The sequence below is a fragment of the Anguilla anguilla genome, chromosome 2, assembly GCF_013347855.1.
Source record: "Anguilla anguilla isolate fAngAng1 chromosome 2, fAngAng1.pri, whole genome shotgun sequence".
Lineage (NCBI taxonomy): Eukaryota > Metazoa > Chordata > Actinopteri > Anguilliformes > Anguillidae > Anguilla > Anguilla anguilla.
Genome location: NC_049202.1, coordinates 12,453,622 through 12,597,800, shown reverse-complemented (window position 1 = coordinate 12,597,800; position 144,179 = coordinate 12,453,622). Strand labels below are relative to the sequence as shown.

At 41.5% G+C, this 144,179-nt stretch overlaps 3 protein-coding genes across 3 annotated transcripts; 1 reads left to right on the top strand and 2 right to left on the bottom strand.

Annotated features, from left to right (window-relative positions):
• Nucleotides 1–26,251: 26,251 nt before the first annotated feature.
• Nucleotides 26,252–29,099, top strand: egr2b (early growth response 2b). Its single transcript, XM_035403065.1, has 2 exons — nucleotides 26,252–26,629; nucleotides 27,125–29,099. The coding sequence occupies exons 1-2, from the start codon at nucleotides 26,455–26,457 to the stop codon at nucleotides 28,240–28,242; spliced, it is 1,293 nt and encodes a 430-aa protein (XP_035258956.1). The 5' UTR covers nucleotides 26,252–26,454; the 3' UTR covers nucleotides 28,243–29,099.
• A 3,640-nt stretch (nucleotides 29,100–32,739) lies between these two features.
• On the bottom strand, nucleotides 32,740–34,416 carry adoa (2-aminoethanethiol (cysteamine) dioxygenase a). Its single transcript, XM_035402622.1, has 2 exons — nucleotides 34,345–34,416; nucleotides 32,740–34,237 (listed from the first exon to the last, which is right to left on the bottom strand). The coding sequence occupies exon 2, from the start codon at nucleotides 34,067–34,069 to the stop codon at nucleotides 33,305–33,307; it is 765 nt and encodes a 254-aa protein (XP_035258513.1). The 5' UTR covers nucleotides 34,070–34,237; nucleotides 34,345–34,416; the 3' UTR covers nucleotides 32,740–33,304.
• Nucleotides 34,417–76,059: 41,643 nt separating this feature from the next.
• Nucleotides 76,060–142,578, bottom strand: arid5b (AT-rich interaction domain 5B). Its single transcript, XM_035405561.1, is given in 11 exon segments — nucleotides 76,060–80,496; nucleotides 80,498–80,671; nucleotides 83,145–83,349; nucleotides 94,071–94,168; nucleotides 96,076–96,128; nucleotides 98,087–98,291; nucleotides 99,501–99,619; nucleotides 117,949–118,179; nucleotides 135,295–135,529; nucleotides 141,886–142,140; nucleotides 142,494–142,578. Coding segments are annotated over 11 exon segments (3,444 nt in total). The 5' UTR covers nucleotides 142,515–142,578; the 3' UTR covers nucleotides 76,060–78,648.
• Nucleotides 142,579–144,179: the final 1,601 nt, after the last annotated feature.

Sequence of the window (144,179 nt, the reverse complement as noted above, 5' to 3'; positions counted from 1 at the left end):
GAGGACGGAGTGTAGCACAGTGGGTAAGGAACTAGACTTGTAACCGAAAGGTCGCGGGTTCGATTCCCGGGTAAGGACACGGCCGTTGTACCCTTGAGCAAGGTACTTAACCTGCATTGCTTCAGCATATATCCAGCTGTATAAATGGATACAATGTAAAAAATGCTTTGTAAAAGTTGTGTAAGTCGCTCTGGATAAGAGCGTCTGCTAAATGCCTATAATGTAATGTAATGTAATGTAATGATTAGAATTCACAAGATCGTTTAAACTTGCCAAACGAACACACTTTTAAGGAAGTGCTGATGTGATTGCTTACTTCATGTAAAACCCTAAGAGTATGTTCTCTGGACGCCCCCTCTGAAAATAAAGGGGGGGGGGGGGGTGTATTGGTTCCGGGGGTGTGGGGGTGAGGCTGAGACTCCTCAAATGTAGGCCTTTTTATACATAGTCCCCCACTTTAGGGGACCAACATATTTACTACACACAGTATATCTGGTCAAAGTTTATTTATTTAATAGGTACTCAGTTGAATATTACCAAAATATGAGCTTTTGCTAAATGCATGCCACGTAATAAGAGTGAAAATTTATTAGAGGACAGTCTTAGTTGTCATTCAGCTTCTAATAAAATTTGAAAGTTGTGTTGCTGGATGGATGAACAGATCCAGTGGGACATTAGATGTGGGAGACTGAGGCTCCATATTGCCCAAAGTATGCCGAGCAGCCATGCCATATGCAGCTTGTCGACTTTAACTAGCCAGTCGTCGTGTATTGCAGTGGAAGAGCAGAATCTTTTGAAGGGTTCCACAGCCAGTGATTGACAGCTCAGTGCAGCTCCGCCCTACGTCTGTGACTGGGTCTGTGGAGCCTCGCTCTCGTCCCCACGAGCCAGTGCTTCCCCCTCCGGATCTCCGGGCCCAGCGGAGGCAGCCGCGAGCGCCGGAGACTCTCCACGCCTCGCAGAGGGGGCCTCCCGGGGAACAGGCAGCACAAAACCCCTGCCCACACAGGCCCATCGCTCCCTCTCTCCCCGGGCTCAAGAGGATTGTTTTCCACACATGCACTCGTCCTGACTGGCTCCTCCTTTCCGCCCCGCCACAATTTGGTGTTCTGTCCTTGGGAGTGCGTCATTTAATATGGGGCTAATACGTAAGCTTTTTATGAAAAATAAATAATAAAACATGTATAATAATAATATATGCATATATAAGTGTGTGTGCATTATATATATATATATATATATATATATATATATATATATATAAAATATATAATATATATATATATAATTAATTTCTTTGTCTCTCTCTAAACACTCCACTAAAGCTCAAAAGCTCTTTGTGTAATCTCAATCTCAAAATTATTTTCAGAAAAAACAATATGACCAGTTAAGCACACAAGCTTAAGCTCTACAGGACCGCTGTATAGTGTATATATGTTGATTCGACCGATGCTGATTGCCGTTGATATTAATATGTGACAGGCTGATAGATAATTAATTTGTTCAGTTGATACAAAAGAGGAGGGTAGTTATTATGGTAACATTCCTGTGATTATCAGGACCTCATAGTTTACATGTTGGATGAAATATGTGAACCTCTCATAATGGGAGCCTATACACACACCACCTAATCCATTCCTCTATTTACATCTGGAATGTACCTTATATTCAATCACTATTTGTCCTCTTTTTTTGGGTGGGGGGTTCAGGCAATTTTGCCTTACCCTTTACCTGTCTTCTTTGCACCCTATGGTGTGTAAGGCCTCAAACTTTCTTTCTTCAGCTGTCCTTATCCTGCACTGCAGCTCACATTTCTACCCATGGCCACCATTCTGCTCTGGATCTTTTCCTCTCAAGGTCTGTCAGGGCATTACTTTCAGCCTCCCTCTCTTCTTTCTCCCTTCTGGGGCCCATATTAGTGCTGTGGTGTGATTGTCGTTAGTCTCTTGTCTGAGGATGTCCCTGAAACTTTCACCTTTGCCGTCCTACTTCTCTACTTAGTCTCTAGGCCAGTCATTTCAAGTAGTTCATTAGTGCGCTTTAAATGTTTCTAAACTGTTTAGATAAACAAATAATTTGAGAGCTATCTATTTTTTTCCCTGAAATAATGTCCTGAATCAAGCAGAACATTTAGGTTCTTCCAATTAGTTATTGTATATGATCTTAAAAGATTGCTTCAGTTAGTATAAGGGTTGTGTGCTGAATGTTCTTAAACTTAAAGTTCTTAACCAGCCACAAAAAAGTATATCTAAAAAAACTCGATACAGACTCTAGCTTGAGTTTGTAGTGGGCTAGTCTGTGCTAAAACTGTCCCTCAGGAAGAACTGAAGGAAAGAAGACCCAGAGTATGAATATGAATTGTTGGGAATTCTTAGTAGAGGGAAATAGCTCTGTGAGTACTGGTGAATAAAAATGCCATTTTTACAAAAATGTGTGAATAAGAATTATGGTTGCAGCTCAAGGGTGGAGGCCGCACCAGTGTAATATTACAGTTTGGCGGTCAGGGCTAATTATTCCAACACTTCTTATAAAACAACGCCTGGCAGTAAGAAGAATCTCTTAGGCTGTGAAAACGGCACCAAAGACATCAAAGACGGGGAAAAAAGAACCTCTCTATTGGAAATTTTGCTCTGATCGGCGCACATTAAGAAAATCCCATCTATGAAAAGCACTTCGACTGAATGCCAAACAGCAAGCCACTCATTGCAGGAGCCGCGCAGAGAGAAAGGGGATTTTCCTCAGTCACCCACGGCTGTTTTTGTTTGTCTGTCTATCCAGCTGTCAGATTGCCAGCGCACAATGCTGGAGATGACATGAAGGTTGCGTTCGGCTGACGGTTGGTGTGGTGCTGCTGTTGAGCATGCACAGTCTACTCACTTTGCACTTCCACTCACTGTGAAGTCTGGCTGATCTTTTTTTGCACAACTGAGGTCTAGAAAACCACCAACTTTGTGTGAATGCATCTCTCTCTCTCTCTCTCTCTCTCTCTCTCTCTCTCTCTTTCTCTCTCTCTCTCTCTCTCTCTCTCAGTTCATGTGTTTCGAACCATATTTTTCAACTAAGAGTCAGGGACACACTTTAATTCAGGGACATCTTTTCACTCACAGAGAACATCACTCTGAGGGAGATCTGCAGAGAATAAAAGCGAGCTCACTTTTAATAACACTCCGAAATGACCGCGTCCACATCATGGGCATGCACAAATATCTTGTTTGATTTCATTATCTCCCTTGTAATGATGCTTGTGAGCTCACATTTCCTCTGAATAAAATTGATTGGAAACAATATCTGCCCTAAAGTACATCTAATGGTGTTACAGTTGGGTAGGAGTAAATGAGGGGGAATTTAGCCACCAAAGTCTTTCATTTAGTTGCGGGTGAGTGGGAGGAAAAGGACATTACTGTCTCCAATTAAAAATAAGAAAGCCGCTAATGTTTTTACAGCAGAGTAGGAGGAAATCAGGCCAGAGTCAACCCTGGGCTGCTAATATCAGTTTAATTGAATGCCATTCACTTGTGCAGGCCCCGGCTAACAAATGGCGGTATTAAAGGAGAAAAATGGCTGTAAAGCTGAGGACTTTGTGGATAAGTGCAATGGGCATGGGAGTGAGCAGTAAAGTTGTGTCTGTCTTTAGCAGCTGTGGGAAAATTAACTAGATCGGCCGAAGGCCTCCATGGAATTTGCGCATTCAGAAAATAATCAGTGCAGTTCCATAGGAATACATGCAATAATCTCTGGTTATTTGTAGTCTGGAGTATTTGTCCATGGCAGCTTTGCCCCATATAATTTATGCCACTCTGTCAGGCAACAAGAATTCATTATTATCATTACAATCACTTAGCAGATGCTGTTATCCAGAGCGACGTACAGAAGTGGATAACATCAGTGTTAGTCACAAAAATGCTATATGACTGAGAAGACACAGGGGGCCCATTTATAATTCATTTATAATCAGTAAGGATAATATTAACCTGACACACAATATGTATTGTAACAAAAGGAAGTGCCACTAGATATGCTTATGCCATTATCCCAATATGAATTCAAAAAAAAAGAATGAAAAAAAGACAGAAAGAATGTCTAAGAGGTGAGTCTTCCCACGACAGTCAGAAATTCTGCCTCAGAATAGCAGAAGTCGCTTCTGCTATTCTGAGGCAGAATTTCTGACTGTCGTGGGAAGTTCAGTCCACAACCTGTGTGTGTCTATTGAGGGGGGTGGTGCTGGGGGGGTGGTGGTAGCAGAACAGATAGGAGGTGGGACAGGGGCATGATGCCAAGAGGTACTAGAGCAGAACAGAACAGAAGAGGTCTGGCATAACTGAGTTAGCTGGATAACTGCAGTGTTGACAGTAAAACCCGAAACAGCTCTTTTTTACTTGAGTCCATGTTCCAGCTTTGGGAGGGTTCCAGGTATTACTCAGTGTAGTTATCCAGCAGTTAACTCAGTAATCCTGTTTTGTGAAACACGGCCCAGATTGGTTCGTTGAGTCATGTTCACGAATAACTTTAAGAGGGGAATTTTACACCTTTCAGTCTACATAGCGTAAAATTACTGAGAATAAGATGTGAGGTCACATTCATAATGGAGCCTTCACTCAGACTTCAGGTATTACATACCAGATGCTATACTGTACCCCAGGCTACTGAGGCTGAGACAAAAGAGTTCTAAGTAGCCAACACACTCAGGCTTTCTTTGTGTATTTCTAATTCTCCAGACCATCGCTGCAAAAACAATTTGAGCTCTCGGGTTGATCTACCTGGTTAAAAATAGGGAAAGTAAAAATTGCAGCTAATTTTGATGTAAAATAGAACACAATAAGCTCTTAATTAAAATAAAGATACAATTTGATAAGAAACAACAGGGATTTTGGCCTAGATTGTTTTAAGGCATAATTGATTTAATCCAGTCTTCTAATGGGGGTTGAATCTAAATGACAAGGTTTTTTTTTTTTACAGGGTGCCCGGTGGATAGATAAGAGTGTTATTCACACACTGAAGGGGATGTCAGTTCATCATTCCTTTTATTGCTGAGCAGAAAATTAGCAATGTATATTCCAATTGTGTGATTAAAATTTTGTTTGTCCAGTGATATGATGTGTTTCGCTTGTCATTTACTGTTAAATGATATTGATATAAAATGTGTGCAATTAAATGGCTGATTTATTGTAAACAAATGTGAAGACCGATGAGCTCAGGTTTACATTTGGTCAGACCCTTTGTTGGTTAATGCAATGCAGTGTCTATACATACATGCTCTTTGAACATACTGTACACACAGACACACACACACACACACACACACACACATACTGGTATATACATGTACATCAATGGTCTATTATCATTGTCCTAATATTTTCTGCCTTTAAAAGAATTATGTTTCATTTACAAATATTTTGCTGACAAGCAAGTGCCCCAGAAGTTTGCTGTGTCCCATGTGATAATTCCGCTACTTCATTTTTTTCTCAAGAAATTTCATCCTTGTAAATAAAAATGTAAATTACTCCACACCTGAGCCAGTTGGGGAAAAGAGCTACGGTATTTATTGGATTTTCAGTCATCGGAGAGAAGACGGGATTCAAACCGTTTGCATCAAGATAACAAAGAAATACAATACAGCCGGTTCAGTTCTTTTTAGCTATTTTTAATTGTAGAGAGATGGAACACTGTAAAGGAAAACATCATTACAGGCTAAACTTCCACTACAGGGGCCAGATTACTCGATTACACATGTTATTGTTTTGTTTTCTTCATTATGCTCCCGAAATGAGGAAATTGGTTTTGAATTTCAGCACCATACAGCAGGCGCTTCTGTTTGAAAGTTTACGCATTTTCTTATGTCAGTCGTGAAATGTCTTGTTGCTTGTGAGCACTTGCCAAATCAAGATGGAGATAGAAAAAATAGACAATACCACACATGCCCAACCGTGCCCTTTATCCCCATTTTCCTTTTGTGGAAAGAATGGAGAAACCGGTGTGATGTTTGAAGTTAATGTCTACCCAACCACTCTGATATTGCACCGTTGAGGAACAAAATCAATTTCATTCAATATGTTATAGCATTTTTCAAACTTGAAAATCCTCTACAGAGATCACTTTATTGATATAAAGCTTTCGCCATTTTTCATTATTAACCTTGGAATGATGAGCCATTCTCCAAAAAAAGTGTTAATACATGTAGTCTAAGAAAGATATTTATTTAGGTTTTTCAAAGCCAATGCAGGCCTTTGTGATCCATTTCCTGTAATGATTGTCGGTAAAATATAGATCCATATATATTTCCATATTATTTGTTGGCAGCTTAAAGAGTTACAATCACTTCAAATGATGACATCTTTATGGATGTTGCAATAGCAGGGATGGCAGTAATTCCATTACAGTTAGATTCAATGATGACTCTCAAACATTAATCCACCCTGACAATATTTTCTCTTCTCTAATGGGTTGGCTGTGTGAAAATGCATTAGATTTCTCTAATGCTGCTCTCAAATACATTTTCCACTTCTCTATTTATCAGTTGGCAGCTGCTACACAAGGTGCGTTATGAAATGTGTTTGAATTAACAATTGGCACTGCCATTTCACTGGATTCGTTAAAGAACACTTCTTATTTTGAAAAAAATCTATCTTGCCCCATGAATCAAGTGCCCAAGACAGGCCCAAGAAAGATGAGTTTCATGCACAGGCTGTATGGCCAAACATACTGATAGCATACTGCACAGGTGGAAATTCTTCTGTATTGGACTAATCTTAGCTGATTTCTAGTTTTAAATCAACATCCTATTAGTGTTATCAAAAAACAAATCACATTTTACACATTTTCACAGTTTTTTTATTTTCTTGATCTCTGATTAAATTTTTCAAGACCACAACATGATTGACTTCTGCTGAACTCTCAGTTCCTTTAAATTTCCCCATCGCGGAATTGTTGGCTGGGACGATGGGTCGATTTCGGGGGAGGATATCTCTCAGTCTGGTCTTACAGCAGAAGCTCTGAGTCGTCAAAATCAATATTGTTCTCTAATAACATGCCTTAGTTTAGTGCTAGGGGATTCCTCCTTGTCTGCCTCTTAGCTTCTTCCTGATTTTCCTTATCCTTACACTCTGAAGTTTTCACTGATTGATAATTCTCCTGATTTGCATGCCTTTTCTGTTCGATTTCGTCGGTGGCAGACCCTGCAGCATGCACCGATATGCATTTTAATGTCATGCGACTGGAGATATTCGTGCAGACTCAGAGACAAGACATGAAAGACATTAATGATGGCATGTCTAATTTTTCAAGGTGTGCTTTGTAATAACATGAAAGACCACATGACCCACAGATAAACTGACTGCTTGATTTAGACTAATTACCTAGCTGTCTGAAAGTCAGGATAGGTTCTGTGACACCAATCAAATCATTTAGATAGGGCAGCTTACCCCGTCACCACTGAGGGTCGCGGGTCTACTGCAGTACAAACAGGACCTGGTCTTCCGGTTCTTATCTCTGTGCATAGAGGCGGAGGGAGCTGTCACGGTTGGCAGTTAAATTAGAGGATATTTACTGTGCCTTACCTGTTGGGGCACATATTTTCCTTCCTCCTCTCTTTCTGTCAGAAAACGCCACTACTGTAAGTATGGGTTTCCTCGTGCTCACCACAGGTCCTAGGCACGCACAGTTCCTTTTGCCACTCTGGCCTGGGTACAATAAACTTTTTTTTTACATAAGTATGTTTTACCAACAATCAGTTTTATGAGTATAGTCATAACCAAATAATGAATCAAAAAAGTATTTGCCCTGGAAAAAAGTAACATTACAAAAAGTTGAGAAAACAGCTTTATTCAGCCTCTGTAACCAACATACATGGAATTATTGACTTGCTATGTAATTTACTTTTCTAGATCTTAATGTAGTGAAAAAATGAAAGAGTGAAGGTAAGGAAATTTAATACAAAACACACCTAACTGGTTTAGCAACAAGTGTAAAGGCCATTCTGTTTTGGCTGCACTAGTTCAATTGGCTGTTTTCTCCATCAATCCTCTTTTCATACCCCAACTGTCCACAAGTTTTTTGGAACCCTACCTCCGCACCTCTCCTCCAAGTATCACCTCACCTTATCAGTCTGGGATAAGACATCCACAAGCATCTAACTCCATGTTCGAAATCAACAGCCAACTATCCAGTTAACACAAAATGTAATTGAAACCAAATACATGTAAGGTCTGCTGCTTTGCCTTTTCACATATGGATGCATTTTTGTGGTTGAAATATTTGCCTTCAAGAAATGACATTTGTTGGGAAAATATTGCTTTTGACAAGATGAAAAAAACTGTACTCAATATGGCCAACTGGAAAACTTGCGGTGCCAGAGCCTAAGAAGAATTAAGAAGTAAACCTGGCGTGGAGCACTATGAAAGAATATTCTGCCAAGACTACATTTTAATCAGGAGTTTTCAACAAATAAGAACATGGGTTTGGTGAATTCTGGGAGCACAAAGGATAATTACTGGCCATCTCTAAATGAGTACCTGTTAAGCTCCTCTAAAAAAGACTGACTTGCGGGTTCTGATGGCTCCATCAGCAGCTTTGCCTCCCACAGGCGCGTGTGGAGCACAGCAGGGGGTGGCCAGACGGCGTAGCTCGGCACTGCGGCCCGGTTTGAGACTTCCTGTCTGGGAAGAGGAAGGACAGTCGGGCCCCCATACGATACCGGCGGCCGCAGGGGTGGATCATTAGCCGACTCGGCCTGGTCCCGGGCCGCATGGTGTCTTGTAGGCCCATCAAGCGCTCTTCCGTCACGGTCTGTCGGGGAAAGCCCAGCTCCTTCTCCCGCTGCACCCGGGACGTTCAGAGACGAAGACGGAGCACCCGGAGGGCTAATTGGACGAGGCGCGTTACGTGCTGAGTACATGCGCGAGCGAAGGAGGGCGGGGCGGCGGGTGTGACGGATTGGAGGATCCCTCGCCCCCGCCCCGGCACGGGCGCGAGGTCCGTTTCCTGCCCCGGGTTGAACATTAACACGCGGGCATTGCGGAAGGGCCGCAGCGCATCCTGGAGCATGCGGTGACAAACAGGAAAAGACGCGGGTCGCTTTTGGCCACGCGGCTGCTGGAGCTGTCTCGCCCCAAGGGCATCAATCACACCTTCTTTGTTTTACTGAACACAACAAGATGGCGAAGCCTTTGAGAGAGAATTGCCTGGTTTGTGCTTTTTCGCTGTTTCGGGGCAAAATTGAGCTCCGCGCAGAGCTCGAGGAAGTGGAAGGAGTAGGTGGAAACTGCGAGAAGTCGGACTAGAATAGATTGAGATCAATCAAAAGAGGGGGTTTAGCAATCAAAGAAAATATGCTGACAGCAAAAGAAATGTTCTGACAGTAAATTACATCAATTGGTGACATTAACCAATGTTTCAAACTTTGGGTTTGATGTACAGTATTGTAATAGTGTAATGCAAAGGTACAGACCACTGTAAACATATTAAACATGCCATAATTTCATAATCCCTTATTCCAAATATAGACTTTGGGATTATAACTTTTTTTGTGTTTTCTGTGATATAATAATGACTTCATTGAGCCTTCGATGTCTTCCAGTACAACTCTTGTCTCAAAAAAAGTACATTCGTCAGGTGTGATAACAGAGTCCTGGAACATCCGGTCTCCACTGATTATCCACCGATGGTCAGAAGGAAGTTGGTGAATTATGTTCTCTGTTCCGTTTGGATCAGTCCACAAAAACTGAAAGGCAAAAAAAAAAAAAAAAAATGACAAGAAGCAACCATGATGAGAAACTTTTTTTGTCCTCCGCGTCATTGGCCAGCTCCATCTGTTCAAATGGAGGCTTTGTGTTTTGACTCTACCTCTCCCATTTCTGTTGTGCTCTTCATTTCCTTGATAGCATTAGATAAAGTATGTGATAATGGCAGCTCGCCGGCTTGCCGAGTTTCTGTGATATGCAAAGTGATTCACCATGCAAAATGGCATACTCGTGGCTACATTAATGCTGCACTGAGTGGCCGGGTCCTTGTTCGACGATATGAATAGAAGCTACAAGGAGGTTTTTCTAACTACTACACAATGTCAGCTTTAATGAATTCTGTCGGAAAGAAGAAAGACATTTGAAGCATGGAATGGATGCACAAAACACGCTCTCATCGAGAGCAATTGGATCGCAAACCCGCTCTGTGATATGCACATCTGGATTACCATTAGTGCCTACTTCCGCTGGTAAAGCCAGCAAGCATGTCCGTGAGAACACGAACTTCACTGGAGCAAAAAATAAATTAAATTTAGTAAATTACTGTAATCAGAAAAACTGTAGCCATTTTAGTCATTTAAATTGTTCTTTGGGAGCACTGCATGCAGACAATTCAAATATATTTCTAAATACTAAATAGTAATGCTATATCTTAGGTGACTTGTGGGTATTCCACAGTACAGGCTCAAGTCAGCATGTCAGCATACATACAGTGGGATGACAACATATTAATGTAGTGAGCATTGCAACTGAACAATAACATAATACAGTGGATGCTATTTCAAATTCTTATCTGGGATAGGAAGTACAAAACGGAGCAATGCAGTATCATCTATATGTATTTGATTATTAATTGGTGTCAGTCAATCAAGTAAACTGACTGCTAAACCCAAATAAGGAAAACAAGAACAAGGTCATACTGAATATTTGTAAAGGGCTACTGTTAAGGTTCTTTAGTATATTTTAAATACTTACAGGATAACATTTATCTGATGTCTGGATAAAAAAGTTTTTTATTCTAATCATTTTATTGATTATGAGACACATTGGACACTGTACTGAAGAAGACATCTTTAATTTACTAAGTGATGTAAATTCTTACATAGAGTCGGCCAATTTTTATTTTAATTACTTTTATGAATGTATGCCAGAAGGTTAACCTTGTAAAGGCACATAACAGTAAGCACATTGTTGTGAACAGGGATCAGCAGATCTGCAAACACCGTGCTTTTCCTCCCATGTTTAATTAACACGGCTGGGTCATTAGAGATTTGCGAATTAGGTAACAGTACCCTGAATGAAACTGAACACTAGCTGGAAAACTCTGAAACTCACTCATTTACCAATAAACTTTTGGCATTATTAGCTCCATTAAAGAATGGGATTGTCAAAGCAATAACATTTTATAAAATTACGCAAAATGGGAGGAATATTCTTCCACGTTAATGAGCCTCTCATCTGAGAATTGTCTTAATGGGGGCTCTGCCTGAGCGTTATTACCCAGAACACACTAGGCCCCTCCATGTGGAAAATAGAGTTTGATACTGGTGCTGATATAATTGTCTGCTATGACTCTTGGTTTAGGCACTGTGATTCATCTCCTTTCAAATTAGTAGCGACACGGCTGGGTTTCATTTCTACCATAATCTGTAAACTCCGCTGAATTCCCTGGAAAATAATAAATTGCAGCTTCATTTGTAACTGTCAGATGCTTCTCTTCAGCACCCCACCCCAGCAGAAATGGAGAAAAGTCCAAGAAAGAAATTCACAAACTGAATTCTGCTACACCATGATGTAAACTCAAGCTAAGAGTAAACCATTTAAATATATGGTGGAATATTATATCCAAAGGGTATATTTTTAAAATATGGAAAACACGTGGAAAACATTTCCGAATATAATCATTTTTAAAATCTTTTTTTGTTAAATTTCAAATAATGACAATTGTTATTTTAATTAATGCAATTTTATTATTATTTTAAATGTGTTTAAATGTGTTTAAATTATGTTATTTGACTGCTTTGTAAATGTCCTTCAAATATGTCAGTCAGTCTGTCTGATTGTAACCTTGTTTTTGTACTTTAGGTGTAACATCAGTTTGTCTCTCCACCCCAAATCCCCACCCCTCTCCACCCACACACAAACACACACACACATACACTCAAACATCCACCCCCCCCCCCAACTCCACCCCCCCTCCTTTTTTTGTTGTTGTCTTTTTCTCTTGTTAATGACAGGACTCCTAACCGTCAGGCCCTCACAGAGGTCATCCATCTTCCCGGGACACCCACCCACCCACCCACCCACCCATGCCGGAGCGAAAGCACCCACCAGGTCCCTCTCCCCCAGCCCCGGCTCTCTCTCCCTGGCTGCCATTATCCCCGTGTCAGGGCCCGCTCTTCCCCCCAGTGATTAATCATCATTTGGAAAGCGCCGCCGGGGCGCACGGAGGTGGGCCGGGCCCTGCAGGTGGTGCTGCCCCCTCGGCAGGCGGAGGAGAAAGGGCCTGCCGCTGGGCCTTTGTGCGCGCTCCTCCAGGGCGGGCCACGCCCAGCTCTCTGCCCCTCTCCAGCGTCGGTGATCGGGCTGCCCCGACCACATACTCTGATGATGCCTATGCAACCTGGTTGTGGTTCCCCGTTTCTGGGGCGGTACTGTACGTCTAATGCACGATGATATGAAAGGAAATGTTTTACTTAAAACAAAACCATTACAGCGCAGATCTGAATAAACACGCATACAGCAGCTGTGCGAGTGGATTCATTGGAATAAAAACAAAAGGCAAAGAAATCATTTAAAGTCAATGTCAAGCGATACCTAAATCCATGTTAGAATTCCTTTTTTTTGGGTGGTGATGGAGGGGGGTGGTTGTTTAACAGCTGTTCTGCTTGACGTTAATGTAAACAACATTGATTTTTGTCCACGATGGATGTGGAGCAGGACAGCGGTGGTGCACTAAGAGCAGGGTGACAGGGGTGTGGTGGGAGAGAAGAGTGGGCTGTGTCATCCTACCCAACACCAGGGTATCTTGCTTCTGTCAGCCCTGTCAAATGATCCTAATCAGCACTTCCTCTTCACAAGGAAGGGCTTTGAAGATTTTTTATAAACTTAAACTTAAATATCATCCAAGAATGAACCTTTTTTTAATAGATTGAAATCAAAACGTGTTCATACCCCTATGTTGATGGTTAGAGTCATATGCTTCAATATTGGATCAAAATAAAATATCATTTTTCGAACATTTCAAATTATCTAAAATGAAAAAGAGCTGAGATTGTCTTAATTTACGTTTTTGTTATAAATATTGTTTTACATTTTTCTGGTTTGGTTAATGGTCTGCTTTCTCAAACTCACTTTTAAAAAAATATCATTATTAACCTTTTATTTCTGGCCTTTAATATCCACACAACTTTAAATAGTCGGAGTATTATTATTATTTTTAAACAGGCTGACATCAACTTCCATGAGTGAAGATACCACTGCTCCAACCCAGCTCTGACACCTATTCGCTGGGTCCCGTCTGGCTCCGCCCACACAATGTGAACCTTCACCCACTGGTGGAGCTGAGGGACCGGATGATCAGTGAAGGGGATCTCCTGTGGACAGCAGCGCTCCGCAGTGTGACAGGTGAGAAAGGAGAGCACGGCTCTAGTATAAGGGAAAGGTCACACTGGCCAGCCATCGCTGTGGGCCCTCCCTCCCAAAACATTAGTGTGACTACGCTTGCCCGAGGATGGCTGAGGCAGCAGTGGCATTATGGTGTTGGTTAAATGGGCCTCCGGGGACCTTCTGGGATTGATTAGTGCATTTTCTTAAATAAATAAAGATGTGTGCGTGTGTGCGTGTGCATGTGCATGTGTGTGTGTATGTGTGTGTGAGTGTGTGTGTCTGTATGTATGTATGTGTGTGTGTTTGTGTGTGTTTGTGTGTATGTGTATGTGTGCGTGTGAATGTGTGTAAATGCATGCATACACTAACGTATAGCTGAGCTCTACATAGGTTAACTTTATAATCAAGCATTATATCCTTTTAGGTCTGCCATGCTGGGTAGGATGCGAGCTGTCTTGCAAAATAAAAACTGTGAGGTGCAGTTTTTCGACTTGCCGAAGTACAATTCCCCCATTAGGCTAGACACGAACGCACAAAGATTCTGAGGGCATCTTAATGACAGTTTTTAATATTTGAGAGCTCTCGGTTCATAAAGACCTAATAGCCCCGGTGCACACAATTCATTACTGACCGCAGCAAAGATGACTGATCTGACGCTTAATGGGTAAACTTTGACTGAGGCTGAGGCAGAGCGCAGACTTTAACAAGGTCCCATGTTTCCTGAAGGCTGCCACTAAATTAAAGAACCATTTAAACGGACCATTTGTTACTTTAGCCTGCCGTTCGTCCTGTCCTTAGAGGCTGCACAGGGCATTGATGAATAATAATTCTGAACTCTTCTCAGGTGAAGATTAAACACTTTAATGATACCATTTGCTTAATGTCCTCCTGCATAAATCTGTTTCATGTGGAACTATGTCATGCCATCTAATTTCTCTCTCCAGTCAAGTTTATGTGATTTTTGTTTGTTCATTTTTTAAATATTATTTTTAATGGAATGCAGGAATTGACAGAAGCCAGCGATGTTACTTTCTTATAGTAAAAGTAAAGCGTTAGATTGCCACCCATTGCAATGGAATTGTATCCACCTGTACAGTAATGACTGCTTCTATCAAACCTATTGTGATGTAACTAAATTTCATTTTGTGCAATGACTTTCTGCGTTTGAGCACTTGAATTGCATATTTGCATATTTGACAAGCATATTTTATACCCAGGAGGTATCCATTTTCCCCACGCAACTTTCTAGGTGTCTTTCTGCAAAAGCACTTTTGCCCATTACGTATTTCAAGATGGTTCATACAATATGATATTTTATGGTACACACGATATATAACTATATAACTAACCAGTCATGTGTACTAAACTATTATTTGTATTATATTTACTATTGTACATATTATCTGTATTTTGTAAATAAAATAACTGAGCATTCACTTAGTCTTGATTTGACTTCAAGGGTTGATGGCAATGATAACGACGATGGTGATGATGATGATGATGATGATGATGCAAACCTCATAGTTACATACTTTCCAGGAGTCTGAATCTTCTAGAATAGTGGTTTTTGGTTTGTCTACCCTTTGGAGAAAATCACCAGATTTAGCAATGACTCCGTGAGCATTAGACCATTGACAAAGGTCAATGATTAAATGACTGCCAAGTTAACCAAGCTGTTGGGAGAAGCAGCAATCACTGGGTTCACCATTTTATTGCAAGCAGAATTAAAATGCCCCCCCCACCCCCCACCCCCACCCCCACCCACAAAACTTTGTGAATGCTTTGGAAATACAAAAGGTATACGAGTACATTCATCAGCTTTGCCCTCAGAGTGACTGATTATCGTACAATGCAGCCTCTGGACACAGTCTGCCTCCTGGGCCTGCATGAAGCATCACCTCAATACACTGTAACTGACAGCCAAAAATCCCAGACCCTCTCGATCCGGCGACGGTTCATATTGCCAGGGCTCATTTGGCACCCCAAACCGTGCACGATGGGGCTGGAAAGGCATTACTGCCTCTAAATGGTTATTGATGAGCGACTGACGATGACACGAGCAAACCGTAGAAAAATGTTTCTTTTTCTTTTTTTTTTTTTTGTACCCTCGTTGTTTAACAGGAACATTAGCGCTAATGGCCGTTCGTGATGATAGAGAAGCCAAATGTCAATGGCGGAACGAGAGGGGTTCTAATGAGCGAAATGGCGGGATCTAATTTGACACCAGGGCTGTCATTCCGGCGGTGTTTCCGCGTGCTCTCAGGTTCGCGAGCGGACGGCGGGTTTTCTGAGAGTGGGCTTGGAGAGCGGTGGAAAGTGCCAGCTAATAACTAGTTTCCACCGTCTCATCTCATCTGCCTTGTTGTGTGTAACCCAGTAGCACACTAACACTCTAAACTGTGTGAACATTGTTAGTCGTTTGGCCTGTCTACTTCTCTGGTTTCTAAGTCCAGGCTGCTCAAATGATCTAAAAATGAGCTGAAATATGGAAGAGAACACGCAGAGACTTTAAGAATATCATGTTGTGTATATATAGCACAATATGCTGTAATAATTATGCAACTGTGAATATGTGTCATATATTTGTCATAGATTAAACACGGTTCACACTGTCATGCAGACAGGTCTGAGAACCATGAGGATGATGATTGATGATTTTTGAGAATGCTTTCAGCATACACAACCAGTACACTAGAGAGATGTTTGTTAAGGGCATAATCTTATACCTACAGAAGGCCTTCTATTCTATGAATTGGATGCAGTTGATAAATGTAGCCATGCTCCTTTGCCCTGATTCCTGTGGTCACTGAGGGGAAAGAGGCTGGTGTCTCGTTCAGATAACAGGAAGTGATAAGAGTCACTACATGATCTTGACTTTCGCTGCAGGGCCTGGCCATTCCATTTAACATTAAAAACTAAATGGAAGATACCAGTGATCAGGAAAGACATTATTCACCTTCCTATGCAAATTCAGGACTGGCCCCACAAGGTTCCATGCTGCTCCAGCTCTTTAAATAGAACAGTGATGGGGAGGACAGCGAGGGGGATGCAAGGATTGGGGAGAATGCTCAACATAACTTGCAACAACATTATATCTTTACATTTAAATAATGCATTAAAGCAATAGGTAAGCAATAGTATAATTATTGAACATTATTTTCAATGGGCAAACTCATGTTGTGAAAGACGTTTAAAAAAGAAAATGCATTATTTATGTAAACTTGTGACTCAAAGTCAGAGCTTAGTAGCAAATGCAAATTCAATTTACCCCCACTAAATTTTGATACCCAAAATTACAACTACAACTCAAACCATACAGCTTTCAAGGCCATGCTGAGGAAAAAACATTATTTAGAAAATACAGAACTATCTATAAAAAAACAACATGCAACAAAACAATCGAAACATGTGCTTATTAATAAACTAATATTATTGGACCGCACATCTAAATTCAAGAGGACACCTCATCTTGGAAAACTATGAAGAATCAACAGTATCTTTGTCAGTCATTTTTGACCCATCATGACATTCACTTTGGAATTTAAGCGTTTTGTAGCAACCTTACTACCAAGATACACTGTGACATCATCTCCATATGGTGCTCAATCCGCTGTGCGCTGGGCTTCCGGACTGGTGGGTGTTTGAAATGAGGGAGAGTATGGCCACCGGTCCACGCCCAGAGCGTGGTGTGAGAGTGACAGCTACACCTACAGAGCGCCCTATCAAAGTGCCCCTGCCTCTCCCAAGCCCCTCAGCCCCTCAATCGACTCGATTACCATGACAATTTCAATGTCAAGACGCACTGTGCGCCGAGAGCACCCCCCATTGTCTTGTTTTGCGTTGTTGTTTTTCTTTTTGCTGCACTCCAGGAGGTGGGGGGTAAAAAAAAAAAAACTCATATACCCCTCCTTTCAAAGTACCAGAATATAGATTATCACTTGCAGAAAGATTATCAGATGTGGTGGAGCAACCATCCCTGGAGTATCTCCCCCTGCACTTTGTTGCTGTTGGAGCTCGGAGATGTTCTTGCCATGAAGACTCACTGAGACTTTTCTTCACCCCCCCCCCCCCACCAAGCTGACAATGTGAGTACGCAACCTATCCCACCGAACCTGATAATTCTGCTTGCATGTTTGTTCCAACTTTTTTCCTCTCCGTGCTAGTGTTTCATCTAACTCTGTTGGGTGATGCTGACTGCTCATCCACAAAGCCTCTTCAACAGCTAAATGCGATGTAATTGAAATGTATTATTGGACCGGGTACAACTTTTTTTCTGCGATAATGACGGTGTATCTTATTACCAAATGTAACTATTATATTCAGTTATTTAATTAGTGCACTTCTTGTGGTATAAAATATTCTCCATAGCAATCAATCAAATCTGCAATTTGTTTAGACATATAATATCAATTGCAATCCACTTCCCAACGCACACACTAGTCATTATTGCTATGGGGAATATGCAGGTGGGAGGGAAAGAATTATCCAAAAATGAAAGTAATGGCTAGTGTTTCTTGTTGCAGAAGTGTTAACAGATTGATGGATTTGCAGTGAAAAGGCAACTTTCTGTATATGAGCTTATAGTTAACTGGAAATCAATACTTCTCATTTTTATCTTATTGCTTTTTAAATATTTCATAATTTAATGTGAATAATCATAAATGTGGTTTGTATATGCAACAAAAGCATTTAAATGTGGATCATATATAATGCTAATGTATATTGTGATGAAATTATTTTTAAAACTCTTGCAGTGAGGGCTTAAAACTCATCTGGAGAGCTAACTAAAAACCCTGACCAAATACTCATATTTATTTTTGGGCAAATTTTACACTAAAGGTTATTAGAACACAAAGTAAACGCAGAATTGAAAAAAAGCATACTTTTTCAAATATTTTATAGTATTCTTTACAGTCTACATAATGTTCTATCCATCATAATATAATTTACCAAAGTCATTTTTTCCAATCTGATACATTTATAGCACAAACTACATTTAGGTTTTGAGAATTTACAAAAAAAAACAAAAAAACAAAAAACTATAGAGCCGCAAAGATAAAACAACCGCCCACTCAAGAAAGAATCAATACCAGTGGCATGGAATCTCCCACTGGTTGTCATGTGACCTAGAGCCACCAAAAGAGCAGGTTAGTGTCCCGTCACTGCCCAGTGACAACCTCATTTGAATTATGTGGGTGGATTGTGACAGGTGGCTTTATGCAGCGTTGCCTTATGCCTGACCAGGGCCTGGAAAGTCTATGCCCCGCGTTCCGTTCCCATTACATCTCTCATTGTGCACTCGTTCAGCAGTTCTTCTATTGACGGGTTGACCTCATTATTTTAATAATTTTAAACCTCTAAAAACTTTGTGAACTCTGTGTGTGGGAAGTGATCTTGGGCCACATTGAAGACCAATTAGTGAACCGTGGCACAGATATTTCTCACAATTGTTTATCAACTTATGAACATTGTTAGTCATTCATCACCTTTGACAAAGTAAAATTTATCCCCCTCAACATACCCAGATATCTTACATAGGGCTTAGACTATGACTGGCATACTAGAGTACTAAGTACTAAAGAATCCTGCCATGATCTAAATCCACTGGAATTTAGAACGGTTTTTGCCTAGTGCCAGTAAGCCTAAACAAAAAAAAAAAAAAAACTAAACAAAAAACAACTAAACAATGGGAGAGCAATATGAGAAAAGGTCGCTTGATTAATCGTCATGTGCAGTAGCTGTTTGGCCCCGGGTGACACCGAGCGCACGCAGACAAAAAGCTCCTGAATTCAGCGGCCGTCGGCGCGTGGGAGCGGCGTACAGAAGGGCCAGCGGCCTCAGCGGGGACGGCCAGTGCTCTGCGGCCAATGGCCACTCGGCAGGACAGGCCCCATCTGCCAAGAGGGGCCTGCTTCTGCACAGCGTGCAAACATTTTTGCATCTGTGGGCGTTCAACAAAAGACAAGAGCATTTCAAACGGTTTCCTTATTTAATTCGCAGGGGAGGAGGATGCAAAAATTCCTGAAAATGTGAAATATTCCAATGTGTGATTCATTTATGGTGTCATTTGCAAGATCTCCCCCCCAACTGTTCATAATTTTTTTGTGTATTAAATTTTATGGCCATTACATCTGTTTATGGAAAGCGTTGTGTACTTTGCATTGTTAACTTACTGACCGAAATGGGACTGTTTCATACTAAAAGATGTTTCTGAATGTTTATGAAGTCAATTGAAATGTTATACTTCAGTTCATGAATCAGCCTTTTACAAAAAACCATGCTGTTAACGTGCAAAATACTACCCTAATAAAAAGCTTTAATTTGTGTCATACTTCAAAATATAGATCAACTATACATCAATATTCCGAAAAGCAAGAACGTTTGTTATAGCTCATAAAGCAAGACAATTTACATTTTAAAAAGAAAATTTCATGATTATTTGATAGCCTTGAAGATTGGTCAGATTATCTATCGCCGGTGTCTTGTGAGACAGGATTGCAATTAATATTGCTTGTAAAGGGAGCAGGTTCATTACCTTTGCCTCATTATGGGTGTTCAGGCTCTGCGACAATGTTTAAAGGGCTATCCCCATTATCAGGGCCCGACACGTCCCTCTAATCAACATGGCCAGGGCAGCTCTGTCACCGGCCTGTCACATAAACACTGGCTGTATTTATTCACACTTCTGCTATTACGGGTAAAAAATGCTGCCGCGGCTGGCAGACGCGGGAGCCCCTTTCACAAATGGCCCTGAGAGATGTTAATGCGGTGTCCTGTCTCCCCTAACGCACTATTGAGCGCCCGGGTGATTTGCGGAGCTATCGCAGCGGCCTGGCCGGGGCGCGGTCATTATCGCAGCAAGCCCGGGAGCGCAATCTTTTACAAGCCGCCGTGGCCGACTGGCAGCAGCTGCGGCGGCGGCGGCGGAGTGAGAGAGACCCGCGGCCGACCCAAAGGCGGGGAGAGATGCGGGGTGGAAACGGAAAGGAGACGAGGCTCATTCTTTCCTACGCCAGAGAGGCCGCGTTAGTGTCTTTTGGTTCACCTTGGTATTTAGTACAGTACACCCCTAGGTAATGGTATGACTAAACCTGCATCACATAGGACTGGTGTGGCTGCAACTGCAACAGCTCTTATGCACAAGGTAATGCAGCTGTTGGTAATCCTACATAGGTGTATACTGGCTCACTAACTTGAAGCTAAAACCTGTGGATTGTATGAGATATACCATATTCAATGGCAGGGAGTCGGGTAGGGGGACATACTGAACATCTTCGTAAAAAAAAAAAAAACAGACAGTAGTCACTGTGCCTTACATTCGGGATCTTTCTGAATGTAAGGCACAGTGACTACCGTCTTACATTCAGACCCATAGTACAACCATAGCCTCTAATGTGAGATGCTAGCACAGGCCAAAAAGACATATAAGGGCAGTAATGGCAATGACAGTATCTCTGTGGGAATTAACCCTGTTAGCGGAGGTGTCAGAAAAAACACTGAGGTGCCAGAATAGCACAGGAAGTGCTGGCTGGAACTATAAATGCTGGGAGTTTCAGAAAGAAAGGTGAAGGGGCGGGAGGCAGTGGTGCATCTTCTGATCTCTGGCTTCCAGATACAGGCTAGAAAGTGACGGGTGGATAAATCAGAAGTCTTGGCGTAGCCTCACCAGACATATATATTTAGCTGCTTTAGTGAGCTGGTGCACAGATTTCTATAGTCAAAACAACCAGACAAGGGAGATTATCATAATTCATACATTTTTAAAACAGGTATACATCATTGGTGTGTATTGCACCTGAATGATAGTTATTACCTGAAGGCAGTGACATGGAGGAATTCTCATTGTGTTGGCATCTGAGCAGCACCATATTTTTCACTGTAGTCATACATGACAAGAGAATGTTTTTATGTTATAATGATGTTTTTCATCTCTGAGGAATGATGCACCAGATCGTAACTTAGGTGGAGACAAAAGTCAGTCAGCTCCATACTTGATGAAAGTGAAAGCTTGTGCCACAGTCCTCTTCGATCTCATTCGTTATTTTAGTTACACAGTCACTTACACTTTTTTTCAACTCAGTCTAGAGACTTCCTTAACCATTCTGTTGATTTTAATATTCTCCCTTTCATTACACACTGTCTTTAATGTAACTTAAATGTGTTGATAAAAGAGAAGTTTCCAGTTAGCTCACAGAGCACAGAGGTAGCATTCATACTGTGAAAGAACTGAAGTGATTGTGAAAATGATGACAGGAACAAGTGTCTGTTGTCTGCCTGGACCAAAGGCTGATACTGTGTATTAATAGCTGTAGTTAGGAAAAATAGAGGCTCACAGAAACAGTCACACAGCAGATGTGGGCGGGCATTCTAAACTCACACAAAACGCGTGCACGCACACACACACACACACACACACACAAACACATGCGCACACAGGCACACACACACACAAGCTAGGTGACCTTAAACCTTTCCAATAAAAAAATCTGCTGCATTTAACCTCAATAAAAGCACTAAATTTAAAAAATGACAAGCAGAACAACGCTGTACTCCTGCAGCGCTTACTATGGTGGGAAATCTGCAACATGACCCGGCTTCTTTTATTTATTTATTTATTTGATTATCTGATTTTATTTCTGATTTTTTTTCCCAACCAATTATACATTTAGGATCATCTTTTTGCATAATTTTAAAGGAAGCAATATTCTGGCAGTTATGTATAAAAATTTTTAAAAAGCTGCTGCAACTCATTTTCATCTACCCCTTCTCCCTTTGTTACAGTATGAATCATGTTTGGGGGTATTGTATTGACTTGATGTGAAACTCTTGCAGTACCAGTACTGGAATTTAGGAAAGACAATTTCAGATAATGTGAAAAGAGGCTTCGCTGACAAAGATGCTTACGTAGGATCAAGCCCACAACAGAAAAACACTTACAAAGAAAAGCAACTTTTGAGAAATAAAAGTGAATAGATGGACAAGAGCTTATTCATCATTTCTTCCAATTGCAGTCCAACTGGTTCACGTTGAATGGTTTTGATGACTCAGCTACCCCAATATAACTGGTAGAAAAGGTCCACCATATTCAGCCTTACGTAAAGACGTACCTACTGTCCATTTTAAATAACATGCTCTTATTTTTTCAATTTACTCCAATGTCTATATCTGCGCATGCCAATTTTGTTTTGAACTTTTGGCCTAACGCTGGCAATCACCTTAAGGCGCTAAAGGGCACCACACCATGAGTAAATGTGTGTCGTCTACAGTGTGACACAGCCTGCCCTCTGTTACATTTAGAACAAGGGTATCTGAAAACGGCCAGTGTAGATGCAGGTTTTTGTTTTAGCCCAGCACTACGATGCCTGGTTCAACTAATTAACTAATCATGATCTTCGACCAAGACCTTGATAAGTGGAATTATGTGTGCTAGTGCTGGGCTATAACAAAAGCCTGCATCCACACCGGCCCTTTTCGAGTAAGACTGGACACCCCGGATTTAGAACAAGGCAATACTGATCAATGTAGACTACTAAACAGTGTGGCTTTCAGGAATACATGGAGACGTTGAAAACCTCATTTGCAGAGGAACATTTATGGAATGTGGTTTGAGAAGGCCAGAGGAGGATGTAGTTACAAAAATGATGTAGCTTTCAGTCAGAAGTATACAAGTTGGTATTCAAAACTTGAAATTAAATTGAATGTTCACCAAGCAGTATGATCTATTTGGTGTGATTTTAGTCATTAAGAAGCCTATTTATATTATATTAGCACATGTTTGCGCAGCGTTTTGATTCCATCATCTGATTTATAACGATTGACAGTTCATCCTTGTCGTTATCGGACGTTTCTCGTTGTTGATATTATAGCAAGTATCATTCTGAAATATTGCATGCCAAATAAAAAGTACAAAATTTACCTTGGGAATTTCCTGAAGACAACATGTTAATTTATTCGAGCATCATCATCTTGGGCTGATGATGGCATATAATTAGCGAACAATCATTTTGTCACTCATGACAAATCCTTATATAGCCATATCAACTGCGCCAACATAAGAGGGGAAATGACCATGTCTTCCTCCACACATCACATTACATCATATCACTGGTTTAAGGTCAGAAAAAGCGCAGGCCTATATTAAGCTGTATATTAAGGTCTAGGTATTCACAGACTGAATAGCTAATACGGTAACACGATTTGTGTCAACTACATCGTGACATCGCAGTATTTTTCAAGAAACAAAACCGAACGCTAATGGGATGTGTTTTATTCATAGCCATTCCAGTATGTCTAATGATAGACCTAAAATGGACAAGTCTGAAAAGCGCACGCAAGTGTTTGGCGTGCGCGAAATTAATTGAGTGTGCATTGACAGCATTCATTGACTTCAGCGTGATTTGTGTAAACTGCGTGTGCTCTGTATGCGGCGTTCTTTCCCCAATGGCTTTCTCTGAAATAAAAGACCAAGTCGCCGATATGTGGTGACCTGATCAGTTTTTTTTACTAGATCAAATCTGTTAAAGCAGTCCTTTTTGCGTCTTACTAGCAGGCCTGCGTGAGAGAAATGGATGCGGACTATTCACCTGTCAGTCATTATCTTTTCGTACTGTAACGGAGTTTGAGATGTACAGTAGAAATTTTGGTGGATGTAGAATAGTAAGCGCACTGTGTTGGCGGGCTAGGAAACGGGTAGGTGGATACCACCACAAACCGAGATACAAACATTATCACCGGTTTTGGTGGTTGTAACTATTTGTAGAAAATGTGGTAGCCTGGTTAAAGTTGACGTCATGTCCCTTAGGTTGTTACCCACGTGAAAATGTCCACATTTTTTTCAATTACATGCAACATACTACACAATTTAAACTAAGTAGGCCTATTCATACAAGGATGATATCAATTGTTTCATATTTCACTATTATTCCAGATAGCCTACATCAAGGACTAAGACAATTTTCAGTTGATATCACACAATTAGTTTATTTAACGCCACATTAAAGTTGGAAGCGTCACCTCAGCTTTTTAACAAGAACGTCCAAAGCGATTTTAATGACCAAATGAAAGAAATTGTGTTTCTCGTTAGCACTCAGATTGAAAACGTCGTACGGGTAGGCTCCGAATTTAAAAGCGACCCTTTTTTAAATTCCATCATAGAATGGGAATGTGATTGGACTGCTATTTACGTTGTCCCTAAATAAATTCATATATTCAAGATAAAAGTTAAGTAGGGCATTTGCACCGCGAACCGAGTGCGCTCGACTGAGAGCTACGCAGTTGTATGCCAGTTACCACACATAGTACAAGTGTAATTATAGGCGCAGTAAGCACAGTAGCCAACACTGCAGCATTTAAAAAATCTAAATACAATTTAAAAAATGGTTAAGATGTTTAGTCACATATGTAGGGCATTTGTTGTATCCTGGACTTGTATGGAAATTAAATCCGGCCCCCTCAACTCCCCCCTCCCCCGTCTCTTTTATTAAGCTTCAGAAGTTTCTCAACCCACGGGGGAATTTTCTTATAACTGCCCAAGCCATGCACGCTTCTATATTTTAAGCATCGCTTCTATCACCTTTCACAGTGGAAATGTTTTTCTCTCTCTATTTTTAGCAACGTGATGGTAAGAATGTGTATACCCACAACATTTTGTTCTAAAGGGATGCCTTAACATCTCGTTTCATTACACGAATTTAAAACAAATCGTATATAAGGCATACAAGGTGGGTTTTAATAACGTTTAGTTAAACTATACGGAGGTATGCGTAAATTAGTTGTAATGAAATCTGGAAACAAAACTCAGCTCAACCGCTTCATCTTCAGTATATCTACTGAAATTATACTTTGCGCTGCATTCATTCAATTGTCAGTTCCATTACATACCACTGGGTGGTGACCGTGTGAGAATGGGAGCTAATGATCATTACAACGTGCAATTGCACATCGTTTTGTAAATAATAATAATAATAATAATAATAATAATAATAATAATAATAATTATCATCATCATCATCATCATCGTCGTCATCATCATCATCAATATAATCAACTTCATCATCGACTTCATCATCGTCATCATCATAATCATATCATCATCATTTCACAGACGTATACAGTGCTGTTAACATTAGGTTAAATAATAAAATACTATATTTTGAAAATAATTTTGTAAAAGATAGGCTACTGCATAATTAGATGATAGTTCCATTGGTGGATTTCCTGCTTAGCAAAACAACGTGTTTGATAGAACGTAATTTCCACTTCCTACTGTATAAATAGAGCGCCTAGTCTACTTTCCAAAAACATATTCAAATAAGCCTCATACACTTTCCGCCAGTAATTCAGAAAAGGAGAAAATTCCGTGATTGAGACTCATTTGATTGCGGTTTTCTGATGATAGCTGAGCGGTGTTTCTGTGCTCGGCAAGACTCGTTCGTTTCCGACGCTCATATTCCGGAATGGGCTCCATATATGTACATATGGGTGTATTTTCACTCGCCGGATAAAACCATTTATGGTGTGAGAAATGAACCGGAATTCCTCATAGCGTGTGAGAAATAAACTCGGTATTGTACTGATTATTACTGATAATTCACGCACCTATTGGCAAAGATGTCAGCAAATATAGGTATCTAACCACCTTTATCTCAGCATGTTGTATGATTATTCTTGTTTATAATTTCTGCAAAAACATATTTCTATTGACATCGGAACGGCAGTTGTCACTTGAGGGTTCTCTCCATTGACAAGTATTCCGTAATGTCGTCACTCAGTCTAAAGCCAATCCAAGCGCAACGCATTTTTTCTTCAAACCACCCAGTCCTAGTATGGTCAGTGACGTAACGGCGCATTCAATGGCACTCAATAAATACATAGTGCCACTCTCAGAGCCAAGATCTGTCATTCAATGAACAGATCCACGAGAGCAGGCTTATATTGGTGTATTTAAACTTCAAAGTGAGAACTATCCGCAGTTTCTATGAAGGCTAATTTGTACTAACGGTTCTCTTAAAGGAAGAGAAATTGGGTGTTTTAATCATACAGCCATCCTCTGTAATAAATACACAGGTTCACACTGAAGGTTAGCGCAAAGCTTCTTTTAGGGTAAATTATGACAGCCAAAACTTTGGAGAAAACTCCGGTAACTCTCAGTGGTTTTGTGCACCCTCTGTCCGAGAACATCTATTCCGTGGACGAGATCGCTACATCATTGCCAACTTCGGTGACCATTTTCCCAAATGCCGATTTAGGTGGGCATTACGACCACATTAGTGGAGCTTCGGGAGGTAAGCTTGAATAGTACAACTTTTTACGCTTTTCTTTTGTGGTCAGCTATAACTTTTTACCTTTCTGAACATTCGCCTATGTGTGGAGTACATTGAGTTTGAAAGTAACACTATTTCATTCACAGTACAATTAGTTTCGTGTGATAGACTGTTTTAAAGACCAGCTGATTAGTCCGGCACGTGGAATTACTGTCAATATATTTTTTTTGTTGGCGTCAATTAATACATCCACATGGGTCACCGTACTTGGAACACGCGTTCAGTTCCTTTTGTTCTATAATAGTATAGACAGTATTTTTCATAATACCTGTTATAGCCCCTGTCTTAGTATGTATGTATGTATTTATCTATTTATTTATTTACTGTCTATTCAAACCAACAAATCAAAACTGAGGTTAAACGCAAGAGCTGGAGCGCAACATGCTTATGCGTAAGTCTTATTGCTTTATCCGAGATTTGCTCCTAACAGTACGTTATTTTTGTGTTATTTTACAGATGGCTTGATCAATGGGGACATGAGCACAGAAAAGCGCTCTCTCGACTTGTCTTACGCCAGCAGTTTCACACAGCCCCCGGCTCCTCGCAACCAGACTTTCACCTACATGGGAAAGTTCTCCATCGATTCTCAGTATCCAGGTAACTGGAACCCAGAGGGCGTCATTAACATTGTTAGCGCCGGGATCCTGGGCATGACCCAGCCATCTTCAGCGTCCTCCTCACCGGCATCCTCAGTTTCTCCAAACCATTTTTCTAGCACCTTGAGCTGCACCATGGCGCAAAACCAGTCGGACATGGATCACATCTACTCTCCACCTCCACCTTATTCTGGCTGCGGGGAGGTGTACCAAGACCCATCTGCCTTTCTATCAACATCCACCTGTCCCATTTCTTACCCTCCACCGTCCTACTCATCGCCGAAGCCCACCACTGACAGCAGTCTTTTCCCTCTGATCCCAGACTATGCTGGTTTTTTCCAGCCACCCTGCCAGCGGGACATGCAGTCTATCCCTGACCGAAAACCATTTTCCTGTCCATTGGAGTCATTCAGAGTCCCACCGCCACTGACTCCACTCAATACAATAAGGAATTTTACACTGGGAGGACCAGCTTCAGAAGGACCCAGGTTACCCACAGCTTACAGCCCCCAAAACTTACCCCTCAGACCAATACTGCGGCCAAGGAAATACCCAAACAGGCCAAGTAAAACCCCGGTACACGAGCGACCATATCCGTGTCCGGCAGAAGGCTGCGACAGAAGGTTCTCTCGGTCCGACGAGCTGACCCGACATATTCGAATTCACACTGGACATAAACCCTTCCAGTGTCGAATCTGCATGAGAAACTTCAGCCGCAGTGACCACCTCACAACGCACATTCGTACGCACACCGGCGAAAAGCCATTCGCTTGTGATTTCTGTGGCAGGAAATTTGCCAGGAGTGATGAACGAAAGAGGCACACCAAAATTCACCTCAGACAGAAAGAAAGAAAATCCTCAGCCGCCTCTACGACAAACACGAACTCAGAGCGGTCTGTCAGCATCAGCACCTCGACCGGAGGGATTTGCTCCTCTGGCACTGGCCAGTTGGCTGCATGCTCTTCCAGAGCAGTATAAGAAACACTATATAGGCTACATTACAACTATGGTACTATAGACTGTGATTAAGGGTAATGAGTTAACTTGTAGATGTTTTTGTATGCTCCAGCGAGTGCAGTGGAGACACTGATTGCTGGTGCGAAATACCAGGCCAGTATTTTCTCCTTTCACGTGCACAACCAGCGACCGCTTTCCCTGCGCTCAATTTGACAGTTTTGCTACAGCCAAATGTTAAATGACTGAAACGCACTTTGTTAGGCGACTTATATATAGGCCTGCTGCAAGCTGTTATCAATTCACTAGACGTAAAGTGTCTATGTATTTTGGAGATTAAAGAAAAACAAAATTGTTTTTGTCACAAATTGGTCTATGACAGTTTGCACTATGCTGTAATAACTTTCCTTCATCAGCATTGATTGCAGAATAGAGGGTCAAACTGAACAATGTTAACGATGACATACTTGCAATAACTGAAAAAGTAATGTTATATGTAACGTGTTGGTGTTAACATGCTTGTTGATCGTTTTCTTCCTTGTTGTGCCTTGACATGCCAGTTTTCGCCATCTGTTTGTACATATTTCCAAAAACTTTTTAATTAAAATGTATAATATTCGTCATTTAATATCGATTTTTAGAATGATATATTTTTGTACACATTGTTTGGTGTTATTTTCATTTGTAGCATAGAGGCCCAAAAAAGGAATGTAAATAATTTACCACTTATGACGACTCGACGTTTGTGTGCTGTCAATGTTTATACCACTGAAATAAATGTATTTGGAACAAAACCACTAACGGAGGTCAAGAATGACCGCATAATTAAGACATTGTTTGCTTGTCAGTTAAAAAAGAAATAAATGATTCTGAACAACCGTGAACTGCCTTTTAATATAATAAGAATATGTATTAGTCTTATTGCTATTAGTACAAACAACACAACAATGAAGTAGGCCGACTCAGACACAAATTTTAAAATTAAGGTTTTGAATGGGGGATTTTCCCGTGGACACACCAATGAGTTATACTTCTTTCATAAGTGCAAGCACCCACTCAGGCTCACCGTGGTGCGCTGTGCAGGCAATTCGGGGCGACCTCCTTAAAACTGGCAAATTCATTATATTTTTAATGCTGAATTCGGATGATGACTATGTTGCTGTATGCAAATTTCCCATCAAGCGCTAAATTCAAAGGGATGTGATGACATGCATAGGCTATAGGCCTATCATAGGTTTTGTGTACCAATAATGAGTTGCTTATAGGCTAACAAGTTTGATCTATCAGAATTCATCACAAAGTATGATTTTCAAGAGTTGAATAGGGAAAAAGTCTCCCTAAATTATGTTCTTCAGACGAGCGCAGATTTTGACCCTATAACGAGTGCTCAGTTTAATGAGTGTCAAGTGAAACACCCTGAAGCAATATGGAAACAGCTGATTATCTAGCCTTTTACGCATGCTATTTAAACATTGGCCCCAGACCCTCTAGAGTAGGGGGTGGCCAATCATATCCGAAAAGGGACGGTGTGGATGCTGGTTTTTGTTTTAGCCCAACACTACAATGCCTGATTCAACTAATTAACAAATCATGCCAGAATTCTGCACGAAATATTCACACAAACACCGTTTCATCGACACAAATGCTATTTTTTTGGTCGATTGTAGCTTTCCAAATAAGAGTTGTATCATATGATAAAAGGAGTCAAATGACGCTTTTGTTCGAATCTAGGATATTCTACATAATAGGCTATTTAAAAGAGTATAGCATTGTTGTCGGAGTTCTGAATGATTTTGAGCTTAGCAAAATATGTAGCTTTGTCATAAATATCCCCTTTTAGAGATTGCCATCTCTCCAGCAATAGTTAGAGAATTACATGATAAACAGAAAAGGGAAAGACGAAGATATATTGCCGTTGATACATATAGGACAAGAAGTCTAAATCCCTGTCCTAAAATCGACGATACGAGACATCAAGTTTTTTCTTCATCTCAAGAGCACTGAGCATGAACTAAATCCGCAACATATTTATAAAATATTGTTAATGTGTCAGGTAAAAATACTAATGCTAAATTTACGAGGAGTATGTGATCTTGTCGTTTTCAAAGATACAGATTACAAGTAGGCTACAAAATAATTATTTGAGCGAGAGTAAAGATAATACATCTCTGTTTGACCCTAAATCACACCATTAACACTGGATATGAAACTATAATGCATGATGTGGCTATAATTAAGACAACTCACAAAGGAACATATTTATCACATTCTTCATACCTATCAAGAACCTGCTTATGGGCACCACCACAGTTCTCAAAAACGGGATGCTAAATATTTATGGGACATCATTTGCTACTTGTACAATAGTCCTTGGTTCAAAATCTACTTTAGACCAAAATAAAATGGTGAATTCACAGGGGAAAAAAACTTATCAACTTCAAAAATCTACTTTATGATCTGAGAAAAATACTCGTTCTGAAAGAGAGCTGTATAATATGGTTATGGCAAAAAGTAGGACTTAGGACTGCAACTAACTGACAAAGCATCTTTACAACCCCGCTGGCAATTACATGCAATTATGCTGACAATAATTGTACTGCGCTTAACAGCTAATCTCAAATTAGAATAGAGGTCCAAAAGATAAAGAAGGATAAAAGAATGAATTACACAAAGTTGCAAAGAGAAGGAAAGAGATACAGTTCTACAGCTGATGCCTACTCCGGAGAAAAGGGTAATTCATGGTAAGAGGAAAAGCCACTGTCTGCCTCAACGTTCAACAGGGAATGAAAGGGAGTGCTGCACTTTTATAACTCATTCTATACATTTTTTATTTTATTCCAAGTTTTATAGAAAAATATGGACTGGGTGTCAAGACAAGTTATACGTCTTAACGTTGTTACAGAAATTCAAGCTGCTTTGACTGATTCAGCACAAATTTACTCATATAAAGAAATATGAGGTAAACTCACGTTTTGTTCCTAAATCATACACAAGTTAGTGTTCAGTTATGTACAGGAGAAACTTCCAGTATCACGTCTTGTGTGCAGCTATGGATCTAGCATGTATACGTACACACACACACTCCTAGGGGCCCTCTGGACCTACTAGTGCCTGGGAAAGCTTTCCCTGATAGGACCCCTTAGCTCCGCCCCAGACCACATGCATAGTTCCTCTCTGTAGTTTTGGCTTTATAATGATGGTACAGGGAGACTGGTGTCATACCTCCATTTCGTGATTGCCCTTCAACAAGTGGTTCACCAAACGGTGCATTCACTTACACATAGTTTTCAATCGCTTCACTTACTGTACTTTAAAAAAAAATGCATTAATCATAATGTGTTCAGTATTCGTTATGTTCTTCGAGAGCACACATGACTCTCTTATACCTGGCTTCGGCAAGCTCTGCAAATCATTACAATCAATCAGAAGACAGTTGGCCTTTTAGTATAATAGACAAGAGCCTCAGCAATGTTAAGACTGCACAAGTGGCCTTCCACTCCAGTCCTGACCACCTAAGTATTGAATACATCAATTGAATTAAGTTCTTGAGTGTGTATGCACAAGTTTGCCTCATGAAAAGCAGGAAACTGACAACATACTGAAGGCCACTCTAGGAGGAAGAGGTTTATGACAATTTAAAGTAACTATCGATGAGTATTCACAAGTGTACTAATCACACAGGTTACTGTGCACATTACATCTAACACAAAACTCAAGTTTTAAAGAAAAGCTTATTCCAACTGCTGATAATTCTGTCTCCAAAATTTCTGCACAACACCCCACATTGCTGCATCAGAAAGCAACTGTGGTGCGAGAAATCATCTCACACAGCGGGACAGTTTTAGATTAGGGCCAGTTTTCTGTGACTCTTTGGATGCAGGGAAGTTGAATGTTGCTTTACATCTATGGTAAAAAGAATGTGCAACATAAAATCTGAGTGATCCCTTGGGAGTTAATAATCATTCATTGAACATATAAGAGGAACTCAATAACAGGCTTAATCCAGTCAACATTTTTCATGCCACCTCCGAGACATGTCTCTGTAAAGCAGAATATTGTGTGGGACACTACCCTGATCACATGAAGTGATGAAAAGTGAAATCACTACTTAGAAAAGTCCCTAGATTCACTCATGAAACACACACAGAAAAATGCAATGCACGGCAAAGATAGAAGAGTATCATTGGGAACTGGAACCATACTGTATATCAGTGGTTCTGCGTGGTTGAAACAAAATCCGACACGCACATTGGCCCTTTCTGGATGAGATTGGGGGCCCCTGCTCTAAAACATGAAAGCACATAATCAAGAAAAATTAACAGCTTGTTAATATGGGGATTGCAATTGTGGTTGGAACGAAAATCAGCACACACAGGGGCCCCCAGGACCGAGTTTGAGAACCACTGTCATAGATAATCAATTAATTAATGAACAACTGAGTGAAAGGAATCAATGAAAAAGAAAAAGTGTATTCACATTTTCAACTATCAGTTTGAAATTAATGCACTTGATTGGTGAGACTGAATTCATGAGGATTTCATTTTTATTACTATAATTACATATCAAATGACAGCATTTTTATGAAAACAAATAACTTAAGGTACCAACCTGAAATATGGGAAATGTATGAGAAACTAGTGTTGATAAGGTACCTGTATTATGAAGCTAGGAAAATACTGAGCAGCTACAATACCATATAAGTTTACACGCATATTTATATAAAATAAATTAAACAGAGGTTAAGGCTATGTGGAAGTTACATTTTGACATTGAATAAATGCGTTCCAGGCATGTTGGCATTCAATATTAACAATACAGCCTGCCAGACCGTACAATATAGGCATAAATATATGGCTTTCTCTGACATGCTTTATGCCCATTAGAGCCCTGTGATTAAAAGCTAACTGGCACAGAGATTACATAGTGCTGGAAGCCACTGGGTGAAATTTGAATAAAAAAATATTTTGATGAATAATTCCTGTAAGTCTGTATATCCTAAGGATCAATCAGTAAAGTCTGGGTCCACTATTTATAAAGCCAAAGTTGGCAGTAGCTGACTGTTTAAGAGTTAGCTCAGTTTTTTCGCCTAAAAGGAAACCACTGGGCCAGGATAAGGTTCAGCACCACACCAGAAATCATCAGGCTGTGGAATTTTAAGAAGCCACGTTTCTTCTTGCTCCTGTTGCCCTGCATTTTTGTCCGCGTTTCCAGAAACTGTCTGAAGAACTTTGTAATAATGGCAGTCTCTCCCGTCATCGGGGTCATAGGGGGGTGCGAGGATGTCGAGAAATGCAGCTGGTCCTTCAATCGCGTCGATCTGATGGATATTGTCTTTGAGCGGAGTCAAAATGCAAGGACCGCTCTCTTCTGTGTACTCCCCAATGGACCTATGTATCGAGCACCTCAAAGACTCCTTCTGGTTAGGAAGAAGTGGTGGGTTGAACTGTATTTCGCTCTCTGCACCAGGTGGGTTATCCAGCTTGTCGAAGCACCCGATTCTGACCTTGCCGTAGAGAACTTTCAGCATGCCGTTCATCCCCGGATGGTCATGCAGAGGGATGGAAGCTCCAGGCTTCAGCAGAAACACCCCCATGCTGAAGACTGTGGTCTCGCATATATGCATATACGTGACGGGTGGGCTATGGGATTGAGACTTGGAGGAACTTTTAATTTTCCTTGGTGTAATCTTCAGATCTGCCGCCCTGATTTCAGTTAGAAGGTTGCGGAGTTCACCTTGGTTTTCCAAAAACACTTCGTTGCTCCCGTTGGCAGACGAGCCACAGTTTTTGAAAGTAACATTGGCTTTCCGCGCTATTTTCTCAATTAGGGACGTCATGCTATCCCGGGGCATTTTCAAGAACTTAGCTAGCCAAGTTAATCTGCTAGCAGGCTAAGCAGCTAATGATGCTGTTTTTGTTCAAGCGTAGCTCTCCAAGTTTTCCCAAGTTAACGTAACGTTAGTCCAAGCAGCGGCTTGTTTCCGCTCAGAAGCCCTGATTTACCCCGGTTTCACGAAATACTGTGGAAACAACATATATAATACAAATCAATCGTCAGTATTTTGGTTCACATTTTAAAATACAAAATGGTATTGGAAAATACAATTTATTTCTGGAAAATACTCACCACAAATCCATTTCACCACCACCACCCCATTCACGGCTGTTTGATCTACACGTCCGCAGTGACAGCATTACATCGTAAAATAATGCATTATGGGACATGTAGTTAGTTCAGAAGAAAATTACATATATGTTAATTCACATCGCAAGTTATAAATATATACCGTGATCACAACATAGTATTTGTGCTTATTCTAACAATAAAATATGCATCTCACATATGCCTATCGTCAAATTAACACACATAGTATGCATGAAATGGTTATTGCACTACAATTCCCGCAAGCCCTTCTTTGCTCTCAAAGTTTACGCCAGGGAAAGGCCAGTTAGAATTGATGTGAATCTGTCTTTCTCAGAAGATTCGATACGCATCTCGATACATGATCTGCAATACCAAACGGAAGGTGCGTTTACTGTTCTGTGTACAAATCCAACGATTCGATCAGTCCCTTTTCAGTTTTATTTAGCACCCATTCAGATCAGTTCCGATGCAATACAATTCAGTTTTAGCATGTGTTGCCTATGTTGACTCTTTATTCTAGATCATGAAATCAAAGTCAAAATGTATGGGAGTGCACGTGGTACGGGGATGGTCTGTTTTCGGTTATTAGTAAAACGACTGAACGAAATAAAATTTTAAAAGTAGGCTTAAACAAAAACCAAAGCAGGACATTGCAGTAGTCGCATCAATAGACACATTATTGAAATTTAGTTAGCGATTTAAATTTACCCGAAGTGAATTTCAGAATATATGCACACGGTGTATCTATGTATTTATTTAATAAGGATATGCTCCTTTTAGCATGGCTAAAATATATATTATATATTCCACCCTCCCAAATAATTACATTTCAAGATTAACTTGTGCAAACTAACACAATTTCTGTTTATGCTACTCTTATATTGTGAATATTTAAATGTATAGTAAGAATGCACTGTGCAAAACTGCATGATGAATCCCATGGTTCAATAAAAGACAAGACGAATGAGCAAAGCACGTTGAAAAGATCAAATCAGAACTCAAAAGTCATTAGGAGCCACTTCCAATAACCCGACCAACTCCCTCTATCACCATATTAAAATGTTTTTGAGTGATGTAAAAGTTGAACTGGTATCTAATTACAGCTTGACACTTATTGTATCACATGACAATACTAATCACATTCTTATAAATTGCTAGTGATTTCTAATCTACATCCGTTTCTAATTCAGAGTTCCTGCAAGATAGACACATTTCTGCCCTTGAAGACAAAAGCTCATTTCCCCTAAGAGCTAGACACACGCAATATTTTACAGGCATATGATTCCTTCAGCTACCCTTGAAATGGGTGTCCGCGGCGGCAAGCAGTAAAAGTTGGTCAAAGTCACAGGTTTGAGCCTGCAATGACATGGAGTCTACAGCAACATCACGCGATTGATTTTGCCTTGTCAGGGGCAGAGTCTGTTCAAGCTGGCCAGGGTTCCTCAGGTTATTGCTTAAATGAGTTCTGCCATTTCTACCACTGATGTGCTAGCTGCCCACAGGTTGCCAGTGGATATCACTGGGAGATACAGGCCTCTTCTGATCAGCGCTATCTCTGTCCTGGTGTACTGTGTGGATTGTAGGCTCACAGCAAACGCATCAGAAAAATGCACAGCTCTGTGTTGCAGTGGTCCTTCCATGCTGGGGTGGGCAACTCAGCTGTTACTTGCAAAGCAAAATTGGTTATTTAATTTGGTTTTCCTCTCAAGATTCTGTAAACTTTTAGTATGTCCCTATGGAATCCAACACATGACAAATGCTAACATAAATCAATGAAAAAAATATTAATTACATTAAATATTTGAATGTGTAGAATATTAATTACATTAAAGTCCTGCATTTTGAATAATTTCCATTTGAATTATTAAAATATATGATTTTTTCCTGATTGGATGAGATAAAGTATTGCCAAATAAGAGGAGGCATGCAGGGCCAGTAGTATTTCTCTCTTGTTCTCTTAGTTATACACAAGTACTCTACTGCTGAATAAGATATAGGCTGTGACAAAGCAATCCACAGCTTTAATCTGAGAATTCATACGTTCATTTTCTACTAAATAATAAGGTGAAAAACATCCTGATTGTTTTGTAAGCCTGACAGGGTCTGTGCCGGAAGTGTGCCTGAGCTGACTCACGGAGGTGAGCACTTAAACCACGTATCTGGAGCATGAGCACTACAAAGACCATCCTCTTGAAAATAATGAGGCCTGTTCATTTACTCTAAACAGAGGCACATCTAAATAGCACTTCCGTTCAGATAATTAAATTAGGCCCCATTCACTGCTGTGGATATGGAAATAAGTTGCTCTGACACATATGGCATTTCCACCAATGCTGTCGTGTGGCAGGTTTGAGATAAAAATCAAGGATTACCTCATTGAAACAGACCGCTGCTCTGGTTAATTAGATCCCATTGTCTTAAGAGTTAGGTATGGAAAATGTAAACCCAGGGAAGGTATGGCTTGGGCATACTACACTTTATCCATCTAGAATGAAGTGTGATCAGATGAACTGACACAGTATCCGGGGGGTGTCAAACCCAGAAAGTTTAATTTGAACTAGCTTCTCCCTCTTGCAAGGAAAATAAATTAGAGATGCAAATAAATATTTCAAAAAAGTAATTAGGCTCAGAGGCATACCAATCTCTTGTCAAATTTGTTGTCTGTATGAATGTTTTTTTCTCTACTTTTCATAGTTCAGTTACCTAGTGCTGCATGCACTTGCTTTCTCCAGTTAAGTACATATATACTTTTTGTATGCTTATCCCTGCTTGCTTGTTTGTATCCAATGACAATGGGCAGTTCCAACAGTGTATAGTCATATACTGTATAAAGATTATATCTCTTCTGCCTAACTTAAAACTGAACTGATCACGTGAGGTTGTTTGTGGGTTTGGAAACATTACTCATTTTCATATGACCATCTTGTGAAAGTTCTGTGGCTCTATATACAAAATAGGAAGCACAAAATATTAAAAAAAAATCTTTTTCAGTTAGTTTTTTTTGTTGTTCACACAGACAAACTATGATCGTTATTCAGAAATATATTTGTGATTTTTAAGAATCCAGACACTTAGTGAATGCAAGTTTTCCGAAACAAGACACAACCCCCCCTCATAATCTCTTAATGTTGCACAGAAGAAAGGAAACATTATTCAGTGCTGTTTAAAATGTGCATGACTTACATTGCACAGAAGTCAAGCAGAGAGAGCCTTCATATTTCTTGCAGAGATCTGGCCAAGAATCCACAATAAGAAGAGTATTTCTTTTCCCTTGTGAAATCAGCAAGCAATGCATTATGACTTTATAATTGCTTATGGATTCCAATGAACGTCCCCTTTGTTGGACTCAATCTGCTGCCTGTTCTCTTTTGTCATTGTTATTGCTTGCATGCTTTCTACTTTCCATCCAGAGTCCTCGCTTTCCCCTGGCTTACCAGACAGTCATTGATTAGGAAAGACACTAAAAAAGGCTTGTTATTTAACTATGCTAACAATTTGCAGACATTATGAAAATTCATAAGTTGGCTGCCTGCTAGATAAATATCTGCATATGTGAGTACCAAAATGCAATGCAAATGTTTGTTCTTTGCATCGAAAGGTTGCATTCCTCATAAAATGAGGCCCTTTCACTGTTTATTTTTCATGAACACTCAATTGTTCAAAATTTGTGCAGTCTTGTTCTGTCCTCTGTTCCAGTGGAAAATGAGCAAAATAGTACATTTTAACAACTAATAATCAACGGTACATTGCGCAGTTACTGTCTTCTCTCCATATGTGTAGCACTAAAACATTTTCGTTGCCTGATTTTTTTGGTTGTGCATCACTCCTGCTATGAGTATTTTGGTTTTCAGTTAAAGATTTGCAGTGGATGTTCATACTGTGTGGTAGGTAAAATGAAGGATCTGCTTTAAGAATATCTCAGAAATATGCTTGGAAAGACGCAACACAATGTCCCGCTGTCCTCAAGGACATTCACTCCTCAGCCAAGGATGCGGAGTCTGTCACACAGAGCAGGAGGTGACACTGTGTCCATTTGCCCTGCCCTCTCCTTCCTTGTTTCTGCACTGGAGAACCAAGGCCAACACAGTGGTTCTCTTTTATACCAAGAAGTTGCAGATGATAATGTCTAAAACAGACTCGGAGGACAAGCTGACCTTGAGCAACACAACGCAATGTGGGACAGAAGGAAGTGGCTTATCGTCAGTGTGGATTTATTTAGCTCTCCAAGTTTTTCTCAGACATTCTGTATCGGGTAATTCCCCAATACATCGCCATGTGACAATGCTTAGTTCCCAGAATAAAAAGGGTTAAATTTGATTTCTTAAGAGACAGGTATGGCAGATGATATATACTGTATAGATTGGTTTTCCATTACCACTAAATGAAGTTGTTCACAGAGACTGTGAGTTTTGAGCAACAGGTCTTGACAACTGTGGTAATGCCCTATCTATCATGGAGTGAATGCCCTGCTGTCATTCATGCTTGGCTTCTGAACTGGAACAAGCACTTGCAAGTGTTTCAGAATTAGAAAGGATGGTAGACTCTGTTCTGTGTCTTGAAGAAATTCTAAGAAGTATTTTTCTTTTCATTTAGTGACATATATAGCTGCACTATCTGTGACATGAACCGTAACCACTGCCTTCCATCCAGGGCAAAGAGGCACATCCATTTCAGAGGGCATACGAGCAGAGATCGTTGTATGAAACAATGGAGCAGAACGCTGACATGCATTAACGTTGGTGTTAGATGGAAAGACCCCCCTCTCCCCCCCCCGAGCCTGCCGTGTAGACTAGATTTCATGAATTAATGAACTGCCATGCATCAGAGGCCTTTACTGTGTTTGTTGCATTAAATGGCGTACGTGCATTTCCAACAAATATTTGCACATTCATTAAAATGAAATGACGTCTTGCTGCTGACCCATTGTCTCTTGTCTGTGCTGGGGAACAATGGCTACCAGTGCAACCTTGAATTGATTTTTGTACACTGGGAAAACCATGTTAAATTCCTCTGTGCTGCATGCTTATTACGGGCCAACCCTGGGTGTACAGTGCGTGGGTGACTGAAGGTTGACTATTCCTTTCGACCACCTTTGAGCTTCTCAATATATTCAGCGCAAGGAAATTTCCCTCCATTTTTACATGGTGGGCTAATGCTACTTTAAAGAGAATTTGGCCATTGAGGAGAGTCATGTCGGTGTCATTTTCAAATGGGGACTGGGGCTGCAGAGCCAATTACAGTGCTCACAGTGTTCACTCACCGGGCCCCATTGCTATGCAAATTCCCTCCATGTAGCTGGGAGCTGTCCCTGTCAAGGTGGACAGGGCAGAAAGGAACGGGCGACAGGAAGGTCCCCCCTCCTGCCGCAGGGGGCTTTCAACCTTTGTGGGAAAATGATGTACGAGACAGCGTCTCCTTTGGAACCCGAGGAGAACACGACAGAGTGGATCATCCCAGAGAAAACACCGTCACCCGTAATGGAGACTGATGGCCTCGTCCTGTCTCCTTGTTATTGTTATTGATCAAGATTGAAATGGGTCCTCATATGAGGAACCTCAGCCCGCTGGCGGGTCACGTCTGCCGGCCACGCAGGGCCCACGGCAGTGGACTTCCCGCCCTGGCGACCGTCAGCGACAGGGGCCTGGGGCCCCCCCACTGTGGCCCAGCGGCCGCGTCATTGGCGGGTCCCGGATTCCTTTCGGCATTGAGAGGACATTCCTTGCATATCCCGATTTCCTTTATATCCAGGTTTGAAATGCTTGCAGTTGGACTGAGGTGTCAGGGCTTGGACAGGGTCCCACACGTCAGCTTGGCAGAGCCCTGCACTGCCACTTGATGATGAGACAGGAAGAAGGGGGGTGGGGGTGTTGACCGTTTGACAGGAAACAGGTATCTCCTTCACTCACAACTACTGCCCTTCCTCCTGTTTCTGACTCAATTAAGGGAAGCTTGGTGTTTAAGGGGGAAATAAGCCAAAGTGGTGTAAGATTGAGAAGACAATTCTTATTACAGCATTATTCCCAGACTACAGTGTGGCATTACATGCAAACATTTGGACCACATCTCTTGTGTATTTTTCATTTCTTATCGCAGAGAAAATACAAATAGCTGTGTATATTTAGACAAGATAAACAGTCATTTCTAACCCTTGGGGTTCAATTATGGTTAATGACTATTTCCGTAGCACTCTTTTATAGACGTGATTAAGCAGGCAGATTTTCATGCAATATTGTGTGCAATTATTATTTCCACTGGCTTATTTTAGATTTTCTTGAGAGGGTGTACTGTCCCTTAGAAAGACCTTTTCGAGTCACTTTTTGCATCTTGAACATGGTAAAATAATCCAAGCACAGCACTTAATATGGGCTTGAATTAAAAAAAAAAAAATTTACTTTGTTTCAAAGTTATTGACCACTGTTAAGAGATGGTTATCGCCAAACACGCAAATAACTTTCTTTGCTTTGTTTCCCCCTCATTACGGGTCTAAATACCAGAGGCTCTTGTTCAGCTATACATACTGACATGATTACTATAATTGATTGATAATGGTGACCACACAGTAACTGATGTTTTATTTGATTAAAAGATCTTAGTCCCTCTTGCCAGTTCATACCATAAATTGTGAAATGTAATGCCAAGAATAAGTGGAAGTCCCCATCACTTTGCTTACAGTCAGTCATGCAGTGCATTATGCAACTTGCTTATTCCTGGACCAGCCCCAGGTGGGGGTGTGGAAGCCTATCCCAGCAGGCATTGAATGAGCGGCCTGGAAGCAATTGTATTCTCAGTCACATATGCTCCAGAAACAGATGCATTCATGGCAGTCACCATTGACACTCAAGACTTGCTTCTGATAACTCCCGCAGTACTTCATCTGAATAATGGATTAAGTATTAATCAGAATGAGTTAGAAATATTTGACAATAGTACACAAAAGTTAGTAAAATTTTATTTTACATTTTTTGAAAAATATTGCAATTCTGCCAAACTCATAATGTTGTGAAAATGACAAATGTACATTGTTGAATTTTAAGGACATAGTGTCTGCGGTTAGATTTAACCAGGGTCTGAATCATTGCATGTATTCCTGAGAGTGACACTAGTGTTTTTCACTACTGTAAGTCACACTGGATGAGAGCATCTCTTCAGAAGTGATTGCAATGTAATATAATATAATTAACCCACAACATTTGAGCTTTGCCTCACAGCAAGAAGGCCCCGGGTTTGAATCCAACCAGGCCCTTTCTGTGTGAAGTTAGCATGTAATCCCTGTCTCTGTGTGGGATACCTCTGGGTACTCCATCCAAAGACATGCTGGTAGGTTAATTGGAGACTCTAAAATGCTCATAGGTATGAGTGTGTGAATGGTAAGTGAATGGTGTGTGTGCCCTGTCCAGGATATATTCCTGCCTCTCACTCAATGCACGCTGGGATAGGCTCCAGCACCCCTCGCGACCCTGCCCAGGATAAGCAGGTATAGATCATGGATGGATGGACATCTAGAGTCTCTTGATGAGTTTTGATGACACTGTTGTTCTATCACAGCCATGAGGAGTATTTTGAGTTCTTCTTTCCACTTGCCTTTATATGTTTTACATGTGCAATAAGAGCGATTTAGTCATTATTGCTCATATAGTAACTTCTGTATTTCTGCTGCTAACCACTGCCAGCTGCTTGTATTGCCTAACAGCCTATTTTCACTGATCAAAGTGGCCGCAGTCCAATGATACATGTCCAGGGAAAGAGGTCTGTCTTGAGCATACATACTTCATTTTTTTCTTTTTGGAGACTCAATAATTGTGATGACATTGTTGTGTAATGCACTTCTCTCTTCTGAGTAATTTCTTGGGATGTTTGACCTTCACAACCACAAAACCACATTGCTACACTATTGGTGAGAAACATGTTTAAAGATTTTTCAATAGCTTTTGTAGTAGAAACCTTCAATTTTCCTTCACTAAATATTTTTACGTTTTCAGTTGTAGGATTTAAGTTAGCAAACAACTCAGTCCTAAACGTTTTTATATTATGCCATTGCCGTTTGCCTTAGTGACAACATTATTTCTGCTATATTTGTGTCCTTTTCTGTTGTTGCTTGTTTAGGCCAGGAAGTTTAAAGTCACATTGTCGTTACTCATGGATGGGGGGTGGGGTGGGGGGGGGGGGGGGTAACGATTCCGCAAACAATATGACCATACTTGACCAGCTCTAACAAGAGCTTGTGCTATTCCTGTCCCTTGGTGACCGTAAGACCCTCACATGAACGTGAGGTGGAACACTCTGCACTCAACAAACAACGAGACAGGGTGAGGATGGGAGTTTGATGGGGAACAAAGGGGAACACCCAATGAGACAGCGCCCCTCCCGTGTGAGGAGACCGGTGACCTCAGAACAAGGATCTGAAACTGAGGGAACAGCTCTATTCATTCTGCGCTGTCATGGGCGTAGTCTGTCATCATGCGTGCTGCAGAGGACAGGGCATGTGGACGATCTGGCTCTGAATCGCATGGTGTGTTGATTTCGGAGTGACCCCAGATGAACCTAGCAAAGGGTGTCTTTTTGATCAGTGGAGCGAGAGTGTGGTCAACTGAAATAATTTCGCCAATCTCCATCGATAAGCCAACTCGACCTACAATGAGAAGGAATTCGGCACAACGAGCTGTTCACCGGAAACACATCCCTCACCTAAATCCTTCCAGTTGGAGGCTCTGTAGATTGAACCTCGGCCCCCCAAAAGGCTACACATCCACAAACAGTGCAAATGAATTGATATTATTTGCCTGCATCTCTGAAACAATGCTTTCCAGTGGTTAGTTCAGATATCACGACAGTATTAAGTTTATTACAGTTAGTGGTTATATACTGTTGAAATTGCCCTTGGAAATTTACATTTGTTATTTGTATTTTCAAGTTTCGTATTTTACAATGCAATTTGCACTGCATTAACGCTCTGTCTCTGTGGAAAAAATAAAATAAAATGCTGCAAATACTACTACAACTAATACAAATACTACTAGTACAGAATTCAAAAAGGAGGTCACTGCGCGTCGGTCAGTTGAAAGGCTATCCGGTGCTTCTCACATAACGGACAATATGAGATTGCCAAAGGAAAAGGTCTGGAGCACACAGATTTAAAATAAGCTCTTTTAATGGTGCAAAAAAAAAAAACACTTATGTGTTTGCTTACTGTCTTTATCAGAGTCATATGTTCTGATACTCCTATTACTACTAATACTACCACAAATACTACTAATGCTACTGTTAATACTACTACTAATACTACTGCTACTGATGCTAATACTTATACTATTAATGCGTAATGAGTTTTCCTTTCCTGACAGGAAATTTAGAGTGACCACAGCTCTTTCTGCCTGCCCATCCCATGCTGTACAGTACATTTACCTTCAGTGGAAGATGTTGGGTTTCCAGGCCCTACAGGATCACAGGCCATTAAACAGAGACTGGAGCACAGCAGTGATGTCACCCTTAAACCCAGCAAAGGGTACACAGGGCACGAGCGGATGACAGTTACTGTGGTATAAAGGCTAAAAGTCAAGGTTTGAAAAAAGGAGAAGGTGTTGTTTTGCTCTGTACTTATATATGTGCTATTATAGGCCGTGTGACCTTTTCACTTCCTGTAACATGTAAATATTTGTAAGACAGCATGACTATGAGCTGTCTTATGGTTGTCTTGGGAATTGAAACTAATTAAGGAAAATGAATATTTATTGGTCTTTTGAAGCTACACTATGTGACCAAAAGTCTTGGTCTGGGGCTGTTTTTCATGCTTTGGACTGGGCCCCCTAGTTCCACTGAAGGCACATCTTATTGCTACATCATGCAATTACATTCTAGATAATTCTGTGCATCCCCAACAGTTTTGGGAAGACCATTTCCTGTTTCTGCATGACAATGCCCGCGGGCACACAGCAAGGTCCAGATAGAAGTGGTTTTGTCAAGAACAGTGTGGACAAACTTGACTGGCCTGCACAAAGCCCTGACCTCAACCCCATCCAACACCTTTGGGATCAGTTGGAAAGCTGGGTGGACCAACTCCATATTAATGCCCATAATTTTGGATGTCAGGTGTCCACATACTTTTGGCCATGTGCTGTACTTTAGCAATCTCCCTGTGTCTACAATTCGCACACACATACTGTGTATGTATACACACAAACAGTATAGGTCAATACTCCGGGTTGTTCAAGCTTAAATTAGACTATAAATCATTCTAACTCAAAATACCGTACAACTCATAGGTCCCCATCCCATATCGTAACTTCTGAATGCCCTGAGCTTTTTTAGTTTCATTTTTACATGCAAGTATCAGCTTGTATTCCCTTCCAACTTGCAATATGCTGATCCATGTTCACAGCAGACAGTAAAAAAGACCACTCACAGGCAAGTCCTCACAGGACCACACAGGAAGGCCATTTTGCAGATTTGTTTTCTTTTGAATTCCTTAAGCGGGCACCGGCACCAGAAACAGTGCTGAAATGACAGAGACCCAGGCAGCGACGGGCAGCGGTTTCATTTGCATCACCATCGCCAACAGGTCCGCTGCTTGGAATAACTCCAGCGCTATTGATCCGCCTCAGCTTATAGTCATGCCCACTGAGCTGGAAACCTCCAGCACGTAGGCGGATGTGACCTTCGTCTTAGACGCTGCCAGGGCTGATAGCATCGGGCCGTCTCCCTGAAATGAGTGATCGCGACGCCTCGGCCTGCTTGTCGCCGTGGCCGGGGAACGCGTCTTGGCGTGCCTGACCCGTAAACCCGACGCTCTTCAATGGGAAATTTGCGTTCCATGACCAAAGGGTTTTGAATCCACCACCCCTCCCCCCCTCGGTAGGGCCCTCTCTTATCTCTGGGCCTGGCTTTCTGCATTCTTCATTTGGTGTGAGAGGCAGCCTGTTCCCTCCAAAAATGACGCTCTGTCAGCCAGGGAGCCCATATCACCAGGAACCCCAGGACATCAAGTTTGAGTACTGATATTTATTTACAAATTACTAAAAACTATTTAATGTATAAATCATTCAAGTAACATCTTTACTTTATATTTTACCAGGCAGTCCAATTGAGACCAGACTGGTCCACAAAAATGATAACACATGATATGAAACAAATATGAAGCCAGATTGCATGCAGAATTTCTCAAAAGTGACTAGTGTTAAACCAATGCTAGTGGCGCTAAATTGACTCTAGCAGTGTTGATATGTAATTTATTAGAGTTAAAATTACCCAACTGTTTTAATGCTGAAGATGTTGATGTTTATGGGGAAAAAAGGCTTTATTTTTATTGAATAGAATTGAAAATGACTGAGATGTTCCGCAGCAACTACTCCTAATACCAAAGTAATGGTAAGCCATTTTTTTTGTTATAGTTATTACTTCATATAGCCTGTTGTTCCTATGGCTGAAAATAATTTCAGCAGTATTGTTTTGCATCAGGTCCTGTAGGAGGGGTTATCCCTTCATTTTCTCAGGGGAGATTGCATCAGGATAATTTCTCTCAATGCAGCACACTTATAGTCCTCTGGGCATATGCAGGAAGCTGGACTCTTCTGTAACTGTTGCACACATGCTGCTTCGCCCCTGAGGTGTTGCCAATTCTCAAAAACCAATGTGAATTGGGCCTGAGGCCATGTGGTCATTATGCCATTCTGCCATTAAGCTGAAATAACAAATACAAGCAAGTCATGCCACCTTGCTGCTACAATTATGAAACTTTACAAAAGGAAGAATGAACGAAAACGTCATCCATCTCATGTAAATGAATATGAGACGGATGACACAATCTAGGACAAATAGTCCTTAGGTGTGAAAACTGAAGTTAGTCTTCAGTTGTATTTCAGTAGCATTTTAGGTGTTAGGGATTACTCAAATTCCACCATAAGTGAAAGCTGAATATAATATTCACAGATGTGAATGTTTCATCACCAGAATAACGTTTATGGTACGGCCAGCAGGCAGGGGAATTTCAGCCAAGCAATTCCAGTCCCTTGGTGACGAACAGGGTTCTCAAGAGCGGCGGCTACTGCTACCTACGCGGTGAACTTTCAGACCTCAAGACTTTGCAGGCCAGCGATACCCACACGGGGTGAGTCGGCTCGGCCCGTGGTGGGCACGCCACACTCGCACCGCCACGGGATGTGGCTCTTCTGCCCTCTATTGGTCACCCCTGTCAACTTCAATGACACCCCCGTGAACATCCACACCTGCCGTCGTGACATTACCAGCTCTTCATTTCTGAGCCTTATGTTATTTTACACCTTTTGGATGGTAACGGATAAGCTACATTAGGCTATGGTTGATTTTTATCATTTTTTTAAATGAAGGAGGTGGCATCGTCCGCTCGGTTAGACCCAAGGATCAGGCCAAGCTGCCACGTTTTCTGCCCTTAACCTCAGATAAAAAATTCAGGCAAGTGTTATAATTTCACATCTCACAAAAAGTCTTTTTAATTCATTCAAGCAGACCCCTGAACTCCCTTTGTACCCTGATAAACCAGAAGTGACTCTGGCTCAAAGTTTATAGTTGGAATCAAAGTCTTTGCAGTTACAGTGTATGGATTTTGGATACACTTTGTGAAGTGTAAAAAGGAAGTCATGGGCAGCACCGGAAGTTGCTTTAGTTTGTGTGCTTTACCTGTCTTCAAATTAAAAATGAGCTCTTCACTGACCCCCTGAACTGCTGTGGCTGAGGAGCGAGGGGCATGACAGGAGGGTCCAGGCGGGATACGTCCTCTCCGGTTTGTTTTCCCGTCTTGGATCCCTGCCCTGTGACCGGGGGTCAGGACGGGCCTGAGCCAGGGCTGCTAAAGAGCATTTCCGATTAGAGCCCTTTATTTACTCTGGCGGAGGTCTCCCAGAAGGCCGTTGGGCCATTTCCCACATGTTTTCAAGACACCCCTCTCGTTTCAAATCTCTGTTTACACTGCTGTTTTTGAAGATGGCTGTAGAGAAATGACGTCTCGTTCACTTCTTAACAGGATGTGGACGTTTTGTGGAATAGCACCCCAAGGACCAAAAACTTCTGTATTCGCAGATCGCAGTTTGATTTGGAGGAGTATAATGCCGACAGACACTTTCCATGTAGAACTAAATACACAATAGATGGTTCAAACAAAACAAACTGTAATGATTCTTGAAAGAGGGAAAAGAGAAGGAGGGAAAGAGAAGGATGAGTGGGAAGAAAATCGTTTTGGAAAGTAATCTGATAAATAGCCCACAACAATGATAAAAATCAAACATTCACATATGTTTTAGATTAAGGTTTACATTTTAAAGCCAGGAATTCTGGGAACACAAGCTACAGACATGATGCTTCATATTGGAGGCCCCAACATATGCATGCTATTCCATCAGATCTCCATCATACAGGAAACCACAATAGAAAAAGAAAACATGTTAAATTCCCCTCGTGGTGGCATATTTATGAGGGTTTGGGGAAAAATGAAGGCAGCAGATGCTCCCTGCCATTTTTCTCATCACTGAGCAGCCTGGTGAATAGGAAGCTTGATTTACAACTGTGAAGTTCAGCGGATGTCTTTAAAATAACAAATGAAAGAATCAACATCAGTGATCCTTTACGGCTTTTGGTCCGGTGACAACTTGAGAGTGTTTCATGTCTAATGGACACTAGCCTGTTATCTTTTTGAGGAGTTTCTGGCGAGTGAAACTGAATGTGTGAGTGTGTGTGTGTGTGTGTGCACGCTCTCTTGTTTCTTCCATCTAAGCTTGTGAGACTTTGGGAGTTTATAATGGTCAAAGTCACATACAGTGTGGTTATGATATCAGTTAACCAGCTCAATCTCACAGACCTTTTTTTTAAAATTATAACTACTCCTGTGTTCTCCTGACCTAGATACACTGAATATTTGTTTGTCATTCTGTGTCTTATTATTTTTAATTTAAAAAAAAGTAGAATAATGAAAATGTAAATAAAAAAACTGCAAAAATGAATATAAAAAATATTTTGTCATTTTCTTTTCATAATGTAACCTGCAAGATGGTCAAAATGTATCTATTTAATTTCTATTTAAATGATAAGAATGTTTTGTTGATTCAGAGATTTAAGGCATCCAGAAACACACAGTATAAGGCCACAACAGGATTCCCGTCAATATAACAAATTGTTATCCCAATTTGGGATGCGCAGTTGGAACCGGTCTGTCACAATACAGCGATAGCCTCCATTAGTTAGTTCACATATGCGGTGAGGACTTAAGATAAAATCCATTTGGGAACTAAAATCCTATTCTAGGATTTCATAATTCATTCAAGGACCAGTCGAGATTTGCAGCAAATTTTCATCAAGATGTCAACATATTCAACTATCGACATAGTTTTGAAATGTGTGTTGTAAAAAAGCGTGTGAAGACTTAAGAGTTAATTTCCATTGCCATCTAATTTCAATGACTCTGACAAATCAAGGATATGATTGCAGGCATCACCATCTGGTGCCCTTGTATAATGGGTAATAAATATTTGTAATGGAAAATATTATGAAATTTATTATTTTAAATTCTAAAGCAATAAGTAAATAGTCTTTTTCAATGCCAATTTCAGCACGTTAAGGGCATCTGGTGTTCGATAGAAGGTTAGCAATAGCTAAAATCAAATAAATGACACCCTGTATATTAAAGAATGATTATTTTCCACAAAAAGATGAGTTACTCTTGGACAAATATATATCTAATATCACATCTGCATTCATTAAGCAAGCACAGGCTGTACAAGGGGATTTTCCTTAACCAGCTTTATGTGTCATAATTGGTCTGTTAATATCCATGAGTGATCACTTCGGACATTAAAAAAATAATGGCTCAATATAGTTGCTGATGAGACAACATTCTTCTCTAGTGTTATTGTTGCATGCGTGATTTCAAAATATGGCATCTAAAAATAGGAATGTACAATACAATAAAATGTGATTACAGTTCAAAAACATTTACACTGACTAATTTTTGCCTCTCTATCCTGGCATTTATTTCTGACTCAGCATTTCAATTTTAGCTGAGAAATTGAATTGAGACCAGCTATTTGTTCTCATTGACTATTGGTTTGGAAATACAGTCCTAAATCATCCCTTATTCAGATGCCTAACCAGTGTACACAGTTATCTTTTGACAAAATTACATTATCCAGGATCAAGCAACCCCCCTCCCCCCACCTCTTCCTGGAGATCATGTGGATCAGATATAAATGTATTGTTAAAACTGCTCAGCACCAGTTTAGAGCATGTCAGACAAACATACTTCTTGTCAGTGGTGTAACATGGGCTCAAAGGTAATATTTTCTAAAATGTTGTGTTATTTAAGATATCAACTTCCCAAGGCTGTTAAGACATATCATCTGCATGGGAACAAGATTTTGGCATTGAAACATTGGCGAAAGCAGGGAAATTATGCATTAAAAGGGTCTTAACCCTTACATATCAGATATGCACTACTCCAATTTAAAAACCCTCCATTGTCCAAATTTTCCCCGAAGCAAACACAAATCATCAAAAATATTTTCAATAATGTTTCTCCCAGCATGATGTTGCATTATCTATGTGAAGTAAAAGTAAACATTACTTTTCCAGCTGGGAAAGAAGTGCATTCAGCTTAGGCGGAAAAGCAGCATTAGCTCATAAGAATGGAATGACCTTTCATCTCAAACATTAACTCTCATTGGCCGATACAGGTGTCATGGTGCCCAATGAACCCAGCACTTTTTGTTTAGTAATATTCCGGCATGGTGCTGTGAAAGACATGGATTTCTCTGGCATGACTGTAAAGTTGGACAGGAGACCTTTTAGTCTTCACCTCACGCTTTATATTGCTCTCTCTCTCTCTCTCTCTCTCTCTCTCTCTCTCACTCTCTCTCTCTCTCTCTCTCTCTCACTCTTCGGCCTCTGTTTCTTGGGAAGTTTCGTGGGAACCCAGCCTTGACCTTTTCGTATTTGTTCTGGCAATATGAATCATCGCCGATGATCATGTGACAGCTGCCACTGTAATGTAATTAAGGCTGTTTGGTTTAAACTCAGACAGCTTTTTACTGTCAGCTTCCACAATAATTACAGCCTGTTGCATGTAAAACTGAGCAAAGACATTAAAAAAGAAATTTTAAGAACAGAGGGATGGGAATACAGCCAGTCGTTGCGTGTCGCTGTGAACGAATTCTGTTGTGCGATGCAATGACATCAATTCTGGCACGTATGACCCTAAGAACTTGACGGTGTCTTTATTGGCTTATTGTCTATGTTCCAGTTGCCCTGGGGGATGTGGGCATTCTAAGTCACAGTGTATTTTTGGGTTTTATTACAATATTCATTATTTGCATGCAAGGTGTCTCTAAGCATATATTCTTTCTTACAGGGTCTTCAAATACAGAGGCAGAGAAAACTGGTCCATCATTTCACTGAGTGACTACTGAGGCACTTGAGGATCATTGTACTGTTCAACGGCCGTTTGACATGAGTCGAGGGACATTACATTACATTACACGCATTTGGCAGACGCTCTTATCCAGAGCGACGTACAAAAAAGTGTATAACCATAACCAGGAACAAGTGTGTTGAAACCCTAGAAGGAAGTACAGTTCCAAGTGCAGAGAGCGACCGCATAGTTTAACTTGGACCCTGTAGGTTAATCTGATCAACACAAACAAAAGCAGCAACAAAGCAGTCTATGCAAATAATACAAGCAGTAATTCGTAATACGAGCAGGCAGGAGTGCAATAACTAAAATAAAATAAGATAAACAGCTTACCTAGCTACAAACCTAAGCTTACATTGTCAATTAGAGACTACAGGGAGGTAGGGAGGGATGGGGAGAGGTGCAGCCTGAGGTGTAGCATGCCTACAGGAAAATCAAGAATTACATTGGAACTTCTGGCCTGTGTCTCACCATGTAATTGTAGACAATCAAGGCTAACAAACAGCCAGACAAAACAAAGCGTTCAGCTTTCATGACCACTTAAGGTCCGTCTGCCTTTCAGTTATGGCTGGAGCGAGCCTTGAATTTGAATGAGAGGAGCCTACTGTGCGCTGATTGAGAAGGTGAATCAGCTGCTGCTTCTGACTGCTTGGCACACATCATATCAGGTTAGGTCACGAGTTGTCACCAGACAATTTTCCAGACAGTGTTACGTCCCAGTGTTTTTAGCGCTTTGTTAAGTTGCTGCCGTGTTTGTTTTTGTCTCCCCTACAGACGAACATAACGACGTAATGGTCTTCTCGCAGAGATGCTGATCCGAAGAAGCGTCTGTGAGAGGATGCATACCATCGCTTGGCAACCAGTCTAAAGGATGCCTGTTGTTAGGATGCCGGGACCGCCACAGAGCAGTGCTATTAGAAAGATGCCGGGCTAGATTGATTATGCACATCTTTTTAGGTTAACCTAAAGTCTTGGTCTACAGCTCGGAGTTGCCTACTGCCTACAGTCCATGCTGTCTTTTGTCTGCAATCTGCTCATCTTGACCACCATCATCAGCATCTTTGTTTACAAACTTTTCTGTAACGTGATAAGCCGCTAATTGTAGTAAAATTTGTGTTACTTTTTAGGTATACAAAGTTATTTTACACAAGAGATTGTAAGGCTAGCCAGCGATTACCCCAGTTTCTAACTCGAAACATCTAGTGGAGAACTGGAGGATGAACTTTTAGACAAGAGGAACATCTTGCGCATGTTACATCTACCTGCCTGGTGAGATCCTGCAACCAGTATGCTTAGAACTCCTCTAGGACAAATAGATCTAACTCCCAGTTTTGCTGTATAATAAATGTCTTCTTGCCTTTTATATATCACTCTGTACTTAACTGGGTCTTCATTCTGGTTCTGGTCATTGTTGTGGTGGCTTCGTGTTATGTCCGATAGCACACACCTGGTTATTGTAACACTGGTGAGTTACGGATCCTAACAGTATGAACACCTGTATCTGAAGTGTACAAGAGCAGTGCTTGGGACCCAAATTGAGGGCCTTCTAGTGTCCCATCGGGAGACAGAACTACATGGATAACCTCTGGAGAGTGCACTGAGATCCCCTGAATAAAGCAGCATTGTACTGTACCAGTCATGTCATGATTTTGAGGCTGAAATATTTGTTGTTCTCATCAGGGCCCTCTGCTAATGAAATATGGCCAGTTGCTGAATGACTATCTCCTCTCAGCTGCTTCAGTGCCATGGCACATATCTCCACACTAGGCATACGCTGGGTTTTAATTTGCATGAACAAGTTGGGCACACCACAAAACTTGGCAAAAGTGCTTGTTCCGATTATTCCCCTTACGTAGACCTTGAATCCATGTAAAATCAGAACAGATGCACTGCACAAACTGTGCAAACACGATATTTAACTGTCCTTTCATATTCATATCTCTGGGCCTGTTCAAGTGGAACATGAGATGCGTAGATTCGTTCGTTGTTAGGCCATCATACATAGCCTCTTGCTTCACCTCCACCTCAAGGGTCTCGGTCATTATCACTGCAATACAAAGTGAGTAAGTGCATGCTTGTTGGAGAAGGCCGATCACACTGCCCTGCTATTTTTCCAATCGGCCCAATTATTGTTAATTAACAGAGAGCCTCTTCAGGATGTGTGTATGTGTGTGTTTGAATGTGTGTGTGTGTGTGTGTGTGCGTGTCCAAGAACAAAGGGCTCACCCTGTGGGAGAGCAGTCACATCTCCGCCCTTCTGTGAGGTAAGAGAGCTCTAGCTGAGATGACGCAGCAGGCCCTTAGCAGAGCTGAAAATAAAAAAACTCTGACGGGACATGAGAGGCTTCCTCTCCTCTTCCCCACTGCCTGTGCTCCTAGCCTGGGATCGGCTGTCCCGGTTTGGCTCCGAGCGAGATGCCCGATCCCTCCTGTTCCGCCGCAGATTTCCAAAGATCATGTCTCACTCAGGGGCAAAGCTTTCCGCCCGTGCAACAGCGTTCTTTCTGTGTCTGTTTGTTCCATTCACAACATATTCATTCATCTGCTCTGCAGAGTGCTCAACCTTTCCCAGGAAAAGGGAGTGAAGGGGCTGGAAAAAGCCTTGGGATACCATGGCAGCTCTGTCTCTCTCTCTCTCTCTCTCTCTCTCTCTCTCTCTGTCTCTCTGTCTCTCTGTCTCTCTCTCTCTCTCTCTGTCTCTCTGTCTCTCTGTCTCTCTCTCACTCTCTCTCTCTCTCTGTCTCAGTCTCTCTTTATCTCTGTCCCTATCTCAGCCTCTCCCTCTCTCCCCCTCTCTCTGTCTCTCACTCTCTTTCTCACACTCCATCTCTGTCTCTAATTTTTAGTTTCACTGTGCTGGTCACCTACATTTACTTAGCTGGTCAACCCCGGGATGTCCTCTTGTGCACAGAAGCTCAGCATCCAACATGCATACTCCAATTCAACTAACAGGGTCTTCAGCACTGTGGTGGTGTCTTTTCCCTAGTCTTGAGTCTTGTCTTGAAAGAAAAACTCTTGAGTCAGTCTCGAAAGCTGGTGGTTTGTTTATTACATTTTTTATAACTCTGAAGATTTGGCCAAAATACTGTTGTTGTCCATTTAACTTTTGAAATATAAATGTAAACATATAATATATATATAATATATATAAACTGTTTCACTCATGCTATACTGTGATTTACATTCACGTAGTAAAGTTACTCACATTTCAAACAAAATGCCATTTATCAGTCTGAAAGGAAAATGAAATATAATTGTGGCATTAATAGATAGTGAATTCTATGGATATTTTGACTAAGCCAAACATTATTGTACCAAATATGAATTGTAAATGTTATTGTTCATAATAAAAACAACAATTATTTAGTATTATCATTTTACATCTATATGAAATTAAAGGTTGAAAAATAAATGTCAGAAACAAAGCACACAAAATTAATTGAAAACTATAGACAAATGAATTTTTCCTTGTTTTAATTTACTATTTTTATACTTTTGTATTTTTAGCTATTGTTTTCATAGCTGTTTCTTGTATTTTATAATTGGCCAATAACTGATAATTAATCTGCCACTTCAGGCAGGCTTATTGACATAAGCAGGGTTGGCTTATTCATTTATTCTGATTACCACCATATGTATGATATGGGTGATATGAATCTGGTCGAGTTTTACGTCCTTTCCCGATATAAATTTTATTGAGATTTTCTGCACAACAAATTTCTTATTGGGATAAACTTGATATGGCCTGACATGACTTAAAGGCATCAAAGCTTGGGGTGTCTAACAAAAAATTTAATCAGGTTTATTTTGTCACAGAATAACTATGGTCTCAAGAGCCACAAGCTTCTCTTAAATAGATTTTTTTTTAATCAAAGCAATATTTTAAACCTTTTGAAACTCATTTTCTTTCTAAGCGAGATTCACCTACCACGGTAGCATAGCAACAAATGATACTACAAGAGTAATGATCTCCTCCTCAGCTTTAAAAAGAGCCGCACTCTTGAACTGAGTTCCTAACAGGCGTTATTCTGGTAATCGTAATGGACAACAGCAGCTACGTTCTCATCACCAGCACGGTGCGCTCTGGCCTGCAGTAATACGAACACACTGATGACTCATGTTGGCAAGCAGACGGACAACTGGAGTAGAACTGTTAAAATTTCAGATGTTAAACTGAACCAAATCCGAGAGGGACACTCACAGATATGGATCTCTTCTTGCTATAGACACCACAATACCACTTGCCAGCTCCTGCGCATATACAGATCTGGGCGAAGTGGCACACAGTTATTTTACACCAGGGCTTAGCTCTGGTTCTGTGGGGCTGCAATCCAGCAGATTTCACTATGTCTCCTTTGGGCGATGGCAGGCCAGATCCACAGGGAGGATGTGTTTTGCAGAGCACTGTGGATTGGCAGATCAAGCCAGTGGTGGCCTATCTGGGATGAATGCTTACTGAAGTTCCTTTGCAGTGGCAGCCCACCATGCCCATTTAATGGAAAGAGACGGAATGAGCAGAACCATTTCCCTTATAGTAACAAGTACAGTGTTAAAATGGGTTACTGCTACAGCAACATAGAGGACCTACCCCACTTCTCCATTGTGGGGTAATCTTTTTTTTTTTTTTTAATGTAGATAAAGCCATACAGATTGTAAATTGTCCCAGAGATGCAATTTGGTAGGCTGACCTAATTAAACTAAAATGGAGTACATAAGGCAACAACCAGCATTACTTCTGGTATTGTTCGTGGTTCACTTATAGAAAAGAAGCATTTTTGTACTAAACACTGTAGGCACAGGGTTATTACCTCTTAAATTGCTTTCCTCTGTATAGCATAAAATGAGATTTTCAAATCAGTTTAAGGCAGTCACAATGAACATTTGAAGTACTTCCTTCAACCCCCCCCCCCCCCCCCCCCCCCCACACACAAACACACATACAAATACACTCACTGGGTCACAGATGAATTACATATGTATTGACATAGAAAAAATATATAAATAGTTTGTGATTTCTACTGATCAGTAAGTTTCCACAGTGGCAAAATAAAATTGTTTATATTAAGATGATTTAGATAATGCGTCTGTCGACCTGCTGCTTGCATGGTTGCTCCAGTTATCTATTGGCGCCATCTTGTGTCCAAAAAGGTTCAACGAGGTTCACTGGTGAAGGCACCAAATGAAGTGGTAAATACATCCAAGGCTACTACTATAATACATCTGCACATATAGTAATGAAACACAATTAAACAAACCATATTGTAATCAAAATAGTTATAATTGAAGAAAACACTTAGCAGATTAAGATTTGTGGCTGATGTTATTGTGGGTATTTAAATGATGCCACTTGAGACTACACCAAGGTGTAAATCCACATCAACACTGGAAGGTAAATTCATGTCTGAAGCTGCAGCTAATAATTTTTTTAAAATGAATGCCACTTTTCAATGTTTTGTCATACTTATATTTATACATTCAGATTTTGGGAAAAACATTCAGTTCTCCATTTGTAAAAATCAAAACAATCATGGCCTCAGATTATATCCCACAGCCTTCATTTCATAATGACCCAGCCAGATGTGTGAATTAATTTTGCTAGAATTGGAATACAAATGACATAATTGATGAAATATCATCTGGACATTAATTATTTAAAATTTGGACAAGCCATGCCTTGTATCCCACTATTTGAGCTTTGATAATTTCTCTTGTTGTATGCTACTTAAATCCACTTAAATAAATGTGCTTTTTAGATAAGCTGCATATATTGGCCTAGGCTCATTTAAACAGTGTTAGATCAACATGAGACATGTTGTAGTTTTGCTCACAAAAATAATACTCATGTTAATAATTATTTCCTGACAAAAAAAGTCAGAAGTCCTGTAATTCTTTGCTCACAGGAAGTGAACATCCATACATGCCTAAATGCTCCTGGGAATTTCACAGAGAAGGGACGAATTCTTAATCCCCTTTGAAAAAGTAATTTATTTTCATAACAGATTCAAATATTGGGTCAAATCTGGAGAAAAGCTCTCCTTTCTGGCCTCAATAAGGATATATTATTCTCTGAGGGATCGCACCGGACCTGTGGTAAACCAAGGGAATAGGTTACCCAGTCATCAAATGCACAGCGTGAAACAGCTGCCGCCTTCTTGAGCGGCCAAAGCAGCACATGTGGAGAGCCTGGTTTTCCTGTGCGTCACGCTATTGCAAAAACAGACTCTAAAAGATGCTCTGATTGCGGCCGACTTCTCCTGACACCCGGTTACTGCACGGTGCAGACGGAAGAGACAAAACAGCTCCACAAAGGGTTAAGCATCCGGCACACCTGTTTACTTCCACGCTCTTCCTCTCGTTTGCGCCAGTCATGGCTAAAAAGGCGATTATCCAGTCCCCGGACTCCCACACCATCCCCAGGTTTGGGTATGGGGGAGGGGGGGTGCCGTTTAAGAATAGCTGCATACACGCAGACACTTTTCCCTTTTCACTCTTTGTGAAGCTGAAATGAGCGTGCACTGTCGGCTTTGTGGGACTTAATTACACATTATGTATCTCCACACTCAAAAGCCAGCAACAGGAACTTCCTTTTACCAACATTTTTTTCAATATTATTTTTCGGGAACATGTCCCCGTCTTATCTGAGTCTACTCCATGAGAGACTCACAAATATTCTAGATTACAGGCTGCTGTTCCTGATAATCAAAATAATGATGGCCCAAATAAGCCATCATAAAAACCAGCTATTTCTGGAAAGGCAGAGATGGCTTCTTAGTTCTCTGACATAATTGGCTGAAATAAGGAACATGATATGATGTGATAATACTTCACTGAGTGAGTCCTAAGAAATATGTTTTGCATCATTCCATATGATTACATGACATCATTTACACAAACAGACATCACATAACACAAAGGACTTAACAAATATGACAAAAACCTGGCTATAATGGATGCTATGAACTCTGTAAGAGTTGATTTAACACTGACAATTTTATATTTCAAACAAATTCTAGCGCAACTCATCCAGTATATATATGAAGAGTTACATTGCATGGAATTGGATGAATTATGCTCAAATTTGTTTAAAATTTTAAGTTAGCTAATAGGTAGAATACACGATAGAGTGCTGAAGAAAGAAGAAAACCCAATCATTAGTAGCAGGAAAATAGTAACATTTACAAATGAAATATGATCCAGACTTGGGAGGACACATGCCAAACAAAATGGCCAAAAAACAAAAAAAGTGACACAGGCAAATTCAGAAAGAATTTATAAAATAATTATTTTATGGGAAGGGAAAAATTTGAATGAGCTCAACTGACAAGTATTTGTGAGTAATAGTTGTCCCTAGTCCAGACACAGTGCCAAAGCAGTCCAAAAGGCAAAGGTAATGCTGTGATATATAGCAAAGTGCACTGAGTATACATCACAGGTTAAAAGCTCCATCAACCCATATTTCCAGTGCTGTGTCCACTTCTAGGCTTTACACTACAGGAAAGATATGAATTGATTTAGAGCAACCAAACCGGTTTCCAGAATCAAATTTAGTTGCAGGCAAATACAGTTTAAGGTTAACTTCTGTCAGGGGGACAAAATATTTAAAATTTTGGGTGAGTAGAGTAATGGTTAAGGAACTGGCCTTGTGACTAAATGGTTGCAGGTTTGATTCCCAGGTAGGTAATTGTCGTGGTACCGTTGAGCAATGTACTTAACCTGCATTGCTTCAGTATATATCTAGCTGTAAGTCGCTTACGATAAGAGTGTCTGCTAAATGCCCACAATGTAATGTAACAAAGGGGCATCGGTAGTAATTAGATAAAGGCACATTTCCCACATATCAGGAAGTTTTCTCTACCATTGTCAATACAGAATAGATTGCCAGGTCACATAGTAGAAGCACAGACCACTGAAGTGGTAATGACTAGGCTTGACACATGGCTAGATCAATGCTCCCTAAACAGCATAAATAATGACAAGCCTAGATATTCTGAATGGCCTTGTCATAAACCTTCTTACATTCTCAATAATCACTGATGGCACTTGGAGTTCTACAAAAGCAATGTATTTGGCAAAAACGTGGATGAACGATGCCACAAACAATTTGTTTCAGATAAACAATTATCCTTGTACCTTTTTCAAATTAAATCAAGGCAGCTCCCATTTATTGCAGTAAAACGTATGATGAGAATGCTGTCATGACTGAGCAGATTACATACTCCATTGATTTTATTTATGGACTACCACTAAGTGTATTATGTAATGCAATAAGTATGAGCTCATGAAAACAAGTTTGATGATCCGTGAATGCATCTGATGCCCTTGGTGTTAAATGCATTTTTACAGGAAGTGGATTTTCTGTGTATGTGCGATGGGTGACACCTAGTGGTTATTCAGTGCTTGTGTCAACACTGACCTTAAACAACACTCCACAAAGCGAAAAATACACAATGCACTCTATATACAAGGCAAGATAAATAAATTAAAAAAACATGAATTTATGTAATATTTTCGGAACTGTGAATGAATCTGCTCAGAGACTGCTCAAACGCCATTTAGACAAAACAATGTCCATATTTTCATATACAATATAGAATATGAGGAATATGATATATATTCATATAATATCTAACTGAGGGATGCTGACCTGGATAGTAGTAAATAATGTTATAAGGAATTATATTCAAATACATTGTGAACAACATCCCCCTACAGGACAGTCAGCACATGTTCCCTTTAAATAAATTAATGCCTCATACTGAGATAAGGGGCAGCAAATTATAAACCCTTGCACTATATTCGCTACCTGGGGCACACTCGCCTCAACATTGCAGGCAGGTTGCCAGGAAACAATGTTTACATTACACACCACAAAGCTACGTTATGAGATTAAACTCGTTTTCACGTTTTATCACTCCCTCAGATTTTCTCCCCAGAAGTAGTTTATTTGGGAGAGTATGCCCAGCCAAAAAGCACGGCCAGTTCCAGATATTTTACACTGACTACGAGTGATGATATTAAAAATTAATTGTTAGATTGTGAGCAATATTCCTCCTTAAGAGGATAAACAAAATATACTATCTTTGAGTTTGCACACAGAATTATTTCTCTACTTAATGATACTATTCAGTTGAATGCACTGGCAAAGTTTTTGATGGAATGCATAAATTCCTTCCTTTATTCTGGGACAATCTGTATCCTTTGCATGGCTTCCTTTTCTGAACAGCACTGTCATTTTGCAGCATATTTTATCTTGGTTTTAAAACCTTCTATTTCTTATGCATCAATGTATCAACCGTGAATGCCGGCGAATAGAACAAATGAATACATTTGTCTTACAAAGGACTGAACCAACAGAGTGTTTCTTATCTCGTCAAAAATAATTGGCAGGTCACCTGTCATTGAGACCTCTGCTATGCAACATATTTATTTAAACACTGGAATCTCATTTATTACGGTCTTTTGGCACAATGACCCTTTTCTGTCCTTAATGGACACATTCACATATTTTACCCATAATTCTACCTCGATGAGGATTACTGCACAATGCAAATATATGCAAAAGAACAATGGTTGAGACATGATAGCTCAACAGACACCGGATCCTCTAATGTAAGTTGCAGCAATTCCACTTGTCTGTGAGCCCACTGCAACAGAGCATCTGCGGAAAGGCATGATGTGGACATCATAACCAAGAATGTGTTTTATTCTGTAAAAAAAAACAAAAACAAATACAAAAAACTTTCTGCCACATTACATCTTCTGTCTGCAGTGACCACTGCTATAATTGTTTTGCTTAGAGGAAACCCTTTGCCAAAATAGAAGCCAAAATACATTAATGTTAGGCACCTCGCTCACAAGTACAACAGCATTAACAGCAGTGCCCTAACAGGAGACCAAAATATACAACCCTCGTGTGATAGGCTAACCTCTTGACCCACTAACCCAAAGTGGTTCCCTGAATACCAACAGTAAACCATAAAACACAGACTGATCAATGCACTAACAGGAATCCATCGCTGCAGAGAACTATCCCAGCACCATGTTAAAATGATGCTGGTCTTTGCTCAAGTGCTGAGCCTCCAGCAGCCAACAACAAAACAACAGTTTTAAAGCCTCCATCTGATTGGATAACACAGTGCACCTTAAATACAATCCACATTAAGCTGATCAGGACCCATTTTGTTTCACACAATCAGTCCATCCACTTTAATATAGAACCCTGAAACCCACCTGAGATTTAATTTAATGGAACGGTACAGCTTTAGTGGGCCATTATATTTTGACATAATTACTATAAAGCCTAAATTTTGCTTGAGGTCAGCTTTTTTATGACCATTTTTTATGACCGTTGTCGGTTCCCCACCATTTACACTTGAAACTGCAATACTCCTCTCTCATATCGAGACTGTTCTTCCATTTTCTAAGAGCTCAGTAGTATGTTAGAAAAACAGAAAACCATTTTGCAGAAGTTCTGAATTGAATCGACTGGCATTTCATTCAGCTCAACTGTCCAAAAATCTGTAATTTTTTTGCACTTAACAGTACCATCATATCCTGGAAGACGTTATACTGCATCTTTCATGTCAGTGATTATCGTTAATTTTGTGAGAAAATGTTTGAACTTGAGAAAGGGTCTGCTGATAGCTTACTTAAGAATCCAAATACATAAAAAATAAATAAAAAGCATCTTGATGGAAAGGTGGATACTGCATTGCCTAGCTTTATACAGGTGCAGTTGAACTGCTGGTACAATTATAACATCACAAAAACAGCTCCGTGGACAGCCCGTTCTGCCAGCGCCAGGTTTGGTCTTATTGGCGTACGGCGATCGTTTCGCAGAGCACGGCCAGCAGTCTGTCAAAGGCCTCGCGCGCGTGACTGAAACGCAGAAATAATCCCGGTCCACTTCAGGCAGAACACACGAGATCGTCGCGCACAAAGAGCTGACGTAAATGCGCACAAAAGCGGCTGTCCGATGACGCAGGGGAGGGAGGGGGACTCTGGCACAGCCGAGAGCAGACAGCCCATAAAACAGAATGCCCGATTCATCACGCTGTCATCTCCGAATCATCAAAGGTACTTCCGGCAAAACGCTAACGGTTTAAGTTTTCCCCTTCCGGTAAGATCAACAATTCAAATTCATCTCATGAATTAGCGAGCTTCGACATGTCTCTTCAGGTGTGGAATGATTTACCCAGAGTGTTACTGGATGCAGGAACAAAAACATAATGTAGCACAGGAGATATCACCCCTGCAGTGACCTGACAGGCATCAGTATGCTGCCCGTGGTGCAAAATGACACACATTTAACATCCTTGTCAATCAGGTTTCAGACAGAAAGAAATTAAGTTTAGTGCGCTGACATTCCTCATGGTTTCACAGTGCTGCTTTTCAGTGTTTACAGACTGCATCATCCCAGGTGAAAGCACTCCCGGCAAGAGCTTGGCCTTGTTGATAGTTCCACTAAACTAAATTATATGTAAACTAGTATGTAAACGAAGTGTTCCTTCAACATTTATTGCAAATACCAAATAACATATGTGTCATTGCAAATGACATATATTGAAAATACCAAATAACATGTGTCATCATCATTAGGTGTCATTACATTCATTACAACATACAGTATTGCAAAGCATTATGGGTACAAAAGCACATTAGTGAGTTAATGATCTGTTTAAACTATGAATCCTTTCCCAGTCTCACTCTGATTATACAAACTGAAAAAGTCTACATATGATATGCAGCATGATGTACAGAATAGCTTGTGAAAAGGCTGTCATCATAGCTCAGCATAGGTAACATCCTACATCCTCCCACTCCATTTAGTATTTTTAGCACCATATCCTCAATCCCCATCTTGCATCCACTATGGCACTAACATTCAGTTGTAGGCTGATGTACTGACTACAATCTACTATTGGTTGTGAGTCTCACCAATCTGTAGGCTAATAAAAAAACTAGGATGAAGCTTTGAATGGTGCAGCTCAGTACCAACAGAAATGGATTAAGGATTATAGGCAGAACACGTCTCACAATGAATGGCAGATTCCTTTACAGGCAAGTGTTTGAATACAGGAAATTATCATATGTTACAATTCCTATGTTATGTCCTACTTATCAAATGCAGAAACCTCTGCAATTACAATTATTCAGTATAATAATCAATACTTAAGCTTATTTTGACATTTTCCAAAGGTAACGCTGGAATCTGTAGGCTTAGAAAGGAAACTTGCTCTGTACTGAACATGCTCAGAGAATTTCAAATTCATAATCTTAATCTCATAAAAAGCACGTTACAAGGAGGGTAACATCAATAAAGTGCACAGTTAAAAAAATAAAATAAAATAAATAAAAAAACTTGCGATTTTGGCTATGTCTGATTGGAGCCACTTTGGTAGTATTCCAAGAGCATCTCTGCCAAGGCTATACGTTGCGACAGAGCCTCGGTGAAGTGCTGAAGCTGAACTTTCCCACACATCTCCTGCTGAGTAGCCACATCCAAAAAGTTATGAATTGTAATAACTTCCCTGGAAACAATTAACAAAGAGAAAATGTGGGGGACTGGGGGGGTGGGGTGAATGAAAGGGGAACCATACAGACCCAGGGATTCTAGGCTCATTTGTTAAACGTCAGCCAAAGCAAAGGACTCTGTTGTTGCTTTTCCAGGAGCTCTCAGATGTGCTGCCAGAGACGTATGAAAGAGTCGCACAGACAAAATAACGAGTGTGCTCATTAAGTCATGACATTTGAGTTTTCAGTGCGTTTTTATGTTGCGTCAAAAAGCTTCTTGAAACGGCACATGAAATCACTCTAAGGACAGAGCCAATATTGCGAAAATCTGCATTCGAGGCACTTAGCAAATTTTTGCAATCAACATTGAATCCACTTAAAAAATGAGTACATGTTTGAGCAAGAGGAATAAATAAAGCTCAACTGCTGCGACAAATGAACAAATATAATAGCACTGCATAAAAGGCTGCTCATCATGTGTGAACACTTTGTATTCGATTTAAACAGCTTGAAAATGAACCGCAGTGACTCGCTGTTCCTTCCTTTCCGGTTCTTTCTCAGACTCCCGGAGAAGCACCCTTCAGGAAGCTGATCACCATCATGGCCAAACCACTTCCTGTTTCGCCTGGGCCTAGGTGCCGGGAGTGGGCATGTTCATGTAGAAGCCTCGCCTCCTTCTGCTCCTGCTTCACGCTCACCTTCTGCAAAATTCTCTCAAGAGGGCTGTCCCTTTTTCTCAAGAGTATTCTCGAACCTCCGCCTCGCTCGGACCTCAGCAGGAACCACCTGAGTCATCCTGCAGCTTGTCAGCTCAACCGTGCACTGATCTTCCAGGGCTGCCCCCGAATGCCTGCGAGCAGGACCTTGTTGATGACTGGGACAGATCTGCCGCTTAAATTTAAAGCCCTCCAGCCTCCCTGTGGAGTCCAGTTGGCCCTGTTAATTCACAGATGAGCTCCCACAGTTCACTGTGCAGCCTCCGTCTCCTGCAGGCTTCTTGGTGTTGAGCAGAACACTGTCATTGTCACACCTGGAGATGGAACTGAGGCCGTCCGCAGTGCGGTAGAGGTGGCTGTAGTCCTGACGTGGCCTCTGGGAAGACAGGCACTGGAACCTCTGGTGTTCCCCACGCTGCGGGCGGTGGAAAGCCAGTCAGAGGAGGCCCAACCGTCCCAAATCAGAGCAGAGGAGGATCTTTCTCTCACTGGACTCCTTGTGCATTTCATAGACAGCCTGAGATGAACAACAGTCTAACAAAGTACCAAAAGCCCATCAGTCACAATATCGTGTTCAACTATGCTGAGAAATGGCAATAAAACAGCAATAACACTAATTGTAATATATTTTCCCTACCCAGAGAGCACTTAAAAGTACATCTAGTTTACAGCCAAGCATAAAACAGCATGCTGGCACATGCAATAATACACTAATATAGCCTGGGTGTTTTTGGCTGGCCCAAACATTTTCCATTCAATACAGGGAGTGAAGGGAGATGTCTTCCAGACCACATACCCAATGCCAGGATCCAAAATATAAACCAAAAAGTGAAATTACATGAATAGTGGTCATTATGTGTACTCATGAAATCCCACATCAAGATTTTGTTTTGGTTTGCGATGGAACGGAAGACATTCTTAACTTTACCATAGTCATCTAGTGACAAATATTATGCAGCAGCTTGTTTCACGAAAATAAAATGCAGTATCGCCACCTATATGCTCGTGACTCCCTTTAACAGTTTAGACGAAAGCCGCTAAGGTGTGAGTAACACACACATACATGCACCTCTCACTTTGTATTTCAAGAACCGTTTCATTAAATATATTACGGAAGCCAAGCAGTATACTCCATTTCATTCTGATGTCTACATTGTTTTGTCATTTTCATCCTAGATATAATAAAATCATCATCCAAGATATAATAAAATCTTTTGTGAAGAACACAGAATGACATCAGATGTCAAATCACTGTTTTGGTCCTGGCTTTATTTTTTCCTGAACCACACCCATGCTATTTCTCAAGACTAAATACCACATTTTCTAAAAACACAATATTAGATTTAAAAAAACTTCATTCCAAACAGATGTTGTTACTTTTATATTTGTGTTCTTGTTCAGGCCAAATCATATTTGACTAATAATACTGTTAGAATGGGATTTTCTATTTTTCTTCTCGTGTTCATTAAGGTTATATTCATGTTATATCACTATTCAAACATTTTGGCACAAGAAGCATTTTATTGTTTAAAAAGTTGATTTTTTCCTTCCCTACAGACTGTTCTGTTTACCCAATCTCCACTCACCACCCACTCTACATGAGCCTCCTCTGTTTTTTTTTCTGTAATACGCACAGGTTGAATTATAACATTGTCTGATGCAATGGCTTTCTTTGTTTTAATTGTAAAGGTAATATTTACATGGTTTATTCTGGGAATTTAGTTTGCTTCATTTAGAAGGTTTTTTCAGGTTAACAATCACAGATCCACACACAGTGGAGGATGTACGAGCTGCTAGTGTCCAAAACCCCAGACAATTTCTGAAGAACCAGGGTTATGGAAACAAGGTTAAGACAAGCTGATATATCTGTTTATTGGAGCAATGCTGAGAGTAAACCAGCCATGTAAACACATAAACCAAAATACTTGGTTTTCGGTTTGGCACCCATACATGGACATATCACAGTCTGTCTTTGTAACCCTATTTTAAGAACCCTTTGAAAAATGCGCCCCCTCCCCAGTGTGTACACTTGGTTTGCACTGTACATGACTGTTCTTGCAGAACAAGGGGAGGGACAGATTGGGGCGGCTCTGTATATTCATGTATAGAGAACTGCAGAATCCATCACAGCAGTATAACACTTTTGTTGTATAAATCCTTTATTCCAAATTCGAGCTGTTTAAGGTCTCATAAGTAGCACATAGTACTGTCCACATTACATTTGCTTTGTCGTACGCACTGCATGTAGTTTAAGATCATCATCTTTATTTTCACCGAATCCATATGTTTTCATTACAGTGCCGTGTTGGTGGCTTGTAGAATTTAATTTGAGTCTTTGAACCCTATTTGTCTTACAGATCACCAGATAGCATTCTTGATGATTGGGTAGCTTGTAACGGAAAAGCTGGGAAGATCAGCATCAGGGGCCTGCAAAGCTTTATTCAAACCAGCTTTGATGCGAGGGTAGTGTATATTTTCCCCTGAAAGCACAACTTGCACACTATATATATTTTCAAACTTTCTGAATTAAAAACAGATGGCTCAAAATTGTATCAGAGAAGGACCAATAGCACTGTTTGGTATTTCACTTTACAAGCTTTGATTCTGCTTTAAGTCAGAATTTTACTTTGCCTTGAAGCAAGTCACATGAAACTACTTACTTGGCGGGAGTAGCATTCTGAGTTTGTTCATGGCAAATCATATGCAGATATAACATGGTTTAATCTTCTGTCGAAGAGGTCATTTTCTATTGGCAATGCCATGTGAATATTTATGCATTTGCGGAGGCTGTTGCTGAGGAATTGATCATGGGCCTTAAATTCTCTGGTCGTAATCCTCAGGCAAAATTTTATCTATGGCATCAGAGGATTACACAGTGGTTTGTGCAAATGCAATGGTCTGAAGGATTTTTAGAAACAATGTTGATACTTTTACTCCTGTATCTGATTTCCGGATTCAGACTGGGGTTGTCAGGTGGCTTGTGCCGATAAGATACTGGATGTCATGATAATGAATTAATACATTTTTATAATGTTTACACCCTAGTGCCCTACAAGGGTGCATGTTTTTGTAAAAATGCCCATACTAAATTAAATTCTACTATGTAACACATGAAGTAATCAATATGCTATCATGCAATGAAATATTATGGCATTTAAAATCTGAAAAGCAAAGGAACAATTAATTTCTAATATAACTTCACTAGAACATTCCTGAAAACAATAACATCCATACATCGATTGTCTATACTCGCTTATTCTGCTCATGTTTGAGGCAGGTGCTGGAGCCAATCCCAGCATGCATTGAGTGTGAGAGGCAGGAATATGCCCTGGACAGGTTGCCAATCTATCACAGAGCACACACACCATTCACTCACACACTCATACCTATGGGGAATTTAGAGTCTCCAATTAGCCTACCTGCATGTCTTTGGACTGTGGGAGGAAACCGGAGTACCAAGTGGAAACCCACGTGGACACTGGGAGGACATGCTAAATTCAACACAGAACCCAGTACCTTCTTGCTGTAACAGTAATTTGTTGCATCATTATTTAACTAGTTTTTTATTTATTTAGGAAATTGAGTCTATTTGAATAATTTTTCTTTCAGAAGAGTGTTGAAAAGGTGGGACTTTAGGGGACATCACAAAGTAGCTATTGACTGCGAGCACAAAAAAACATCTCAGCTATTTCTCCAAGAACAGATGCCTCCCCTCAAGCCCTCCAGCTGTCTTCCAGTTCACTTGTGCCTTTGATTATAAGCATGACACTTTGTGCTCAGTGTGGAATTTCAGACCCATTAGTAATAGAGATGGTGCTATAGTATTGCATTTCACTGCCTCCTCATTGTTCCCAGTGCAGCAATACAGACACATGACGATTGTTTGTGCTGACAGTTTTCTGCAGCTGTGTCTCAGAGCACAAAATGCACACCAGACGGGGAAAGCTCAGAGGTGGGGGAAAAAAAAACCTGCCCCCTGCTGGAGGATGGAGGGAAAGAACGTTCAGGCCAACTCAGTTTTTACCAAAGTGGTTTCTGCAGGCCAGAAAGTTCTCTTGGTCGTATAATACAGATTCAGTGGCTGGGAATCGGTTCGATCTTTGGACGTCTATTAGATGGGATCACCTATATTGATTTAAATCATTTTTGTTATTTTGGCCTCACCATTACATTCATTTAGCAGATGCTCTTAGCTTGAGAGACTGATAGTAAAATAAAACATAAGGCATTGTGTTATGGAGTTATGCAAGCAAGAGCGTCATAGATGTCTAATAATTTTCCCAGACCATCACTAGATCACTAACTTATTAAGTGTAAGTAAACTTATTCTAGCCCATAACCATGATAGCAGTCATAGATTCATACAAGAAATACCCATATAAAACCACAAATCATGCTAAAACAGTCCTAATTACCACATAATGTAAATTCATTTATCATGTCAACTATGAAATTGAGAAATATTCCTGTAACATTTGTCTTTGTCACCATCCTTTTATGTTCTACCTTGGGATATCAATATTAATGACTTACCTCTCGCAATTAAGTAACTATTTCATCATAACATTTCTTTGGAGTTAATTGAAGTTGCATTAAGGTTCATTAAGGTTCACAGAATCCAGTATTTCGTACTGGATTCGGTCCAATCTGAAGTACTTTACCAAGGCGGATTCACGCTATGTCAACTACAATTTTCTGCTGTGGTGAATTGTTTGCATTAACAGGTTTACTCTATGTGCACACCTGCTTTTTGTGTCTGACAAGACAGTACAAGGCTGTGATGAAGGAAATATGTTGGCAAGTTGACGGCATTAGCAATTACAAGTGACATATTGATGTGGGCGTGCGCTTACACAATTGTACATCTGTGCAAATTGACACAGGATTGATGAGAAATACAATTGTGGAGGCACAGTGTTGTAGCGAAGCCTTTTTTTAGCAGCCACATACCAACAAACATTGCAGATTTGTTACAGGGATTAATGAGAGAAATTGAAGCAAAAATATTCACAGAACTGATGGGGCTTCTAAGGTGAATTTTCCAGCCTTGTGCAATTAAGGAACGTATTGTTCGAAATAGAACCCTGACTGGGCCAATGTTAACTCTAGCTGTTACAATCAATTGCATTAATGTCGTTGAAATACTGATGAAACCCTCTTTTTCAACTCATGCAGTGCTACAAGGTATAACTTTGTTTCATGTAGATTTTCATGCCTGGCCCATGCTGTGGAGTGCATTCACTGCTATAGAGAAAGATGGGACTTAAGTATGAGTAAGACCTACAGTAGACATAATCCTAAATCTGATCACTGTTGTTTTCCAATGGATCACATATAAATGCACTCCTACAGCATGTTATAGACTTTCATATGATTTGCAGTTGTTAAACGCGTATAATCTTTTGTGATAAGACAATAATTTGGGAAGCAATGTCACTCACACTGTATGAAAGACAGGGCAGGGCTTCCTTGGGTACAGTGCACAGCCCCGTACCGCTTGGGGGCACAGCCAGACCACTCGGCCCGGTCGGACGACGAACTGGCAGGTGAGCCAAACTGTGATTAATGCAGCACCAGTTACCAGTTCCCCTGGGGACAGCCAGCCCAAACATTCCCCGCTCTGAAAGTTTCAGAGGTGCTGGAGTCTGTGTCTGTGCAGCTCTAGCTTTTTACCATACCTCTGGAATAAAATATGTGTGTGTGTGTGTGTGTGTGTGTAAGGGGTTTGTGGTATTGTTGTGGATCTGGCCATTGGGGGGTGGGTGTGGTTGTGCTATTGTAGTGGATTTGGACGTGTTAACACTTTCAGCCATTTAAATGTGCACTGCTTCCTCCGTGCGTTGACGTTTCCAGAGAGTTCTGCAGAATGCAGCCCTGTGTAGCGCTGCAGTGCATTTTTTTCATAAATTCACCACATTATCAGTTCTGGCCTGCTTACTGAATACATATATTTTCTCTTCTCCTTCACCAGTGTGAGTTTCGCAAGCCACCCAGCCGTAGAGGAACGGCCTTGTTTCACCCCATCTCAGATTCTGCTTAATAGTGAGAAATTGGCCCGTGGATCGTAGTTACCCCCGTAGAGCTGACTGTCTGAGCTTTAAGGCGCAGGCCTGCTGGATGGGAATTTGGCACTAGTAGCCAGCAGCACATGACGCCTCGCTTAGATGGCACGGATCCAGAGGGGCAGAGGCTACCGCGGTGAACCTGGGGATGAACATGTTTGATAAAACACCTCTGTGAGAAAGGGCCTGTAATTCTCCTCAGCAGTCCCGGGGCCCACCTGGGGCCACTTCTAATTCTCCTAAGTCTTGACTAGACTCAGTTACGAAGAAGATTTATGATCCCACCGACATAAACACACACACACACACACACACACATGCGCACACACACACGCACACACACGCCGTGGATTGCCAAACGCTCCTCTGTTCCTTGCTAGCGTGACAGAGGAGCGGCTCGCGTTCTTTCCCCTCCCGCGCGTGAGTGAGCGTCCTCTGGTGCTGCAGTCTGTCCTGTGAGCTCAGAGCTGGCAGCGCATCTCTCCGCTATCCCCGGGAGGAAATCGATGCCAGCCTGCAACCTGCCCTTGTCATTCCTGTCAACAAGGTAATTGTAAAACAGTACACCGTGCTCTGGGATTGCAACCATATTCTGTGACCTCCATATTTCATCCCGGGACAAGCAGAGTGGATTTTTTTTCTTCTTTTTACTGCAAAGGTATAAGAAAGGTGAAATGCGTGTTCCGTGCTCTCCGCAGCCCGGCGCAGTATCTAGCTGCTTGGATGAGGCCATGTTTCCGGCTGTTTCTGAGGGCTGAGGTGATGAGGAATATCAGTTTGTGTAGTTGTGTTAAAGCTGGCATCCAGCTGTGTTTAGGTCACGAATGATGTCAGAGAGAATCAGTGTCTAGCCATTTTTTTTGGCAGACTGGATGAGCACAGCAGTCTCAAATGGGTCAGGAGAGGAAATATCGACAACCCCCCCCCCCCCCCCCATCTCCTCTGTGAGGGGAAGCAGGTTTCCAGGAGATAGATAGACACCTTAGAAAGGATCCAAAAGTTTGTAGATCACGAACCCTGTCAGTATAAAATGAGAGAGATACTATATTTTAATAACAGAGCACAAGAAGAGTCCGGTAGGAGTTTTCAACTGTACTTCTGCACCCTGGCTCAGGGTAGCGTATTGGGAAAAGAATCCTCTGAGCTCACTGACATCCAGTGAGGAGTCAGTAGAGGAGCAACTATTGCATTGCGCCCAGCACAGGTAACTATTGTAAAAAAAAATAATAATAATTTTGTTTTGAGAGGGATAATCAGTGATTCAAAATTGGAGAAAAATGAGGCCACGCAGAGGTTGAACAGTCACATGCTGAAAAATAAAACGCTGCTAGAAGCTCATTGTGAGAAATAACCACCATCGACGCCATCGGCTTCTCACACGGGAGGCTGCCAGCAGCTCGGCTGCTAACTGTGTCAGGATAGCAGATGGGTCCCTCCTGATCTCAGCCCTCCGATGAGCGGCACAGAAGTGTCACTGCCGCGCTCTCAGAGGCCGCCCCAATAAAGGCACTGCAATTTGGGGCCGGCGGTAATTTCGGCCTATCGTCTTACACGCTGCCCGTGAAAGACAAAAAAAAAAAAAAAGGTCAAAACTCATTGCGGCGCGGCGATATTTTCAGAACCGGTGGCGGACATAAATCCTTGTCTCTGGAACCACCGGTTGAATCTGCGGTTGCTGAGAAAGGCGAGGGCCGTTCTTCCCTCTGTATGCGCAGGGCTCGCCCTCTGATGTGTGTGACAGGGCCCTCTTTATCGTTGGCGAGTCGCTTCTTATCAGCGCCTTTATTTAGCGGGATCGTTTCCTCCCGTCGGCGTGTCCCGGCTTGACCCCCGCGCCGCGCGCATCCTCATTTCCCTCACGTTCCCGCCGCGGAAACGCGCAAACATCTCGCCGGGCCTCCGCAGCGCCAGCTCCCATTATTTATGTGCTCTGATGTTTCTGCCCAGATCAGTAGCGCCGCAGCAGTGAGCTCATGAAGATCGAGGCCTCGTCCCTCAGGAATTCCCCGTCGTGCCTGTGGCCAAAACGGCACCGGCTCGATCGTCTCCGCGGCGATCGCAGTAAGCGCGGTTTTACCAGCAACTCTAAAGCCCTAAACCTGCAAAATCGGCTCTTGGGAATAACCCAAAAAACCAGCGGCTTTGAACTGGTCCTGTGGTCGAGAGCCTGGCATGTTGCGGTGCCCAACTGCACAGGAGAGAGTGCGCAGTCTTCGAGAGGATAAATATTTTATCACCGGTGCTCGAGCGCGGCTGGAAGGAACGATGTCTTGTGGTGTAACGCACTTCATTCTGGCACATCTTCATGCCCCTAAAGAAGTCTGCAGATGAGTTATTTAATGGAAGTCAGTAGACAAACCTTTTTAAGCCGGGGATTTGTCCTGTTCTTAAGTAGCTTAGCATCTCAAGAGAGAAGAGGACAAGCAGAGAAACAGTAAGCTGGTGTGCATACCTGCTGAAAAAAAACACACAGAGAAACGGTTCATTACGTTGCCACAATTAGCTGCAGGGTTCCATTACATTACATTACATTACATTATAGGCATTTAGCAGACGCTCTTATCCAGAGCGACTTACACAACTTTCCCTCTGTGAAGAGTCATATCGAACAGCACTCCTAAAGTACCACCATGCAAAGAAGCTCGCCTTCACAGATATAACTTCCAAATATACCCGCCCCCAGCAAGCCCCTCTAACTGGCTGTCAGCAATGTCAATGTCCTTCCACAGCAGGAGGAGGTGCTGGAGGTCAAGCCACAGCAATGTCAGAAAGACAGAGCAAGATGGGACTCCCTCAGCCACAAAAGCCTGTGCCATCAGGACACTGACAACCCAGAGTTTGAGCGCCTCCTCTGGCCAGTCCCTGTCCTGCACTCCCTCCCTACAGTCAATACGACCTTGGGTGTAGACCAGGCCCCAGCATATTTGTAGTTAAACAGTACTCATTTTCACTTTACTTACAAACTTGTTCATAAAATGTATTAACATGACAAAGGAATTGTTAAAAGGCGCTGAAAAACGCAAAGACAAACTTTGCAGAGGGAAAATACACGGCCCAGTTTCCCTCCATTTCATATTTTCCTCTGTGGATTTAATCAGCTTGTTAAAGCTCTTTATTTTTATACATAATACGTCTGCTCTTTCCCATGGAAGGGACTTGCCTGGCCTGTGGTTTTCCTGCTTTCCTCCACAGTAAATATTTTCAGAATGCATTCATTACAGTGAGTCTGTTTATTAGAGAAGAGCGCCAGGCTTTGCCATATTACAACGACCACTTTACAGGCTAATGCAGAAAAGTAGAGAAGAAAAATCTCAACAGCATTTCCTAATACCTTATTTTGGCCTGTACTTGTAACTATTAATCTTTTAAAATGCATAAAAAATAATGTACTGAAGTCAGTATTTCTCTCTGTAAAATTACTAGGGACAACCTGGTTTTAGAAACCCAAGCAGTTTTCACTATGGAACACACACACACACACACACACACACACACATATAAGAAACAGAAATACTGAGCCAAAAATATTGCAGAGGGCAGCACAAATGAATAGTTCATGCTTTTTAAAAAAATGTGCCAGCAGATTTCAGACTGCTGAATTCTTCGCCCGGCAACGCGTCTCAGCTGCTCCGCGGATGTAAAAAGTCTGCAGTGAGGCAAAACAATCACAACAGATTAGAAGCGAGAACATCGCCAGGGGTCACTTTGAAACATATTTAATGGACTGTGCCGAAGCCGAATAAAAATAGGCCGTGATGATTAAGAGAGGCGGCGAGACGCTCCCGTCAGGGTCCGCGTTACCGTGACGATATCGCCCGCGAAACGGGAACAGCACGACTTCAAAAAAAAAAAAAGAAAAAAAAAAAAGGCGGGAGCGAACGGGGAGGAAAGGGTCATTTCTGACACGTGTGCCTTGGTGCAGAACATTTCACAGTACAGTTTTTATTCGCTGATAATTTACTTAAGCCTACGGAGCAGAACACAGGGGCCTTTGAGTTGAAGTGGCAGTGCTCTGCTAGTGGAATGAAAAAAAACAACACACAAAAAAAAAAAAACGCTGCTGTGTTCAGGTTCATCTCTCCCATTGTCCTTTCCCCCGGTCACATGCTGATACAGTCATTCCTGGTTAATGACTGGCAGCGTAGACTAAAAATATATCCCATTCTGCCAGTTTGGAAGCTGCACTTTATTAGTGCAGTCTTTGCCAGCTAGAGATCAGAGCGGACTGCCAAAGGGTTGGAGTGCAACGACAATAACTGTGTTTGGCCAGCAGGGGGGGTGCGGTGCTCAAACTGCGGCGGAAGCTCTCCACAGCCTACAGCCCCAAGGCTCTACTGCAAACATGCAGGCTGATTATTCTCTTGGTTTAACATTCCATTCATACAAACCGCTCCCAGCTTGCTCTCTGCACCCCAGCTTGTGTTGTATTTTTCAAGCAAGTCAGGGGGGTAAAGGTGAATGCGCATACCTCTCCCGTCTTCAAAGGCGAAAGTCAAAGCAGAGTGCTTACACTTCAAGATGTGCTCCGGTTAAAAATAGCTCATTTCCGTTTTAGTGATCCATAGTACACGCTATAACATTATTGCAAACCAGACTGAACTGAGAGGCAGAACAATTCCTGCTGCTGTGCTTGTGATATTGAAAGGACAAGATCACAGCCTGTTCAAGGTTGCAGCCCCCCTCCCCCCACCCCACAACACAACACACCACACACACGTACACCCCCCCTACACTCTTAGACAGGATTCACTTAATTCATTTTCAATTGATTTTTAAATTGACCTTGATTTATTTCCCTAGTTTACAAGAGATTTAAACAAGAGATTCGGAAGGCAGCGTTTAGACAACGTTCACACAACGTTTCGCTCAGGTTTTGACAGCAATTGTAAGGAAGATGAATTGCGGGAAGCGGTAATGAGGGAAAAGCTTCTAAGGCTTTTCTATGGCTGTCGATATAAAAAATACACAACTAATGTGCATGCACTGCAACATCTGACTCTGCTTCTCGGTCATGGTTACGGTAGGGAACACTCATCTGGGTTCCAGTTAAAAAAAGGCAATCTTCAGGGTATTTTTAGTGACGGCAGATGACTTGTATAAATAACTACTTAGGGGTAATCCTGCACTGTGGGTAACTTCAGTATGGGGAAAGTTCTGACATCTCACTTACTGCACACATCAAACCAAAAGGCGTCACTGCCAGAGCCCTCTTCAGACAGTACCTGGAAGGAAGCATTGACGTCAATATTTTTTCTGCATTTCTGTCGTGCATCTGTAGCACAGGAGTGACCTTTAATAAAAAATAAAAAAAAAAAAAAAAAAAAAAAACACAAGATAAGACATTCAACCACATACATCCTCAGGTTTTCTTGTAATTGCAGTTTTGGTGAGCACTGAGCAGAGCGGTGTACACAGCATACAGGTTTTCTGGGTCACTATGCATGATGTTTTCTTTATGTGAGAACAAAATGAAAGCACATTTCCAATGAATAGGTCAGCCACAAGTATTACTATGTTTGCAGTTGCGTTGATTTGGGGATGTCGAACATCTGGAATAGTCAGGAATACCACTTTGTCCCATCTCTTCCTTTGCAAGAACAAATGCAGCAAATGTCTGTGCTTTGCTCCTGCATCTGCTTACAGTACATCTTTGTGTTAGCGAACATCATTAGGTAGGTGAGCTGATGCTATTATTTATTCAAACAATAGGGGGTGTAGTCAACCAATGCTCCAAAGCACACAAGTAGCCTGTTCATAATTAAACATTTTTCCATCTGTAGCTCCAACTGAACACAAGTCTGCTATTTATTAATTGGTGCAGTGGATTGGTATTTCCAGTGCTACACTTAAAGCTCCAATATTCCCTTACTGTGGCCAAGCCATCAGCATGAATTCAAGTGCATCCCTGATTAAGAAATTTCTCTGCAGCAGCAGGAGAGTGCAACAGGGTAGTATATCACTGCTGAGTGAAAACACGCTGAAGTAGGTAGTAAAATATTTTAATTAAATATACAGTGGATCAGAAAGTACAAAATATTTTGTCAGCTATGTGATTGGAGACCTAATGGGACATGGTATCAAAAAGCATCTCAAAGAAGTACAATTTGGAAACACAAAGTACAAAACAGACAAACCGAGTGTTTATAATTGGCTCAGTACTCGTAAGTGTAGCGTTGTGAACCTATAATAGCAAGGTCACTCGGTATCATTAAAACAAAACTACGTAGCGTTATCAGCTCAGGTTTTACTATGTACAAACGTAATAACACAAGGCTAGAGGAGGCCCGAGAAAGGTGTACAACATTTACAACAAAGACCGCAAAAAATGAAAAAGAAAAATACGCATTTAACTGGTAAACAGATTTGTGTTTCGAAAGCCCTGACAGTAGAACTTTAACCCCTTCAGCACGGTTGGATACGACAATCTTACACTGAGAGGCTCTTTAAGTGCTCCCGACAAACATTCTAATTATAGGGCCCAGAAATTCCCCGTGCTCATTACAGTTAGAATGAACATTGTAAACTAGACCAGATGTGCTCCAACTCAGGCCTTTGAACGTGTGGTCTAGTACAGTACCCATGCGAAGATTAATTTCTCTTTACTGAAGCACAATGTAAAGTAACAACATTCGACCAGTAACACAGGCCTCTCTGTTCATACACTATACTAAGCATAGTACAACATAATGTGTGTTAATGGGGCCTTCACGATTAAAGGAAACCCAGATGTTTTTGCTTTAAACAAAACCTGAAGAATCGTGCTCATCCACTTGTTAAATAGTTAACCGCCAAATGTAAAAGGCACAAAACTTGCAAGGGAGAAATGAACTGAACACAATTTTATATCTTCATATCTAATATTTATGGTTGACTGTGACCAAAGTATTCACAATACCTTCAAGGGTAACAATAGTTTTTTTTTTTTGGGAGTCATGTGTAACCACTATTGAATGCAGTTTAAATTGGAGATACTGCAGCCTTGTTATGGTGCATATAAAACAGTTTTATTACTCTTTAAAAAAAAGTTACATAGCAACCTTGAGTGTTACTCCAAGCATTTTTGGAGTGAATACATTTCTTCAGTTCATATTTAGTCTTCACCAATGACACATTAATAAAGATTGCTCCATACTAGATTTTCATTCTCACTGCCTTCAACACTCCCCCCCCACCCTCACTCCCCCATCCCCTCCCCAAATCCTTTGTGCAAAAATAATTACATAAGCCTTTGTTTTCACTGTTGGCAACCATTTTCAAAATTGCATTATGCGTCATTCCATTACATACCCTTTCCATTGATTGCTGTCATCGCTACGTCTTTTTCCTCCATTGCAAACAAATTCAGAGCAACTGGCCTTGTGATTATTGAGAGTCTATGGGGAAGGGGGGGGGTATGGTTTGTGTGCTTCACTACAGTTAAGTGCTCCTTAAAAGAATCATAGTTTTAAATATATTTTCCGGTGAAGGCTTAAAACTGTGGTTGCGGCTCCTGAATTTGTCTTCTGAGAAAAGGAATAAAAGTCTTACATCCGCACCAAAAAACAAAAAGCCAGTTTCGGCTTCCGAGTAGTCCTGGGCATTGCACTTCTGTCACACAAGAACAAACCCCAACCCTTTGTTATCTGAAGTTCAGAGCGGTCAGAAATTACAGTAGCCAGTGAATAGGATACAAAATGTTGTAATATTTTTGTTTTTTTTACTATTTACAAACTCCATAGTCCTACATTTAACAAATGTATTTAACATCATCCTGGTAAACAACAAAGTCCTCTGTGTCACATGACAACCTGTGAAGGAGGGCTGGAAACAGTGATTGAAAACAGCATGTGAATGCCACTTCACATTGTATCACTGAATTTGAAGATTTCCTTCAAGGAGAGAGTCCTGCCTGTATCTACACAAAACTGCTCTGTTATACTGCAACGTTCAGGTCCAGGCGATTGCCTTCAATGGCATTAAGTCACTAATGATAACCCATGTCGGCTTGAAATGAACTCCAGACTGCAGATCTACAATTAAATAAAAAGAAATGCACAATAAGGAATAATATTAAAATGCAGATTGAATGCTTTTTTCCGATAGTAAACCTTGATTATAACAACTCCTTTGACAGTGTTCCATAACAATTCATCATAGTGTTTCAAAAATAAGTGAAAACCCAGGATCTGTTGAAATTGCACCGTGAATTGCATTGATTTGTCACGTGACTCGTGTTATCCTTTGGATAGCCAGCGCTGTGACGGGAGCCCTCGCGCCGAGCCCTCCCACGCTGCGTCCGTGACCTTTGCCCTTTGACCCCAGACTCAACAGCAACTGACACTGTGATGCCCGAGTTGGCCCACGTTCAGAGTAATGTGCAAAATTTATAAAACGTGACGTGGCAAAAAAAAAAAAAACTTAGAAATGGTGCACAAATAATAAGGTATTGTTCCCAGATTCAAGCACCTTCAAGGTCTTCTGCTATTTGTTTAAGGTCTATAGCGCGGCCATGCTTGCGGGACACAGAAAAGAACAGGGGAGGAGCTGCTTTGCTTTGCACTGCATTGCTACAGGGAATGACAGACCGGCTGGCCTAGGACAGTTTGGTGCTGGGGTGTACGGAGGGCAGCTGGGAGGGGCTGAACGCGGGCTGGTGGTTGAGGGCAGACATGGGGTAGAGGCTGTGGTGCAGGAGGTCCCCGTACGAGGCTCCCCCCGCGGGGTGGCGGTAGAGGGGGGGAGGGCCCGCCGTGGAGGCCAGCAGCTGTCTCTGCATCATGAAGGAATGGATGGCGAAGGGGGGCATGAGAGGGGAGAGGACCCCCTGATTCTTCAAGTACTGCAGCGGGTAGGAGTACCCGGGCGGGAGGGGGGAGCCCAGGCTGTCGCACACGTCCTGCACCTGGGACAGGAAGGCCCCGGGGTAGAGCCCGGGGAAGATGGGCGCGTGCAGGGGGAACTTGTGGCCGTCGGCGTAGCTGTTGACGTGCACGCCGTGCGCGGGCTCCGCCGGCTTCATGCCCTCGCCCTCGGGGTCGGGGGTCCGGGCGTGGCCCGCCGCGTCCTTGGCCGAGTGCATGGGCGTCACCACCCGGATCTTCTTCTCCGGAGGCCCGCCGGGCTCCTCCGGGCTCCTTTTGAGGGGCCGGGCGGTGCACACGTTCTGGGGGCCGCTCTTGGCCCCCAGGATGGGCCGGGGCATCTCCTCCGCCTTGTACCCCGCGACGTCCTCCCCCCGCCCGTTCTGGAGCTTGGCTCCAGCCCTGGGCGGGGGGTCGGCGGGTTTTTTCGGGGCAGACATGGTCATGGGCGGGACGCGGCAGGCTCTGGGGTGGTAGTCCAGGCCGGAGGGCTGGCCGTTGCCAGTCTGAAAGAGCGGGGGGGCGCCCAAGTCCTGCTGGGCCATGGAATGGGACGCCCTGCACGCCGAGGGCTTGGGAAGGGGCAGTCTGTGGGGGGGCGGCTTGGGGAGGCTCAAGTCCGTCGGCTGGTCGTCCGGTGACCTCTCTCCGGGGCCCGCCTTGCCGTTTTGGCACAGCTGAGCGCCGTAACTCAGGCCGTGGTTTTCGGGGTACTTGGCGGGGGGGAAGCCCGGAACCCTCTCGCCGTCTTGGCAAAAGGGCGCCTCCCGGCTCAGGTACGAGGTGAGCTGCTCCTTGCTCAGGTGGTGCTCCGTCTGCCGGTACAGGCTGTGCAGGTGGGGCGAGGAGTAGAAGTCGCACAGGAAGCTGGGCGCCGGGGAGGGGCGCGCCACCTTCCTCTCCGCGCCCTCGTGGGGGTCGGCCCTCAGCAGGTAGGGGTCCCCGGCCGGGCAGGGCTGGGGGTGGGGCTGGGGCGGGGTGTGGGCGGGGTCGCAGGCTTCGCCCGGGGCCTTCCTCTCCTCCGCCCCTCGCGGCTTGAAGCTCTGCGCGTGCTGGATCACCGACGGCCGGTTGACCATCGGGGGCTCCGCTCCGGGCCCCAGGGGCCCCGCGGTGCCGTTCGGCTCCTCCGGGCCGCCGTTCGCACACTTCCTGTTGATTAGCGGCGGGGGCGGGCCGAAGGAGTAATTGTTGGGCAGGGCGGTGCCGCTGACCTGGGACAGCATCTTCTTCTTGGCCAGGGGGGACATGATTCCGGGGTTGCCCCTGGGGTACAGCGCCGGGGGGTACCCGAAACAAGCCTCGTCCCTGCCGGGGGCGTCCTTTTTCTCCGAGGGCGGGTCCCGGGGCGGGAGGGCCGGCGGGGGCCTCTGTTTCAGGGTGGGCAGCACCAGACCCACCTGGTTATGGGTCTCAGTATTTCCGGCGGCTTCTGCGCTGCCCGCGGCGTACCCCGCCCCGGGCTCGGAGGCGTCGTCCTGCGCAGGGCAGGAGTGCGGCGGTTTGGGAGCGGTGGGCTCGGCGTCGACCCCCTCCAGGAGCTCAGCCGGGGGCGGGGGGTCTCCGAGGACCCGCTCGGGGGGGGCCGTTCTCCCAGGGCGGGGCGCGGTGCGGCGGTTTCTCTGGGACGGCCTCCTCTTTCACAGTGAGCTGGAGCTCCTCTTCGTCCTCCTCTCCGCTGCTGCTCTTCCTCTCCTCTTTCAGCGCCTCCTGCTCCCGTTCGGAGGCCTCGCTGCTCATCTCCTCATCAGGAACCTGCAGCCAGACACACGGACAGAATGGTCAGCCAGACACACGGACAGCCTGGTCAGCCAGACACACGGACAGCCTGGTCACCCAGACACACAGACAGCCTGGTCACCCAGACACACAGACAGCCTGGTCAGCCAGACACACGGACAGCACGATCAGACAGACACACAGACAGCACGGTCAGACAGACACACGGACAGCCTGGTCACTGGAAGATCCTGCTGTACAGACAGGAACACAGACCGCCCCGTCTCCAAAGACAAAGCAAGCCATCCGCACAAAGGGTCCCTCGTCGTAAAAGTGACTGAGCTGGAGAGTGACAGCCTCGTTTGGGAAAACAAACCGGGCTGCATTATGAACAAGTGGCCCGACATCAAAGCGTCTGAGCTCAGCTATGCGGAGCGCAGGCAGTTGACAAACAGATGGCTCGGGTGTTAGAAACACCAGCGCTAAGCTGCAAGCTTAACCTTGCCTACAGCGGTTGACACGGGCCCACGCTTTATTCTCTTTTCAAACAAAAAAACCCACCGGAGATCAAAAAAAAAAAAAAGAAGAAAAAAAAAGGTTGCGCAACTCCTGCTGGACCAGTTCCTGCATTGTGAAGCTGAACGAATTAATTCAGAATCCCAGTAAGTGCGGGTATTTTTCTTCACACAGCAAACACAGTCACGCATGCGCTGCTCGATATATCTGCTTTGGCCTTTGCGAAGCATCATGTGACAGTTGCTGTTGAAATCGGACATCACATGTCTTCAATGAAAACAAGACACTGAAATTCTATGCTTAGAAAAGAGCAGCCTCTTAATTCCTAGCTGGGTCTTCTGACTTTTTTCCATTTCATTTTCCACCTACAGGAAGGATTTTATTTAAATGACCTTATTTTGCCCTCAAGATCTTCAAATTTGGAGGTGCATGTGCATGTTATGTATATATGCGATATACACAACTCTTTTTTTTCCATTTCACACTTGTAAGTGTTAAAATCAGACAGCGATGTTTTGTGGTAATGACGCTTGTGCGCAAATTTCCTGCCTCTCCGCCCATTGTTCGGCGGCTGACCTCTGACCCCTGAGGTCACAGCCGAGCCGGGCTCGCGGCTCTGGGGAGTGACAGGCCTTTTCAGGTTTGTTGACACTCTCTTGCAACTTGCTGGGACACATTGTCCGGGCGCCTTTTAGTGCCTGGTGACTAGCAGTCCATATTATGCCGCCCTAATGGGGTGTGACTGGCTGCTGGCAATGCGGGCATCACTCAAGGGCCTAGAATTGTCTTCGGCTTGGACGCAATGAGTGAATTAACACTGCTTACACGTTGCGCTTCTTAACGAAAACCACCTCCTCTCCTGTCTATATCGTCTGTCAGTATTCCACCGACGTTGAATTGTTGAGACAGTTCCTCGTATTTGAACGTCCATCTGACAAACGCAGAACATTGGTGTAGTGTCTTCGACCCACCCCTCCCCTCCCCCCCCCCCCCCCACAATCCTTTTCTCCACTTAATACATCTCATTTCTCAAACAGCACACCATTTCATTTGCTCCTTACAATGTACAATCAATTATCTCAAGAGGCTTTCAAATTAGAGAACATACCAGACAGATGAGCTCGGCATGCCACTGGAAAACTCGTCAGCCCTTACAACAGGCCTCTTTGTTTCCGACGCACAACCTATTATTCATTTCATGCATTGCGGGAATTAATATGTGCTATGTAGCTGTTCTAAAATGTGTCTAAATTTGACACTCTGCGAGAACACTGAAAAGGCCTTTTCATCTCCTCTGTAATCATTTGGTTATTCATGGGAAAATAACTCCATTTTCATTCCCTTTCAGGGCTGTGTTGTTTTTTTTTCTTTCTCTCCCCTATTTACGCCTAACTACAGACACTCGCAAATCACCATGGATTTATTGGCTTTTGAGGGTAAAAATAGCCCGTGGTTCATGAAAGAGCAAAAATATGGCATCGCTTCGGTTTCCACACAACAGACGATGTGATTTGATACAAAGCGTTTCTGCGGGAACCGCGATCTCGTCCTGCTTTGCGGAGGGTAAAATATTTGTTGATAATAATAAATCTGCCGTCGTGTTTTGAACTGATTTCAGCGAAAGGTTACTGGAAGGCACACCCAGAGCACAACAATTGCTTTCCGAGACTAAACAGCTTAAAAACAGGCCAAACGGTAAAAAAAAAAAAACTGTTAGGAGTCGCTGGAGCGGAGAAAGTACATTATATTTACCGCGCAGTGAAGTGGTTACAGCCTCTATTCAGGCTAAAATAATTATGTTAAAAACAGCTGCTCTTGACAACACTATTCTGGAAAGGACTCTGACAGCTGATTTGTTAAATAAAGAAAGGCACCCTCTCTAGAGCGGGCTGTCGTGTTGTGCGTGTAGAGCGGGGGTGGGGCTCTGTGTTTGTTTGAGGGCAGAGAGCGTTTCGGGGCCGTGCTGAGGTGAGCGAGGGCGTCGGCGACTGACCGGCGAGACGTCCAGGTCTTTCGCGGCGGCGTCCTTCTCGTTCTTGGGCTTGTGGTTTTGTTCCTCTTTGGGCCGCTTCGCCGCCGCCGCCACCTTTGTCTTGTTTCCCCCCTCCTGGGCTCCGGCCTCCTGTTTTCGGGGTTTGGCGGGGGGGAGGGGCTTGTCCTCCTCCCCTTTAGTATATCGCTCGTACGGGAGGATGAGTCTGAGGAGCGAGAGAGAGGAACAGGTGAAAACTTTGGCCCGAATTCCGACATCCCACCCACCCCTTGAAGTCCAGTGACTACCCCCCCCACCGTAGCCTTTATCATATTCCAGGAAATACAGTCATTCCTGGGCAAGGCATCACAGACCACTTACTGTCTAGACGACTTAATTCCAAGCCTGCATTTGAATATTTTTTCTCTTAATCTGACATATATATACATCTACCTGATTAGAATGATACAATCATACCTCTCCATAAAAGGAAAGATTAAATTAATCTGCTGCCAGCCAAACCTCAAATGTAGCAAGTTGGAAAGGAGGTGACACGCATGCTTGCACGCTTGCACGCACGCACACACGCACGCACGCACACACACACACGCCTCTTTAGCACTGGAGCATGGATAGATAGCGAAAATGCACTCGATCCTAATTAAAAGCATTTCAGATCACAGCAGCTGATCCCAGGAAGGCTGCTCCCCTTGTGTACCCCATATTAACAACATCTAAATCTATTCTCTCAGATAGCCATCTTCTGGGGACTAGAGAGAGAGAGAAAAAAAGACATGAGAGAGAGAGAGAAGAGAGGAGAGAGAGATCTTCCACGCCATTAGGTTTTTTTTTCTTTGTTGGAAGCTAACTGAACACACAGAGACATTTCTACTCTAATCTGTTTTGTTCCACATTTGTGATAGGGACCCCCTGATACAGAGATGGTAATTGGAAGGGATATATTTGGGCTGTAATCGCACTTTCTGCTCTAGTGGTTTGGAGTTTTTATAATGTGTTTTGTGTGATTAATGAGTCACGGTGGGAATCATCTGAGGCATGCTGAATTATAAATATTAACTGTGCTGCAGCGGACTGAGTCAAAACATTTCGCAGATCACAATTCGTGAATGCAAGCAGAACAGAAATAACAGAGGGATGCGTTCTACAGGGGGACATACAAAACAAGACAGCTGTATTTAATTACCGGGAATCTAGCACCCTACCCCCCTACCCCAACCCTCCCGCCCCCCCGTCTCTTCCCACATCCCTGTTTACTTTTTTTTTTAAAGATCTCGGGGACTATCTTGAGAACACCGGGCGATTTCCTCTATTTTCGATGAGTTTAATCGACGTCAGAGATCGCCCACCCCCTCCGCGCCGAACGCAGCAGCGCCGTCGAGTAAAGCGGCCCGCACTGAGCATGCTCGGGCAGGGCGAGCGCGGGGAAGCATGAATAAAGCTACGCTGGCTCGGATTTGGCAGCCAGCCAGCGGCGGAGCTAAGCAGGAGCCCAGAGGGAACATTCATCTTCAGATCCCATTACCAAAAGAGTTTAAACATGTTACAGCTGCTAAAACTGGAAAACGCTCGCGCTACGAAGTCGAATCAAAATAGCGGCGCAGCTGCCAAATACCTGATTCCCACTGTAATGTTTCGGTTCGTGTTTACATAACGAGAGCACAATAATGCACACAATAGCTTATCTTGCTCATAGCTAATCCTCTGCAATCTTTAAGTCCGGGGCTAAGTGTGTATGTTTTTCAGAAACCCCTCGTCCTTGCCTCCCGTGTTTACGCAAGTTTTACGATTGCCCTTGTTTAGTTACATGGAACGGCAAACATAACTTTTCGACCTTCCATTTTCTCTTTTTGATGTTTCAGGCGGTAATTGACATCAGATGTAGTTTAATATTTCTTTGTGTGTGTGTGTGTGTGTGCCTTTATTTTACTGAGTGCTGAAATAAAACTGGATACAGTCTTTATAGCAAGTCGACCAGTCAGGAGAACAGAAAAGGCCTACATCATTCTTTCCATATTACCATGTATGGACATAACTGCTCCCTTTCCTTTCAGGGGAAAAAAAACCTTGGCAAATATAATTTATCTCTTTGCAAATTAGGTAGAGTGGCATATTTCCTTTCAGAGGAAAAAAATGCTTTTAAGAGTTCAAGTGGGTCTGTGAGATTTTAAATTTTTTGTTATTTTTTCACTGAGTTCTGCAGCTGGCACATAGACTGCAGTATAACTACATTTCATACAGCTGGTCAAAGGCCCAGAGCCAAAAGCAGGAAATCTGCAATTAAATGTTCCTTTATGACGGCGAGAGGGAGGGAGACTGACTGAGAGAAAAAGAATGAGAGACAAAGAAACAACAAGAAAGGGAAAAGGGAGTGGGTGTTGATAGAAAAGGGCAAACCACTAAAATAATTTCCACTTAATTTGCTTCAAATAAATAAATAAATAACCAATAAATAAAAAATGATTATCAGGAAAAACCAACAAAGGCAAAAAAGGATACCATGTACAGTATGTCACAGTAAGATGATGATCTTAATTTAAACTCACTTCGGGATGCAAAAAATAAGTTAAATTTAACTGCCCACACTGTTCCACCATCTACAGTACATTTCCTTGCTGAGGTGTAGCACAGGCAGACCCACCCACAGGATGTGACTTCTTTTCCCACCCATTTAACAGTTAGTACCATCCCTGAAGTGACTGATTATATCTCCAAACACAAGAGAAACCTTACCGCTCACACCAAACCATAAACTACGAGCAACCGTAGGCTGACATGCCAAATTCCTGCGTCACATCAGCTTGTGCTAGCTGTTCCGGTGAGCAACTACTACAAAGGGAAAAAAAACACTTCAAATATTGAGTTTCACTTCTCCAGTTTTGAAAGAGCTGCAATATATTTTATGATACCAGGCCTCTTTGACGAAAACTGTAATATTTATCTTCTCACTCAAAACTTATAGCAAAGCTCCACAAGCCTGTGAAAGAATTCATGGCAATCTGAGCTCTTAATATAAAAAAAATCCCGCTTTTCCAAATAGCCAGGCCACAGCTGAGAGAAAAACCATCTGTAATCAAAACTGGGAAAGTTATTTAAAGTACCCTATTGCAACACGCTGACAACACGGGTTCACTTTTAGGCCAGATAAACATGTTGCTCTGCCATTCAGTGGATTCACGTGTTTTACCAGAGGGCAGGCCCACTGCTGGTGCGGCACTTCACTACAGGATATGAGTGTTTATATAAAGACATCTCAGTTTCTAACCACCGCGTCTGCGAGCTCAGCTGCACCTGCACGCTCACAAAACGACGGTACGCTCACCGACCACTGAAACCGGAAGAGGAATACAAGCCTCCCCAAACTCCCCATACAGTAGGTTGCACAACAAGTGCTATAAACTGCGCGTTCGTTTCGCGGATCAGACTCAGTTCATACCTCCAAAACAGAGCTCCAGGAAAGGGCAGAGGAACGGTTCGAGCGAGCGAACGGCGGCTCGGACGAAGTCAAAACATTCGGCCAGGGTGACATCTGCGGGGGCACGGGCTGAGGTCACTTTGAGCCGCCTGTTTCGGTCAGAGATCACCTCTGACCATCTGACCAGAACAAAGCATTGTTTATGCCCTTTGCTTTCACTCCTCGGGGCAATAAATCATTTCCCCCCATTATTACAAGTATTTCTCAACTGGGAAGGTTTAAAAGCTAGCCATATAAATAAATAGCCAATTTGATTTGGCTATTTGCCTTCACATTTAAAAAAAAATCTTACTGATAAATTCATTCAGTAATTGTTTTCACAAATTCATTCTCACAACAATTTTACATAATCTACATACCAATTTTTTTAGGGCCAGGTTAAACCAGTTTGAAATTAAATACAAAGGTCCAGTATCATAGAATAACTGCAGTACAGTACCAACTCATCCTTGTATTGTTCTATAAAATGCACTTAAAACTATTAGTACTACTGAATTATTATATGCTATCACTTATCACACAAATCTTGTGCAAATGAGCTTATTTGCTGAATTCTCTGGTCTAGTAGCTTGTTAATTTTTTTCCTCATTACCTTTAATGGAATCGTAATTTAAATGCAATAGCTATTCAGATTTGCTTTTGTGCCATTTATTTTCCTTTAATAGCATTCAGTTTTTTATTTAAATGATTCATATTTCTGCATAAAATGCAGCACCACTTTCTTTTTTTTATTCTCTCAGTCGGGCAACCTATAAGCTCTTGAGGGTTTTTTCCACCATCCCCCTGTACACGCACACATTTTTTATTTGTTCACCTTGTTTTTGACCTTCGTATAGAAATTTATGTACAAATAAATGAACTACAGCTAAACGGCGCAGAGCATCCTTATTTTCAAAGTCACACATTTCATTTGGACAAAGCGGCGCAGCCAGTAATTTATAAATTGAAGAAAGAAAAAAAAAAACAAGAATCAAAGCACAGGTGTGAAAAATGAAACGCGCACCATCATTAATTCAGGCTCGCAATTGCTATGCAGGATGGATCCATGAATAATGAAGCGCTCTGAACAGATAGGGGCGTTACTACAGAGATGGCTGCCTGGCTGGGAAAAATGAAGGTGAACTGAATGCCTGTGTACACTGCCTTTATCTGGCCCAGACCTCCGCTGGGAGTGCTACTGAGTGGGTAATAAGATTCTGCTCCACTGTCTGCTTCCCTCCGAGCTTCTAATCCACGTCTTATATAACATTCATTTCCATAATAAGCGCTCGGAACACAGGCTCTTTATATAATCTCACTTAAAGAACACAATAATTATACAAAGTGCAGCATTTACTCGGAGCCCAGGTATGTTTATGGCTAGTGCCCTTGCCCAGGGAAACCGGCTAAAATAAATAAATTAATTAGAAAACCATGGCAACACGGAACCCGTTCCCTTGTAAAAATAAGTATGAAATAAATACAGGCGTGCGTGGTTTGGTCACATAATGCATAAATGGAAAAGTAACGCTGGTCTCAACTGTTATTTCCTGTACTGGAGAACATGCTCGGCTAAGGTGCTTTAAAAGCTACACTGAGCAAGCACTGACGAATGCAAAAATTTTGCAATATCCTCTACAGCCCCCATTACTGCAGTACATAAGAAAGAGGAACCATGCATAGTGGGACTACGGGGCATTTCGACCTCAAGGGCCGCTAACAGAGGATGAGCCGTGGCGCATCTTTGCTCTTTTTGTACGTTTTTTGTCGGTCAAAATATTGACCGCAACTGCACCCACCGCGGCAGAGAAGCAAAGAGAGACGCTAACCGTAGAGTAGGTGTGAGAGGAAAGGCCGCCCAGGACCACACAGACGGCGCCTGGTCTCTCAAGAGCACATCGATAGAGCAGGGGCGGAGGCAGGTAGCTGACCTTTCTCGTGCTCCTCAAATGAGCAACCAGGTTTCGCTACGCAGAGGTTCAGGGACTTTTCGCCAGATGACCCGCAAACATTAAAGGTGGGAACGAATCGATGCCGATGTTAGCACAAACCTCCTATCAGGGTGCCCTGTTTAGCTTACGTTCATCCCTGAGAGAATGCGCACAAATATCCTCGAATATTTATATAACCTCTTACATAATCTGATAGGCTTGCATTTGAGGAACGGTGTTTACACGGTTTAAAACAGTTGCATTCACTGAAAAACACACAAGCAACTGCTTGTGGTGACTACAGTCATTTGAGATCAAGGAATGTGACACATGTGACAGTAGTATCACAGAACGTGACAGTATACTTATATTGTCTGTTACACAAACAGACAAAATACTAAAGCAAACAATGAAAATATAATAATAATTACTACTTTATTATACTAATACTACTACTACTAATAGCAATAATGATATACCAGTTATTATATTGGTATTGTTATTATCATTATTACTAATATTACTATTATATAAGTGCTGTAATTCCCTGTCTTAGTCACAAGATGGCACACTGCCCACTAGGAAAAATGCAAATAAAAGGATGAGAATGCAGACATACTGGCAGCCCAAGATGGTAAACATGCTGCAAATAGTACATGAAAAATAATAACTGACTGTACATGTTTCATGTGCAAAGGAAATAAAAATTGTGAGGGGAAATATTGTTGTATGAGAACACGTACAGTAATATCTGTGAAGTAGATATGGTGGATGTCAATTGTTTGTATGGTGTACATTTTTAAAATTCATGTTACCGTCAAAACACAATTATCTGAACACACATCTCAACAGAGCACAGTTTTCATCAGAGGAGATCAGAGCTTTATTCCAGAAGAAATGTCAGGACGAAACATAATTGCAAATGAAATGAAAAAGTAATTTGACGGAGACAAAGTAGTTTTGGGATTGCGTTTCACAGAGTTGCCTCTAATGACTAGTTGATGAAACACCACTTTCTGGCTGTGAATTACCACTGAGCCACAGTAAAGGAGAGGCAAAGCTAGATGGCAGCTCAGCAAGTTTCTGATGCTAAATGAATGTTAAACAAACAACTGGATCCTTGTTATTGAGCATAATGGAAGCGCAGCTGAGCTGGAGGCCTGGGGCTGCTTCAGCTTACGGAGAACAGCTTACGAGAAAACCAAAACAAGATCTTAATTATCACTTCTGGAAAGTTGTGATTTAACTCGGGCGGTTATAATTAAAGTAATTCTGGGGACTTGAAAAAGCAGGACGGTCTGTGGCAAAGCAAATGCAGATCTAATAAAAGGATAGAGTGAGACAGAGAGAGAGAGAGAAGGGGGGCAAAGAGAGAGAGAGAGAGAGAGAGAGAGAGAAAGAGAGAAAGAGAGGGGGTGAAAAAAGACATTGTTCCCTAGGCTTTGGTGGCTGCCTCAAAGGTTTTGTCAAGAAGTCGACCCTTGAACTAATCCTGATTCACACAGTTAAACAAGGCTGTAAGGGAATGCCAAACTACTCCTTTTGTCATGTCTGCCTTTTAGACCTGAAATTACCTCATCCATTCCCAAAGGCTAAAACCCATTAACTTTCAACAGCAAATTTTAATTATTAAAAGTGTTGAATTATGTTTGAGGGGTACAGTCTTCTTATATATATATTATACCCTTTTTAAATTCTCTGCTCACAATTATTGGAAGAATTTTCTTGCCGAATCTCCAGTAGAGCCAAATGTTTTTATTTTTTTTTCCCCTTAAAAAATCATTCTAAAGGAATAAAATCAAAAGCCTCTTCTTTGCCGCCAAGTTCCTTGGAACATTTTTTTCCCTCTCTGCACAAAACAAACACAGGCCCCTTTTCTTCTCAGGACACTTTATAGCTATACAGCACAAATAAGCCTTCAGTGAATATGAAACTACATCAATACTGTGGTTGCTAACAGCACAAAATCTCAGTTCCAAAACTGAGTTCTCCAAAAAAAAAAAAAAAAGAAAAAAGAAAAGGGGGAAAAAGACTGTTAATCTGCAAATTTGGAGAAGCCAGGAATCTAAGCACAAGGCAGAATTGGAACCCTACCCAAGAAAGCAAAGTCTAACCTTTGTAAATGTTTAATACAGGTCAGTTACACATCATTGGCCGACGAATGAAAAATCTATTGCCACAGTGGAGAGAACTGATTTAACATATCGATGTAACCAAGGACTACGGCCACATATGTTTTGCCTTTCAGAATGACTGACAAGGCACACTTGGGGACTGTGCGGTGAACACGCCTAAGGTGCTTCATAATTGGGCTGGATTTACCCTGCCATGCACTTAATCATCTTCAGTCCAGTCTATCAGAGAGACTCTTTGTCTCACAAAGAAGACAAAAGTGATGCCATGTTAACTGCACAAATGAGGCTGTATATTTAATAAGCAAATTACGATAAACAAATTACATCATCCAACGACTGAATTAAAACTGACTGCGCCCACAAAATGGTAACTCTAATACTTTATACCATTATACATTTCAGCTAGAAAAAAACAAATAATTGTTGATATTTCAGTGCAAACAGCCACTGTAATGAGTTTGGCATTTATAAATCAAAGACAAATAAATCCCTTTAATATATAAAGATACTCAGGCCAAATGCAACAACGCGTAATACAGAAGGGTTTAACATGCCACATCTACTGAGCAAACTGGTTTTTTTACCATGTGTTTACAGCAGGGAGAGAGATCTCAAATAAAGCCCTGAGCTCTCGAGGGGGGAAAAAAACAGCTGATGTAATGCTCAGCGGAGAAGCGCTGGTTCGAAGCTAGATCATTAAAATACTTAAAGGCCCTGCATTTAAATCTGTCATACTCACTATAGGTTCAAGGATGTGTTCTCTGAAGCATGGCTTGCCTGAATTTAGAGCAAACATTAATTCCGAAGGGAATACAAAAATCAATAAAGTGCTGGGAGGAATGGATGTTGCCCCCCCCCCCCCCTCCCCCAATCCCTTTTTTGTTGCTCTATATAGAAATGCGATACTTGCATTTGTAATATTCAGGCTTAACGCCCCTTTCGATGACACATTTTATACGCAGCCAAATAGCACAATTATACATTATGGTACCTGTATGTTATTAACAACAGACATACTTCAAACTGAATTTTTCATTCCTGGAACTGGGTTGGGTCGAGATTTATTGGTTCTTGTGACATTTTGTGGCGTGATATGCATACCTCTGAGGGAAGGGGAAAAAAAACGACAAGACTCAAATAGAAAATTGCTATAAATGACACTGTTGCCATGGATCTTTTTATTTTTATGGGATACGAATACATTTCTCAGAGTGATACAAAATACACACATAACAAGATTTACAGGCTGCTGCTATCTTTGCAGCAGCATTCGTGAAAGTTTCCGGAACAAAGGCCTCTCTCTAGAAAGCCGGGGGATGAAATGCATAGCAGGGTCTGATCAATGCCATTGACCTATATAATTAAAAAGCAGTGTGAAATTAAAGGGAAGAATGTTGCAGTCTGTTTCAAGGTTATTAGCATAATTTTTTATGACCTAATTTGCAAACCGAGTGTCATTGGGCCGAAAGCTAATCTTAGGAACCACTTAAATAAATATCATTAAAGGTATTTGTAGTGAGTGAGGCTGGAGCATTAGTTTGAGGTTAAATATTGATTCTCATCCTCTCTGAGAAATAGACCCATAACCACTTTAAGCACCTCAAATTAAAGACAACTGCTAAAATTAGCTAGAGTAAGTTTCACTTTTTGCCACAGGGAGGTAGTTAAATTCCCAAAAGCCATTCATGTGAAGTTAACAATCTTTAACACTGCCTACTTTCTGAAAGTGAAGTACAAACATAATGTTCTCAGCCAATCCATCCAGGAAAGACACCCAAAACCAAAAAACACGACTAAACATTTTTCTGTAAAAAAAAAAAAAAAAAAAAGCTAAAATGGGAAGTGGCTGTGTTTGCAGAATAGGTTTGCACTTAAAACTGCGTGTTAACAGACTGGTTGAGATATATACTGAATAAAATAAATAAAATAGCCCGAGTGCTCGTCTTGTTGAATGAAATTGAGAGCCTGGTAAAAACTGAAACAGCCACATTCCCAGCTCCCTGGCTCCGCCCCCTTTGACAAGGGCGTGTGAACGAGACCGGCGAAAGGCCACTTCAGAACCGAAACCTCTGGGCACGCCGCCGAACAATGGCGGCGGCGCCGCACGTCCCGAAGCGGACGAGGGGACCGGGGACCGGGACCGACCTCACCGCGGGCAGATCCATCTTTCATCCGCCACCAAAGGGAGAGAGAATAACTTCGTTTGCCCGGCAAAATTAATTCAATTAATTGTCCCCGCAGCTGCGCAAGCGAAAAGCATCAGCAAATCTGGTCTTTTGGTCAGGGATGCTCCCCTCCCTTTTGGCAGCGTATTACTCACTGCGCCAAGATATTATTGGTTTGTATCGATTCAGCACAAAGTATGTACCTGCTGTTTCTGCTGGAGGGCGGCCAAGCAAAGCTCCCTGGTGGCAGAGCTCCAGCGCTTTCACCTGCCTGACACTGTCACCCTCTCTCTCTCCCTCTCTCCCTCTCTCTCTCGGCGTCAGGGGGAAGCTGTCTTCAGACAAAACTTCAAAGGTCACATTGGACTGTTTTTCTGCCACGACGCGAAGACAAGAACTGTCACTTTCGCAAAGGAGTGCGCGTGGAGTACGACCAAAACGGCTAATATGAATACGCTCGCTGCTCAGAACTGCCCTTCGAAACTCTGCCGTAAGAGAAGGCAGACGCACGCACACACGACGCACTCTTGATGGATGTGAAGATAGAATAGTAGCCTTTGGGTGGGAGATCTCCACTAAAGCATGCAACACAGACTAATATGCTCTGCTTGTACAAAGGACACCTGGAACTGCCATGGTACATTAAATGCCATTCATAACATTAACTGCCTTTTAAAAAGGAAAGCACGTACCGACATAACAAACCATTGTGAGGGTGATCTGTAGTTTCCCACAGGCCAACGCAAAGAATTATTCTCACAGTGATCGGTGGATCCGCAAAGGGCCACAAAGAACATGGAAAGGCAGCCTGACCCGTTCACGTGTAGTACTTCCTTTCCGCCATGATGATGAATACTTCCCAACAGGCAGACTTTTTATGTGCAAACACTCCCCAACATATCGGTATTGGATTTTAGAAACATGTACTGCACGTGTCCAGATCACTTGGTATTTTATGAGAGTATATTTAAGTGCGCCTAGGCCTCTTTTAAAGAAATAAATAAATATATATACAAATCTGTAGTTTATAACTGTGGCATTTCTGAATGTTACAACATGTTTGATTTCCAAAGCCTTGATATGGCCAGTTAAGCACTTTCCCTGGGGTACATTTTCTCAAAGACAGTGGTTACAGTGAGATACACCTAGTGAGCCAGTTGGACCTACAGTAAAGCAGAAGAAGGTAAGCCACCAAAAAGGAGGGGTGGCAGACTCCTTGGAGGAGAGAAACCATGGGGCCTTACCTTTCATAATGTCTGCGAGTGCATGTGGCAGCACTAGTGCTTCCAGGATTGCCGCCAAGCTCATCGTATACATTTTTCCACTGTCGGCGAGCTGTGATCTGAGGAGAGGGGAATAGGAAGGGAGGGCAGGGGGTTACTGCTAAGCGTGAAGGGTAAACACATTACCATGGCCAAACACTGCACAGGGGGCCACAGAGGGCCACGGTCCTCTTTTTGGTTCTGCGTCGCCGTCGGGGGCCTACTGTCTGCGGTGGAACCCACCGTGACGCCGCATACGCTGCAGCAGGTGCTCACCGTGCAGTTATCTTTCGCACCTCAGACCCCGCTTTGCAGCCACCGTGGCAGACCACACAACTGGAAAAGTTGTCTGTGAATAACAGAGCTGACACGGTAGCCAAGGCAACGATCTGAGTTTTAACTGCCACCAGATCCAAGCCTGGGCGTGGTAGGTACACGCAGAACCAAAAAGTGACCAACTTTCCACTGTGTAACACATGAAAGAATTCATCATTTCTAGCGGTAGCAGCGCATTTGGCAAACAAAGAGTTAAAGCTGCCTGAAATGCATTCCTCGAGGCGACTGCAATTAATTTGCTGATGGTTTCTGTTCATTATGTGAAGTCACCTCTACAGAGCATACTAATATAACGTACTAATCTCTGAATGAGCACAATAATAATTACATACTTCCCTGGATATAAACCTGCGTGCGCCACACAATTAATTCCAAAAAACAATGTATCCTGATAATGTATCCTGATGTGTGTTTGTTTGGCCTTGGAAGAATCCTTCTGAACTCAATATGCATCATTATATTGAGCTCCGCCATATGAAACATGTAATTACAGTAAGGGCAAAGCAGTCTCTCCATACTTTTCATCAGCACGTGATCAGAGAGCCATCTTACAAATGCTTTCCGATGATTTAGTACAACCTTGTATATAAAATCTACTTCAGACTTGGAAAATAGTTTCAGAGAGCATTTGATACTGCACTTACAGAACAACTTGTCATGTCCTTACACGGACTTAAAGATCCACATACTTTTGGCAGCATGTGAACTATACATTTTCTCAGGCTCCTGCCGCGCACTATGAAATACCTCAGCTTTAATATTTCATGACTGCCGTTTGTTTTCACATAGCTATTATCAGAGAGGCAGGTTTTAAGTTCCCTTTTGGCAAGAAAACACAATTCTGTCAGACCGAGTACAGCACCAGCTACAGAGCTTAATCTGATCATTGTGTGTAATGTAAATATTTCCAATGACATCATTTTCCTCTGAAAACTGATTTTTATCACAGATGTCAGCTGCTTCAAACCAATTCTGCAGAACCAGCCAGGAAAAATTTCAATGCTAAAAAGCAACCCGTAATGGTATTGTGAATAATTTCATTACAGTAGATATGCAAAGCACAGTGCTTCCTGTACACAGGGTACGCTAAACTGCCGATAAACCATACGATAGCAGGCTTGAGAGGAACCTTTGAAATCAGATGAATAACTTCCTGTTTGCTCCGATCATAAACATTTTGGCTGCCACTCTCTTATTTCACTGCTGATAAACAAATACAGAGCCATTTACAGTATTTGAATAACCTTAACTGATTAAATTGAAAAGCCCTTAAATGCTTTTCCTATATTAGAACAGAGCAGATGTCAGATTGGCTGCCAAGTGAAATCTCTTTATTGTACTGTTGGCTTTGTTGCACAATCGCAGTTCCCTTTCACAGTCCCAACATGGGTGCAGCACAGACGCTACCAATTTCCTTGACAGAAAAAGAGTTACATATGTTTTCCACTTGAACATTTTACAACAACTGCATCACTCCGCCAAATGTGGATCTAGGCGAGGTTTCGCCCGAGCTCGGCCGGGTAAACACAAAATCTGACAGCGGGCCTAAAATCAGAAAATGACTCCGCTTGTTCTTCATGTATCTCAGAGCCCGGGGAGAAAGGAAGAATGAGAGGCAGGGATTTTCAGCCAGGATTATGTAAACACTCACCAGCTCATATCCTCCCAGTTTCTGAGCAGCTTGAAACATAGTCCAAAGGTTTACTGTTAGAGGGATAATAAGCATTAAGATCAATAACTCACTGTAAACACACACAAACACGCATACAGTACACAAACAAACGCACACACATATATATACACACACACACACAGGCAATTGTTAGCATTGCAACAATTACAATCAGTAGCTTCCACACACACACACAAACACACACACACACACACAAACAACATCAATCCTTCAACGTGGGGACCCATTCATGCAGGATCTGAGATATTGACACACATTAATTTCATTACTTCTCTCCCGCCGTTGTGTTCTTCTGCGTGGTGAATGTTAACGCGGTCTTTCGCAGATAATGGCCCAAATAAATGGCAGTCTATTTAATGATGTGTAAATGTTTCATGTTTCAAAATGGCAACAAATAAACCGAGGGACTTCACGGGGGAGAAATCAATCAGAATTCAATCACCGCGCGCGCACACCGCCTCGCGTTTGTCAGAACGCTGTTTTCCTATCCCCAGATCCGCTCGTATTGATTATCTTCCCCCTCGCGGCTGCAGAAGAGGCCGCGGCAGAAATGACAACAGGCGGGCCCCTCCAACCCCACTGAGTGACACTGTCTTTTCAGGTGAAAACCCACCGATCCGTCCGTAAGGGTGTCATGCATCAGTAATTACCGCAGTACGCCGCGACATTATAAAAGCCCGTCTCTTCTTGCCTTCATGTCGTTTCAAGCGGCGTGTTCTGCGGCGCCATTATCATAGAGGCACACGAGTCGGATCCGCGCACATCCAACGAGACCAATTAAACTTTCCTTGATGGGTACCTCTGAGAAGGCGGCCAGGGGAGACTGCGCTCCTATTCCCAAGGACACTATTGGAAATATGCCACTGGCTGTGGGAATTACTGTTTATCTAAGAGAATGAGAAATAATGAACCTCTCTCTCCTGTAATTTTTTTTTTTTTTTTTTTAACAATTATGTTCTTTATTATGTGGTGTAAGGTGGTGGTAGAGACCTAATTAGGCACAACTTAATGCTTAATGCTAGTACACTGTGAGATGGACAAAGAAAGGGAGAGAGAGAAAGCGAGAGATACAGTATGTCAGTTTTGTATGTCTATTTTAGTCTTTGGTTTGGTGTGTAACATAAGGATGGAAAATGTAACTGAATGGACGCTGTGTCTGTCACAATAGCTCGGAAAGCACCAGCAACTGATCTGCGTAGTAATATGAAACCGTAATTATGGCCTGCATATAAATGTGCGCGGAACCGACGGCTTCATATTACCGAGAGAAATTTCAGTTTTGATTTTTCACATTTGTAGACGGTCTTTACGAAGTCCAGAATTAAGTGTGACGGAAGGGATCGGGGTTGATCTTTAAAATATTTTATGTGCTTTCATTTTCGCTGCTCGGCAGACAGAGAGCGGTTTGAAGTCGCTCTACTTAAGAGAGTCATCTGATGGCGCTTGATCTGTTATTCAAGCCATGTACATAAAAGCAGTTGGCTGCAGCAAATTAGTGCTATAGAGTTGACAGAGTATAATTGTCTCTTTCATTTTCTTAAGTTACACTGACCTACTTTGCAACCCTGCAGAAGAGATTAAGATCTTTTCCCTTTTTTTAAGGAATACTAAACCCCTCTGTGGGGGTAAGGCTACATCGTGCACGCTGTTAAGTGTTAAGGTGAAATGATGATAATGGTTCTTTAGTTACTCACAGATCAAAATGGGCAATCTCATTTCGGTGAAAATCGAAACTCCCCAAACCATTGCGGCTTTACAATTTGCATTGATTGAACCACCGACGAACGCAGGCACCAGAATGTGTGTGTGTTTTTTTTTTTTTTTAAAGAGATGCCATTAAGGACCCATGTTTACTAGGCACCAGAGCCTCATGCTAACCGCCCCGCCCCCAGATCTCAAAGACACAGCTGCCATTGGGCTGGAGAGAGTGAAGTGATGGTGTCGGAAAAGGGAGGCGGGCTCTACTTACTCTGCTTGAACCCGAGGTATGGGATCCTCTCAATAGGCGTTTTCCGCTCTTTCATGTATTTGTACAGAGCGACCAGGAAGGCCTGCTCGTCCGCCCGGCACTCCTCACCTGCCTCCACCTTGGGCTTCTCCTCGGCGGCCGCCTTTTTGCAGCCGCCGCCGCCGTTTTTGGGTTTGGCCACCGCCGCCTTGGGGTCGGTTTTCACCTGGAACCAAAAGACCACATGGCGGAGGTGAGAGAGGGGGCGAGGTGGAAAGAGCAGCAGCGGTTTTAGGTGGCTATGGTGAGAAATGGGTGGGGGGAGCAGCAAGGCCTTGGTTGGTGTGGGCAGGGGAATATCACAGCTGGGGGGGGGGGGGGGGGGGGGCACCGTTAAACTGACTACCCAGGGCCCAGGCAGGGAAGGGAGGGGGCCCAGGGGGGGCCCTCAAAAGGCCTGGACTAAAATGGGGAAGGGGGCCCACAGAGACTGAATTTCGAGCTGCATCCCTGGCCGTGTGGGCCCCCATCGGGCACTGCGTGGGCCCCCCCGGGCTGCACGGATCGCGCACTGAGTCAGCAAAGCCAGAGCTCTGTTATAATGATGTCGTCACACAACACTCATTTGCTGGCCCACACACGTCTGTTTATCCATCTGCTATATATAATCAAGTGAATTTATTTTCTACAAAAGAGCTATCAAGGCCGGTTAGGATATGCACAGGGAAAAAAGAAAAAAAAAAAGATAAAAAAAAAAAACATTGGACATTCTGATCTTGACCAGCTAAACAAATCTGCTCATTTTAACCGTATTCAAAAGATATAACTGCCTTGTCCATGTTTTTTTCTTTTTTTTGCAATAATACTATGTATTTTCCATCAAGTTCAAAACATAGTATTATTTGTTCATTAACAAAGTGGAGTCATAATATTTAACCACTAACTCAACTTGTCGGTGGGATATTTACACAGAGACTGCCGTTTGGAAAACACCACAGAGTTGAGTTCATGCTTCCCCCTGCTCCAGCTCAAATCACACCTCAGCAATAACAAGCACAATCTCCGTTCCGGGTGACTACAGTTCCCCTGGAAAATCTCTAATACATTAGCTGCAAAGGCTCTGAGAGCCTAAGCTGTTTTTCTGGAAAGGAAACCAAAATATTATACAAGTGAACCCCCCCTCCCCACCACCCCACCAAATTTGGTAATAGATAGACACATTACAGGGGACAAAAGGTCATTAAAATAACAAGAGGAAAAACAACTGTGAGGGTCATAAATACTTGATACCCTAACATTAATTAAACATTATTGGTACCCCAGGAAAAGCGGGCTTCCATGCCAAAAATGTGAAAGAGTATACTCCTGGAGAGCCGGCGCTCTGAAACGGGCCTTTGAAAGGGCGTGCGGGGAAATGTAATGCTAATGAGGCTACCTTGGCAGGAGCCTTGCCCTCGGCGCCGCTGGCCTCCTTGCCCGAGCTCTGGCTCTGCGAGTCGCGTCGCTGGGAGATGGAGGGCTTCTTCTTCCGGGGCCGGCCCTTCAGATTGGGCGCTGTGGAGACAGAGGGCAGGCCGAGCTCAGGTTAATTTCCCAATCAAATTGTTGATTGGGAAATTCAAGCAACACCTGCGATCAATGGAATGGCACACGTGTAGCATGATAATATCGGCAGGTTAGTACACGCCGTGCCACTACACACCAACGCCTGTCACAGTGCCTCCTAGGCACAAAATGTACCGATACAATCTTAAAAGCTTCACCAGTAAAATGCTAACATTCCAAGCGGAAAGACATCATGAGAAATGATGGCGGAGGAGGAGGAGGAGGACGAGGAGGTAGAAAACACAGAATGGTGATGTCACTGTTAAGCCCTCTGTTTGTTCTGTGTGTATCTCCAAAAATCAATTAAAAAATGAGTTACTAGCGACTGTTTGAACAGGCTCATTGTTGAGACAGGCCTCTGACTCAGAAACAAGCGCTAGCACACGAGTGAGTAACATTTGGCGTGTGATGATGAAAGCCAAGGTTACAGTGATTACAGTGATAGGCCCGTGGCTCACAACCTTTTTTTTTTTTCACCGAATCATATTTGCTCTGTCGTTTAAACTTTAAAGCAAAACAACGGAGCATATTTCAATAAAGGACATTCACCAGAACCAATTACTGAAGGTGAAATCCACTGTGACTGTTTGACATTTTCCTTCATGGTTGCTCAGCCAGAAGCACAACGCAGAAAATGAAATTAAACAGTTTCACCACCGAAAAATTCCTACTACATTCGTATTAGCTAGAAACGGGGCAGGTTTTTTCCAGACATATCAAACATGCTTGTTCAGGCCTCAGAAGACCTCACACAGGGTAAAAAGAACATTTTGTAAAAATCAAAAGCCTATTTCTTAAACATAACAAGTCTTTGTCCTGAAGATTAATGTGCTTTCTGCATTCTTTTGTTATACCACACGTCTATTTGAATTCCAAACCTATGAGTAATGAAATTACTCATGACTACTTAAAATACACTTGTTAAGATTCAATACCACTGTTTTCACAAAGTGTCATCAGTCTGGACAAATAGTTCCTCCATTTTCGACACGCAGTACATATTTCAGAGGAACTAAATATACTCGAGCTTCATATTATGATTATAATAAACCACAAAACACCAGTAAGCACGCACGGAGAGAACTCACAAAAGAGATGTGGCTCGCAACAGCCAAGGTTCACCGCTCTGCAACATATTAAATTAACTGACAGGAAGAAAACGAACAGGCTGCCCCTCGTTTTAAAAATAGAGATTAAATTTTTTTTTTACCCATTCCTTCTCCCGCATAAGGAGGCCTGTGGCGCTTTCCAGCACCGGCTCGTCGGCATGTGAAGCGCGTCCCGCGCTCCTGAAGTGCTTCGGCGATTCGAGCGGAGTGAACGCTTTTCGGCTTTTGGCTCGTACCGTTTTTTTTTTCCTTCTGTTGGCCCCGTCTCAGCGCTCCATTACTCACACATAAACAGATTAGAGGCTGGCCAAGAATGGCGGGATGAAGGGCAGGGGATGGGAGGCCGCTGAATGCCGAACGCGGCCAGAGAGCCCTGCCAGTGGGGCCGGTGCCCCACTTCTCCCCTTTATTGACTTTCCCCAGCACCCATATACATACGCTCTCTCCAGATAAGAGCGGGGAGGGGAGTAGGGGGGGGGGGGTGGGGGTGTTTGGCAAACACAACCGCGCCTGTAAAAAAAACTGTGTCACTGTACTGCTGCAAAAAGCGCGGAGAAGCAAGGGCAAACTGGTGCTCTGACTGAGGGAAAAAAAGTTTACAATCGCTCCCGGGAAATGTGACCGCCTTTGTGGTAATGCTTCCAGGCAATGTGAGTGTGAGCGACCATGAAACGATCCCGGTTCTAAATCTCTTATCACCAAATCTTCTGACTGTAATTTATTGCTCTGGCTTTTCAAGAGCAGCATTTCAATTTCACTGGGGCTTGAGGTTGTAGTGATGCACCACTTTGCTTATCAAATCCCCCATGGCTTGACTGAGAAAAATTAGTGCACTGGCAAGGCCTTAAACGTGTATAACGTCCTTACTATTTTCTCCTGTTCTCTCTAACCAAATAGGTTCAGTTTAAAGTGGATCCCCTGAACACACTAACAGAAAAAATCTTGAAAGATCCAGAAAGTCTTTCATAAAAAATAAATTAAAAATAAAAATAAAAAAGGCTCTCTGTGGCAGGCGCAGCATGTGAGGAATGTCATTACTGTTATCTTATACATGGCTGTAGGCATTATCTTTCTTGTGTTCTATAACTGCGGCATTTCACCCCGGAATACAAACGAACCCCCCAAGGTGAATGGAAAAATGTTGATTCTAGCACACTATCTGCTATCTTGGTGATGGAACATCCTAAACAGCACTCTACCACGGATGCATCACCTGAGCAGAATTTTATTGTTGTGTTTTACGTTAGTAACCTCGATTTGGTAGCCATTTTTGGGTCAGCCTTCAAACAATGTATTATGCACACACTACTGTAAGCAATAAATGCAGCCATTTGACAGATCTTTGTCTCATTTAACTACTTCATCATCCATACATTGTCCTAATTCAGCAGACAATCTGATGATAATAATGATAATAATAATAATAATATAACTGAACAATATTATTCTCAAATTTATTCTTTTTTGGAAAGTGACCTATTTCCACAGGAAGTTACCTCATTCCACAGAACCCACAAGCTTAGCTGTTCTAAAACTCCCATGATTTAATAACCTGTAATGACAGCAGTGGACACACCTAAACCTTGCATACTCTTATCGGCAGTCCTTGTCCCTGTTGTGTTTCATTTCATAGATCCATCTGTACGCCTTTCAATGAAGAAGGCAAATGAGAACACTGGCAGAAATATTAATATCAATGTACTGCAGTAGAAAGAAAAAATCCTGTCACTTCAGATCTGTCTGCACAGAATATAGCCTTCTGTCTGTAAGAACAAGGGAAAAATCAATCCCCTCTGTACTCTCTCTCTCTTGCTCTTCCATTTAATACTGCACTATACAGCAGATGGCACTGCCATGCACAGAAGGAGAAAAACATACACAATGAATAAATGATACCTTCCTCGCTAAATAATGCTGTGTGCTCTCCGATTCCCATCTGAAAGAGGAACTGGTCTATTTTTTTAATCATACACAGTTAGAAGGCTTGCTCGACGGAGATATCCGAGCTTAAAGCTTACCATCTTAATCTGTTTATTTTATTTAATATTTGTTTTGCTGAATGCTCGGAGGCCCAAATATTTTTTGGCCTCTGTGATCGTGCGACAGAAACGCGTTGGTTCGATGCAAATCCTGTGTCCCCCAGGGTCCCGAGCGCAGGGGTTTCGACGGCGAGGGTACGGAAACGGGGAGGCGGCTAGGCATGGCTGTGCGGGCGCGTGTGTACGCTACATAACGGACCGAAGCGCTGACAGCGCTCAGGCACTGCGGTGCAGCACGAGTCACCGTTTCTCCAAACCTGTACTGCTTCGTCACCCCCCCCGCCCCTCCCCGACACCCCCCTACCCCTCCCCCTCCCCCTCCCGGTCTATTTCAGAGCACGCAGCATCAGCTGAAACTCACACAGTAAATATTTCATTTATGGATTTCCTTAAATCATTCATCGCTCATAACCTGATACGCCACGTTTATAGAGCCGTGCTGCTGCCCCCCCCCCCCCCCCCCCCCGCTTTGTTTTCCTTTGTCGGACACACAAGAACTGCAGATAGGAAGTATATAAGTGGGCGGTCGTCTCTCTGGAATATTCATTATGAATATGAAATGCCCTGTCAGTCAAGTGCGTCACAATCTCAGTTTTACGCCGTGTTGCGTCTGCCAGGGTTTCCAGGAAATCAACTGAAAGGAATGAAGCCCGAAAAGCAGGAAATTACAGTGCAACATTTCTGAAAAATATGAAAACTCTATCCAGGCTATGTTCCTTTCGGTACACTGAAAGTCCTCTGTACCACACAGTCTCACCAGCCAGCTTTATAAACTCATGACCAACTGTTATTTGATCATTATCTAATGTAAAACATTCTCTCTCTCCCCCTCCCCCTCCTTCTCTCTCTCTCTCTCTCTCTCTCTCGCAGGCACACACACACACACTCACTCACAGCCTCACCATTTCAGACTACTTGCATGAAAATATTGTTCTAATTTTATTAGCCTGGGGGTATAGCTATTATTACAAGAAATAGAAAATATGACAAGAAAATGAATACTGGCTAGCCAGAGAACTACTTTGAATTATTTATATCCCTCGTGTTAGAGAGCAGCACACTGACAACTAGTTGCCCTCTAGTGTCACTGTGGGGTATTACCCTGAATTTAAGAAATAATGACCTCATATAACCAAGGAATGTGTAATGATAAAATTATATGTGGACATTTACAGAAATTGCATGAAAAATGATAAATTAACCACTTAGCTCTGGAAAAAAAACAGACTAGCCATGGTAGGACTGAAACCTTAATCAAAAGAGAATAGATTACAATCTAAGGCAACATTTACCACATTCTTCACTGCAGCTGTGCTAGAGAGACATTTCATAAGTTATTGAACATGTCTGACTCTCTGTAAATAAGAGCATTCAGTTAAGTAACAGCAGCGATGATCGTCATGATCAGATGGATTAGCTTAAAAAAATCACTTCCGTTGTCTTTGTGCTCACGCACATTCTCTGCTGAAAATAAAAACAGATGAAACAAACAAAGCACAGCACACTTACAAAGATGAATACCTCCGAGTGACTCACTGTCTCCACCAGCTTTAAAACACTACAACAAACCAAAAAAAATAAATAAAAAAGTCTAATGGGAAAAAAACCTCCATAAAAGTCTCTATTAATCCCTCCGTTTCATCTCGGACCACAGGCACATTCACGGGCACCGAGCGTGCCCGGTCTGAAAGGACTTGGCGAGGGGGTCAGCCATCGCTACAGCAAGGTCCACTAACCCCGGGACAGCCAGGGCGCTACGAGCGGGATTTATGGACGCGCAAATTAAGGGCGCCCGCCGAACAACAGATGCGCTGTAACAGAATCCCGGCGCTCAACGTTTACTTAGTATATCTTCCATACGCTGCATTTCATCCTCATTTAGAAATGTCAGACAGAACGGGGTGACTGGGGGGGGTGTGTGTGATGTAAGTTTATCTGCTATCCCTGGCATGTGCCATCCAGTCATCTCACTTCTCATAAATCCCCATTTTATAGGCCCCCCCCTTCTCCAAATACACTCTTCCCCTGTCCCTCTGAATGAAGACACTCATACGCGCTGCGGTTTCACACGACTCCCGCCATCTGTATTGACATTTAATGAATGGGCCAATTAACACTTAGATTCCAATGGATTTCAAACAGCTTCCCTGGTTTATGTCACTCACCATTCCAATCGGAAGCCATGTGCGATGCGTGGCTCCTCGTTTTCCAAAACATCAGTCTTAAATAAAACATTCAATCATGAATAAAAAGAGATGCACGTGCATTTATATCTACGCAAACATAATATAAGAATATGTTTAATTCATAACGCATATGGACAAATGCAACATTACACTCCCTTACGATAAATATTTCATAGTGAGAGGGGGTGTGGAGGAAATATCAGAAGCTTCCAATTTAAAAAACTGCTAGAGAAATAATCTACAAGAGGGTAATCACGGGCCCCACGATACATTTTTCAATATAAATTGCACAATGTTCTCTGGGCGAATTCACGCGCGGTGAAAATTAACATCAGAATAGCTGATGCAACTGCATTACAGCCAGCACGGCGCAAATGCAATTAGTCTGACAGATGCAGTGTTAAAAGGCAAGCTAGCGCCGCAGACAGCCATCAAAACTCCGCGCTCGCGCTCCGGCTAATGCATGTGCCCTCTGGGCTTACGTAACCGGTGGCGATGCGCTCCCCCAGCCCGCCATTCCGTCGTAACGCCGCGGCTCCGACAAACTTGCTTGGGACCCGTTCGGGGCGGTCAGGCGGAGCAGAGATTTCGAGGGACGACGGCGCACTTGATACCACGGTATCGCCTTTTGCCGTCCTTACTTATTTATTTAGACATAATGCGGCTGCAAATGAAAAACACCTCTTGCCTCCACCCCCCCCCGTTCCCATTAAGAGTGTTTCCATGGGTTAGGGTCAATTCCATGTCCGTTCAGGAAATTAATTGCAATTCAAGTCACAAATTGAAAAATGCTCATAATGTTCCATGGAGATTTTCCGCCTCAGTTCATTTCCCGGATTGATTGAACTGCAATGGTGAAATTCAATTGACCCCAACACTGATGTACAGCATCAGGGCCACTTGTATGCTGTGTTGCGGACATACATTTAAGAGGAGCATAAGCACTTTCATTATTCTGTTTTCTTTCAAGAAAAGCTACACCAACTGCAGGCAGGAGGAAGGAAGGGGGAGAGAGATACACAAACTGAAAAAGAGGAGGATTGAGAGATAAGAGTTCTCTCTAAACAAGAAATGCAGTTAATTAAAAAAAGGTTGAGCAAAGAAATGCGTAAACAATGGTACTTGATCTAGGAATTACATGGTCATTTAGTAAACACCAGTAACATAATTCAGTCCCTTTGACATCATTATCTGTTCTCTCACCACGTCTTTAATCTTTGGTTTTGAATGAATGGGGTAAAATGTGACTTATTTTTCCCCTTCAATTGGGAGAAATTTGCATGGGTTGTGGGGCTGTTTGACCATGCCTGTTTGTTCACCTCTACCCCGTATATAATGTAAATTCCACGGCGGGCTCGCCTAGCACAAAGATACGGCAGCTGGTAACAGATTTACTGACTAGCTTTCTACTGCAAATAATTGCATAGGGCTACATGTAGCTTTAATCATACCCAGGACAAGCCCATGTAATAAGTCCTCTTTGTAATTCGTGTCCCTCCGCTAACTATCTTCGTAGCAGTGCAACGGCAGTTTAACTGGTACATTTATCATAGTACTTATGCATTTAAGGATTTCTGCCATAACTGAGCACACACACACACAAATTCACATGACCTACAGACAATGAACTGCGAACTTTAAAACCTATTACGACTTCAAAGAATTTGCGGGCCAAACGGTGGAGGTCCACTAACAGGAGGAAGCCGGCGTTATCTGCACGTATGATTTCAGCGCCGCGGCTGAAAGCCAGTCGCTAATCATCATCACACGGCAAACAGCGGACCTTGAGTCCCCATGACAACGGGCAGATATGCCCGCACGTATATTTGCAAGAAACACAATATAACTCTGAAGTCGGCGTTCTACCCCTCCCCAGGTGAGCTGGCCACGTGGACAAGATGGATTTATTCCATTCTTTGCAGGCACACGCAGACATCAAGTGGACATTCGCACCTCCTATTATTTTTAGTGGTGTTAAAATTACAAAGATAAAACTTAGGCCCACAGGCGTAAGATAAAATCGCCCAACCAAGACAACCCGTCTCAGAAATTATGACATCATCTCACCATATGATTACACTCAGATTTAAGCCAGCGTTGACAGTAAAGATTTGACGAAAAAAGGGCACGTCTCCTTCCCCGTCTTTCTTTTAAAATATTCTCTTTCTTCTTTCGTTTGGCAGGTCTCTCTAGGGGAAAATGGAGCCATTTTCTAAGTTTCAACCACACCACATCTTCTCCAGATAGAAAGTCTGTTGTCATTGTGCTGATAACTTAACTAATAAAGTGAAATAAATAACTTAACTGAAAAGTGAGTGCAGTTTCTGAAAAAACATATTTTTTCCTACAATTAAGAAACATCTGTATCTAAATGAGATTTTCTAGTGAGCTAAAGCTTTCCTTGTTTATCTGTCATTAAGTTCAGCATTCACAGGCTCCTGAGGGGAAGGGTGTGGGGGATGTGGGGGGGGGGGGGTGATGTTCACTTTTGTTTGTCAGGGGAACCCACCCCAGCTAACACCAGTACAGATGGACAAATGTCCACAAATGACATGCCAGTTCCCATCTCCATGCTGTCCCCAGGGAAATCTGATTGAAGAGAGAAAAGAAACCCCGCAGATCTGCTCACAACATCACCCACCCCCCCCTTTCCCCTTCCTCATGATTCAAGGACCCACCCCCCAGCCCTCCTTCAAGCTCACAGCTTCCAGCGCTCACAATAAACACATTTGCATATCATTGGTAAAACCTGAATCTGCAAGTTCTTCACTGCTGGCAACGCGGGTCAACAAAGTTAACCTGGCGGGACCCTGCTGCTTGATATGGCCTTCCGCGAAGAAGGCAACAGACAGCCCCCATTTATCTTTCACGCAGAGCGTCAGTGCGGAAGGGAGCCGTCCGCACAGGCTGATATCTCTGACTGCGTATCTGCAAGTGAAACGCGCCAACCTGCCCTCATCACCCCTGCCTCGATAAAGGCATTCTTCCCTCTGAACCGTTCCTTAGTGCCAAACCCAAATAAACTTGGAATAATAACTACAATTAAGTAAACACTGGAGAAACCAGCAATTCATTACGGCCTAAAATAATTGCTAAATATTTTTGTTCCTCATCATCCCTCTGAATGCATATGTGTTTATGAAATGTACCCAGCTGAAAAAAAAATAAATAAACAACTGGTGATGCCAGGAATTTCAATTACAGTGTTCAAGTAACTTAATTGTTGGCATTTGCTGCCATTTCAACGTCAATTGTACCAGGGAGAGAAAGCTTTTAGACGCCCAGAGAAACAGGTTTGGATGAGCAATATTAAACTGCTTTGTTACTAGACCAATAACGTGTGCGCTGACATGCTCTTTCTGGGTTTTCCGCATTGTGCTGTTCTCACAGAGCACACAGAGGGCTGAGAAACAGTCTCTCGTCACGACGCTGTCATGTAACAGCGCGTACTGTACGCAGCGACGGCGCTGGGCGCAAGCCAGCCGGCTCCGCTGTTACGTGGGCTGCGGACGAAGCCCCACGTCCATCGGGCTTCTGTCGCGGGATTCCTCAACGCACGGCGCAGTCGCATCCCGGGGAGTTCAATGGAACCGTTTGTTGTTAATAAATGAGCTGCGACGCGGTTAAAAACCGTCGCAATAAAAACCTCCGGCCCTTTCACGTGAAACGTGTCCCCGCAGAACCTCGTTAGCCGATTGAGAATGTCACTGGAGTCTCAGAGCAGCCCTTTAAAATGGGCAGTATGGGTACGCCGAGCTATAAGCCCGAAAAAGACTAAGAACACAATTTGCTACAAAAATATAAAATGGTGGCTTTCCACAATGCACAAGCATCGACGAAAAGTGCAATCACTGCCTGACCAAATGTGAAAAATCACAACAGTACGGCAACCAGTTCATTCCCAAATTATTCCTGTTGGAAACGGGAGGCATTTATTCTCACTTTTCTGAGGGAATCATGAATGAGCACTGATGAATGCATGCCATTGCCTCCTTCTGTTCCGCCCTTTTCATTACTAGAGTATGTGGCACAAGCGCATTTAGCTATCGGAGTTATTCTCTTGAAGTGTGCGCTTACAAGTATGCTTTTTTCCCCGTTCTGCTGCCCTCCGACCTACAGTATGTTGCCTTGCTATTCTACAGTACGCTACCATATGTCTAGTGGTTGGAGACTGAAAAAGCCATGTCAGGATTTAAAAAAAAGAAAAAACAAAAAAAAAAAAAACAGGGTGTCAGCTTGAAAAGGTAAAGAGAGGAGAGACTGCTCAAACGAGAACCATTAGTCACACCAACGCTACCGTCTAATTTGGACGGCTGGTTTTTTTTTTTTTTTCAAAGACACAGCCCTCGGCGTAAATATTCCTTATCACACACTTTCAAATGGCCTTGTTGATACAGTGCGTTTTGTTCCGTGCACTCCGCGTAATGATACATGATTTGGATTAGTATTTTGCGGCGCACAATGACCGGGGAGAAAGCAAAGTGCACAAACTAATTGTTAAACTGAACCCAGAGGGCCATTAAGGCCATAGCTGTGCAGCTCTTCAGAACGCAGTCAATTATTTCCGCATGAATGGCCTTGTGCTATGCAAACTTATAACACACTGCAGCTCCCAAGTCAAAGAGAGCCTTCAGCAACAGCTATTGTACAAAAACATACAAAACATACACACAATACAATAAATATCTATTATTTTTTTTAACTAAACAGCGGTTAGAGTGATATTTGAAGAAGTCTCCTTTCTAATTTTGAAGCAGGCTAAACCACTCATCTTTGTAACAGTTAATTACAGTGAAACACAAAACTAAGCAAATTCAGCCCACGGGCTCACCGCTGTCAGTTCGGTATGCAAAACTCAATGAGTTAGTACCATAACAACCCTGAGAGGAGAAAGAAATGAGGGTTTACACAACCAAATCTTAACATTCAAATAACGTAACCAAATGTTTGATCTATCATAACCATTTCACTGCTTATTACACCACTTCTGGGAATGTTTTACTCGATGTACATGAAAATCCATTCAGTTTTAGCATACCATTGTCTGTTTATTTTATCAGTAAGCCCTGTAAGTTTAGCCATTAACTTCCACAAGGATGTCTAAGGTTATGTCACAGGTCACTTTCGACACAATATTTTTCACAGTTATTAAATGACTGCTATAGCCCAAGTTAGAAAAATATGCCATGCAAGTTTGAAAATGACAAGCTTGCCCTATTTAAATGGCCTCCATTTCTCATGCAGCACATTAATGTCATTCAGTTGCAGAATGAGTCGTCCTCTGTTGTGTTGGCGCCGCAGCAGAAACGAATAGGGAATGATAATGCATATACAGCATACATCGGCGGGGAGTCCGCAGCACTACCTGGAAATGGCTCTGCGGGGGGTGTTTGGGGGGGTGGGGGTGGTGGTTGAGATGGGCCAAGAAACTACAATAAAAATCTAGAGAGCCTCGTATATAAAGCCTTACTGTACGTGAGGTGATTCAGAAATAATTTGCACGCCATTCAAACAGTGCAATTTTGAAATGCGAATCACCTACATATGCATTGCTACCGTGAAAAAAAAAAAAAACAGATATAAGGGAATGGATTCCGTTTTGTGTCTGTTTAGTCATTTATCAGTGTGACAGATGGAATCGTTGGAGACACTTGTGGGAAATAAAATCTAAGGTCAAAAACGATAGCGGCAGAGGACGAGAGCGTTTATTCCAAGTAACAGCACGGGACTGATCCTAGGTCAGTTTGCGTCCACCAGTGAATCCACGCATCAGCAGACAGCAGCTATGTCACCCCTCTCAATACAGCGGTGTCAGAATAAAGTCAAACGAGGCTGAGAAATTCCTTCCACTCACAAATGAGCCTTTAAAAAACCCACATCCACTTAGAGAGAGAAATGTCTGACATAGATACACACATACAACAGCCTACAATATATACATACGCTATGGCCTTGTGGCCCACTTGTAAGAATGAGGGACAAGCAAAAAATAAAAATAAATAAATCAATAAATAAATAAATACATTTAAAAAATAATAAATAATCCAACTTAATTTCAGTATTAACCTGAACACAAAAAATTCATTTCGATAATTGTGCATGTGGGAACACTAATGCCCTTTTTGTTCCGTCGATGCGCGGCTGCCCATGTGACGCACTCATGATCTCTGTTATGTGTCACAACTGCTCATTAATACACATCACGATCGCAGAGTCAACGCTGGGAGCTTTGAACCACTGCCAGACAGAGAAGTTCTACTAACAGAACTTTGACCTCTAAACGTATAACTTCAAACTTCATTTAAATCTAGAATCCTATTGTGTGTGTGTGTGTGTGTGTTTCTTTTTTTGTACACGCCAAATCCTACCCCCACCTCCACCCCCCCCCCCCCCCCCCCCCAGTGCTAACTGCCATACTATGCCACTGTTAATGGGAAGAGAAAAGATTAATCAGTATCTTGCTCTAAAAATATCCATCTGAGTAGTTCACATGCTGCTCAAGTTCCTCTTAAAGCAGATTTGCAATAGCTGCTCAGCTTATTGGCTATTGTTTTGATGGCAAAGGGGGAAAAAAATCCCCTTTCAAGGATTATTAATAATGTGATGTTAAAAGCACAAGGCTGAACTAAATACAGCACTTCATGTGCCATTTAAGAACATTACATAACAAACGCGCACAAAATGTGCTGACCTTCAAACGCTCAAAATCCATTTTACGCACTGCAATAAATGAAAATAAATGGGCCGGCCTTTCAAATGCAAACAATCTGCTTAGCATAAGAACCAAGTTGGACAACACCCAGCCTTATGTTATTAATTACTGGAAAAATACTGCGCTTTGTCTTCACCTTGGTGTCACTTCTACGAACGAGGGATAGATGCCTTTCAGTAAAAGCGTCTCAGCTGACCTCCTTAGTCCCGGTGTGTTTTGTCTGGGAATATGGGCCGATACAAGCAGACAAATATGTGGCGTCCATCCAGTAAGAGTGACCGGCTGTTTACGTTTGCATTTGGACCTCTGACTGCATACAGAAGGGGGGGGGGGGTGGGAATCTGGCAAGCAACCGCTAACAGCATGCAGCGAACCGTAAACAAAAAACGCAAAAGAGATGGAGGACATGCAGTGTACGAAAGGGTTAGGCCAAATCGCAATGTAGTGAGACAAAAAACAAACACACACCAAAAACAAAAAACAAAAAACCAAAAAAAAAAAAAAACTCTTGTCTAAAAAGGACGTCACATGGTCTGTGACGAGCCTGCATAATAACGTCCTTAACCATGACAACATCTATCAACAGCCGTCTCAATATTCTTCTCAGGCGAAATAGCTGCTTCTGGGGCCAGTATGGAGGGACCGCACTGCTCCGCACTCCATGTTCTCGCATTCCTAAAAGCCTCACTGAGAGGAATAATGACTGACTGTGTACGAAGAAGACGAGGAGGAGGAGGAGGAGGAGGGGGGGGGGGGGGAATAAATAAATAATGAAAACAAAGGAATTCTGCCTGTAATAGGGAAGTAATGTTTTCCTGATGGCGCACAAAGAAGTCCTTGAAACACTATTTGCTTTAAACCTATTATCAGATATTTTTGTATGTTCTTTCAGATCCATGTACTCAGACTCATTAAATGTTTATGGGGAAAGGCGCGCGGATGTCAGCGCGGCAATAAATCATCGAAGCTCCAGAGCCGCTCGCATGCAGCAAACAATCCCTGCAAATCAGCCGGCATGTAACCTTACAAAGAGTTAGATGAGATTCGAGAACAATAATTAAATGCTGCATCAGGCTTTAAGTGACATTTTATTTCAGACTCCAGTATATAAAGCAGGGTTTTTTTTTTTATTTTATTGCCGGTATAAAAATTATTCTGAGCCCTGAAAGGAAGGTTCCATTTTTTTGGCATGAATTATTTATTTTCCCGGTAAGTAGTCTGCTGGGGATACAAGAGACTAAAAATCAAGCTCAATATTTTCTTTCTGGGTGCAGCATTCCAAATCAATGCACATCATAGCCACATTTCTAAAGTTACTTAATAACAACAGAAAAAAGCCATTCAAGTGTTGACATGTAGTGTTCCTTTCTTGAAAGCAAAGCAATACTTTTGAACAAGAAATGTCGACTCTCCATCTCCTGAGGATTTATTGCCAAGAATGAGCTCTTTGACTAAAGAGAGCCAGGAGCGTAATTAGTCCAAATCACAGTGGAGCACACTAAAAATAACAGCACAACCTCAAATGTCAAACCTAACAGATAATCCATTCCTACGATGCGAGTGTGAGTTATTGTTATTTCACAAAAAACACACACAGACAAAGACACACAAAAAATTACTACATCAAGGAAACACTGGCATTACTGTATAGGAGACCCTTATGCACAGGATGAACACAGAGGCTGGTAGATGTCTAGTGTTTGTACAGAGGTTGAATTCAATTTAGTTACACAATCCAGAAAAGATTACTTTCTCTGCTGGTTTGTTCACAGACAATTGTTAAAATGATTACATCATCCCTCACTACAAATTTAACAACACCGGGACTCCTACACAGCAGGTTCTGGGTACTTTAATAAAGTATTTCATATAACTCATAACTGTCAGCCGAGGCCCCAAGCAGCATTAGAGGAAATAACAATTTTGTTTTAATTTGACAGAATGCATTACAAAACAGTTACTGGAATTTTTACATTGCTGTCTCCTCTCAGAACGTCTCTCAGCTGAGAACCTCATCAGCCTGAATTTCTAACACAGTCTATACTCATAGCAGCAGCATGACACAAATACAAGAACACCAAGGGGATTGTGGGAAGGGCAATGCTCAATAATGAGGAATTTAAAAATCCTTTCAGAAAGCTGGTGACGGTGGTCCAAAATTCCCCTGGAATTAGAGAAATGATTTAGCCATCATGTAAGCAGGCTACGGTAAACAAGATCCCTGTGTAGACAAGCCATTGTCTTTACGAGTTTCTGGCTTCAAGCACTATCCTTTAAGTGGTGCTCCAATGTCAACCTGCTTGCATTTAAGGACTTGCGCCACAACAACTGGAAAGCATCACACATGGGAATGTATACCTTGAAATCATTTGGCATTTGAAAAATTTAGTTAAGTATCGCAGAATTAATCTGAAGTGATAAAACACTGACCCCGCAGACATTTTGGACTAACCGCAAATAACACGTGTACGCCATTTTATTTGAAATCCCTGTACACTTTAACCCCCCTGTGTGATGTTTCTCAAGGCTGTTCACTGACGGTGGTTGTAATAACGTGCATCTGGATGTCTTGCATGTTATTCATTAAGGAGCAAGGGAACAGCATATCTCCCTGCACAACTGTACAAATTCCACTCAAGAGGAAAATGTTCTCAGATTTGAAAAAGAATTTTTGGTTAGAAAAAAAATAACTGTAGGGAATAGTTCTCCTGAGACTATTACCTGGGAAACAAAAAAAAATTACATTTCAGGCTCTCAAATTCTCTTTCAATTACATGTGCAGATGAGATGTATAGCTATCAACACAGTGAACTGTCCTCTCACAATTCAATCCATACTGAAATAATGAGCCAAGATTTAATGCCATGCCTCATTTTCAGAATACTGCAAAAGATTGCTACAAGCAATTTCTGAGCATCTGTAAGTGCGTGGTGTGCACACAGAAATAGAGTTTACTTTATACTGTTTTCTTAAGCATTCATACAATCCCTACTTGAGTATCTTAAATGATTACTACACAGTGTCATTTATATTCAGGAATGTCCATGGTTCCATGGCTGTGCTGAAATTGATCTGTTTGGAGCATCTGGATATCATTAATAACCTGAATTAAATCCACCCCAGCCAAATGCAAGAAGAGGCTCTGATGGAATTCTGAATATGTTCCCAGTTTTGGAAATGCTTATGTTTTGTGAAATGTGAACAGCACCGTTTCAAACAAACAAACCATGAGTATTTAATTTTCTTCTCTTCCCCCGAAGGGGAAACTAGGACAATTTCATATCCTATGTGGTCAAATGAAAAGCTTGCTATAAATAGCGAAAAAAAAAAAAGATCTGCTACAAATGTGAACCGTTTATTTAAAGCAGCGTGCCTTTGCAAACATAGAAGATTGCGACAGGGCTTGGGCAACGAATTCTCTGCTATGTTCCATAATTTATCTGCCAGGGAATAACGGCGTATATAGAGGACCGGCCTGATGTTTCACAATATTCTAAATAAGAACTTTCCATACGCTGGATGATGAATCTTTTCCCAGTATCTCATTATTCAAATTTTCCACTAGCCACATGTTCTCACCAGAGAGGCTCGCCCACTTCTGTGCTCCTTCCCAGCACCTTAATGGCATCGCACTGCTGTTCTCTGGAAGGCATGGCGCATTTTCTGACGCTGCCTGGAAATACCAATATTATGCTGAATAATTCCCCGGGGACTGATCTCCAATCCTCGAAATATTTTAATAAGCATACACCCTTTCTTTCTATCTTCTTAAAACACAGACATCGCAATTACACACGCGCGCGCACAGATAGAACTGCTGAGATCTGCAAGACAAATGACAGTTACTTTTCAAAGGCAGGAAGGGGTTTTGGGGGGGGGGGGGGGGGGGTGGGGTGCGTGGAAAAAAATTAAATGACCCATTTTCATTGGAATATTTGTGATAAACATACCAACGGTACTGAGTGCTACTAGGAATGAAATTTGCATGCTGCACATTGAAAGCTCTGGCGTACTGGGGCAGGGAAGTAATGCTGTTTCAATGTGATTTATGAAGGTACAAATTATCAACAAGCTTAAAAATAAAAGCCCAAACAAAGGGCCTCTCGGTGATTAATAATAATAATGCCTTCCCTCTGTTGCGCACATCTTTTCCATTAGACGACCAGGTAACCTTCATGCACTCATTCGTCAATGGCACGCGCAAATCAGACAAAAATAAACCGCCATTTTCATCAGGGAAAAGCTGGTCTGGACAGACCATTAAACTGATAAAAAATATTTCACCAGATGTAAGGCAAAATCCACATTAACATAAAGAAAACAGGTACCTAATTTTTAAACACAGATCTACAACACGCGCAAAAAGACCTACGCAAGACTAAGTATTAATAAGCATCAGATTATTAATAACTACAAGTAATGAGACCAAGTAATGAGAGATGTCAACAGTTTACTTCAATATTATTCTAGTTTTAGTTTACAGAACATGTTCTCGTCCTTAATACACCCTGCTAAGAAGTATTTCCTTAAACTCTAACAAAACAGGAAATGATCTGGGAGGTACAAAGACTGCAGAGAAATGACACGCATCATCTTGGAAGCTGCGTTCAATAATTTACCAGTCCTTCCATTACACATATAAACAGACTCATCATTCCCCGGGCTTGGCTCCGCATCTACAGCTGAGCTTGGCTCTGTCCTTCCTCTATGAAAAGGGAAGTTCTTGCCATCTGGAACTAGCAGAGTGAGTGCAAAAAAATAAAAAATAAATCACATCACTGTTACAGCTAGGTGCAAATATGGAAGAGATGCATTCAAAATGTGAGGAAGCCAATGAGGAATGTACCGGAATAGTTGTTGAAAGCTGTTGTAAGAAGTTCCGTGAATTCCTAAGGTCAAGGTCAGGGCCCTCAAAACCACATAAAGAGAGGGCCCCTCCCGCCCCTTTTAACAGGGTGGGATCCTCACCCCTCCTCCACCTGGAACACGGCCCAGTAAAGTGTGGATCAGACATCGGTGAATTTACAACTCGCTGTTTCCTTAAACAGAAAAAAAATGAAAGGAAAAAAAACACATGTTCAAAGAGGCAAGTACTGTACTCCCTGTGGCACTTCCATTAAAAAAAATGAAGGAGAGCAGGAATCCTGATTCGCTCCAAGTCCACGGATTACGAAAAAGCAAGGCCGCAACTTGTTGTTCAAGATTGTATTTCCAGAGTACTGATACTGAAGAATTCCCCTGTTCTGTTGACTAAACTTCTATAGCACCTGGACCCTCTCTCGAAATCTTTGGACTTCATTTCTTCATAGCTGTGTTACACAGTTCAGAAACCAGGATGTCAAAAGCAGGAGCTCTCAAAAAGCAGGGGATTTTTCTGCCAAGTAACCATAATTCCAAGCATAAAAAGTACTTTAAGATTGTTCTGTCTCAGATGCGTTTCACATCAAAAATAAAATCTGTCCCTATGTAATATATGTGGCATATGGTAACTCTTGTGAGAGCAGTGACTTCATACCACAAGACTAAGACTTATCAACTCCCTCTATTGTAGTAAATGTAACACTGTTATTGGACTGGATTCTATGTCCAATCATTAAAGTACTTAAAACTCAGTTCAGAGAAGTTTAAAAGCTGAAATGCATCCATATAAATCAATGTAACAGGTTAAAAGCTTTCATTGTCTCACCCATTTTAAGCATCTGTGTGCTGTAGGAGCTTTTGAAGATAATTAACCATTTCAACGACTGTGTCACAATGACTAAGCACAGCGGATCATTTCCATTTCCTGCTTGTTCATATTTGACATTTGATTAATCAAATGTCCTCTATGTGCTACCCGCCACTGCGGCTCTGTCCAGTGAGTCTGCGTGACTGCATGTTGGTTCAGCTCTATCCAGTGGCCACTTACTGGTCATGTAATGTGGGACATGCCTTGAACAGAGTACCAAGGATCAAAACAAATTTGCCTTATTTGTATTATTATTATTTTTTTTTACCTTTCATGTCGAAGTTTCTTTGCTGTTGACCCAATTCAACAACATTCATCAAGCAAAGGCTCATTAACAGCTCTGGCAATAACATTTTTAAATTAATGATTCACATTACGCACACATGCATGGACAAGTGCACATTCATACTAAGACACAGTAGACACACCCATGCATGCACCCATGCACGTGCGTGCACGCACACACACAAACACACACACACACACAGGGTTTTGACCTCTCACCAAATTCGTCACAGATGCTCTCGTTTTCGATGAGAGTGGGGTGGTCAAAAGTGTCGCGGCAGTACAGGATCTTGGTGTTGTTGCTAAGGGAGGCGATGCCGCCAAGTGCCAGCACCACGTGGTCTGTAAGCAGAGAGGACGGCCGCTCCCGCAGACGGGCGATGACAGACCGGTACCGACAGTACTGCGGGTAGCTGAGAACCAGAACCTTCCCTTCCTCGTCGTCTTCGCCTGAGGAGAAAGAACAGACAGGGCATCGTTTAAAAAATAAAATAAAATTTAAAGCACCAATCACAGTACAGCAGTCATCTGATTGTTTTAAAACTGTCCACATACAGTAGTCTGCAGCATTATGGTCAGCTCTGGGGGAAATCGGTTGGCCTCGTGTACAATATTCACTGCAGGCCTCAGGCATACTACCTATTATGTGTGACCAAGCAGCTGTTTGCACATGATGGTTCCCTGCATGGACTGGCAGGGTAAAAATATCTGGGACGTGAGCCATGTCGTTCACTGCAGACAGATCAGAGCATAGCAAGCGGGTCCCTCTGTCATGCACTGAGTCAGAGAGAGGCTCCTGCTTAACCAAGACACCACCCAAATCCAAATGAACTTCTTACCCAAATCCAAATGAACTGCTTAACCAAGACACCAGCCAAATCTTAATGCACTGCTTAACCAAGACATCACCCAAATCTTAATGCACTGCTTAACCAAGACATCACCCAAATCTAAATGAACTGCTCAACCAAGACATTACCCAACTTTAAATCAACTGCTGAACCAAGACATCACCCAAATCGAAATGAATTGCTTAACCAAGACACCACACAAATCGAAATGAACAGCTCCACCAAGATGCCACCCAAATCTAAATGAACAGCTTAACCAAGACATCAACCAAATCTAAAAGAATTGCTTAACCAAGACATCAACCAAATCTAAATTAACTCCCTAAGCAAGACATCACCCAAATCTAAATGAACAGCTTTACCACTTAGCTAATAAATCCCCACAACAGTTCACATGTTATAGCAGGTGGTTTGAGACGCTCCCGAGCGCTGTACCCTCAAAAAACCACCATACTGCCATTGTCAAGCTGCTCAGACTGCATAAAGCCACAGCCGAGAAATCACAGTAAAATACAACCCACTCCACACAGTCAAGAGTGAGCTTGCGTCTGTCGCTGCAGTCAAAATCTATCCATGTCAGAAGATGTCAGGTAGAACGGTATTGAAAAAGCAGACACGCGGCATGCCACTCAAAAAACACAATGCTGAAAATCGCTGTGTTTCAGGGAAAAGGGCATCAAATCACTGGAATATTTTTACACCAAGGTCTTTGCCACCAGTGGTTTTCCACCTCACTCCCTAACCTACTTTCTACGGGATGACAGAAGATTTTCAAAATCTATTACATGTTGTGAAATTTCCATCCATCACATTGAAAACCGAGCCACAAAAACCCGGAGTTGCACAACCCAGACAATTAGCCTGTGTATTTCTTGTACATGGCATTTGCGTCACACAAACACTTCTGAAGAACTTCCTGTACATTTCTCAACGAGACAGGCAAATAAAGCAGTGACGTTATAGGTATAATAAAATGCAGTGTCCTCTGCACTGAGCTTTTACTACAAACAAACACACACATTTTAAGGATCTAGTTAATCTCACGCTTTGTCAAAGTTATGATTCTCTAACACCCTTTCCAGAAATGATAACCCACGGTGTTTGCCTCATTCCAAATATACACCCAGTTAATTCCCAGTGGATGTCAGTGCTTCCATATGCAGAGAGGAATGCTGCATCATATTTTCCCCCTACTGTAGGTCTTAACAGTCACATAACAAGCCACAGAACAAGTCTTGTGTGGTCTATCTTCTAATAGCCTGATGTTAAATATAATATTGGTCCAAATGTGGAGGGAACATTCCACATTTCTAAAAAAATAAAATATTTTATCTGACAAGGTTTGGCAATATTTTCTCAGGTTGAATGTGCCTAGATATTACAAACAACTGGATATTATATACAGCATATATATATATATATATATATAGTGAATGTACAACACACACACACATACACAAACACACATAAGTAAAACATACATACACAACATATATTTGCTCTTATCATGCTGGTGTAATTATTTTTCTTTTTTTTCGTGTTTGCACCTCATTTCAGTTTCTTTGAGGCACTGTAGCAGTCCTCACATTGCACAGCTTAAGCTTACATCGGGCTCCAGTTCTTCCTCATATCCCACCGCTCCTTCCCTCAACGACACAAAACCTCTCAGCTCGTCTCAAAACCCGACAACACACCTTTCTTCCCCCCACGGCCAATCAATGCATCTGAAACTGCTTTTCAGAATATCCAGGATTTTATGGGCTACCAAGGCCCTGCTAATCTCACCAGGAGAGTCGGTCCATTGTGCTCGGCGCATTTGCTCTGGGCAAAGATGAGACCGGAGAAGAGGGGACGTAACTGAAGCCCCCCTCTCGCTTCACAGCCATTTTCGTTAATAAAATCTACCCTTTTTAAATAAAGGAATCCTTATCTTAGCAATTTAATTGGTTGGGGCCGCACTATCATTAGAGAGCAGAGAAAATCACATTAGGCAATTTTCCTTTAATACTCCTGACAAGCGGCCTTTGTCAAGAAAACAGGTATGCACAGACTGGTTGCAAAATCAACCTCCGAATCTGCCTGACTAAGCTTCGCATGTCTTATCAGATCAGGAAGCATGAACTCCCAATTCTTAACCATATCAACTGTTTTCTCCTGGTTTACAAACCATGTCTTCCTGCAGAAGGTCTAGACAACTGTGGGAATATTTACAGAATGAATATCAGCCAACACAGTCTATCAGATGATGTAATCCGATTAAAAAACATACACCCACACACACCATGAGAATATCAACAGTCATTTTATGGTTTGAAAATGTGAAAACTTTACTTAAAACCATATATTGAGGATTACCTAAATTCAGTCAGTGATGGTTTATTGATTTATCTCAAAATGGCACAAAATACAGGAGACCAATGTCAGCTTTGCCCTACTAGTGCAAAATGTTAAATTGACACAGATTGGGGACAGGGCTTCTTGGACGGAAGCCAATCAAAAATGTGCTTATTACAACTTACAAAACAGATAACAACAGCGATAACAACAAGGAAATTATATTATTTCAGATCTGATGTGAATATACTTATTATTATTATTATTATTATTATTACATATTTTACAATTTAAACAAAAACATCACACTTTATTAGTTTGTTAAAAATAAAAACGATTCATTAATGTAAGACACAGGGCATTTATGCACCAGTGATGGTTAGTCTGACTTGGAAGAATTTATCTCTGCACTCACGTTAGAGAACAAAAATAGACATGACCACTTCCCTTTTGTGGCATTCAACATTTGCCATTTATAAGTTTCAAACAGAGTGTCTTTTTCAGACAGTCTATGACAGACAGTCTATAAGTCTATGATAGAGGGAATGTCAATGGTCACAACATGGATGCCAACTTTCCCACTGAAGTTTGTAGTTTTTTGAAAAAACTTGTAAATTATTAACACTCTTCCCCTTTCTTTAAATGTACCCTGACCAAAAGGAGTACAAAACCAATTCATCGTGCGGTTAACACACAGGAAAATGAATCCTCACATAATTTTAACAATCCAGATAACATTCGATTACATCAAAAGATCCTTTGATTATCTTGCTGGGAAATGAAGTCTTTCAAAAGACATTGTCCCATATCAGCCCAGACACATTTTTTAGACGCCACGGCGGAGTGACCGGGCTCCTTACACAAACAATTGGCCGTGTGTTCCCTCCGGTGCCAATTCTGCGTAAGCTTCAATGTCTCAAACACCAATCATACATGGGTTCCCATGAAATACAAACACTGCCATTTAAACGCATTCCTCCGGTGCCCCACCCAGAGTCTCAAGCATTTCTCAATATCTTTCGCTTTTCAGTCTCAGACTCAGCAAACAACAAAAACGTCTTGATTAAAAAAGGCGACAAGTATTATTTCATCTTGCGGAGTGAAAGAAAACATAACCATAATGCCTGAAAATGGCAAATGCCAATTGCTATTCTAGTTTTTTAAAAACAAACTGAAGCCTTGTGTTGACACTAGAAAGTATGTCTTTATAATTAACAGTATAAAACCACCTATTATCTTAAAGGGCAGGTTTTTGTCACTGTTGACTGAATACCCCCACATATTGCATATTTCTCGTACACAATACAGCATTGTATATTAGATTTGACATTTTCACTTAGAACCATCACCTCGACAGTTCTTGCTGGGGTGTAGATCACAGCTTAGACAGTTCAAATCCTACCATTACTCATGCTCTGAGATCCAAGCAGATTATGTTCAAACAGGCACAACATATTTTCCACATGTGTAAACCAAACTCCTGATAACAAAAGGCGTAGGCTGTTCATTTTTTGATATTGGTATAAATAAATATACAATTTCTTATCTGATTTCTCATTGACCACATTTGAATCATTAACACAACAAAATAAAAAAATATATTTTTATCAGCAGTGAAGCTTTCCCCCCTCCCCCCTCCCCCCCGCATTATCCATCTTGGCAGAGACGTATGTTAATGAGCATAAATGCATAACATTACCAAAGGCAACGCTGGTGTCGGTTTTAGCAGTATGACACAAACAAAAGTAAACACACAAGGTGAACATTAACAAGAGGAGGACTGTTTTGAATTCTGCGAGTTGTGCTGTTTGTTGTTCCACTGGTATTGATTTCAGGGCTGCACTGTTCTCATTTCAGCGGTCCCCGTTCATGCGTACAACACAGCCCCTAATAACACAAATGCATCACACTCTTTCTGCAACATCAACGGTTTTTAACAAAAGACGTGCCACAGTGAGCAGCGGGCCTGCAGCATCTCAAGCTGTTTGTCTTTATTTAAAAAAACCAGGAGCTGCCAGTGAAATATGTGGGAACAATATAAGGACATAGAATCTTCAGCAGGTTCGACACCACCGCTAAATATTGAGAGAGAGAGAAAAACCTTTTCATATTTAAATGAATTTAATAAGCTCCGCCACTGCTTACATTGTTCTGTGAACTTTCTGGAGCCTTGCACATGCCCTATATTAAAACCACAAAATGGTTCCTCTTCAGTTCAGATCTGTTCATTTAGAAATCATTAGGGGTTGAACCAGCTTTTCTCTCTCAGCATGTCTGAAACTCTTCAAAGCGTATCACATTTGTGCAAAAGGTTACAAGAAGCCAGAGGAAACCTTCTATTGAAACTATGTGCCTGGTAAAGTACCATACAGGTTTGTTCCTATATTTAATTACCCAAACAGTCAAATGTGCCTTTCTCTACCCGGCTGTTATATTTGTGCAATTGCCTACTTAGATGCCAAAAGAAACATTTTGAACATCTAGGCATAATGTATTACAATTTACTGAAAATGGACACGGGCATAACCACATGCCCTGCTTCTCCCCAGACCACAATAACTTTGCTCTTTATTTGAATCAATTTTTGTTGAAACCTAAATTGGCTTTAGCCACATTTTCCAAAATATACCTCAAATGTCAACGTAAAACACTCCTGTGATGATTTATTTTACCTCATGTTATTTTATTACATTAGGCATTCCATTCTCTAAGCCCTGCACTTTCAGTCTGCTCCCTAGCAACCAACCAAAGCAGTGATTTTTGTGCAGCTGGCAGTGTTCCAGTTTTAACAGTCTGTGTTATTGATTGCTAGATTGCAAAGTTTGCATTTAATAGCTTCTGTGCTACATGACAGAATTATACAAAATTTGTCGTGCCAAATCGTTCCTTTGCCCGAAGAGATTGCTGTTAAAAAAAACAAAGCCACTATATCAACCAGTGCTAGACGAAGCATATTTAGCTGATAATACTTGCACACGACTCCCACACTAACCACCACATAAGCTGATAAATATCTGTATCATAAAACCATTATTGTTTTAACCTAATGCAACAGTGAGTAAAACCAGGAACAAAATGACTTCATAAAGACACGGGAGATCAGACCAAATGGGTTTTATGTACAGGAAATACATTTCCCAATTGCCCCTCTCTGCTATCTGAACTGAAGCAAACACCATTGTTTTTTATTACAAATGAAAAAAAGATAAAGCACTACTCAGTAATCACCACAGAATGCATTGAGAAACAGGCTTGCCTGAAGCTGTACACTGCCAGAATAGTTGGTCAAAGAGCAGTTTTAGAACAGGATTATCCGGTTAATCTTTAACAATAAAAATTGAGCTCAGTGCTTCAGATGTAATTCACATGAAATTCATTTCACACCAACTTGTCTGTAAATATCACCACAGTTTATTTTATCAACAGCACGACGCGAAGAACATTGTAGCATTGTGGCTTCGTGTGAAGAACGGAAAGAAGACTAAACAGAAATTAGCTTTCACTTTGAAATTCCTTTCCTTATCTTGACAGTCTAAGCACCCTACTGACCTACCTTGTAATATACAAGGGATTGTGCTATTAGGCTAACTCTTATTCACTTGTTAGAGTAACATGGCACTTCCTCTTCCTGTACACAAGTCATAATATCCCAGTAAAGGTAATGCAGTCCCCGCCTCTTTTAAAACTGTGTACCTCAAAAAACTATTAGCGTGGCCAGTTTGACCAATCAGATCAGTAAAAGTAGTTATATGCTAATGAACGAAATACAATCCCTCATGGGGCCTACTGAGTGTCACAGGTGCATGACTCAAACCCAGAACGCTGCAAGTGGTGTTCTGTTGATGTTAAGAAGCCACCTTTAACCTACCTACAACCCTGAAATGGATGTGCAAGGCCCCAACATCTCCCATCAGACTGGGACAATAGCCAGCACTGGGTCAGGGTGCCTGCGCTTCTCTGTTTGTCAACTCATGTCAGCATTTTTAAATGCAGTTGGTCTGGGTCAGTTGAAATCTCTAATGTGTCATGGAATTATTATTTTAATTTGTTTTTTTTTTGGAAGAGGCATGATCTCACTTTTACTTAACCTTTACAACATAACATAAGGCACTCATTAACCAATCAAAGGTTAGGGGAGGGATGCCTGAATGACAACAACCACAGATTTAAAAAACAAAATGGCATTCTTTATGGTGTAACGTGAAGGTCATATGAACACTATATATGGGATTATAGTAAAGGATAATGCAGCTAGCTTTTTCAAGGTAACCAAATCAAACTGGATAGTTAGTCACTACAAAGAATCTATTATTGTTTTTTAACAACAAAGGAGCAAAGTTGGAACATTGATTAAGTCCTTCTAAACCACATATAATAGAGTTCACTGAAGGTGCAGAGCATTACAAAGGGAAAATTCCCTTACTTCTTCCTCGCTTAGCTAGCTACTGTAGCTTAGGGCTGTAAACAGTCATTTGACACTGATCTTTTTCTCAAACATAATCTAATAACTCATTCCACTACCACTGTTTAGACATTAGTTGCAAACACCTACACTGCTGCAGAACAACTACATTCTATCTTACTTACTTTTCACCCATCCACAAATCATTATGTCCACAAAACATAGTGGTAACTTACATACACTACATGGCTGAAACACTTCAAGCAAAGAGCAGCCAGAAGTTTTTATGCTTTTCTTTGTACTGGCTCTAATGTGTAAACTAACTGACTACAGTCTAATCACAGGGTAGTCTTCTAAATAAGCACACTGTATTTTCCTGCCCAGGCTGAACTTAGGAAATCTATTTAAAATCAGTTTTTATAATGCAGTAATTTATTTTTTAAGTAACTGTGTTGTTGCTGAATGATTCATCTACATACCCACCAGTGGAATGCTAATGTACAGTTATATTCAGTTGCTATGATATTCAGTTGCTATTCTTCAATTCACCTTCGCAGCCACATATACACCCTTTGCCATTCTATATACTGTCATTGAAATACTATTTCATATTCTTAGAACTGCAAAATACACACTTTCTGAATGAATACACAACATAGTTTGAATACTGATATAGTAAAAAAAAAAAAAAAAAGAAAATCTGCCTAATTTGTGTGCATACAGCACATTTCATTCACAATTTCTATTATAAATTGGCAAACTATGCTCAACACAGTGGTGTTGGATCAAAGTACAAGCCCATATACTCCGGCAGGAACTATTCGCTTGTTGGAGGAACTGTATACTCAGTCAACATGTTGGCCGAGCCCCAATATACTATTATGGCATGCAGCAGCATTTACTGAATGCTAGTCAAAGTGGAAGTGGCCAAAAACATGAACCATAAGGAAATGAGCAGACCTCTCTTCATATCCTTTAAACCTCAGACCACAAAACTATGTCCACAATGCGACAACAGTGTTTTTGAATTTAAAAAAAAAAAGTGCTTTATAAGCATAGTTCCCAGCCCATATCCCATCAAAGGTATGACCCCTATTTAAGTATAACCCCTATCAGCTAATGCTGCCAAACTGTTTACTAAAATGACTCCCACTCCTGTATATTTTGTGTCCAAAATGTTTGGCCCTAATGGGGAACATTCCTCGATTGCGCTTAGCGCTCATTTTAATTTTACCTTGCGAAACTCATGTCGTTTTCATTTATAAGCACTACTGATTTTATAACAATTAATGCCCAACCAAGTAAGTCGGCAGTTACGTTGATCCCTATAGGATAATCGTTGCCATTGTTTTTGTCTGGAATTGGAAGTGGATCTCTCTTTGTGCCAAGAGTTTCAGTTTAAAAAAAAAAAATCCAGTAAAAATGCAAATGCGATCAAAGACTTGATCAAAATCACTGCATATCTGTGATCGCAGGCCTTTGTGGAGAGAGAGAATGAGTTGTTCGGATTTCAGACAGAAAAAGCTATTGATTTCTTGCAATGTGCCGAGTGGAAATGATTCAGTGACATCATCAGGCATTCAATATGCAGCCTGCACTATGCTTTTTCTGTTAAGCATGTCTTCATACATGCTAACATACATAATTAATGACATCAAATTACAGATTTTGTCCATGGTTCCTCTAAGCAAAACCATTTTCGTTTGTGAACAATGGATTTTGTTTGAGCTCATTTTGAAAGCGGTGCGGTGTTCTCATGAATTTACAAATGTCTTATTCGACGCAAGCTCCATTGAGTTAACAGTGATCGCAATGCCATCAGTCAGCTGAATTTTAAATAGTGTCAGAAATGGGTGACTTTCCTATAAATGTATTTTTTATGAGATGCAAAATGCATATTTTAGCTGAGCGTATGGCAGGATGAGACAATAGAAGAGACTGAAGTGGGTCTGGGGACTCGTATGTATTTTTGATTAACCTCGCCAAAAGTAATCTGCAACAAACCTTAACAAATGGCTCAAGACATGACGTGAAACATAATTTAATGCAGCCAATTTAAATCCACTGTAAAGGCTGAAAAAAAATACAATATCCTCATCTGTAGAACAATATTAAATCGTGTGTCAGAGAAAATAAAATAATATTAATAATAATAAAATAAAATTAACAGGTTCCATTAAGCCATGAACACAAAATTGGCATTATTTCAGTTTAGCAGCTATGATGATAGCCGTTGCGAGCTGCCTGAATAGACACACCTGATCTATGAAACGTCATTTTAATGCCTTAAATAATTATTAGATGCCAGGGACTGTAACATCCACGTTGTATATTATATTATATTATATTATATACACAGACAAGATCACAACCACAGACTAAAATAATAAGAACAGCAGAAGCAGAACTGGAATACCTAATGCAAAACTCAGTTCTGCTAGCTATTATTCAAACAAATTATGCATAACAAACAAAATGTTTGTTTTTTTCTCGGTTTTAATATGCAATTTAAATATGTATTAACTTGCATGTAGGTGTCAAACAGGGGACGAACAAATGCAAATGTCAAAGCGATTAACTTTGGCTTGTTTTGCAAAATGAAAATTAAATTCGAACAAGCCATCCTAAACAATGGATGCTCTTTTTTAGCATATGAGTGGGTGAAATGATTACAATTTCCAGAGAACAGGAAGAATGGCAGAGAATAATGGCATTACTCAATGAAACCAATTAAAGAGCATTTAGAATCTGTCACAGAGGGAGGATTAGATGACGGCCAGGATAACAAGATGGTGTATTATCAAGGCCCCATTGTGCTGATTTCTTTATTTGCAGTCACTTCAAGATGGCTCTTTCAATTACTGTCCAAAGAATAAATCATTCATAATTCTAGGGCCTGTCTCAAAGGGTATGTATATTAAAGATTTTTTGCATCAATTTTACAAGAACACTGAATAATTCCTGTCCTTATTGTCAATAAACCCCAGACAAAAAACATACCAAAGATGAAAACTAATCTCCAGTCGTAGGTTTTATATCAAAATGGACTGAAGTGATGAAAAATCTGTATGTATATTATTCATGTATTTAAAATAACCATTATGCAGCCTGGTCTCATATGTAAGAACTAGATGTAAGATAGATAGACAGATAGACACAGAGAGTTCATGGGGTGGCCTATGTAACTACGATCAATCACGCAATCAAAATATATTTAGGGCATTTCTACAGTTAAATTGCCATAAAACACAATAAATGTGCTCATACATCTGGCCAAAAAAGTTTGTGGCCAGATGTATGAGAGAATAAACCATCAGGGATGGTTCCCTTTCGCTGGGGATCACCACTCAAGAGGTACAGAGGTCAACAGTGACTCTTGCTCATAGAAAACACTGGGTGGGTCACAGGCCCTGACTAGCTGAAGGACACAGGGCTACTCTCACCTCCTCCTGTCTTGGTTGGAGGCGGAGCTTCAGGGAAGCTGAGGACTAACTCGCAGCCAATGGGAAAACACAGCCATAGGTCTACGGCTGATGCCAGGTTAGGGCAGAAATATTCCATCTCCTCTCTACAGTAAATGCTCTCCACACTGCCATGTTAGCAAGATACAAAAAAAAACAAACAGCAATAAAAACACAGCCTGATGTCTGACAGACAATGGCATCTTTATCAAGGTGAGTCCAGTACAATACCACATCCACTTTAAGACTTTTGAAGAAATATGTACTTTTAAAAAAAATAACTATGGCCAGCCCCTTTCCACAAGCAGACAACTGAAAAATGTAACACTAATTCTTTTGGATATTGAGATAAGACTGCAGCTGGGATGAATCTGATTAGTGAATAATTAAATACTCACGCACACAATATTCTTCCAGCACGCAGTTTCCTATGACTAAATAAAATGGATTAGCACACAGAATGTCATTAAAAAGCCGGTGCCAAATAACGGATTAATTAGACTCAGAGATGGTACTGTGTGCAAGTTCCAAGATGTTTAATATTTAAGTAAGGCCTCTCGGTTTTGCAACAACCCCCGGCTTGATGCAAAATGATTGGCTGGCGATAATAGCAGATTAGTCATCGTGACTAGATGGGGCCTGGCACAACAACCATAAAAAGCCACATTGTATTTTTACAAACATGGGGAGTGCCCTCAGGTTAAAATTAACAATGCCAGTATGGCCGCCTAGAGGGGGTGGGGTACTTCATGAAGGACACTACACAGCATTAACATTTAATTGAATTTCCCTTTCAAAAAAAAAAAAAAAGATCCGTTTTAAAAACCGGGAAAATCTAATAAAGCAAACGTAAATGGGAATATTTCTGGTGAGCTTTATTTCCCCCTCCCACTTGGCTGTTGGCAGTTTGGGATCTTTTATGTTATAGAAGTCACATTAATAACTTCTCTGTTGTTTCAGACTCAGTAATGGGCAGACAATAAAACTATTCATTTCCTGAAAGGTCACCCCCTGGAGACATGCACATTGTTTAACTGTCTACCAGTGCGGCTATTATTGCGTAACAAATTGCAGGGAATGAAACACAAGAAGTTGGAAATTACAGAAACAAAACGCAACCAACAAAAGCAAAAAAAAAAAAAAGTTTGTATTTGGAATCGTATAATTACAACAATTACTGTTTTTTTTCCCTCTTGCTCCATGTTAAAAAGCTGCTCCAACATTCTTAAGAGCTAACAGATACTTTCTACTCCAGATCATAATACACACAGATTTAGAATTCTTGGCAGCTGTTCAGACTTCAGTCATGAGGGAACTAATGATTTGAACAGATCACCATGTTATAATGGGCAAAAAGTCCATGTGAATATCCCTAAGGTCTGCAAATAATCATGACATGATGACTATAAAAAGGCAGTCTAAAATTGCTCACAGTGAACACTACATCAATTGACACTGAAAGCCCAACAGAGGAGAATGTAATGTAGATAAAGCATTGGCTTAATTACTTCAGAATGTTTAGGCTTCTAGCGGAGTTAAAGAATGTTCCAGAAACACATAGTTTCTCTTTTTCTCATGTATCCATGCCAGGGGAGTCCACTCACATAGCAAAAGGGCGAGTCTGGGTGCAGGTTTTTGTTTTGGCCCAGCTCTGTGACACTGATTTAACTAATTAACCAATCATGATCGTCAAACAAGACCTTGATTGGTACAATAAGGTGTCTTAGTGCTGGGCTAGAACAAAAGCCAGCACCCACAGCAGCGCTTTTATGGATAAGACTGGACACCCCTGATCTAGCAATTATTACTACAATACAGACTACTTGTGAAATCTGTCAATATCAAATGCATAAGCAGTTTCATCAGATCCTCACTGGAAATGCACTAGAAAGAATGTGTGTGTGTGGGTAGGTGTGTATGTGCATGTTTTTACTTATTCTACAGCATACGCATAATAATATAACAATTTCCCGGACAAAAGTCACAGTGCAGCAATGCAAAGTCATTTGCACTTGGAGCAGAATACATTACCTGGGCTGCGAGCACCACCGTGTCTGTTTTTACTTTCCCATTACTCGCCTTGCCTGCGTCAGCACAAATATTTGGTGGAAGCCACATTCAGGCCACAGGAAAAAAGCAAACACGCCAGTGCAATCCCATTGATCCCTGTTCCAAATCGGCGATATCAGCCGCATTTCTGCGACGTGATGTCACCGAATCAGAAAGAGAGGTCAGCAAGTGCCGTCGCTGTAAAAATGAGCCAAGTGCTTTTCCCTTTCAAAGCCAAAAAGGGATCAGAAAGGGATCCAAGCCAAAGACAGTTATAGCTGATAAGTGTATAGCTTTATTTTTCTTTCGCTTGACAACGAGCTTGCCATCAACAAATGACACGACTGTGACAGATCATATCAGTCACATGAAACAGAATGGGGGAAAGAGCATGAATTCCAGTATTGAGAGATGAGGTAGCACCTTCACAAACATCCTCTCTGAGGCTAAATATATAGGTTCAATATGGTTAGGAATTCAAGCACCCAGGCCAAGCAGACTATCAACAACCTTGCCCTTTGGTCAAGACTCGAGTCCACTGTTAAGTAACAATAATGTCACCACTTAAGCAAACCATCACTGGTGCACTCCCATGCTGAGCACTGAGGCATGTAAGCAAAGTTTAGAAGCACTTTGTATTACAGCTGTCGTATTTTGCATAGGCATATTTTATACCATGGCTCCCACAGAAAAAAAGACAATCTTTGCCGTTTGAATTTTCATTCTCATCCAGCAAAACCTCCTTTCCTGCACTATACACAAATCACAGAAGAATTACAATTTGTGTCTCTTCATTTTTCCCATTGGGTTTACTGATAGCATTGCTAAGAGAGCATGTTATATTGATAGGTACATTGGTGGCGGCACATCCCCAGAACCCTCCAATCTCACGGCTAACAAAATAAATGAATGCTATCATCAACAAACAATAGAGGTTGTGTGGTAGGCGAGCCACAATAAGCCTTGACTGCTTCCCGACTCTTGACTTTGCATCCTAGAGGAGATATTGCCTTTTTTTTTCTTCCACAATACACTTGAGCATGTCAGACACAATGTTACAGACCCACTGTGTAGATTCTGGTGCTGTTTCTGAGCATGCTCTGTACTCTCTGAACGTGGAGCCATTGTGATTTTCTCTGATTGCATTACTGTTTCTCATGCTCGTGGAACAGGGAAGCGTTAACTGCTGGCACCATGGGTGTTTGCTTTCTTAAAAAATATATTTCACACTTGCTTAAATACCTGTTAAAGGCAAAGTGCCTTTGAGGTTGAACTGAACATGCCCTTGGCCTCAGTTCTCCTGCTTTGTACAAGCTGATGCAAAGTGCAATCAGCTCTTTTGCATGCATTAAAAAAACATAAAATTAAGATCCTTAATTTTACTTAATCACCTCGGCAGGCTTCTGGGGCAACAACTGTTTGTGCTTTGGGACAAGATAATGATAAAAGCTGCAAATTAATTTCTATTCATTTAATTTAATATTTTTCCCTAATCATGAAAATTGCAATACTTTCTTTCTCAGAAAAAAAAATGACAAAGTAGGGCACAACTCCACTTCTCACCCTTCCGGAAAAGTTTAGTGCCAAAGATGAGACACACTTTAACTTCAAGCGTCTGTCATATAAGTCGTATCTAAATCTCTCAGGGGAAAGAATATTTTAGGGATTACACAGGAATGCTTTTTCCAGCACGCAATCCACACACATCACTCTGAGTAATTATTATTTTAATTTGTGTCATATTTCATTTGACATAAAAATGAGTGCTTATCTGTACTCCCCAATTACGTACACACTGAAATTATATTTCTCAAACGAAGGTCTGATGAACACATTCAACATTTAACGTTCACTGAATTCGTAACACACTAGCTATATCAGTTCTCTTCGAGGGTCCGAAACAGCACCAAAACCTCTACAGGAGGACTCAGAACAGCTTGCTGAAATTCACAATTGGGAGAGATTATAAACCTTCTGACAGCACTTGCTGAATTGGCATTACTTCAAATGGCAGCCCAGATAAGTATAATATTACTATTAGCCCTCCCTCTCCATGGTGACCCAAGTCTACTGTGAGAGAATCTTTATAGCACTGCCTTCTCCCCTGAGATGGGGCTTAAATTATAACACCATTTCTTTGCTTTGCAGTAAAAACCCACAGTGATACAGAGCTAGCAAGGTAGGCCAATCTGAAACAAATTACTATACTCAGGCCCTCTATTAGAATAAGAACATCCAGGAAGATGTTCAGATTAAAATAAATAAATAAAAACACTGACAGGAGCACATAAGCTGCAGAATGCAGTCTGGTAAAGTTGTGGTAGTTGCCATTCTTTTTAAATGTGATTTGGGAAAGCTACTTTCTTCACATTCAGAGATGAACACTCCTGGTGAGTCCTTGACTACTATCAAACTTTATTTTTATCCAGAACTGTGGCCTGGACTCTTGACAAAATCTTGCTTTTCACAAACACAGTTTGGCATGATGACTCAGGAAATAGCTGAATACTGCATATGCATATCCCAAATCCAGGCCATTGAGCTATTATGCCAAACTGGAGAAAGCACACTAATGGTAATCAAAGCTACCCACCACAATTTGCTATTCCGTTCCTGATGATGCACTGAAAACCCATTCACTTAATTACAGAAATAAATTTCTATCAAGGGAACAACTAATATTCATTCAACTGCTTTCATTTTGTGACATGTCACAGAACGCGTACATAAAAATGAGAACAGACATTCATCAATTCATTTTCCCACAGATAAAAGGACACTCGGTCTCAGTTAAGAAATCTGGAAAAGATACACCCTTTCTCATAAATTCATAAAATTAATTTTATACTTTTATATGTCAAATGAAATGGCAAATTAGTTTATTCTGTATTTGCTGGAACATATTATAATTTAATACATCTCTTAATAATGAATTGATTTTCACAGAAATACTAGCAGAGCAACCTCAGGGAAAAAGAAAAAAGTGAGCGTGGCTATTTCATGTGGCTGTTCAATTAATGATTTATTTCCATCAGCAGGGCTGCTTTTTAAAGTCTGCTTTCTGCTGAATGATCCTTTTCTTTCTCTGGGTAACAAAGAAGAGCAAATTTAAGCTAGAGACGGCCTCTGGTCCACTGCCAGAATATTTAGCTTACCAAGCGAATTCAGAGGCATTTTGAGTAACTGCATTTAGTGTCCTGACAACACAAACAGGGGAACATAGTCATTAAAGCACAACTTATTAACATTACAAAAACCTATACACACAAATAATAAGGTTACAAGTCGGACAGCAAATAAATCCATTAACACATTTTTCTGCCCGCTATTGATTCGTATATGCAGCTGTAGCTCTATGCGTGCCTAAGTGACAAAGCATCCATTATTGATTCTTCCGTCTAATCTCTATAAGAATCTAATACAACAGCCGATTCAAGGGCAATTTAACATTTGGTTCCATGGACTGAAACAAAGCAGTATGCAAATTCCAGTAACTGGCAGAGTCAAATGAAAGATCTATCTATTACGATAATAAAAGCATCCACTAGATATCGTACAACGCATGCATCTAATGAGCTTGTTCTGCATTCTTTTTTAACCCTGAAAAAGAACATGTTTTACAAATAGGCCAGACAAACCATTAGAGAGGCAGAAAAATAACGCAGGTATCGCAGAGGCACATATTGATGCGGCAACAAAGACCAATTTGTTATGTGGGACAGGACTGCTACATGGCAGCTTAAAGACTGAATATGCACGCGTGGAGGACAAGCTTTGTTAGCTGTAACTAGGTATCTGCTGCACAGAAATGCAGCCAAAAATGACATTTATAAGCTCATAAAGCTCACACTACAGCTTTTATACTGAGCTGCAAAGGACTTGGTGAGAACTGAGGCATGTTAGAGATGTATAAATACATGTTATATAGCTTTAAACTGTACCCTCAACTGCAGTGAAATAAATACAACCGTGACCTTACTCTCACACGCATTCTTTTTGCTTTCTCCAAAACTAATCTGGGTCAAAAGTCAAAACTGGGTCTTAAGTCAAAACTGGGGTCTTTCGTTTTCTGGGTATCTTCTCTCCCCTATAATTTGCACACCATGTGTCAGAGATATGATTGGGCAAAAAAAGCAATGCTGGGAAACAATGGGGGCATCATTCACCATAACTAGTATCTACTACGTTTTCTGTGTTTTATGTCTGATCAGTTTTCATTACCTGTGGAAAATATACTGCTCACTCTTGGGTGGTCCCATTTGCATTCGAATACAACGTGAGGTAGACATACAGTATTAGCACAAGATGACAATTGGTTATGGATCTAACAACAATAAATGCCCACTATCCCCCAAACGCCTGCCAAAACAGAAATTTCCACCCAGAACACAAAACTGCGGTTTCCAAGAAACGCTCACACGCCCAGTGCACAGCACAGGAGACTAGAGAGGGACAAATAGATGATTACCTAGCTCCGCCTTTTCCTTTAAGACATCCTTGAAGTTGAGGCCGCTGTTGAGCGTGGACTCTCTGTACTTCTGCAGGGCTTCGCACTGGCCGTTCCTCCCCAGATCCCTGAGCGTGGCGGATTTGAGCGGAATGGCCCGCAGGCCGCACTTCCACTGGGAGAAATCGCAGACCGTCCATTTCACGAGGTCGTCCAATTTCACTATGACTTTCTCAGAGACGGCGATGATCTCGTCCTGCGAAGAACAGACATGAAGTCAGGGGAGGTGGTAGGCGGGAATACGCAAAGTTTCCGTTCGCGCTGAGCTCTGTGACATCTGCTTCCCTGGCCAATGACGTATGAGCACGATGCCACAAGTGCACCAAAGCACAGTAGGCATCACTGTTGTTTTCTAACCTTCAAAACATGGTTTGTTCAAACTAAGAATTACAAACCTGAGGAAAATATTAAAAAAAGATTCTTTCCCCTCATATTTCGGTAGAATCAAGGCCGTACAAAAGGGTAATTTCTAAATCTACTCCCATATTACAGAACAGACTTAACATTCTGCTTGTTATCCGGCAAAGACTGAAGGGCCCTGGTTAACTGAGTAATCTAGACTGCAGATATGTTGGTATGGGAGTAAGGCATTTTACATACAGTTTTCAATTTTCTCAAGTGCTCCTCTGGTGCTAAAATAACACTGTGCACAAATGGATGTTAACACCACCTTTGGGCCTGACACCCTGAGATGACCTAATAGAAAACACTGATTGCAGGCAATACCTGTTCCACAAGGTTTGCTTACAGACCTCCTTTCAACTGCTCTAGGCTACATTTCTGTGTACTACAGGCAGAAACTTGTGCTGATTGTACTTTTTTATAAGACGTTTAATCAGACTTTCTATTGTGTCAGGTCGAGCAGTCAGGTTGAAACAGCTTCTACGTTAACTATGCATCATTTACATACAGTGTACCAAAAAAAAACATGGCTTCCTGTTTTGCAAATAAACAGCATCCTTGTGACAATTTGAAACCTTTGCACTTGTTTTTCAGTACCATCGCCTTTAAATGAAAGATACTAGACAGCCTTTTTGTTTCAGACAAATTAAATTATTTTAAACCCTGCACAAATATATGGGTATCAAAGGTATAGCATATATTCTATGAAATTACTGCAGCCAAGTCTATTTACTGTTATGATGCACTTTAAACACACAATAAAATTACAATTTAATTTAGGTAAAAGAAAGATAAGAGATCCTCCAGGATAATATAATTTTACTTCATAGTCTTAAATGCGAAGAACACCATTGAAACACATCTGAGACAGCTATAAATCTACCATCATAATTTACCATCCACTAATCTACTATCAAAGAATGCCAAGTGTTTCATAATTCCATTTGCAAAGGGAACAGGACATTACCTCTGCACTATAAGTAAATTACAGTTAAGTTAAAAGCTGCAGCACGCCATTTTCATTCTGGATATCAAACAAAGCTGATCAAAATACATGCATTCCATGTGGGATAAAACTGCAGAAGAATGCTGCTCAATGAAAACAATGTTTACTTTCCAGTCTAAACAATGTATTTCTCCTTTGTGCAGAAAATACGAGTACAAACACATTCTCATCAGTTCTCCTTGAGTCCCTGGGGAGTTTAGGCCCTAAAGTATAGCCACATAGCTATCAGTCTAGGCCTCTACATAATAACCAGTGCAGCACAGAGGCATCTGTTTTCATGTTCCAATAAAACTAAGTGGGTCAAACGTTGTTAATCCTAATGGCGACACAGCAAACTTTACCACAAGATCACGTGCTCTAGCCCACTGCTTTGAAGATCTGACAATCTGCACATGTTTGATAGAAATATTTCTCACTTATTTGTTTATCAGATGGTGGGGGAAGGGGAGGAGGAGGGCACATCGATGAATACATTAGCCAACCACTGATTTCTATTTTCTTTCAGATGAGACTGATGTCCTCAAAAGAATCAAATCTGTTCTGCAAAGGTTTGCACATTATGAATTTGAGTAGCAAGAAACAATCAGCTCCTTGTTATAACACATTAGGGGGAACTGAGCCATTAGCCGGCCAAAGCTGTGCAGTAAACTAAAGCAGCAAGCCCACTAGCAGTGTCATGCTGAGCCTGTTTCACCCCACTGATTCTGGGGGTCAGGGCAAGAATTCCCCAGGTCAGAGCAGATTTGTACACCTGCTTGCATGCCTATTGAATTATTGACCTGGTAACATGAACAATGTGCCAACCAGATCCTGGGGATGTCTCAGCCTAAAGTTTTTTAAAGTAAAATAATTCAATTTTCTCTTCAAGTAGGGGATGTCTCCAATAGCCAGTGTTAAATAATGAAAGTATATAAAACTTAAGCTGCACACCATGATCCAAGTTTTAAAGCCCAGTTAAAAATGTACTGTGAAACTGGAAGAAAATAAACACTAACGAATCTGAAAAAATTTTGCTTTGTCCATCTTTGCCTGTGCTCCTGTCATGACTACAGCAGTCCTGCATGTGCTGCAGAAGGACAGAATGCTGACTGAAACTTCACAGCACAAGTTGTCAAGTATTGTTTACATTATTTTCAGTGAGCATAGCTGCAATCAGTGCTAAAAACGGTGCTACAAAACACAATGGGCACACAGACAGTACAGGCCCTATAATTATTTTATACATATATAGAACCATATCCATATGTATTTGCAAGGTTGAAAATTAAGACTATGCAGACAAATGAGAAAATATACTGTAGATGTAAATATAAGGCGTTTGAACAATAAATGTATAGGTACACACACATTTTATATGAGAATAATTTGTACTTATTCTGAAAACAAACAGACAGGCCTAATATTCACAGCTATATCCTTATTTCAATGTAGTTCAGCCCCTCCTGCACAAAAATTCTTGCATTGTCTAAGCCATGTTGCACATGTGTGAACATATATGAAATAGACACGGGTACATGTACCACTTGTGTGCTAACTTTAGGAACAGTGCTTTTCAAGTAGCATGTTCCAACTCAAACCCATAAATATCACATTAAAGAATGTTACCTTTGGGGAAAAAAATCTGATGATCTAATTTAAACTATAAATATATTCCGGGCATTCAAACAGAAACATGGACTTTTGCCAGGAAGATGTCTCTGGATACAAGCCATGCATTTTCTTCGCAATAGTCACAAATCTCAAGCCATACTGCTTTGTTAATCCAAACAATAGCAGGGAGAGAGAGAACTAATTAAATGTGGGCCAGACTACAATCATTTCTGTTTTCAGTCCACCTTGTGTTGGGATTAGAAGAAACTGAATACAAAACTTACAACCACATTTGGTTACATAAAGACATTTGTGTGTATAAAATACTAACTTTATTTGTAGCTCTGCAAACTATAATTTCAACATTAATTATACTGTGGCTGATAGAATCTGAAATGGAATTTAATTATAGCACACCAACATTCTTTAAATCACTTCAACATTATTCAGGGAGACTGCCTTTAATCTTATGCTGTATAACATTACCATAACCTATGTACTGAAATTATTGAATTATATGTGCTTGCCAACCAGACCATGTTAACTAAAATGACTTACTGAGCTACATTTCGCTTTTTAAGTCTATTTTATGTTCCTCTTTCACCCACATATCTCCTCCAAGGTGATATAATAATTTAAATATTGACCCCTCAGTTCTGAGAGATAATGCGTTCTCATGTGACATTCAAGGGTCAGAATTCTTTATGATAGTTAATGTCAATTAAATGTTTGCAACAACTGTGTTACTGCTGTAAATGACAATAAGGCAAAAGGAGAAAAAATATTTACAGTCAAAGGCCAACATAAAGGAGAACAAACACCAAATGTATGCATTTGTGCTAAATAGGCTACTTTCTCAGTCAGAGAGTAAGTAATTTAGTGCCTGAACTTTCTTGGCAGGAACAAACCTCTTTAGAAGAAGACACAGTCAGTTCAACGAAGTAAAAACAGCACATGGCTAAACAGGAGCGTAATGTTGCCCTCTCTAGGTTCAAGCTCTTAGTGTTAAATTCTATAGGCTGGCTGCCAGGGCAAGATCATTGCAAGCTTGTTGCTGTTCCTGCCACTGCTATTCTGCTAATGAATGACTAACTCAAGCCAGAGGGGAAATTACATCACCTGGCTGTACATACAAAAGGCATCTGGAAATATACTACCACTTTTTATCACAGTGACTCTAACTGTATTGCAAAGCTCTAAACATAAGTTCATGGTCATAACAGCCTACTGATGATGTTAAGATTCCCTGACTTTGAAAATATGCATGAAGCCAGGTTTCCAGGAAATTAAGTGACAATCTCCCTGAACAAAGACGTATCAGACTCAGTGGGAATAAGGAAAGATTGCTACCCTTCAAGAAGTGTATGCATTAAAAAAAAAATTAAAAAAAAATTTCTGGGAGTCTTCAAATTTTAGATTAAAGTGTCACAGCATAACCAAAACAAACATATCAATTGCAGAATAGAGGGAGACAAAGCAAGTCCTCTGGGAATATTTAAAAAGAAACCTCATGCCAGCTTTTTAAAAACCTAATTGTGTTTCAATTTATTGAATTTAATTGTGCAATTTGCTGAGTGCATTTTCAGTGATCTGGCAGTCACATTATAGGCTTCAGATTACTGCAGGTTGCAGAAGGGAACCCAATCGCATTGTTATTTAGATTTCACATATGTCACTCATTTTCCAACATCAGTTAGAACACTTAAGATCTAACAAATGCCTACATTTCAGGTCAATGTGTGACAAAGGGCAAATATGAAACATCTTAAAAGTAGCCACACCACTAAAATGTAGGCTATATGTTTTGTTGTTTCCATGTCAAAGTCTATAAATAATTTATTGTGAAAAAACGTCAAATAATTCCAAGTAGCCGAATAATTGACTGTAGCCATTTACAGTTGATCAATAATTTAAAATTATGTTATGTTATTATGTTTAGCAAATGTACAGGCGAGCATTGTCCTTAGACGTGTAATTCTATCTCTCCCAGTTTCCAAATCACCAATCCTGTAACGTAATAAATTTGAAAAGCAAATAATTCGCAATGCTGGTGTGCGGGGGCGGGGGGAGGGGAGCATAGAAGATGACGAGTTTGCGAACGAACAGTGTCGGATCAACTGTGTAAGCATGGGAGTAAATCGAATGTTTTCCCCCCAATTCCACCTTGTTACATTGTGTAAACACCGATGCGCACAAGGTCGATTCAGCGGACAGATAATATGCACTCAATATTTAAACTTATATGGCAGTGCAACCTTGAGATTTCACCAAGACAGGCTAAACAAAAAAACCTGTTGCTTATTATGAAAAAGAAATTTGATACCCAAACTCCTCAGGGGAAAAGTACAATAAAAGTTCAGAAGAGAAGAGCTGTTTTCTTTGTAATCTACCAGAGTGATTATACTGCCTAGTACAAGATAAAACAGGTTTACCCCCCTCATTACATTACCCATGTGTAACCAGCAGCTGTGTTTAGCTATGTAATCGCCATATTCAATATTGCAACACAGGATTTGAACAATATAGGCTAGCTAGATAAGACAAACAACTATCAAGGCTGGCAATTTGCGAGTTAAACCTTCAAGGACCACACGAATATTTTATTATTATTATTATTTTGACAAAACTAGCCTACAGGAGCGTGTATCTGTAATAAAAAATTAAACTGTAGCACTTTGACATAATAACCTTCATAAATGTCACTCGCTCCCTTTAAGCCGTTGCATCTGCCTGCCTTATCGGCTTGCCTTTATTAATCAATTGCCACTGACCGAAAGCATTTGAACGCTTATGGAGAAAATGTCCGCTTATAATAGCTTACCTCTGAAGCTATATAGCTAGCTAGCTAATTTCTGTCTTATTGCGCGATAAAATAGAAGGGGCTGTAAATTAAATCTGACAGACGATATTTTATTGATTAAGCTTGTTCAACCAGCTATGGTAGTAGCTTGTACATAAGTCTATTTAAAATAAGCCCATTAAGATCGAGAATTTAAAACATATTGTAATGTCATTCATCACATTATTCAACGCAATTCAGCCAACACGAGGCTTTTGATCTTTCTTTATCTCCATATCGTAATTTCCGCCCTGTTTTACACAGCGCTGATATGAAACATTAAAACACTAATACAGTAACTTTACAGTACAGCAAGTCACGTCAGTAAACCAACCAAGATGTTATTTTCAATTCTTCGTTCAAATTGTATGACAGACTAAATGTAGGCTACTCGCCAATTCCAACAAGGAAATAAATACTAATGAAATGAAAGTACGTTGGAATTCAAATGACCTAATCCTTCTTACATTTTTGCACCATCGTATGAATTAACCGATCAGAGCTCTTACATGAGAGGAAAATATGCTAGCTACGTGCTATCAGGCTTTGCGTCATTGCAAACAGAAAGCAGAATGGATACATATAACTACAGTAGCTAGCTAGGTCATATTTCAGAAATGCATCGATTAAATTTCGTCCAAATGCTGTTCTAAGCAATCAGTAACATACTGTAAACCACGCATAAGAGGAAAAATTGAAATATATTTGTAATCACCTCTCCGTGACTGACAGTTCTTCCCTGGGGAGTATCTTCTGGGAGAAAATAAAGTTTAGAGCTAGATAAAAGTTGCTTGGTCGTCCTTTCTTCCCACAACAGCTGGAGTTCTGCTATGCAAATCGGATCCTCTGGCTTACATCTTACAAAGAAAAAGTCGCCAAGGGACAAAATTCTTGGTTTGTCTTCAAGATGAAATCTAAATGCCTTGTAGAAAATGTAAGGTCCATGCAAGCCACAAGGTGAGCCTACCCACTGCGGAAATAGTAATGATAAATGTATTTAGTACACACTCTTCAAATTCAATAAATGAAAAACACAAAGATACCTTCAGATCAACTGAATTAATAGACGTACGCATGTATAGCATCAAAAAGAACTGTTGACAAACTGTATATGTATTAACAACAAATGTTTATAAGCAAATTACCTAGCGATATATTTAATGTTTGTTAACACATGAAGTTGTTTTAAAAGTTCATGACGTTTATTTTAAAGCTCCGTGAATTTCATATATGCATTCATTAATACGGACTCTACAATAACATCAGTAAATAAAAAGAAAAAGAAAACTGCAAATAAAACATTCAGAGTAGGCTTGATAATACCTTGAGTGAGTTGGGCTCCATCTCGACGTTCTGAATTGATTTAACTCAACATTCTCTCCAAACTTGTTGGCTTGAATGGATTGCTGACGGTCCTGGAAGGGCACAATATTTTCACGTACAATATCTTCCCAACTGTCAATATGAAATCCACACAGAACAAAGGCACAGACTAGAAAATGTCGGAAGTTGCTATCCAATATTTCTTTAGGATGCAGAATTTTAAATATGATTATTTCTGTGTCATTTGTACCGCAAAATACTCACATTTAATTCAAAATGGCGAAGGGACATTACGGGTTTAGAGATTTTTCTCGCAGCTATACTCTCTTTAAAATATGAGAGGTTGTTATTTTCATATGTTATGCTTTAAATAAAAATATATCAATATTATACGCTTTGTATGCCGAAATTCATATTAAAGTGGGTCTATTTAATCCTCTTGTTGTGCAAATGTGTATGATTAACGGGATATGTGTCTAACAGGACCTGCGACTAGGACGTCTGTATGTGTAATAGAAAGAACATTTCCTGCAGACCTGCAGAGATTCGGGGCGCTCTTTTATTTCTGGAGTGCATGTACTGTAGCCTATTTGATTGAAGACAGACTTTTGTACATTTTTAATCAAAAACCTTTCTTGTAAAGAGTGTACCTGTCGTGACGTACAATTCACGGACTGTTACATTGTTTTAACAATTATAACTTCCTAGCACCGAAATATAGGCTAAATATTGGTAGTCGGATTTATAGTGCTAAAACGGTTCGGGCGGGGAGACAGCAATAAATATACTGGCAGGCATCACGAGATATGGAAACAACTGACAACACTGAATTGCTGCCATTGTTTTTCAATGAACAGGAACATGGAACAAACGCGACCGATTACCGAGTCTTTACGTAGGTCAGTGTGTGATTTGGACTACATCGAGTTGCAGTATTTGTAAGGCAATTTAGTTTTAATAACGATTAGGCTATGTTCAGCTTTAGTCGCCTTTCATAGCTACGCGGAACAGCGACTGTTTTTCAGTGTTCTAAATTTGATCATTATTCCTGAAAGGTTTGCTCTGGTAGCTATACACGCAGGCTACAACTTCCTAAAGCAAAGTGAAGTTTATTAAAATTCTGAGATAATAACGCAATCTAAATGCAGGTTTATTGTTCCCATGCCTTCAGCATTTTACGGTTTGGCAGGCAAAAATTATGCAAACATCTAGAAACTGAACCGCAGTAGAACAAGGAAACAAGCAACTAACCGCTATGAACAGATCTAGACCGAAGAGGTAAACAATAGGCTATACAGACGGGTAACGAAAAAAAATTAACGAAAGTCAGTACGATGGCGTTTTTTGATCTGTGTAACTTCAGCCGAAGTCCTCGGGCTCACCCCCATACCCCCCCCCCCCCCCCCCCTTCCATCGACTGTGGCTGTTATGTTGTTTTTGCAATATGAAAATTAGAAATTTTATATGATATAAGATGCAGCATTTATACCAGCGCTTTTCTTTTTTTAATAACTTACGCAATGTTTCATGTGAAGGCACGAGGGATATTGGGTGTACACTGAGCTCAATTAAACAAGTGCATTTCGTTTAAAATGATTAACCGAGTAATATTGCAGAGCGATGTTATTCCTTTCAGGCATAAAATCAACCATACCGTCATGTGATAGCTGCAAAAAAATGTCATGC

Excerpts from the sequence above, each read along its gene's own strand:
- egr2b (XM_035403065.1), top strand. The coding sequence starts at position 26,455 with ATGACAGCCAAAACTTTGGAGAAAACTCCGGTAACTCTCAGTGGTTTT. Across the intron at positions 26,630-27,124 it reads CATTAGTGGAGCTTCGGGAG|ATGGCTTGATCAATGGGGAC; the intron begins GTAAGCTTGAAT and ends GTTATTTTACAG.
- adoa (XM_035402622.1), bottom strand. The coding sequence starts at position 34,069 with ATGCCCCGGGATAGCATGACGTCCCTAATTGAGAAAATAGCGCGGAAA.